The sequence below is a fragment of the Pristiophorus japonicus genome, chromosome Y (genome assembly GCF_044704955.1).
Source record: "Pristiophorus japonicus isolate sPriJap1 chromosome Y, sPriJap1.hap1, whole genome shotgun sequence".
Lineage (NCBI taxonomy): Eukaryota > Metazoa > Chordata > Chondrichthyes > Pristiophoridae > Pristiophorus > Pristiophorus japonicus.
In genome coordinates, this window is record NC_092011.1 from 27,851,397 (window position 1) to 27,995,575 (window position 144,179).

The following is a 144,179-nucleotide window of genomic DNA, read 5'->3' on the forward strand; positions in this document are numbered from 1 at the left end:
TATGGACATCTTTACCCAATAAATGTGAGATGGGGATATAGACAAATTTACACAGAGTGGGTGAGATGGGGATATCGTCATCTTTACCCAGGGAATGGTTTGATAGGGATATTGACATCTTTACCCAGAGAGAGGTGAGATGGGGATATAGACATCTTTACCCAGAGAGGGGTGAGATGGGGATCGAGACATCTTTACCCAGAGAATGGTGAGATGTTGATATAGACATCTTTACTTGGAGAAGGGTGAGCTGGTGATATAGACATGTTTATCGAGAGAATGGTGCGATGGTGATATAGACATCTTTACCCAGAGATTGGTGAGATGGGGATATAGATATCATTACCAGGGAACGGTGAAATGGGAATATAGATATCTTTACCCAGAAAATGGTGAGATGGGCATATAGACATCTTTACACAGGAAATGGTGAGATGGGGGATATAGACGTCTTTACCGAGGGAATGTTGACATGGGGATATAGACCACTTTAATTAGAGAATGGTGAGATAGGGATATAGATATCTTTACCCAGGGTATGGCGAGATGGGGATATAGAAACCTTTACCCAGGGAATTGTGAAATGGGGATATTGAATTCTTTACCCAGAGAATGGTGAGATGGGGATATACACATCTTTAGCAGAGAACGTTGACTTGGGGATATAGATATCTTTACCCAAAAAATGGTGAGAGGGTGATATAGACATCTTACCAAGGGAATGGTGAGTTGGGATATAGACATATTTACCCAGAGAATGGTGAGATGAGGATATTGATATCTTTACCCAGAGATTGGTGAGATGGGGATATAGATATCTTTACCCAGGGAATGGTGAGATCTGTATATAGACATCTTTGCCCAGAGAATGGTGAGATGGGGATATAGACATCTTTACCTAGGGAATGGTGAGATGGGGATATAGACATCTTTACTCAAAAAATGGTGGGTTGGGATATAGACATCTTCACCAGGGAATTGTGAGATCTGGATATAGACATCTTTACCCAGGGAATGGTGAGATGGGGATATAGTCATCTTTACCCAGGGAATGATGAGATGGGGATATAGTCATCTTTACCCAGAGAATGGTGAGATGGGGATATATACAACTTTATATAGAGAATGGTGAGATGGGGATATATGCCTCTTTACCCAGAGAAAGTTGATATGCAGATAGAGACATCTTTACCCATAGAATGGTGAGATGGGGATCTAGAAATATTTAAACAGAGAATGTTGAGATGGGGATATAGACATCTTTAGCTAGGGAATGGTGAGATGTGGATATAGACATCTTTACCCAAAGAATGGTGTGATGGTGATATAGACATCTTTAACCACGGAATTGTGAGCTGGGGACATAGACATCTTTACCAAGAGAATGGTGAGATGGGGATATAGACATCTTTACCCAGGGAATGGTGAGATGGGGATATAGACATCTTTACCCAGCGAATGGTGAGATGGGGATATAGACATCTTTAACAGGGAATGGTGTGATGGGGATATAGACATATTTATGTAGGGAATTGTGAGATGGGGATATAGACATATTTACCTAGCGAATGATGAGATGGGTATATAGACATCTTTACCCAGAGAATGGTGAGATCGGGATATAGACAACTTTACACAGAGAATGGTGAGATGGGGATATAGGCATCTTTACCCAGAAAGTGGTGAGATGGGGATATAGACATCTGTACCCAGAGAATTTTGAGATGCGGATATGGACATCTTTACCATAGAATGGTGAGATGGGAATCTAGAAATCTGTACCCAGAGAATGGTGAGATTGGGATATAGACATATTTAGCCAGGGAATGGTGAGATGTGGATATAGACATATTTACCCAGAGAATGGTGTGATGGGGATATAGACATCTTTACCTACGGAATGATGAGATGGGGATATAGACATCTTTACCCAGGGAATGGTGAGATGTGGATATGGACATCTTTACCCATAGAATGGTGAGATGGGGATCTAGAAATCTTTACCCAGAGAATGGTGAGATGGGCATATAGAGATCTTTAGCCAGGGAATGGTGAGAAGGGGATATAGACATCTTTACCCAGGGAATGATGAGATGGGGATATAGACATCTTTAACCCAGAGACGGTTGCGATGGGATTTAGACATCTTTACACAGAGAATGGTGAGTTGGGGATATAAACATCTTTACCCAGAAAATGATGAAATGGAGATATAGACATCTTCACACAAGGAATGGTGTAATGGGGTTATAGACATCTTTACGCAAGGAATGGTGAGATGGGGATATAGACATCATTACCCAGAGATTGGTGAGATGGGGATATAGACAACTTTACACAGAGAATGGTGAGATGGGGATATAGGCATCATTACCCAGAGAATGTTGAGTTGCGGATATGGACATCTTTACCCATAGAATAGTGAGATTGGGATCTAGAAATCTTTACCCAGAGAATGGTGAGATGGGGATATAGACATATTTAGCTAGGGAATGGTGAGATGTGGATATAGACATCTTTACCAAGAGAATGGTGAGATTGGGTTATAGACATCTTTACCCAGGAAATGGTGAGATGGGGATATAGACATATTTTCCCAGAGAATGGTTAGATGGGATATAGACATCTTTACCCAGGGAATGGTGAGGTGGAGATGTAGAAATCTTTACCTAGCGAAGGGTGAGATGCGGATATAGACATATTTACCAGGGAATGGTGACATGGGGATATAGACATTTTTACCCAGGGAGTGGTGAGATGGGGATATAGACATCTTTACCCATGGAATGATGAGATCGGGATATAGACATCTGTGCCCAGAGAATGGTGAGATTGGGATATAGACAACTTTACTCAGATAATGGGGAGATGGGGATATAGGCGTCTTTACCCGAAAGGAGTGAGATGGGGATATAGACATCTGTACCCAGGGAATGTTGAGATGCGGATATGGACATCTTTACCCGTAGAATGGTGAGACGGGGATCTAGAAATCTTTACCCAGAGAATGGTGAGATGGGGATAGAGAGATCTTTAGCAAGGGAATGTTGAGATGTGGATATAGACATCTTTACCCAGAGAATGGTGAGATGGGGATATTGACATCTTTACCCAGGGAATGATGTGATGGGGATATAGACATCTTTACCCAGGGAATGTTGAGATGCGTATATGGAAATCTTTAACTATAGAATGATGAGATGGGGATCTAGAAATCTTTACCAGAGAATGGTGAGATGGAGATATAGAGATCTTTAGACAGGGAATGGTGAGATGTGGATATAGACATCTTTATCCAGAGAATGGTGAGATGGGGATATAGATATCATTACCAAGGGAATGATGAGATGGGGATTTAGACAAATTTACACAGGGAATTGTGAGATGCGTATATGGACATCTTTACCCATAGAATAGTGAGATGGGAATCTTGAAATCTTTACCGAGAAAATGGTGAGATGGGGATATAGAGATCTTTAGCCTGGGAATGGTGAGATGTGGATATAGACATCTTTACCAAGAGAATGGAGAGATGGGGATATAGACATCTTTACCTAGGGAATGATGAGAAGGGGATATAGACATCTTTACCGAGAGACGGTTGAAATGGAGATATAGACATCTTTACCTAGAGAATGGTGAGATGGGGATATATACATCTTTACCCAGAGAATGATGAAATGGAGATATAGACATATTTATCCAAGGAATGGTGAAATGGGTTAATAGATATCTTTACGCAAGGAATGGAGAGATGGGGATATAGACATCTTTACCCAGAGATTGGTGAGATGGGGATATAGACAAAATTACACAGAGAATGGTGAGATGGGGATATAGGCATCTTTACCCTGAGAATGCTGAGATGCGGATATGGACATCTTTACCCATAGAATAGTGAGATGGGGATCTATAAATCTTTACCCAGTGAATGGTGAGTTGGGGATATAGACATCTTTAGCTAGGGAATGGTGAGATGTGGATATAGACATCTTTACCCAGAGAAGCGTGAGATTGGGTTATAGACATCTTTACCCAGGGAATGGTGAGATGGGGATATTGACATATTTTCCGAGAGAATGGTGAGATGGGATATAGACATCTTTACCCAGGGATTGTTGAGGTGGAGATGTAGACATCTTTACCCAGCGCAGGTTGAGATGGGGATATAGACATATTTACCAGGGAATGGTGAGATGTGGATATAGACATCTTTAGCAGGGAGTGGTGAGATGGGGATATAGACATCTTTACCCAGGGAATGATGTGATCGGGATATAGACATCTTTACCCAGAGAATGCTGAGATCGGGATATAGACAACTTTACACAGAGAATGGTGAGATGGGGATATATGCATCATTACCCGGAAAGGAGTGAGATGGGGATATAGACATCTGTACCCAGAGAATTTTGAGATGCGTATATGGATATCTTTACCATTAGAATGGTGAGATGGGGATCTAGAAATCTTTACTCAGAAAATGGTGAGATGGGGGATAGAGAGATCTTTAGCAAGGGAATGGTGAGATGTGGATATAGACATCTTTACCCAGAGAATGGTGAGATGGGGATATACACATCTTTACCCAGGGAATGATGAGATGGGGATATAGACATCTTTAACCAGGGAATGTTGAGATGCGTATATGGACATCATTAGCTATAGAATGGTGAGATGGGGATCTATAAATCTTTACCCAGAGAATAGTGAGATGGGGATATAGATATCTTTACCCAGGGAATGGTGAGATCTGTATATAGACATCTTTGCCCAGAGAATGGTGAGATGGGGATATAGACATCTTTACCTAGGGAATGGTGAGATGGGGATATAGACATCTTTACTCAAAAAATGGTGGGTTGGGATATAGACATCTTCACCAGGGAATTGTGAGATCTGGATATAGACATCTTTACCCAGGGAATGGTGAGATGGGGATATAGTCATCTTTACCCAGGGAATGATGAGATGGGGATATAGTCATCTTTACCCAGAGAATGGTGAGATGGGGATATATACAACTTTATATAGAGAATGGTGAGATGGGGATATATGCCTCTTTACCCAGAGAAAGTTGATATGCAGATAGAGACATCTTTACCCATAGAATGGTGAGATGGGGATCTAGAAATATTTAAACAGAGAATGTTGAGATGGGGATATAGACATCTTTAGCTAGGGAATGGTGAGATGTGGATATAGACATCTTTACCCAAAGAATGGTGTGATGGTGATATAGACATCTTTAACCACGGAATTGTGAGCTGGGGACATAGACATCTTTACCAAGAGAATGGTGAGATGGGGATATAGACATCTTTACCCAGGGAATGGTGAGATGGGGATATAGACATCTTTACCCAGCGAATGGTGAGATGGGGATATAGACATCTTTAACAGGGAATGGTGTGATGGGGATATAGACATATTTATGTAGGGAATTGTGAGATGGGGATATAGACATATTTACCTAGCGAATGATGAGATGGGTATATAGACATCTTTACCCAGAGAATGGTGAGATCGGGATATAGACAACTTTACACAGAGAATGGTGAGATGGGGATATAGGCATCTTTACCCAGAAAGTGGTGAGATGGGGATATAGACATCTGTACCCAGATAATTTTGAGATGCGGATATGGACATCTTTACCATAGAATGGTGAGATGGGAATCTAGAAATCTGTACCCAGAGAATGGTGAGATTGGGATATAGACATATTTAGCCAGGGAATGGTGAGATGTGGATATAGACATATTTACCCAGAGAATGGTGTGATGGGGATATAGACATCTTTACCTACGGAATGATGAGATGGGGATATAGACATCTTTACCCAGGGAATGGTGAGATGTGGATATGGACATCTTTACCCATAGAATGGTGAGATGGGGATCTAGAAATCTTTACCCAGAGAATGGTGAGATGGGCATATAGAGATCTTTAGCCAGGGAATGGTGAGAAGGGGATATAGACATCTTTACCCAGGGAATGATGAGATGGGGATATAGACATCTTTAACCCAGAGACGGTTGCGATGGGATTTAGACATCTTTACACAGAGAATGGTGAGTTGGGGATATAAACATCTTTACCCAGAAAATGATGAAATGGAGATATAGACATCTTCACACAAGGAATGGTGTAATGGGGTTATAGACATCTTTACGCAAGGAATGGTGAGATGGGGATATAGACATCTTTACCCAGAGATTGGTGAGATGGGGATATAGACAACTTTACACAGAGAATGGTGAGATGGGGATATAGGCATCATTACCCAGAGAATGTTGAGTTGCGGATATGGACATCTTTACCCATAGAATAGTGAGATTGGGATCTAGAAATCTTTACCCAGAGAATGGTGAGATGGGGATATAGACATATTTAGCTAGGGAATGGTGAGATGTGGATATAGACATCTTTACCAAGAGAATGGTGAGATTGGGTTATAGACATCTTTACCCAGGAAATGGTGAGATGGGGATATAGACATATTTTCCCAGAGAATGGTTAGATGGGATATAGACATCTTTACCCAGGGAATGGTGAGGTGGAGATGTAGAAATCTTTACCTAGCGAAGGGTGAGATGCGGATATAGACATATTTACCAGGGAATGGTGACATGGGGATATAGACATTTTTACCCAGGGAGTGGTGAGATGGGGATATAGACATCTTTACCCATGGAATGATGAGATCGGGATATAGACATCTGTGCCCAGAGAATGGTGAGATTGGGATATAGACAACTTTACTCAGATAATGGGGAGATGGGGATATAGGCGTCTTTACCCGGAAAGGAGTGAGATGGGGATATAGACATCTGTACCCAGGGAATGTTGAGATGCGGATATGGACATCTTTACCCGTAGAATGGTGAGACGGGGATCTAGAAATCTTTACCCAGAGAATGGTGAGATGGGGATAGAGAGATCTTTAGCAAGGGAATGTTGAGATGTGGATATAGACATCTTTACCCAGAGAATGGTGAGATGGGGATATTGACATCTTTACCCAGGGAATGATGTGATGGGGATATAGACATCTTTACCCAGGGAATGTTGAGATGCGTATATGGAAATCTTTAACTATAGAATGATGAGATGGGGATCTAGAAATCTTTACCAGAGAATGGTGAGATGGAGATATAGAGATCTTTAGACAGGGAATGGTGAGATGTGGATATAGACATCTTTATCCAGAGAATGGTGAGATGGGGATATAGATATCATTACCAAGGGAATGATGAGATGGGGATTTAGACAAATTTACACAGGGAATTGTGAGATGCGTATATGGACATCTTTACCCATAGAATAGTGAGATGGGAATCTTGAAATCTTTACCGAGAAAATGGTGAGATGGGGATATAGAGATCTTTAGCCTGGGAATGGTGAGATGTGGATATAGACATCTTTACCAAGAGAATGGAGAGATGGGGATATAGACATCTTTACCTAGGGAATGATGAGAAGGGGATATAGACATCTTTACCGAGAGACGGTTGAAATGGAGATATAGACATCTTTACCTAGAGAATGGTGAGATGGGGATATATACATCTTTACCCAGAGAATGATGAAATGGAGATATAGACATATTTATCCAAGGAATGGTGAAATGGGTTAATAGATATCTTTACGCAAGGAATGGAGAGATGGGGATATAGACATCTTTACCCAGAGATTGGTGAGATGGGGATATAGACAACATTACACAGAGAATGGTGAGATGGGGATATAGGCATCTTTACCCTGAGAATGCTGAGATGCGGATATGGACATCTTTACCCATAGAATAGTGAGATGGGGATCTATAAATCTTTACCCAGTGAATGGTGAGTTGGGGATATAGACATCTTTAGCTAGGGAATGGTGAGATGTGGATATAGACATCTTTACCCAGAGAAGCGTGAGATTGGGTTATAGACATCTTTACCCAGGGAATGGTGAGATGGGGATATTGACATATTTTCCGAGAGAATGGTGAGATGGGATATAGACATCTTTACCCAGGGATTGTTGAGGTGGAGATGTAGACATCTTTACCCAGCGCAGGTTGAGATGGGGATATAGACATATTTACCAGGGAATGGTGAGATGTGGATATAGACATCTTTAGCAGGGAGTGGTGAGATGGGGATATAGACATCTTTACCCAGGGAATGATGGGATCGGGATATAGACATCTTTACCCAGAGAATGCTGAGATCGGGATATAGACAACTTTACACAGAGAATGGTGAGATGGGGATATATGCATCATTACCCGGAAAGGAGTGAGATGGGGATATAGACATCTGTACCCAGAGAATTTTGAGATGCGTATATGGATATCTTTACCATTAGAATGGTGAGATGGGGATCTAGAAATCTTTACTCATAAAATGGTGAGATGGGGGATAGAGAGATCTTTAGCAAGGGAATGGTGAGATGTGGATATAGACATCTTTACCCAGAGAATGGTGAGATGGGGATATACACATCTTTACCCAGGGAATGATGAGATGGGGATATAGACATCTTTAACCAGGGAATGTTGAGATGCGTATATGGACATCATTAGCTATAGAATGGTGAGATGGGGATCTATAAATCTTTACCCAGAGAATAGTGAGATGGGGATATAGAGACCTTTAGCCAGGGAATGTTAAGATGTGGAATTAGACAACTTTACCCAGAGAATGGTGAGATGGGGATATAGACATTTTTACCCAGGGAATGGTGAGATGCGTATATGGACATCTTTACCCATAGAATAGGGAGATGGGGATCTAGAAATGTTTACACAGAGAATGGTGAGATGGGGATATTGAGATCTTTAGCCAGGGAATGGTGAGATATGGATATAGACATCTTTACCCAGAGAATGGTGAGATGGGGATATAGACATCTTTACCCAGGGAATGGTGAGATGGGGATCTAGAAATATTTACCCAGAGAATGTTGAGATATGGATATAGACATCTTTACTCAGATAATGGTGAGTTGGGGATATAGACATGTTTACCCAGGGAATGATGAGATCGGGATATAGACATATTTACCCAGAGACGGTTGAGATGGGGATATAGATATCTTTACCCAGAGAATGGTGAGATGGGGATATATACATATTTACCCAGAGAATGATGAAATGTAGATATAGACACCTTTACTCAAGGAATGGTGAAATGGGGTATAGACAACTTTATGCATGGAAAGGTGAGATGGGGATATCGACATCTTTACCCAAAGAATGGTGAGCTGGGGATATAGACATCTTTACCAGGGAATGGTGAGATGGGGATATAGACATCTTTAACCAGCGAATGGTGAGATGGGGATATAGACATCTTTAGCCAGGGAATGATGCGATGGGGATATCATATCTTTACCCAGAGAATGGTGAGATCGGGATACAGACAACAATAAACAGAGAATGGTGAAATGAGTATATAGGCATCTTTACCCAGAAAGGGGTGAGAAGCGGATATGGACATCTTTACCCATAGAATATTGAGATGGCGATCTAGAAATATTTACCCAGAGAATGGTGAGATAGGGATATAGAAATTTAGCCAGGGAATGGTGAGATGCGGATATAGTTATCTTTACCCAGAGAATGGTGAGATGGGGATATAGACATCTTTACCAAGGGAATGATGAGATGGGGATATAGACATCATTACACATGGAATGGTGAGATGGAAATTTGGAAATCTTTACCCAGAGAATGGTGAGATGCGGATATAGACATCTTGACCCTGAGGGAGATGAGATGGGGATATAGACATCTTTAACCAGAGAATGATGAGGTTGGGATATTGACATCTATACCCTGGGAATGGTGAGATGGCGTTATAGACATCTTTACCCAGGGGATGGTGAGATGGGGATATAGACATCTTTAATCAGGCAATGGTGAGATGGTGATATAGTCATCTTTACCCTGGGAATGGTGAGATGGGAATATAGACATCTTTACTAAGAGAGGAGTGAGATGGGTATAGAGCCATCTTTACCAAGAGAATGGTGAGATGAGGATATAGACATCTTTACCCAGAGAATGGTGAAATGGGGATATAGAAATCTTTACCCAGAGAGTGGCGAGATTGGGATATAGACGTCTTTACCCAGAGAATGGTGAGATGGGGAAATAGACATCTTTACACAGAGAGGCGTGAGATGGGGATATAGACATATTTACCCAGAGAGGCGTTAGATGGGGATATACATAGCTTTACCCAGAGAGTTGTGAGATAGGGATATAGACATCCTTATGCATAGAATGGAGAGATGTGGATATAGACATCTTTACCCAGAGAGGCATGAGATAGGGATATAGACATCTTTATCCAGAGTGGGGTGAGATGGGGATATAGACATCTTTACCCAGAGATGGGTGAGTTGGGTATACAGACATCTTTACCCAGTGAATGTTGAGATGCGTATATAGAAACCTTTACCCAGGGAATGATGAGATGGGTATATAGACATATTTACCCAGAGAGGGGTGAGATGCGTATAGAGACATCTTTACCAAGGGAATGGTGAGATGAGGATATAGACATCTTTACCCAGAGAATGGTGAGATGTAGATATAGAAATCTTTACCCAGAGAGTGGTGAGATGAGAATATACATATCTTTATCCACAGAGCGTTGAGATGGGGATATAAACATCTTTACCCAGAGAATGGAGAGATGTCGTTATAGACATCTTTATCCAGAGAGGGGTGAGATGGGGATATAGATAGCTTTACCCAGAGATGGGTGAGATGGGTATATAGACATCTTTACCCAGGAAATGGTGAGATGGGTATATAGAAAGCTTTACCCAGGGAATGATGAGATGGGTATATAGACATCTTTACACAGGGAATGGTGAGATGGAGATATAGACATATTTAAACAGAGAGGAGTGAGATGGGTATAGAGACATCTTTACCAAGAGAATGGTGAGATGAGGATATAGACATCTTTACCCAGAGAATGGTGAGATGGGAATATAGAAATCTTTACCCAAAGAGTGGTGAGATGGGGATATAGACATCTTTACCCAGGGAATGGTGAGATGGGGATATAGACATCCTTTCCCAGAGAGGGGTGAGATGGGGATATAGACATCTACCCAGAGAGGCGTGAGATGGGGATATACATAGCTTTACCCAGAGAGTTGTGAGATGGGGATATAGAAATCCTTACGCATAGAATGGAGAGATGTGGATATAGACATCTTTACCCAGAGAGGCATGAGATAGGGATATAGACATCTTTATCCAGGTAGGGGTAAGATGGGGATATAGACATCTTTACCCAGAGATGGGGGAGATGGGTATATAGATATCTTTACCCAGCGAATGGTGAAATGGGTATATAGAAACCTTTACCCAGGGAATGATGAGATGGGTATATAGAAATCTTTACGAAGAGAGGGTTGAGATGGGGATATAGATATCTTTACCCAGGGAATGGTGAGATGGGGATATAGAAATCTTTATCCAGAGAGGGTTGAGATAGGGATATAGACATCTTTACCCAGAGAGGCGTGAGATGGGGATATGCATAGCTTTACCCAGAGAGTTGTGAGATGGAGATATAGACATCCTTACGCATAGAATGGAGAGATGTGGATATAGACATCTTTACCCAGAGAGGCGTGAGATAGGGATATAGACATCTTTATCCAGAAAGTGGTGTGATGGGGATATAGACATCTTTACCCAGAGATGGGTGAGATGGGTATATAGACATCTTTACCCAGCGAATGGTGAGATGGGTAAATAGAAACCCTTACCCAGGGAATAATGAGATGGGTATATAGACACATTTACCCAGAGATGGGTGAGATGGGTATATAGACATCTTTACCCAGCGAATGGTGAGATGGGTAAATAGAAACCCTTACCCAGGGAATAATGAGATGGGTATATAGACACATTTACCCAGAGAGGGGTGAGATGGGAATATAGACAACTTTATCCAGAGAGGGTTGAGATGGGGATATAGATATCTTTACCCAGTGAATGATGAGATGGAGATATAGACATATTTAACCAGAGAGGAGTGAGATGGGTATAGAGACATCTTTACCAAGGGAATGGTGAGATGAGGATATAGACATCTTTACCCAGAGAATGTTGAGATGGGAATATAGAAATCTTTACCCAGAGAGTGGTGAGTTGGGGATATAGACATCTTTACCCAGAGAATGGTGAGATGGGGATATAGACATCCTTACGCATAGAATGGAGAGATGTTGATATAGACATCTTTACCCAGAGAGGCATGATATGGGGATATAGACATCTTTACCCAGAGAGTTGTGTGATGGGGATATAGACATCCTTACGCATAGAATGGAGAGATGTGGATATAGACATCTTTACCCAGAGAATGGTGAGATGGGGATATAGACATATTTTCCCAGAGAGGCGTGAGATGGGGATATAGACATCTTTACCCAGAGAGGCGTGAGATGGGGATATACATAGCTTTACCCAGAGAGTTGTGAGATGGAGATATAGACATCCTTACGCATAGAATGGAGAGATGTGGATATAGACATCTTAAACCAGAGAGGCATGAGATGGGGATATAGACATCTTTATCCAGAAAGGGGTTTGATGGGGATATAGACATCTTTACCCAGAGATGGGTGAGATGGGTATATAGACATCTTTACCCAGCGAATGGTGAGATGGGTAAATAGAAACCTTTACCCAGGGAATGATGAGATGGGTATATAGACACATTTACCAAGAGAGGGGTGAGATGGGGATATAGACAACTTTATCCAGAGAGGGTTGAGATGGGGAAATAGATATCTTTACCCAGGGAATGTTGAGATGGGAATATAGAAATCTTTACCCAGAGAGTGGTGAGTTGGGGATATAGACATCTTTAACCAGAGAATGGTGAGATGGGGATATAGACATCCTTACGCATAGAATGGAGAGATGTTGATATAGACATCTTTACCCAGCGAGGCATGAGATAGGTATATAGACATCTTTACCCAGAGAGGCGTGAGATGGGGTTATACATAGCTTTACCCAGAGAGTTGTGTGATGGGGATATAGACATCCTTACGCATAGAATGTAGAGATGTGGATATAGACATCTTTACCCAGAGAGGCATGAGATAGGGATATAGACATCTTTACCCAGAGATGGGTGAGATGGGTATATAGACATCTTTACCCAGCGAATGGTGAGATGGGTATATAGAAACCTTTACCCAGGGAATGATGAGATGGGTATATAGACATTTTTACCCAGAGAGGGTTGAGATGGGGATATAGATATCTTTACCCAGGGAATGGTGAGATGGGGATATAGATATCTTTATCCAGAGAGGGTTGAGATAGGGATACAGACATCTTTACACAGAGAATGGTGACATGGGGATATAGACATCTTTTCCCAGAGAGTAGTGAGATGGGGATATAGTCATCTTTACCCAGAGAATGGTGAGATGGGGATATAGACATCTTTACCCAGAGAGGCTTGAGATTGCGATATAGACATCTTTAACCCAGAGAGGCGTGAGATGGGGATATACATAGCTTTACCCAGATAGTTGTGAGATGGGGATATAGACATCCTTACGCATAGAATGGAGAGATGTGGATATAGACATCTTTACCCAGAGAGGCATGATATAGGGATATAGACATCTTTATCCAGAAAGAGGTGTGATGGGGATATAGACATCTTTACCCAGAGATGGGTGAGATGGGTATATAGACATCTTTACTCAGCGAATGGTGAGATGGGTATATAGAAACATTTTCCCAGGGAATGATGAGATGGGGTTATAGATATCTTTACCCAGGGAATGGTGAGATGGAGATATAGACATATTTACCCAGAGAGGAGTGAGATGGGTATAGAGACATCTTTACCAAGGGAATGGTGAGATGAGGATATAGACATCTTTACCCAGAGAATGGTGAGATGGGGATATAGAAATCTTTACCCAGAGAGTGGTGAGATGGGGATATAGACATCTTTACCCAGAGAATTGTGAGATGGGGATATAGACATCGTTACCCAGAGAGGGGTGAGATGGGGATATAGACATCTTTACCCAGCGAATGGTGAGTTGGGGATATAGACATACTTACCCAGAGAGGGCTAAGATCGGGATATAGACATCTTTACCCAGGGAGTGGTGAGATGGTGGTATAGACATCTTTACCAGAGAGGCGTGAGCTGGGGATATACAAATCTTTACCCACAGAGGGGTGAGGTGTGGATATAGGTATCATTACCTAGGGAATTGTGAGATGGAGATATAGACATCTTTTCCCAGAGAGAGGTGAGATGGGTATATAGACATCTTTACCCAGGGAATGTGGAGATGGGTATATAGAAACCTTTACCCAGGGAATGGTGAGATGGGTATATAGACATCTTTACCCAGAGAGGGGTGAGATAGGGATATTGACATCTTTACCCAGCGAGGGGTGAGATGGGGATATAGACATCTTTACCCAGAGAATGGTGAGATGGTGATATAGACATCTTTACCTGGAGAGGGGTGAGATGGGGATATAGACATGTTTATCCAGAGAATGGTGCGATGGGATATAGGCATCTTTACCCAGAGAATTGTGAGATGGGGATATAGATATCTTTACCAGGGAACGGTGAGATGGGAATTTAGATATCTTTACCCTGAGAATGGTGACATGAGGATATAGACATCTTTACACAGGAAATGGTGAGTTGGGAACATAGACATCTTTAGCAGACAATGGTGAGTTGGGGATATAGATATATTTACCCAAAGAATGCTGAGAGGGTGATATAGACAGCTTTACCTAGGGAATGGTGAGATGGGGATATAGACATCTTTACTCAGGGAATGATGCGATGGGGATATAGATATATTTACCCAGAGAATGGTGAGATCGGGATATAGACAACTATACACAGAGAATGGTGAGATGGGGATATAGGCATCTTTACCCAGAAAGGGGTGAGATGGGGATATAGACATCTGTACGCAGAGAATTTTGAGATGCGGATATGGACATCTTTTCCCATTGAATGGTGAGATGGGGATGTAGAAATCTTTACCCAGAGAATGGTGAGATGGGGCTATAGACATTTTTACCCAGGGAATGATGAGATGGGGATATAGACATCTTTACCCAGGGAATGGTGAGAAAGAGATCCAGAAATCTTTGCGCAGAGAATGGTGAGATGCGGATATAGACATCTTGACCCTGAGGGAGATGAAATGGGGATATAGACATCTTTACCCAGAGAATGGTGAGGTTGGGATATTGACATCTATACCCTGGGAATGGTGAGATGGGGTTATAGACATCTTTACCCAGTTAATGGTAAGATGGGGATATAGACATCTTTACTCAGGCAATGGTGAGATGGTGATATAGTCATCTTTACCCATGGAATGATGAGATGGGGATATAGACATCTTTACTCAACAATGGTGAGATAGTGATATAGTCATCTTTACCAAGTGAATGGGGAAATGGGGATATAGATATCTTTACCCAGAGATGGGTGAGATGGGGATATAGACATCTTTACCCAGAGAATGGTGAGATGGGGATATCTACATCTTTACCCAGAGAATGATGAGATGGAGATATAGACATCTGTATGCAAGGAATAGTGAGATGGGTAAGTGGACATCTTTATCCAGAGAGGGGTGAGATGGGAATATATATATCATTAACCAGAGAGTTGTGAGATGGGGATATAGACATCCTTACGCAGAGAATGGTGAGTTGGGGATATAGACATATTTACCTAGAGAGGGCTAAGATCGGGATATAGACATCTTTACCCAGGGAATGGTGAGATGGGGGTATAGACATCTTTACCAGAGAGGCGTGAGATGGGGATGTACATATCTTTACCCACATAGCGGTGAGATGGGGATATAAACATCTTAACCAGAGAATGGAGAAATGTGGTTATAGACATCTTTACCCAGAGAGGCATGAGATTGGGATATAGACATTTTTATCCAGAGAGGATTAGATGGTGATATAGATATCTTTACCCAGAGATGGGTGAGTTGGGTATATAGACATCTTTACACAACGAATGGTGAGATGGGTATATAGAAACCTTTACCCAGGGAATGATGAGATGGGTATATAGACATCTTTACCCAGAGAATGGTGAGATGGCGATATAGACATCATTACCCAGAGAGGGGTGAGATGGGGATATAGACATCTTTACCCAGAGAGGCGTGAGATGGGGATATACATAGCTTTACCCAGAGAGTCGTGAGATGGGGATATAGACATCCTTACGCATAGAATAGAGAGATGTGGATATAGACAACTTTACCCAGAGCGGCATGAGATAGGGATATAGACATCTTTATCCAGAGAGGGGTGAGATGGGGATATAGACATCTTTACCCAGAGATGGGTGAGATGGGTATATAGACATATTTACCAGCGAATGGTGAGATAGGTATATAGAACCCTTTAACCAGGAAATGATGGGATGGGTAGATAGACACCTTTATCCAGAGAGGGTTGAGATGGGGATATAGATATCTTTAACCAGTGAATGGTGAGATGGAGATATAGACATATTTAACCAGAGAGGAGTGAGGTGGGTATAGAGACATCTTTACCAAGGCAATGGTGAGATGGGGATATAGACATCTTTTCCCAGAGAGTGGTGAGATGGGGATATAGACATCTTTACCCAGAGAATGGTGAGATGGGGATATATAAATCTTTACCCAGAGAGGCGTGAGATGGGGATATAGACATCTTTACCCAGAGAGGCGTGAGATGGGGATATACATAGCTTTACCCAGAGAGTTGTGAGATGGGGATATAGTCATCCTTACGCATAGAATGGAGAGATGTGGATATAGATATCTTTACCCAGAGAATGGTGAGATGGGGATATAGACATCTTTTCCCAGAGAGGCATGAGATGGGGATATAGACATATTTACCCAGAGAGGCGTGAGATGGGGATATACATAGCTTTACCCAGAGAGTTGTGAGATGGAGATATAGACATCCTTACGCATAGAATGGAGAGATGTGGATATAGACATCTTTACCCAGAGAGTGATGAGATAGGGATATAGACATCTTTATCCAGAAAGGGGTGTGATGGGGATATAGACATCTTTACCCAGAGATGGGTGAGATGGGGATATCGACAACTTTATCCAGAGAGGGTTGAAATGGGGATATAGATATCTTTACCCAGGGAATGGTGAGATGGAGATATAGACATATTTACCCAGAGAGGAGTGAGATGGGTATAGAGACATCTTTACCAAGGGAATGGTGAGATGAGGATATAGACATCTTTACCCAGAGAATATTGAGATGGGAATATAGAAATATTTACCCAGAGAATGGTGAGATGGGGATATAGACATCCTTAAGCATAGAATGGAGATATGTTGATATAGACATCTTTACCCAGAGAGGCATGAGATAGGGATATAGACATCTTTACCCAGAGAGGCGTGAGATGGGGATATACATAGGTTTAACCAGAGAGTTGTGTGTTGGGGATATAGACATCCTTACGCATAGAATCGAGAGATGTGGATATAGACATCTTTACCCAGAGAATGGTGAGATGGGGATATAGACATCTTTTCCCAGAGAAGCGTGAGATGGGGATATAGACATCTTTACCCAGAGAGGCGTGAGATGGGGATATACATAGCTTTACCCAGAGAGTTGTGAGATGGAGATATAGACATCCTTACGCATAGAATGGAGAGATGTGGATATAGACATCTTTACCCAGAGAGGCATGAGATGGGGATATAGACATCTTTATCCAGAAAGGGTGTGATGGGGATATAGACATCTTTACCCAGAGATGGGTGAGATGGGTATATAGACATCTTTACCCAGCGAATGGTGAGATGGGTAAATAGAAACCTTTACCCAGGGAATGATGAGATGGGTATATAGACACATTTACACAGAGAGAGGTGAGATCGGAATATAGACAACTTTATCCAGAGAGGGTATAGATGGGGATATAGATATCTTTACCCAGGGAATGGTGAGATGGAGATATAGACATATTTACCCAGAGAGGAGTGAGATGGGTATAGAGACATCTTTACCAAGGGAATGGTGAGATGAGGATATAGACATCTTTACCCAGAGAATGTTGAGATGGGAATATAGAAATCTTTAAACAGAGAGTGGTGAGTTGGGGATATAGACGTCTTTACCCAGAGAATGGTGAGATGGGGATATAGACATCCTTACGCATAGAATGGAGAGATGTTGATATAAACATCTTTACCCAGAGAGGCATGAGATAGGGATATAGACATCTTTACCCAGAGAGGCGCGAGATGGGGATATACATAGCTTTACCCAGAGAGTTGTGTGATGGGGATATAGACATCCTTACGCATAGAATGGAGAGATGTGGATATAGACATCTTTACCCAGAGAGGCATGAGATAGGGATATAGACATCTTTATCCAGAGAGAGGTGAGATGGGGATATAGACATCTTTACCCAGAGATGGGTGAGATGGGTATATAGACATCTTTACCCAGCGAATGGTGAGATGGGTATATAGAAACCTTTACCCAGAGAGGGATGAGATGGGGATATAGATATCTTTACCCAGGGAATGGTGAGATGGGGATATAGATACCTTTATCCAGAGAGGGTTGAGATAGGGATACAGACATCTTTACCCTGAGAATGGTGAGATGGGGATATAGACATCTTTTCCCAGAGAGTAGTGAGATGGGGATATAGACATCTTTACCCAGAGAATGGTGAGATGGGGATATAAACATCTTTACCCAGAGAGGTTTGAGATTGGGATATAGGCATCTTTAACCCAGAGAGGCGTGAGATGGGGATATACATAGCTTTACCCAGATAGTTGTGAGTTGGGGATATAGATATGCTTACGCATAGAATGGAGAGATGTGGATATAGACATCTTTACCCAGAGATGGGTGAGATGGGTATATAGACATCTTTACCCAGCGAATGGTGTGATGGGTATATAGAAACCTTTACCCAGGGAATGATGAGATGGGTATATAGACACATTTACCCAGAGAGGGTTGAGATGGGGATATAGACACCTTTATCCAGAGAGGGTTGAGATGGGGATACAGATATCTTTACCCAGGGAATGGTGAGATGGAGATATAGACATCTTTACCCAGAGATGGGTGAGATGGGTATATAGACATCTTTACCCAGCGAATGGTGAGATGAGGATATAGACATCTTTACCCAGAGAATGGTGAGATGGGGATATAGAAATATTTACCCAGAGAGTGGTGAGATGGGGATATAGACATCTTTACCCAGAGAATGGTGAGATGGGGATATAGAAATCTTTACCCAGAGAGCGTGAGATGGGGATATAGAAATCTTTACCCAGCGAATGGTGAGTTGGGGATATAGACATATTTAATCAGAGAGGGCTAAGATTGGGATATAGACATCTTTACCCAGGGAGTGGAGAGATGGGGGTATAGACATCTTTACCAGAGAGGCGAGAGCTGGGGATATACAAATCTTTACCCACAGAGGGGTGAGATGCGGATATAGACATCTTTACCCAGAGAATGGAGAGATGTGGTTATAGACACCTTTACCCAGAGAGGCATGAGATTGGGATATAGACATCTTTATCCAGAGAGGGTGAGGTGGGGTATAGGTATCTTTACCCAGGGAATTGTGAGGTGGGGATATAGACATCTTTTCCCAGAAAGACGTGAGGTGGGTATATAGACATCTTTACCCAGGGAATGGTGAGATGGGTATATAGAAATCTTTACCCAGGGAATGGTGAGATGGATATATAGACGTCTTTATCCAGAGAGGGGTGAGATGTGGATATTGACATCTTTACCCAGAAGGGGTGCGATGGGGATATAGACATATTTACCCAGAGAGAGGTGAGATGGGGATATAGACATTTTAGCCAGAGAATGGTGAGATGGTGATATAGACATCTTTACCTGGAGAGGGGTGAGTTGGGGATATAGACATGTTTATCCAGGGAATGGTGCGAGGGGGATATAGACATCTTTACCCAGAGAATGTTGAGATGGGGATATAGATATCTTTACCAGGCAACGGTGAGATGGAAATTTAGATATATTTACCCAGAGAATGGTGAGATGAGGATATAGACATCTTTACACAGGGAAAGGTGAGTTGGGGATATAGACATCTTTAGCAGACAATGGTAAGTTGGGGATATAGATATATTTACCCAAAGAATGCTGAGAGGGTGATATAGACAGCTTTACCTAGGGAATGGTGAGATGGGGATATAGACATCTTTACCCAGGGAATGATGCGATGGGGATATAGATATATTTACCCGGAGAATGGTGAGATCGGGATATAGACAACTATAAACAGAGAATGGTGAGATGGGGATATAGGCATCTTTACCCAGAAAGGGGTGAGATGGGGATATAGACATCTGTACGCAGAGAATTTTGAGATGCGGATATGGACATCTTTTCCCATAGAATGGTGAGATGGGGATGTAGAAATCTTTACCCAGAGAATGGTGAGATGGGGCTATAGACATTTTTACCCAGGGAATGATGAGATGGGGATATAGACATCTTTACCCAGGGAATGGTGAGAAAGAGATCCAGAAATCTTTGCGCAGAGAATGGTGAGATGCGGATATAGACATCTTGACCCTGAGGGAGATGAAATGGGGATATAGACATCTTTACCCAGAGAATGGTGAGGTTGGGATATTGACATCTATACCCTGGGAATGGTGAGATGGGGTTATAGACATCTTTACCCAGTTAATGGTAAGATGGGGATATAGACATCTTTACTCAGGCAATGGTGAGATGGTGATATAGTCATCTTTACCCATGGAATGATGAGATGGGGATATAGACATCTTTACTCAACAATGGTGAGATGGTGATATAGTCATCTTTACCAAGTGAATGGGGAAATGGGGATATAGATATCTTTACCCGGAGATGGGTGAGATGGGGATATAGACATCTTTACCCAGAGAATGGTGAGATGGGGATATCTACATCTTTACCCAGAGAATGATGAGATGGAGATATAGACATCTGTATGCATGGAATAGTGAGATGTGTAAGTGGACATCTTTACCCAGAGAGGGGTGAGATGGGAATATATATATCATTAACCAGAGAGTTGTGAGATGGGGATATAGACATCCTTACGCAGAGAATGGTGAGTTGGGGATATAGACATATTTACCTAGAGAGGGCTAAGATCGCGATATAGACATCTTTACCCAGGGAATGGTGAGATGGGGGTATAGACATCTTTACCAGAGAGGCGTGAGATGGGGATGTACATATCTTTACCCACAGAGCGGTGAGATGGGGATATAAACATCTTAACCAGAGAATGGAGAAATGTGGTTATAGACATCTTTAACCAGAGAGGCATGAGATAGGGATATAGTCATCTTTATCCAGAGAGGATTAGATGGTGATATAGATATCTTTACCCAGAGATGGGAGAGTTGGGTATATAGACATCTTTACACAACGAATGGTGAGATGGGTATATAGAAACCTTTACCCAGGAAATGATGAGATGGGTATATAGACATCTTTACCCAGAGAATGGTGAGATGGCGATACAGACATCCTTACCCAGAGAGGGGTGAGATGGGGATATAGACATCTTTACCCAGAGAGACGTGAGATGGGGATATACATAGCTTTACCCAGAGAGTCGTGAGATGGGGATATAGACATCCTTACGCATAGAATAGAGAGATGTGGATATAGACAACTTTACCCAGAGCGGCATGAGATAGGGATATAGACATCTTTGTCCAGAGAGGGGTGAGATGGGGATATAGACATCTTTACCCAGAGATGGGTGAGATGGGAATATAGACATATTTACCAGCGAATGGTGAGATAGGTATATAGAACCCATTACCCAGGGAATGATGGGATGGGTAGATAGACACCTTTATCCAGAGAGGGTTGAGATGGGGATATAGATATCTTTAACCAGGGAATGGTGAGATGGAGATATAGACATATTTACCCAGAGAGGAGTGAGATGGGTATAGAGACATCTTTACCAAGGGAATGGTGAGATGAGGATATAGACATCTTTACCCAGAGAATGGTGAGATGGGGATATAGAAATCTTTACCCACAGAGTGGTGAGATGGGGATATAGACATCTTTACCCACAGAGGGTTGAGATGGGGATATAGACATATTTAGCCAGAGAATGGATATATGTGGTTATAGACATATTTTCCCAGAGAGGCATGAGATAGGGATATAGACATATTTATCCAGAGAGGTGTGAGGTGGGGATATAGGTATCTTTCCCCAGGGAATTAAGAGATGGGGATATATACATCTTTTCCTAGAGAGAGGTGAGATGGGTATATAGACATCTTTACCCAGGGAATGGTGAGATGGGTATATAGAAACCTTTACCCAGGGAATGGTGAGTTGGGTATATAGACATCTTTACCCAGAGAGGGGTGAGATGGGGATATTGACATCTTTACCCAGAGAGGGGAGAGATGGGAATATAGACATATTTACCCAGAGAGGGGTGAGATGGGGATATAGACATCTTTACCCAGAGAATGGTGAGATGATGATATAGACATCTTTACCTGGAGAGGGGTGAGATGGGGATATAGACATCTGTATCCAGAGAATGTTGAGATGCGGATATGGACATCTTTTCGCATAGAATGGTGAGATGGAGATGTAGAAATCTTTATCCAGAGAATGGTGAGATGGGGATATAGACATCTTTAGCAAGGGAATGGTGATATTTGGATATAGACATCTTTACCCAGAGAATGGTGAGATGGGGATATAGACATTTTAACCCAGAGAATGATGAGGTGGGGATATAGACATCTTTACCCACGGAATGGTGAGAAAGAGATCCAGAAATCTTTACCCAGAGAATGGTGAGATGCGGATTTTGACAACTTGACCCTGAGAGCGATGAGATGGGGATATAGACATCTTTACCCAGAGAATGGTGAGGTTGGGATATTGACATCTATACCCAGGGAATGGTGAGATGGGGTTATAGACATCTTTACCCAGGGAATGATGAAATGGGGATATAGACATCTTTACTCAGGCAATGGTGAGATGGTGATATAGTCATCTTTACCCAGGGAATGGTGAGATGGGGATATAGACATCTTTACTCAGGCAATGATGAGATGGTGATATAGTCATCTTTACCAAGGGAATGGTGAGATGGGGATATAGATATATTTACACAGAGATGGGTGAGATGGGGATATAGACATCTTTACCCAGAGAATGGTGAGATGGGGGTATAGACATCTTTACACAGAGAGGCGTGAGATGGGGATATAGATATCTTTACCCAGAGAGGCGTGAGATGGGGATATACATATCTTTACCCAGAGAGTTGTGAGATGGGGATATAGACATCTTTACCCAGTGAATGTAGAGATGTGGATATAGACATCTTTACCCAGAGAGGGATGAGATAGTTTTATAGACATCATTATCCAGAGAGTGGTGAGATGGGGATATAGGTATCTTTACCCAGGGAATGGTAAGATGGGCATATAGACATCTTTACCTAGAGAGGGGTGAGATGGGTATATATACATTTTTATCCAGGGAATGGTAAGATGAGGATATAGACATCTTTAACGAAGAATTTTGAGATGGGGATATAGACATCTTTACCCAGAGAATGGTGAGATGGGGATATATACATCTTTACCCAGAGAGGCTTGAGATTGGGATATAGACATCTTTTCACAAGAATGGTGAGATGGGGATATAGACAAATTTACACAGAGTGGATTGAGATGGGGATATAGTCATCTTTACCCAGGGAATGGTTAGACGGGGATATTGACATCTTTACCCAGAGAGAGGTGAGATGGGGATATAGACATGTTTATCCTGGGAATGGTCCGATGGGGATATAGACATCTTTACCCAGAGTATGGGGAGATGGGGATATAGATATCATTACCAGGGAACGGTGAGATGGAATATAGATATATTTTATCAGAGAATGGTGAGATGGGGATATAGATATCTTTTCAAAGAGAATGGTGAGATGGGGATATAGACATTTTTACCCAGAGAATGATGAGGTGGAGATATAGACATCTTTACCCAGGGAATGGTGAGAAAGAGATCCAGAAATCTTTACCCAGAGAATGGTGAGATGCGGATATAGACTTCTTGACCCTGAGAGCGATGAGATGGGGATATAGACATCTTTACCCAGAGAATGGTGCGGTTGGGATATTGACATCTATACCCAGGGAATGGTGTGATGGGGTTATAGACATCTTTACCCAGGAATGATGAAATGGGGATATAGACATCTTTACTCAGGCAATGGTGAGATGGTGATATAGTCATCTTTACCAAGGGAATGGTGAGATGGGGATATAGATATATTTACACAGAGATGGGTGAGATGCGGATATAGACATCTTTACCCAGAGAATGGTGCGATGGGGGTATAGACATCTTTAAACAGAGAGGCATGAGCTGGGGATATAGACATCTTTACCCAGAGAGGCGTGAGATGGGGATATACATATCTTTACCCAGAGAGTTGTGAGATGGGGATATAGACATCTTTACCCAGTGAATGTAGAGATGTGGATATAGACATCTTTACCCAGAGAGGGATGAGATAGTGTTATAGACATCATTATCCAGAGAGTGGTGAGATGGGGATATAGGTATCTTTACCCAGGGAATGGTAAGATGGGCATATAGACATCTTTACCTAGAGAGGGGTGAGATGGGTATATATACATTTTTATCCAGGGAATGGTAAGATGAGGAAATAGACATCTTTAACGAGAGAATGGTGAGATGGGGATATGGACATCTTTACCCAGAGAATGGTGAGATGGGGATATATACATCTTTAACCAGAGAGGCGTGAGATGGGGATATAGACATCTTTACCCAAGAATGGTGAGATGGGGATATAGACAAATTTACACAGAGTGGATTGAGATGGGGATATAGTCATCTTTAACCAGGGAATGGTTAGACGGGGATATTGACATCTTTACCCAGAGAGAGTTGAGATGGGGATATAGACATGTTTATCCTGGCAATGGTCCGATGGGGATATAGACATCTTTACCCACAGTATGGCGAGATGGGGATATTATATCTTTACCAGGGAACGGCGAGATGGAATATAGATATCTTTTATCAGAGAATGGTGAGATGGGGATATAGACATCTTTTCAAAGGGAATGGAGAGATGGGGATATAGATGTCTTTACCGATGGAATGTTGACATGGGGATATAGAACACTTTAACTAGAGAATGCTGAGATGGGGATATAAATATCTTTACCAGGGTATGGCGAGATGGGGATATAGAAAACTATACCCAGGGAATTGTGAAATGGGGATATTGAAATATTTAACCAGAGAATGGTGAGATGTGGATATACACAACTTTAGCAGAGAACGTTGAGTTGTGGATATAGATATCTTTACCCAAAAAATGGTGAGAGGGTCATATAGACATCTTTACCCAGGGAATGGAAAGATGGGTATATAGACATATTTACTCAGACGATGGTGAGATGGGGATATAGATATCTTTACCCAGAGAATGGTGAGATGGGGATATAGATATATTTACACAGAGATGGGTGAGATGGGGATATAGACATCTTTACCCAGAGAATGGTGAGATGGGGGTATAGACATCTTTACACAGAGAGGCGTGAGATGGGGATATAGATATCTTTACCCAGAGAGGCGTGAGATGGGGATATACATATCTTTACCCAGAGAGTTGTGAGATGGGGATATAGACATCTTTACCCAGTGAATGTAGAGATGTGGATATAGACATCTTTTCCCAGAGAGGGATGAGATAGTGTTATAGACATCATTATCCAGAGAGAGGTGAGATGGGGATATAGGTATCTTTACCCAGGGAATGGTAAGATGGGCATATAGACATCTTTACCTAGAGAGGGGTGAGATGGGTATATATACATTTTTATCCAGGGAATGGTAAGATGAGGATATAGACATCTTTAACGAGAGAATTGTGAGATGGGGATATAGACATCTTTACCCAGAGAATGGTGAGATGGCGATATATACATCTTTACCCAGAGAGGCGTGAGATTGGGATATAGACATTTTTACACAAGAATGGTGAGATGGGGATATAGACAAATTTACATAGAGTGGATTGAGATGGGGATATAATCATCTTTACCCAGGGAATGGTTAGACGGGGATATTGACATCTTTACCCAGAGAGAGGTGAGATGGGGATATAGACATGTTTATCCTGGGAATGGTCCGATGGGGATATAGACATCTTTACCCAGAGTATGGGGAGATGGGGATATAGATATCATTACCAGGGAACGGTGAGATGGAATATAGATATATTTTATCAGAGAATGGTGAGATGGGGATATAGATATCATTTCAAAGAGAATGGTGAGATGGGGATATAGACATTTTTACCCAGAGAATGATGAGGTGGGGATATAGACATCTTTACCCAGGGAATGGTGAGAAAGAGATCCAGAAATCTTTACCCAGAGAATGGTGAGATGCGGATATAGACATCTTGACCCTGAGAGCGATGAGATGGGGATATAGACATCTTTACCCAGAGAATGGTGAGGTTGGGATATTGACATCTATACCCAAGGAATGGTGAGATGGAGTTATAGACATCTTTACCCAGGGAATGATGAAATGGGGATATAGACATCTTTACTCAGGCAATGGTGAGATGGTGATATAGTCATCTTTACCCAGGGAATGGTGAGATGTGGATATAGACATCTTTACTCAGGCAATGATGAGATGGTGATATAGTCATCTTTACCAAGGGAATGGTGAGATGGGGATATAGATATATTTACACAGAGATGGGTGAGTTGGGGATATAGACATCTTTACCCAGAGAATGGTGAGATGGGGGTATAGACATCTTTACACAGAGAGGCATGAGATGGGGATATAGACATCTTTACCCAGAGAGGCGTGAGATGGGGATATACATATCTTTACCCAGAGAGTTGTGAGATGGGGATATAGACATCTTTACCCAGTGAATGTAGAGATGTGGATATAGACATCTTTACCCAGAGTATGGTGAGATGGGGACATAGATATCTTTACCAGGGAACGGTGAGATGGAATATAGATATCTTTTATCAGAGAATGGTGAGATGGGGATATAGACATCTTTTCAAAGGGAATGGTGAGATGGGGATATAGATGTCTTTACCGATGGAATGTTGACATGGGGATATAGACCACTTTAACTAGAGAATGCTGAGATGGGGATATAAATATCTTTACCAGGGTATGGCGAGATGGGGATATAGAAAACTATACCCAGGGAATTGTGAAATGGGGATATTGAAATATTTAACCAGAGAATGGTGAGATGTGGATATACACAACTTTAGCAGAGAACGTTGAGTTGTGGATATAGATATCTTTACCCAAAAAATGGTGAGAGGGTCATATAGACATCTTTACCCAGGGAATGGAAAGATGGGTATATAGACATATTTACTCAAACGATGGTGAGATGGGGATATAGATATCTTTACCCAGAGAATGGTGAGATGGGGATATAGATATCTTTACCCAGGGAATGGTGAGATGGGGATATAGACATCTTTGCCCAGAGAATGGTGAGATGGGGATATAGACATCTTTACCTAGGGAATAGTGAGATGGGGATATTGAAATCTTTACCCAAAAAATGGTGGGATGGGATATCGACATCTTCACCAGGGAATGTTGAGATCGGGATATAGGCATCTTTACCCAGGAAATGGTGAGATGGGGATATAGACATCTTTACACAGGAAAGGATGAGATGGGGATGTAGACATCCTTACCCAGACAATGGTGAGATGGGGATATAGACAACTTTACACAGAGAATGGTGAGGTGGGGATATAGACAACTTTATCCAGAGAATGTTGAGATGGGGATTAGGAACATCTTTACCCATTGAATGGTGAGATGGGGATCTAGATATCTTTACCCAGAAAATTGTGAGATGGGGATATAGACATCTTTAGCTAGGGAATGGTCAGATGTGGATATAGACATCTTTACCCAGAGAATGGTGAGATGGGGATATAGACATCTTTACCCAGGGAATGGTGAGATGGGGAAATAGACATCTTTACCAAGAGAATGGTGAGATGGGGATATAGACATCTTTACTCAGGGAATGGTGAGATGGGGATATATATACATCTTTACCCAGAGAATGGTGAGATGGGGATATAGACATCTTTACCCAGGGAATGGTGAGATGGGGAAATAGACATCTTTACCAAGAGAATGGAAAGATGGGGCTATAGACATATTTACCCAGAGAATGGTGAGATGGGGATATAGATATCTTTACCCAGAGAATGGTGAGATGGGGATATAGACATCTTGATCTAGTGAATAATGAGATGGGGATCTTGACATCATCTCCCAGAGAATGGTGAGATCGGGATATAGACAACTTTACACAGAGAATGTTGAGAAGGGGATATAGGCATCTTTACCCAGAAAGGGGTGAGATGGGGATATAGCCATTTGTACCCAGAGAATTTTGAGATTCGGATATGGACATCTTTACCCATAGAATGGTGAGATGGGGATTTAGAAATCATCACCCAGAGAATGGTGAGATGGGGATATAGACATCTTTAGCCAGGGAATGGAGATATGTGGATATATACATCTTTACCCAGAAAATGGTGAGATGGGGATATAGACATCTTTACCCAGGGAATGATGAGATAGGTATATAGACATTTTTACCAAGGGAATGGTGAGATGCGTATATGGACATATTTACCATTAGAATGGTGAGATGGGGATCTAGAAATCTTTACCCAGAGAATGGTGAGATGGGGATATAGACATCTTTACCCAGGGAATGATGAGATTGGGATATAGACATCTTTACCCAGAGAAGGTTGAGATGGGGATATAGACATCTTTACCCTGGGAATGGTGAGATGGGGATATATACATCTTTACCCAGAGAATGATGAAATGGAGATATAGACATCTTTACCCAAGGAATGGTGAAATGGGGTTATAGACATCTTTACGCAAGGAATGGGGAGATGGGGATATAGACATCTTTACCTAGATAATGGTGAGATGGGGATATAGACAAGGTTACACAGAGAATGGTGAGATGGGGATATAGGCATCTTTACCCAGATAATGTTGAGATGCGGATATGGACATCTTTACCCATAGAATAGTGAGATGGGGATCTAGAAATCTTTACGCAGAGAATGCTGAGATGGGGATAAAGACATCTTTAGCTAGGGAATGGTGAGATGTGGATATAGACATATTTAACCAGAGAGTGGTGAGATTGGTTTATAGACATCTTTAGCTAGGGAATGGTGAGATGGGGATATATACATCTTTTCCCAGAGAATGGTGAGATGGGGATATAGACATCTTTACCCAGGGAATGGTGAGGTGGAGATGTAGACATCTTTACCCAGCGACGGGTGGCATGGGGATATAGACATAATTACCAGGAATGGTGAAATGGGGATTTAGACATCTTTACACAGGGGGTGGTGAGATGGGGATATAGACAGCATTACCCAGGGAAAGATGAGATGGGGATATAGACATCTTTTCCCAGAGAATGGTGAGATCGGGATATAGACAACTTTACACAGAGAATGGTGAGATGGGGATATAGGCATCTTTACCCAGAAAGGAGTGAGATGGCGATATAGACATCTGTACCCAGAGAATGTTGAGATGCGGATATGGACATCTGTACCCGTAGAATGGTGAGATGGCGATCTTGAAATCTTTTCCCAGAGGATGTTGAGATGGGGATAGAGAGATCTTTATCCAGAGAGGGGTGAGATGCGGATATAGACATATTTACCTAGAGAGGCGTGAGATGGGGATATACATTGCTTTAACCAGAGAGTTATGAGAGGGGGATATAGACATCTTTACCCAGGGAATGGTGAGATGCGGATATCGACATGTTTACCCATTGAATGGTGAGATGGGGATCTAGAAATCTTTACCCAGAGAATGCTGAGATGGGGATATAGAGATCTTTAGCCAGGGAATGGTGAGATGTGGATATAGACATCTTTAACCAGAAAATGGTGAGATGGGGATATAGACATCTTTACCCAGGGAATGATGTGATGGGGATATAGACATCTATACTCAGAGACGGTTGAGATGGGGATATAGACATCTTTACACATAGAATGGTGAGATGGGGATATAGACATCTTTACACAGAGAATGGTGAGATGGGGATATATACAACTTAACCCAGAGAATGATGAGATGGAGATATAGACATCTTTACCCAAGGAATGGTGAAATTGGGTTATAGACATCTTTACTCAGTGAATGGTTTGATGTGGAAATAGTCATCTTTACCCAAAGTGGGGTGAGATAGGGATATAGACTTCCTTACCCAGAGAGGGGTGAGATGGGGATATAGACATCTTTACCCAGAGAGGCGTGAGATGGGGATATACATTTCTTTACCCAGAGAGTTGTGAGATGGGGATATAGACATCTTTTCCCAGAGAGGGGTGAGATGGGGATATAGACATCTTTACCCAGGGAATGGTGTGTTTGTGATATAGACATCTTTTCCCAGGGAATGATGAGATGGGGATATAGACATCTTTACACACTGACGGTAGAGATGTGGATATGGACTTCTTTACCCGTGAATGGTGAGATGGGGATATAGGCATCTTTACCCAGAGAATGTTGAGATGCGGATATGGACATCTTTACCCATAGAATAGTGAGATGGGTATCTAGAAATCTTTACCCAGAGAATGGTGTGATGGGGATATAGACATCTTTATATAGGGAAAGGTGAGATGGAGATATAGACATCTTTTCCCAGAGAATGGTGAGATGGGGATATAGACATCTTTACCCAGGGAATGGTGAGGTGGAGATGTAGACATCTTTACCCAACGAAATATGAGATGGGGATATAGACATAATTACCCGGGAATGATGAAATGGTGATATAGACATCTTTACCCAGGGAGTGGTGAGATGGGGATAGAGACATCTTTACCAAGGGAATGATGAGATGGGGATATAGAAATCTTTACCCAGAGAATGGTGAGATCGGGATATAGACAACTTTACACAGAGAATGGTGAGATGGGGATATAGGCATCTTTACCCAGAAAGGAGTGAGATGGGGAAATAGACATCTGTACCCGAGAATGTTGAGATGCTGATATGGACATCTGTACCCGTAGAATGGTAAGATGGCGAACTAGATATCTTTACCCAGAAAATGATGAGATGGGGATAGAGGGATTTTAGCAAGGGAATTCTGAGATGTGGATATAGACATCTTTACCCATAGAAAGATGAGATGGCGATATAGAAATCTTTAGCCAGGGAATGATGAGATGGGGAAATAGACATTTTTACCCAGGGAATGTTGAGATGCGTATATGGACATCTTTACCCATAGAATGCTGAGATGGGGATCTAGAAATCTTTAGCCAGAGAATGGTGAGATGGGGATATAGAGATCATTAGCCAGGGAATGGTGAATTGTGGATATAGACATCTTTACCCAGAGAATGGTGAGATGGGGATATAGACATCTTTACACAGGGAGTGATGAGATGGGCATATAAACATCTTGACCCAGAAACGGTTGAGATGGGGATATAGACATATTTTCCCAGAGAATGGTGAGATGGGGATATATACATCTTTACCCAGAGAATGATGAAATAGAGATATAGACATGTTTACCCATTGAATGGTGAGATGGGGATCTAGAAATCTTTACCCAGAGAATGCTGAGATGGGGATATAGAGATCTTTAGCCAGGGAATGGTGAGATGTGGATATAGATATCTTAAACCAGAAAATGGTGAGATGGGGATATAGACATCTTTACCCAGGGAATAATGAGATGGGGATATAGACATCTATACCCAGAGACGGTTGAGATGGGGATATAGACATCTTTACACAGAGAATTTTGAGATGGGGATATAGACATCTTTACACAGAGAATGGTGAGATGGGGATATATACAACTTAACCCAGAGAATGATGAGATGGAGATATAGACATCTTTACCCAAGGAATGGTGAAATTGGGTTATAGACATCTTTACTCAGTGAATGGTTTGATGTGGAAATAGTCATCTTTACCCAAAGTGGGGTGAGATAGGGATATAGACTTCCTTACCCAGAGAGGGGTGAGATGGGGATATAGACATCTTTACCCAGAGAGGCGTGAGATGGGGATATACATTTCCTTACCCAGAGAGTTGTGAGATGGGGATATAGACATCTTTACCCAGAGAGGGGTGAGATGGGGATATAGACATCTTTACCCAGGGAATGGTGTGTTTGTGATATAGACATCTTTTCCCAGGGAATGATGAGATGGGGATATAGACATCTTTACACACTGACGGTAGAGATGTGGATATAGACATCTTTACCCGTGAATGGTGAGATGGGGATATAGGCATCTTTACCCAGAGAATGTTGAGATGCGGATATGGACATCTTTACCCATAGAATAGTGAGATGGGGATATAGAAATCTTTACCCAGAGAATGGTGTGATGGGGATACAGACATCTTTATATAGGGAAAGGTGAGATGGGGATATAGACATCTTTTCCCAGAGAATGGTGAGATGGGGATATAGACATCTTTTCCCAGAGAATGGTGAGATGGGGATATAGACATCTTTACCCAGGGAATGGTGAGGTGAAGAGGTAGACATCTTTACCCAACGAAATATGAGATGGGGATATAGACATAATTACCAGGGAATGATGAAATGGTGATATAGACATCTTTACCCAGGGAGTGGTGAGATGGGGATAGAGACATCTTTACCAAGGGAATGATGAGATGGGGATATATAAATCTTTACCAAGAGAATGGTGAGATCGGGATATAGACAACTTTACACAGAGAATGGTGAGATGGGGATATAGGCATCTTTACCCAGAAAGGAGTGAGATGGGGAAATAGACATCTGTACCCGAGAATGTTGAGATGCTGATATGGACATCTGTACCCGTAGAATGGTAAGATGGCGAACTAGATATCTGTACCCAGAAAATGATGAGATGGGGATAGAGGGATCTTTAGCAAGGGAATTCTGAGATGTGGATATAGACATCTTTACCCAGAGAAAGGTGAGATGGCGATATAGACATCTTTAGCCAGGGAATGATGAGATGGGGATATAGACATTTTTACCCAGGGAATGATGAGATTGGGTTATTGACATCTTTACCCAGGGAAAGGTGAGATGGGGATATAGACATCTTTTCCCAGAGAATGGTGAGATGGGGATATAGACATCTTTACCCAGGGAATGTTGACCTGGCGATATAGACATCTTTACCCAGCGAAAGGTGAGATGGGAATATAGACATCTATACCAGGGAATGGTGATATGGGGATTTAGACATCTTTACCAAGGGAATGGTGAGATCGGGATATAGACAACTTTACACAGAGAATGGTGAGATGGGGATATAGGCATCTTTACCCAGAAAGGAGTGAGATGGGAATATAAACATCTGTACCCAGAGAATGTTGAAATGCGGATATGGACATCTTTACCCGTAGAATGGTGAGATGGGGATCTAGAAATCTTTACCCAGAGAATGGTGAGATGCGGATAGAGAGATCTTTAGCAAGGGAATGGTGAGATGTGTATATAGACATCTTTACCCAGACAATGATGAGATGGTGATGTAGACATCTTTACCCTGGGAATGATGAGATGGGGATATAGACATCTTTACCCTAGGAAATGTTGAGATGCGTATATGGACATCTTTATCCATAGAATGGTGAGATGGTGATCTAGACATCTCTACCCAGAGAATGGTGAGATGGGGATAAAGAGATCTTTAGCCAGGGAATGGTGAGATGAGGATATAGACACCTTTACCCAGAGAATGGTGAGATGGGGATATAGACATCTTTACCCAGAGAATGGTGAGATGGTGAAATAGACATCTTTACCTGGAGAGGGGTGAGATGGGGATATAGACATCTTTTCACAGAGAATGGTGAGATGGGGATATATACATCTTTACCCAGAGAATGATGAGATGGAGATATAGACATCTTTACAATAGGAATGGTGAAATTGGGTTATAGATATATTTACGCAGGGAATGATGGGGTGTGGAAATAGTCATCTTTACCCAGAGTGGGGTGAGATGGGGATATAGACATCTTTACCCAGAGAGGCGTGAGATGCGGATATACATTTCTTTACCCTGAGAGTTGTGAGATGGGGATATAGAAATCCTTATGCAGAGAATGGTGAGATGGGGATATAGACATCTTTACCCAGGGAATGGTGTGCTGGGGATATTGACATTTTTACCCTGAGAAGGCTAAGATCGAGATATAGACATCTTTACCCTGAGAATGGTGAGATGGGGATACAGACATCTTTACACAGAAAGGGGTGAGATGGGGATATAGACATCTTTATCCAGAGAGGGTTGAGATGGGGATATAGATATCTTTACCCAGCGAATGGTGAGATGGAGATGTAGACATCTTTAACCAGAGAGTGTGTGGAAGAAAGAATCTATGAATGTATGGCTTATGGAAGAGGGAAGTGTTAAATTCTGTTTCTGCTATGCTTAAAGAAATAATAGGACTAGAAAAATAGCCACGCTTTTTAGCCTTGAAACTTAGGAATGACCATCTGATATTAAAAGGGAGTCTCCTTTTTATTCCGCTTATCCGACTGTGAACAGAGAAAAACTATGCAAGGACAGCTAGAGTGTCTACCTCCCGAGACGGCCTTTGTACTCTTGGGAGTAATGAATAAGATTCCTTTTCTATTTCTGTATACAATTTCTGTATAAAGATAAGTGTAATTTGCTTGTACGACAGAGTTTTTGCCGTGGTACGGTCCAAGCAGGCTCTCCGAGATATATCTTGCTTTTTAAAATAAATTCTCTCGAAGTGCACTTCTGAAGGTCTCCGCCTGAGTTAATTTAAGCTAAATATTTCCTCGACAGATTCTGGCATAGTCGGCAGGATCTCTAAAAAACGAGATCCAAAGGAACTAAAAAAGAGGAATTTTAAGGGCCTTACTAGCTGAAAGAAGGAAGGTGCCTAGGCCGTCCTAGCAAAAGGGGGACGGGCCGCCGAGATCCCCTAGGGGGTGAGGCCTAAGATAGCTACCGCTAAGAAGCTAAAATAACATTAAGGCAAAAGGAGACCCCGAGCTGAGCAGAAAAGAGAACACCGATGAGCGCTTTGTAAATTATTGTATATTTTTTAGGATTGCCCTAACTCTCATTTCAGAAAAAATTGCGAGACGTTGCACCCGGAAGAATGGGAAACGGCTCTAGTCGAGCAGGTCGCTGGCGCCCAGTTCCTAGAAAAGGAAAGACGGACGACCTCTCGACTGAAAGAATGGAAGTACATCCTAAGACTGAGAAAAGAATCAGTAAGGTAATAAAGCAACGAGAGAAGTTAGGAGATCCCATTGTGCCGCCTGGCTCGCCGGCGGACACTGTAATTAAAGAAACAGGAGATGACAGATACGCAGTAACGTTTAGTAGCGATTTGTACGGTTGGTCTGATGGGGTTTGGCCATATGGAGGAAGTTTTAAGTTGTCCTTAATTGAGGAATGCAGACAGACCACCAAAAATGGGACGGGGGACCCCACTTGGGATAAAGATTATATGGAGAATTGTTTTAAAAAATAGACAGAGGTGGCAAAGAAGCACCAGCACCCTAAAAATAAAAAGAAAGAGGAGGAGGGTAAGGAGAAGCCCACTCCCTCTTACAGCCCCCCGAATGCCCCGGTTCTGAACGCTTCCCCCTGTCGGCTTATACCCCCGTCTTCCATCCACCAAGCCGGATGATTGGAAGGAGATTATATAAATAGTGGCCGCTCAGTTGGATCAGTCCTCTAGGCGACGAGAAAATCCACAAAACCCACTAGAAAATGAAAACGGGGAAAGAGGAGCCGATGGAGGGGACCCGGGAGCATCTGGGTCAGGGGAAGCCAGAGCCTCTGGAGAAGAGGGCATAGACCACAGATCTGGGGTATAGCAAGAGGGCAAGCGGCTCAAAGAGAAGCAGCTGACTCTACTTCCCAATCCCCGTCGTCCAAAATCCTAGGGTAAAGATAGGAACTACGGCATTTTTAAAACCATGGTCCCCTGGAGAAGCCAGAGATATGATATCAGCCGCCCCTAATCCTGTTAAGAAGCCAGTGGCCTTTCACAACTGGCTTGAGCAAACCTGTACCATTTATAACCCCCTCCCTGGAGATGTGAAATTATTACTGCAGGCAGCATATGGGTCCTCTTGGCAAGGGGTAAAAGATATGTTCCCTATACCCGCCGGAGAAAATGGAGATTGGCGGGAAAATAATGACATAGAAGGAAATGAGTCCCGGAACATTGGTTACAGCACCGGGGCAAGGATGCCATATTAAAGGGAGCTAAAAAGCATGGAGATATAGGGGAAGTCACCCGCTGCTTGCAGAAAGCAGAAGAATCGATGATAGATTTTGCAGGCAGATGGAAAAATAGTTGGGGCGAGCATGCAGGAATACCAATGGATCAAAATGAACCTTTGGCAGTCCAAACTTTGTTAAATTGTATGTTGCCACAACAAGCAAGAACATACAAAATTAAGATCTTGGACTGGCAAGGAAAAAGTTGGAAAGAAACGACCACAGTACTGGCCAACATGGATAGGGAGGGACTATTTACCTATAAGGAAAACAAGGCTAAAACAGCAGGTCAGTACTATCAGCAAAAAGGAAGAGGACAAGCGCAGAATAATAGAGGAAGATTTGGGGGACGAGGACGAGGAAGAGGGAGAGGACAGTGGCCCCAAAGAGACCGCTCTCAAGATGAGTGTAGAAATTGCGGAAGAAAAGGGCATTGGGCTCGCGATTGCAGCTGCCCCCCGAAACAGGATGGAGGATTGAAAGGGGGTTTCCCCGAACCTGCACCTCCCTTGGCCCCTCAGTTTTCGTTCTCTAACCCCAACCCGCACCAATCAGAATAGGGATGCCCCGGAGGGTTAGTGGTACAGGCGCCAGCCCTCCGCCTATCAGCGGACATAGAAGAAAACCCTCTGGCAGTAGTAAAAGTAGGAGACACTTATGTGAAGTTCCTGGTGGATACCGCTGCTACTATGTCTTCTGTAGCATCCTCTGTGGGATTACCTGTAAGCAACACCACCGTCTTAAGTATGGGTGTGGCCGGTATCTCCCTGAAATAATTTTTATCGGAACCTACCAAATTGATAATTGAAGGACAATCGATTAATGATGAGACTTTGATAGTCGCTAAAACAGCACCGCTCCCTTTATTGGGTAGACAGACTTTGTGCAAACTAGAAGCCACAATTTATTGCACAAAGGAAGGAATGTACATGGAGCTCCCTCCCTATAATATTCATCAGTTCTTCAATGGGATTAAAGAAGAGAAAAGGGAGGATAACAAAGAAAAGGCTGCCCTCTATTGTTGGCAATTGAATGGCAGATTGTATTCCCCCGTGATACATGAAGTTGTACAAAACTTAAAAGCTAAATTTGACTCTAAAACTGAAGAATTGATGTATAGAATTTTGAAAAGCTTTGAGGCAGTTCAGCTTCACTGTACAGCCTGGTACACTCGCCAAAAGGCTGAAACTTACCAGTGTTTGGTACAGTCCTTTTTAAATAGAGAAGAAATAGTAGAAGCTACGCCCCGCATTTATTTTGGACCAGAAGTGTTGGGGGTAGCTATCGATTTGACACCCTTACAGCAACAGTGGTTTAGAGAAGACATCTCGACACCCCATCTGACATTGGCTGTAAAACCGCAAGCGAAACCTAAAGATATGGGTCCGATGATTGTAGGAATAGAAAGAGAAAAACAGCAACACGGCTATCAACCTTGGGTAGTATTAAAACTGCAAAATGTTCAGATAGACTTTATTACCCACAACAGGGGGATTCTCCAGTGGAAAGGTAAAAATCATGCCTCCACTTTTGAAAAACAGCAAACCCCGGAACAACCAAGCATAAGCTGCCAATGGCATTGAATCAAGTATCTTTTGAACTTTGGGCAAAGCATAAGAATCATGTTGGGCAAGTACATTCTGCAGTACCCCTTCGGGTACAATTGATAAAGAACGCCGTGTTACCAAGCATTAGGCAGTACAGACTGCCTCCAGAGGCAGAAAATGGGATAGAACCAGTCATTTCTGCATTGTTGGTACAAGGAGTTTTAGAAAAGACACAGAGCCCATGTAACACTCCGATACTGCCCATACCAAAGGTTAATAGGCCGAATGAATAGAGATTTGTGCAAGATTTGAGAGCTATTAATAAGATATTCGTCCCTATCACCCCTGTGGTACCGGACACCAACATTATACTATCTGCTATACCACCAACAGCAACTGTCTTTACAGTAATAGACCAGTGTTCAGCTTTTTTCTACATCCCGTTAAATCAAGAGAGTCAGTATCTGTTTGCTTTCACCCACAAGAAGCAGCAGTACACATGGACCAGGTTGCCCCAAGGTTACACCGAAAGCCCCGCAGTATATGCAGCAGCAGTAAAAATAGACCTCGAAGACTGTTCATTATCAGACCAGTCTGTACTGCTGCAGTATGCGGACGATTTGCTTGTGGCTTCCAGCCACGGACACAGGTGCATGCAAGATTCCCTGAAACTGTTACAGCACCTATGTGAAAGAGGGCACCGAATGTCGTTACAAAAGTTACAATTTTGTCAGACTCAAGTCCAGTAGCTGGGTTTTCACATATCTCAGTGGCAAAGGCAGCTAGGACCAGAAAGAATTCAGACAATTCAAAGGTCTACCATAACAATGAAAAATAAGGATATCTTGTCATTTTTGGGGATGGTTGGGTACTGTAGACAATGGATCCCCGATTATCGAGAATGGGATGCGGACCTAAGATCAGCTGCCCTAAATGATGCCCCACCCAAGGTGGAGTGGATCCCAGAGAGAGAGGAGGCATTTAAACAGTTAAAGAAAGCCATTACTAATTCTCCGGCGTTGGGACTTCCGAATTATGGTAAACCTTTTCAGATGTATGTGAATGAGAAAGAAGTATTTGCAACAGCAGTACTAACCCAATAATATGGTGGGGGAAATAGACCAGTTGCTTATTATTCGGTTTTACTGCCTCCAGTAGTAAGGGCAATGCCAGCATGTCTACGTGCTGTAGCTGCTACTGCGGTCATGGTGGAGAAGTCGGTACCTATTGTTTTGGATCATCCATGTACTGTCATTACAGCCCATGCTGTGTTATTACTTTTGAATTCAGCTGCCACACAACACTTTACAGCGTCTCGAAGAACAGGTTATGAAGGGTTCAGTGGCCAAAGAAGGTGAGGCTTTTGCTCACAAGAGGTTTCTTCACTGTTGAATAGCATATGCAATCTGTTGTCCACAGTGGAGGTACTGCAATCTACAAGACTCGGCATTTAAAAGCTAAAGGTATTTTTTATAACCATTTCTTTCTCAGCTCGCCAGCAGAAGAGAACAGGTCTGCAAAAATCTCGAAACAGCCCGGGGACGGGTTCAGTAGGTAAGGGAGCGCTAGTCGATCGAAAAGGGTTCTAGGTTCTTATGTGATAAGATTTTTATTGTTTTTAATTCGGAAGGGGTTCTTATGTGATAAGACTAGAAAAAAAAAGAAAGTGCTAATCGATCGAAGGTTCTTATGTGATAAGGTTTTTATTGTTTTTAATTCGGAAGGGGTTCTTACGTGATAAGACTAGAAAAAAAAATAAAGCGCAATCGATCAAAGAGTTTGGGTACGGAACCATAAGTTTTATCAGTTTTTTATTAGGATAAGTTAAGGACTCGGTTGTAGTGGCATACAACGCAGACTGAGAATATTGTTTTTTGTCCTTGTTATACTGTTGTGTGCAATACCTTTGTGAGATATTGCCATTAGAGAAACGGGAAGAGTCACTAGGGAAAATTGTGATTCGGGAAAAAAAACCCACAAGGATTGATTAAGAAAAGAAACAGTAACTGATTGATCAACTACGGTTGGTTCGTGCCAACATATCTCACACACCCAGACTGAGCCCGAATTAAGAGCCTTTTCAGGCCACGTAACGGCCAGGAGAAGTGGGCGTAGAGTACTCGATTGGCTAAAAGGGTTGTGAGATCAGAAATTGAGGAAAATCTTAATCATCCAGAATGCGTGCCGGAGCAAGTTCAAACACCACAAAAGGCACACCAGCCTATGTCATGCTCCAGAATTGTGGTCAGTCTTCAATTGACCAAAGAAACAAAAACCGGCAAAGTGGACTAAGGGTGAAAAAAGGCCATTTCCACCCGATGGTTCATTTAATTTAGGGAGAACAACATGTCTAGAGGAGTGTCTTATAAACAGAGATCCAGGTAGAAAAAAAAGGAAAGTAATAGAAAAGGCCTGGGTTCCGATTCTTCAAGCCCATGTAAAATTAACAGAGGAAGTAAATCAAATGTAAAAAAAAGGGAACCTGATAGTGACTTATGGATTAAAAAAAAAATAAAGCTAGCAAAAAAAATCTTTATTGAATGGAGAGAGACTTTTGTGAATGTCTTGTCTTTGAATGAGAGTGCTTCTGTCTTTTTTACTTGTGTCTGGAAACCTGTTTGGAAAGGTTGTGGAGCTGCCTGTTTGTTTTAGCTCCACCCACTTTTTCAAACAAAGTGAAGTTATTTTTTAACCCTTCATAGTGTTGTCCTGTATGTGGGAAGTTTAAAACATTTTAAGTTAGAAGCGCAGGTGTGGATTTATTCGGATGAGAAGTTACGGAGCTAGGAAATGCACAAAGGATAGCTTTGTTGAGACATGGTCCCGGTGGTTAAAAGTTGTAATGCCTTGGGAAGTTGTAATGCCTTTTGCCTTTGTGGGTCTCTCGAGGTGCAGGCTCATTGTCCTTGGTTTAAAATCTTGACGTGAAAGCTTCTAGCTCAGTAAGAGGATTTGTTTTTTTTATAAAGACTGGCAGTACAGTAGTTGAATTGGGATTTTGAGATATTTCAGGTGATCTCCTTGATCAACATTTTGGGTGTATTGGAAAAATCTTGGGTTTGGAAGCCTTTTAATAAAATTAGAAAACAAGTACTTTACATTCTCTGATCTGTGAATCACTATAAGCATAAACGAGAAGTCCGTGTAACACACTGATTCTTCCGGTTCAGAAGCCCAATAGTGACAAATGGAAGTTTGTCCAAGACCTTCGAGCTGTGAATGAATCTAATATATTCTCACAATGCTTAAAGGATGTGGAATGAAGTATCCCGGAATGCTTTCCAGAGTCTTAAGCAGTCCCTCACTTCAGCACCAGCCTTGGGATTACCAGCTTACACTAAGCTATTCAACTTATTTGTGCATCAAAAGTCGGGTTTTGCACAATCAGTTTTGACTCAGTTACATGGGCACAGGCAGCGACCGGTAGCATATTTCAGTACCCAACTAGACACAGTGGCACGCGGACTACCAGGATGTCTTCCTTCGTTTGCAGCAGCTTATTATGCTATACAAACAGGCTCAGACAATAACTCTAAATCATCAAACCATTTTGTATATCCCACACTCTGTTGAGATTTTACTTACTAAATATGCCACCCAACACATAACTTCTGCAAAAACCACTAAATATGAAGTCAAACTGTTATCAAATCCGATCCTTATCATCAAAAAATGCACTACCTTAAATCCAGCCACTCTATTCCCCACGGGAAGACGACGGCGAACCCATTCATGTGAAATGTTAACCGAATTAGTGACTAAACCACGTATCAATCTAACAGATGCACGAATGTGTAACCCTGATCTAGTGTTCTATGTTTACGGATCAGACTTACGAAATGATAGAGGCCAACCGAGAGCAGCTTATGCAATTTTAACTCAGTTTAATGTTGTCGAAACAGCCTCTCTTCCAGACTCCTTTTCAGCCCAACAAGCCGAATTGTTTGCGTTTTAAATCGAGCCTTTATTCTGGCTGAAGGACAAACAGTTAATATCTACACCGACTCCAGGTATGCTTTTGGGGTATCACATGACTGTAGACAAATTTGGAAGATTCGTGGATACCTGACTTCTTCAGAGACCCCTATCAAAAATACAGAACAAGTGGAAAATTTTCTGCGAGCCATTCAATGCCCATTGATACTTGCCATTATCAAATGCTAAGCACATACAGGTCAGTTGAATGAGGTAGCACTTGGGAATGCCAGAGCTGATAATGCAGCTAAGTCAGCAGCTCTGTCAAAAGGGGGTATGCAGGTGTCATTGTTCCCACTAAGGAACAATAATTGCTCAGACCCGCCACACACTATTAATGATGTGCTGGCCTTTCAGACACAGGCCTTTACGGAGGAGGTGGTGACCTGGACGAAGGATCAATGTTATAAAAATCCAGAAGGAATATGTGTTCACCATGACGGCCGCGTGGTGGCCCCCAGATCCTTACTTCCATGGATTGCCCGATGTGTTCATACATTCACACATGCGGGCAAAGGGGGGTGAAAGATTATATTTTGGCAACTTGGTATGCACCAGGTATTTCGGCAATTGCAAAACAAATCTGTGAAAATTGTGTTACCTGTCAGACAATTAATCAGGGTAAGACGGAAAAAGTAGAATCTGCCTCCCATCCAAATCCAGTGGGGCCTTTTGTACATTTACAAATGGATTTTATTGAATTACCTATGTGTATGGGATTCAAGTATGTATTAGTTATTGTAGATGTGTTCTCAAGATGGATTGAAGCCTTTCCATGTAAAGAGGCCGATGCCACTATTGTTGCTAAATGTTTGTTAAAAGAAATTGTACCGCGCTTCGGAATCTCTGCTAAGCTTTCTAGTGATAACGGGTCACATTTCACGGGAACTGTTATAAGAGAAATGTGTAAAGCTTTGCAGATTAATCAACGTTTTCATTGCAGTTATCGTCCACAATCAGCTGGACTTGTTGAAAGATATAATGGAATGCTAAAAAATTAGCTGGCAAAACTATGCAATGACACTGGACTTAAATGGACAGAACTGCTGCCCTTAGCTTTGATGGTAATGCGATCTGCAACCAACAGAACAACAGGCCTGTCAACGCATGAGATAGTTATGGGACGTCCCCAACGACTACCTTTTACAGCACCATATACTGCAAAACAAATGGACATCCACAAAATGGAGGAAAATATGTTGCATTATTGCACTGCACTAACCAAATGTATTTCCAGCTTTCATTCACAGGTAAAGGAAGCCCAAGTCAAGCCAGCGGAAGGGAAGTGTCATAACCTGGAGCCAGGTGAATTCGTTTACATCAAGATTTTTAAAAGAAAAAGCAGTCTACAGACAAGATTCGAAGGATCATACCAGGTCTTGCTGGCGACCAATACTGCAATCAAGGTAATGGAAAGATCAACATGGATCCACGCATCCCATTGCAAACGGGCAACCGACCAGGAGGAAGGGAAGAAAGAACCAGAGGAACAGAAAAAGGAAGACTGAATAAGTAACTGTATGGACTACGGGGACTGATGGTGCTGGGCTTGACAGGGTTTTATTTTGCATTATTGTTTACACCAGGGGTACAGACCCGCCACCGAATGGAATTGCAAGTAAACTTATTTATGGCACTGAGTCATAAGTATGCTTAAGAAAGAAACTTGTCGAGTTGTTGGATATGTTCCCATGTACCTGTCCACTCCGACGGCGGTATTCCCCTGAGTTCTGTCTCCTTTAACGAATCAGAAATGGTAGAATGGTTGACATTGCCAAATAGGACAAACCTAACTAAGGGGCCAGAAACGAAGGAGCAAACAGAATGGAGATCGGCAGTGTAAAAAAGTTACAGACTTCCAGGGATGGTACCAGCCCAATTGTGATAATAACCATCAGCCTCCCTTCCTAAGCATTACTCACAGAATAGGAAATCATGAAGGTATAATATGCCTAGTCAGTAATGAGACTACAGGACAAGAAATGGGACGCAGCAAGTGATCCCAAATTATTAAATGGCAAGCCATAACTAATCCTAATCCCACTGAGAGAAAGATAGCAACCGTTGGCTGGACAATGGTCCAGAACAAAGCCCCAGGTGAAGGGTGGGGAGGTGAGACCTCTCGAGTAGGAATAGTGCAAAAGGACCAGGAGATGACGCCCTATAATTGCACCTACTTTATTTGTGGCAATAAAGCCTACCCATGGTTACCAGCCGACTGGACAGGGTCCTGTTACTTAGGATATGTGGTACCCCTTATCAGATCAGTAAAGACTCGAAGGGAGGCCTATGGAAGTCACAGATTTAAACGGGATTTGATATGGCTAAACGGAATATTCAAGGTAATGGTGTCACCCTATGGAATAGCATCGACCGAATGGCAGTTACGGGAACTGGCTAACTTAGTCGAATCAGTAGCCAACGCAACTTCCCAAGCCTTTGAAGGGATAAATGACGAAATGGTAGCTATTCGAACAGTGGCTCTCCAAAATCGTATGGCCTTATTTTATTTCCTAGCCAAGGAGGGAGGAACATGCGCATTAATAGGTGAAAAATGCAGTGCATAGATCCCAGATAAATCAGAAGGTATCAGCAGTCTAGCTGAACACATCAGGAAAAAGGTAATCGAGTATAAACAGACAGTTGGCCAGGACGCAATCACCTTGTGGGGTTGGGAATCAGGATGGTTGGGAGCCGTGGGGAAATCTGTGGTACAGGGTTTGATCATATTCCTGCTGATAGTCTTCGCCCTGTATCTATTATTTGTCGTCGTTAAGTGTTGCTGTGCCAGGGTGGGAGAAACTATGTTACCTACCGATACCATGGCTCGAGTCATGGTAGCAACAACTGCTGAAGGCTCTTGTGTCGAAATAGAAATAGAGAGACTGTACCAGATCAGAATGGATTAAGTTGTCCTTGTGAAGGACAAAATGGGGTAATGTGGAAATGTATTTTTATCTAAGAAGATACCATACGTTATTTGTGTGCCCTTTGCAATATATATATATCAAAGTGGAGTCCAGGCCCTTCCAGAACTTTCTGCATTTTAGCAGTCAGCTTGCATAAACAGCTAAACCTGGTTTGAGATGGATGATGGCCATCAGACAGCTAGGAGAAAAGTCATGCTGAGACAAGTATCCCCGCATGCTGCTTTCCTATTGTCTACACTACAGAAGTTCCATGTCACCCCACCCTTATCTTCTAGCCATTATCCCTTGCAGAGACCTCATCCATTTGATGCAAACAGATAAACTGACTAGTAAATTGAAATTTCCTGACACAATACAAGACAGGTGATAGCCCATTACCTATGACTCATGGAGTAATGGCCGGCTGGCCAATTGATAACCCTGACAAAACGAAATATCTGGATACCATATCAGGACCAGGATTTAGTAATTAACTCTTTATCTGTATTCACTGACTGTGAGACAGAGCAATACCCAGGGAGAGGCCATAACTTGGGTTTTACAGTATAAATATCTTGTTAAACTGAACCATTTCACTTAGCCCTTGACTGAGTATAACCAGTCCCTTGCTAGCAAGTAAATTAAATAAACTTCTACCGGAGCTTTAAGTGTCGGAGTCATTTTTTTCGGAGGTCGAGATTTCGACAGCTCACAGAGCCCATGGACAATCCTGAACTTATTCTCTATACGGATGGATCATCATATAGGCCGTCGGATGATTTGTTTTTGTCAGGCTATGCAATTGTAAATCCCCACGAAACTGTTGAAGCATTCGCCCTGCCTCCCGGAACCTCGGCTGAGGCTGCTGAATTGTTTGCCCTCACTAGAGCTTGTATAATAGATAAAGATCATACTGCTAATATCTATACTGATTCTAGATATGCATTCGGTGTGGTCCATGATTTTGGACAACTGTGGAAAAACAGAGGCTTTATCACATCTGGTGGAATGCATATAAAGCACTCACAATTGGTGCTTAATCTATTAGACGCCATTCAGTTGCCAAGTAAGGTAGCCGTTATCAAATGTGCAGCTCACACAACCGGTGAGGATGAAGTATCAGTCGGAAATAGGAGGGCTGACGTCCAACAATTAAAACAGCCCAACAACAAGTTACCATGCAGGAAGGAAGAACTTGGGAAAACCAGGTTTGTTTTCTAAAAAACGACATTTGGTATCACCCTGGTGGGCGAAATGTTTGCCCTAGATCTCTTTTTTTGCCCCTGTCACGCCTAGCACACGGTCAGGCAAACATGGGCAAAGGAGGGATGATACATGCTATCAATGCACAGTGGTATGCACCAGGAATAACAGTAGTAATTGAGAAAGTTGCTAGGAGATGCCAAATTTGTCAGCAAAATAACAGAGGTAAAACACCTGCCTGATATGATCATCTACCCCAACCAAGTAAGCCCTTTGAAAATTTGCAAATTGACTTCGTCCACATGCCTCCAGTATCAGGTCTTAAATATCTATTAGAAATAGTAGATATGTTCGTAAGGTGGGTAGAAGCGTACGCCACTAGGAAAGACGATGCCCGAACAGTAGTAAAAATTCTATTTAAAGAAATAGTATCAAGATATGGGATACCTATGGGAATCAACAGTGACAGGGGAACACACTTCACAGGAAAAATAGCGCAAAACCTTGAAGGAGCGTTAGGGTTCCAGTGGAAGTTACATATACCATATCAGCCACAGTCCTCGGGAATGGTAGAAAGAGTAAATGGGATAATAAAATCTACCCTTACCAAGATATGTCAGGAGACTGGACATAAGTGGCCATAATCCCTACCATTAGTACTGTATACAATGAGAAACCAGAAAAACCGAAACACTGATTTGACACCACATGAAGCCTTATTGGGAAGACCAATGCCTAGTGGGGTAAAACCACCACTGGCAGATGAAAAAATAGCATTAATTTGGAATGATGAAAAATCACTAAAGTATGCTCAGGCCATGTGTGAATTAGCAAGAAGTCTGCATGAACAAATAAAGCAGACACAGGTGCCCCCGTCGGAAGGAAATATGCACCCTTTCAGACCTGGAGATCTAGTGTTAGTAAAAACATTAAATAAAGAACCCTTTTCTCCTAGGTGGAAAGGACCGTATCAGATAATTCTCACAACACGAACCGCTTTGAAGTTGGAAAAGTGCCCGAACTGGGTGCATGCAACCCGCTGTAAACATTATTTCCCCGACGAATTACAGCCGAAGGAAAAGGCATTGAACCACGACGTACTACGGTCGCCCAATTAAGAAAACATCCATCTTCTAGCATTTGTGTGCCAGTTTGGGCCTTTATTGTTTGGGTCACTGTTACTATCGTGTGGACGTGTTGTTATTGTAACGACTTACTTCAAGTGTGGTATAGAAATAAACAAGAAAGGGAAGATGGGAAGGGACTCTTGGAAATATTATAAATGGACGTTAGGTATACTGATCATTTTAGGGACAGGGAACTCCCGATAGGAGAAAGAAGTCCTAAAAGAAGGAAGTGTATGGAAGAGAAATATGGTATGGGAAAGAAGTAAAAGTATAAGGCAGCAAGGCAATTTTATATGCCCAGTAGGCCAAAGTTGTAAGGTAGAGAATTTTACGGCACGATGTGAGGCATGTGAAATGAAGGAAGAAAGAGGGGAATTCCAGTTTATATTGGGGAAAGTGTATCAGTTGTTCATAGAATACCAGGCCGATGTGTGGATGAAGTGTACGCACAGCACAGGGAAAACAAGAGATGGGGTACATAGGAGGGCCGTTATTCTTTTTAGAAATATGGTTGAAGGGCAGCGGATGTTGTGCATGAATAACACCCCGGTGAATGGAGGAGACCCATTTGTGGTAAAATGGTTAGTAAAAATTCCGGCCAACCAGAAGACCGAGACCCAGGACATCTAAAAAGGATACTGACCACTTGCATCCCAGTGGTATGATCCCCAGGTGTATTAAATCTAACAGTACGCATTAAATATCCCCCAAAGAAAGAAGATGGTTGCCACAACACCAGTGTTAAGGTATCTTTTGAAAAATAAAGACCCCAAAAAAGAAACGGGATGTATTAGAGACTGTGTTAGTTGGAGTAGGAGCAGGAATAGGAGCATTGAACTCCATGGATATCGAGACCCTACAAAATAAAATCCAGGCCGTCGGAGGACTGGTAGGGGAAAATATAAAAATCAGAAATGCCTGGGATGAAGGATTACAGCAATTACAGATATCAAGTTACGTCATAAATGAAATGACCTGGCAACAGAATGAAGGTATAGAGAAGGAAATAGAGAACCTAATGAAAGAACAACAGGCAGTAAACAAGTACACCCATTGCCCGTTTAAAGAAATGATCAGAGAGCTATTAAGAGCCGAGTTTGAAAGGAAAATATTATCCTTCCATGCTAACACATGGGAAAGGTTGCTGGAAATTAACAAGAGATAAGCTTCTTAATTTAACCATTAGCCCTCAAAAAAGATATAGCAGTTGTAAATCAAAAGGATGTAACGTTACTGGAGAGATAGTAAGTATGACACGAAAATAAATTTTGTGTCAGTTCCAAGTATGCCCCAGCTGTTTGGACAGAACTTCTGGTACCCATAATTTAAAGGAGATTGGGTCGATGAGAAGAATATGACACATCACCAGAGTGGATGTGCTAGGTGGCCATTCGGAATGGTATGTCCCTATCAGACCACAATATACGAACCATGCTCACTGCAACACTCCATTGGAGTATGTAAATGGGAATTAAAGCCAACAAATGGCACTGATATAACGGAAATAGGACAGAATGAGATCTGTGTGACAGGAAATAAACCTGTCTATCTGGATGGAATTTTGCATAAACCCCCCATTAATAAATGCGTGAGAAGAGCCAACACCCTGTATGAGCCTGAACTAAAAAGAATTTATACCTTTGGGCAGTGGCAAAATGAAGAAAAATATCTGTCTATGCACAAGATTGAACCTTTACCCCCTGTAATTAATTTGACCAGACTGCACAATTTGATACGTAATGACAAGAAAATTGAGGAAGCTCTGTCAAAGCAAGGCAGAGACATCCACCAATTTAGAGCCGAAATGAGTTACAAGAAGGGGCAGCTAGTGAGAATCGCAGAAGAAGTCACCTCTTTGACAGTACACCACTGGTGGGATGTGTATACCGGATGGTCCCCAAAAGCTACAGCAGTACTGAAGCTTGCTATACACCCCATAGTAATCGTAGGTGTGGTTATGCTTGTATTATTAATAATCCTTTGCAGAATGTGGATAAAATTAAAATATGTATTTGGTCAAGTAATAGGCCTGCTCTCCGAAATAGAAAGAAAAGGTGTATGCAGGAAAGGGAGGTTAAGTCGCTTAGAGGAAAAGGTTGATGAAGACGATTATTTCAAAATGTGACCCTATCCTGAAGGGTATACACACCCTTATGCTCAAGAAGAGAATATGTGAAATTGTGTTGATGTAAAAAATAAAAAGATCAACAAAGAGGGAATTGTGGAAGAAAGAATCTATGAATCTATGGCTTATGGAAGAGGGAAGTGTTAAATTCTGTTTCTGCTATGCTTAAAGAAATAATAGGACTAGAAAGATAGCCACGCATTTTAGCCTTGAAACTTAGAGATGCAATTAAATGACCATCTGGTATTAAAAGGGAGTCTCCTTTTTATTCTGCTTATCAGACTGTGAGCAGAGAAAAATTATGCAAAGTCAGATAGAGTGCGTACCTCCCGAGACGGCCTTTGGACTCGTGGGACTAATGAATAAGATTCAATTTCTATTTCTGTATTCAATTTCTTTATAAAGATAAGTGCAATTTGCTTGTACGACAGAGTTTTTGCCTTGGTACGGTCCAAGCAGGCTCTCCGATTTATATCTTGCATTTTAAAATAAATTCTCTCGAAGTGCAGTTCTGAAAGTCTCCGCCTGAGTTAATTTAAGCTAAATATTTCCTCGACAGATTCATGAGATGGGTATATAGACATCTTTACCCAGGGAATGGTGAGATGAGGATATATACATCTTTAACCAGAGAATGGTGAGATGGGGATATATACATCTTTACCCAGGGAAAGGTGAGATGAGGATATAGACATCATCACCCAGAGAGTGGTGAGATGGGGATATAGACAAATTTACTAAGAGAATGGTGAGATGGGGATATAGATATCTTTACCCAGAGAGTTCTGAGATGGGGATATAGATATCTTTACCCAAGAATGGTGAGATGGGGATATAAATACACCTTTACCAGAGAGAGGTGAGATGGGGATATAGACATCTTTACCCAAGAATGGTGATATGGGGATATAGACATATTTACACAGAGTGGAATGAGATGGGGATATAGTCATCTTTACCCAGGGAATTGTTAGATGGGGATATAGACATCTTTACCCAGAGAGGGGTGAGATGGGGATATAGATATATTTACCCAGAGAGGGATGAGATGGGGTTATAGATATCTTTACCCAGAGAATGTTAAGATGGAAATATAGACATCTTTACCTGGAGAGGGGTGAGATGGGGATATAGACATGTTTATCCAGGGAATGGTGAGATGGGGATATAGATATCTTTACACAGGGAATGATGAGATGGGGATATAGACATCTTTACCAAGGGAATGTTGACATGGGGATATAGACATCTTTAACTAGAGAATGGTGAGATGGGGATGTAGATATCTTTAGCCAGTGTATGGTGAGATGGGGATATAGCAACCTTTACCCAGGGAATTGTTAAATGGGGATATAGAAATCTTTGACCAGAGAATGGTGAGATGGGGCTTATAGACATCTTTAGCAGAGAATGGTAAGTTGGGGATATAGATATCTTTACCCAAAGAATGGTGAGAGCGTGATATAGACATCTTTAGCCAGGGAATGGTGAGATGGGTATATAGACATATTTACCCAGAGATTGGTGAGATGGGGATATAGATATCTCTACCCAGAGAATGGTGAGATGTGGATATAGATATCTTTACCCAGGGAATGGTGAGATGGGGATATAGACATCTTTGCCCAGAGAATAGTGAGATGGGGATATAGACATCTTTAGCTAGGGGATGGTGAGATGGGGATATAGACATCTTTACCCAGAGAAGGGAGTGTTGGGGATATAGACATCTTTACCCAGAGAGGGGTGAGATGGGGATATAGACATCTTTACCCATATAATGTTGCGATGGGGATATAGACATCCTTACCCAGAGAATGTTGAGTTGGGGATAAAGACATTTTTACCCAGGGAGGGATGAGATGGATATACAGATATTTTTACCCAGTGAATGTTGAGAATGGGATATAGACACATTTAAACAGAGAGTGGTGAGATGGGTATATAGACATCTTTACCCAGGAAATGGTGGATTTGGGAATATAGACATCTTTACCCAGAGAAGGGTGAGATGGGGATATACACATCTTTAACCAGAGAGGGGTGAGATGGGGATATAGACATCTTTACCCAGGGAACGTTGAGATGAGGTTATAGATATCTTTACACAGAGAGGGGTGAGGTGGGGATATAGACATCGTTACCCAGAAAGTGGTGAGATGGGGATAAAGACATCTTTACCCAGAGAATGGTGAGATGGGGATATTGACATCTTTACCAGAGAATGGTGAGATGTGGATAAAGATATCTTTACCCAGAGAATGGTGAGATCGCGATATACACATCTTTACACAGGGAATGGTGAGATGGGGATGGAGACATCTTTACTCAGAGAATGGTGAGATGGGGATATTGACAGCTTTACCTAGGGATTGCTGAGATGGGGATAACGACATCTTTACCCAGCGAATGGTGAGATGGGGATATGGATATCTTTACCCAGAGAATGGTGAGATGGGGATATAGATATCTTTACCCAGGAAATGGTGAGATGTGCATATAGACATCTTTACCCAGAGAATGGTGTGTTGGTGATATAGACATCTTTCCCCAGAGAGTGGTGAGAGGGGGATATATACATCTTTACCCTGCGAATGGTGAGATGGGGATATATACACCTTTACCCAGAGAGGGCTGAGATGGGGATATAGACATATTTACCCAAGGAATGGTGAGGTGGGGATATAGACCTCTTTACCCAGAGAATGGTGAGATGGGAATATAGAAATCTTTTCCCAGGGAATGGTGAGATGGGGATGTAGATATCTTTACCCAGAGAATGGTGAGATGGGGATATATATATCGATACCCAGAGAATGTTGAGATGGGGATATAGATATCTTTACCCAGGGATCGGTGAGATGGGAATGTAGACATCCTTACCCAGAGAATGGCGAAATGGGGATATAGACATCTTTACCCGGGAAATGGTGAGATGGGGATATAGACATCTTTACCCAGGGAATGGTGAGATGAGGAGATAGACATATTTACACAGTGAATGGTGAGATGGGGATATAGACATCTTTTCCCAGGGAATGGTGAGATGGGAATACAGACATCTTTACACAAGGAGTGGTAAGATGGGGTATAGACATCTTTACCTGAAGAGGGGTGAGATGGGGATATAGACATCTCTATCCACGGAATGGTGAGATGGGTATATAGAAATCTTTACCCAGGAAATGGTGAGATGGGTATATAGACATCTTTACCCAGAGAGGGGTGAGATGTGGATATAGACATCTTTATCCAGAGAGGGTTGAGATGGGGATATGTATATCTTTACACAGGGAATGGTGAGATGGAGATTTATACATCTTTATCCAGAGAGGGGTGAGATGGGTACATAGACATCTTTAACCAGGGAATGGTGAGATGAGGATATAGACATCTTTACCCAGAGAATGGTGTGATGGGGATATAGAAATATTTAACCAGAGAGTGATGAGATGGGGATATAGACATCTTTACACAGAGAATAGTGAGATGGGGATATAGACATCTTTACCCAGAGAGTGGTGAGATGGGGATATAGACAGCTTTACCCAGAGAATGGTGAGATGGGGATATTTACATCTTTATCCAGAGAGGGGTGAGATGGGGATATAGACAGCTTTACCAAGAATGGTGAGATTGGGATATAGACATCTTTAACCAGAGAGGGGTGAGATGGGGATATAGACATATTTAACCAGAGAGGGGTGAGATTGGGATATAGACATCTTTACCCAGAGAATGGTGAGATGGTGATATAGACATCTTTACCTGCAGAGAGGTGAGATGGGGATATAGACATGTTTATCCAGCGAATGGTGAGATGGGTATATAAACATCTTTACCCAGGGAATGGTGAGATGAGGATATAGACATCTTTACCCAGAGAATGGTGAGATGGGGATATAGAAATCTTTACCCAGAGAATGATGAGATGGGGATATAGACATCTTTACACAGAGCATAGTGAGATGGGGATATAGACATCTTTACCCAGAGAGTGGTGAGATGGGGATATAGACAGCTTTACCCAGAGAATGGTGAGATGGGGATATATACATCTTTATCCAGAGAGGGGTGAGATGGGGATATAGACATCTTTACCAAGAATGGTGAGATTGGGATATAGACATCTTTAACCAGAGAGGGGTGAGATGGGGATATAGACATATTTACCCAGAGAGGGGTGAGATTGGGATATAGACATCTTTACCCAGAGAATGGTGAGATGGTGATATAGACATCTTTACCTGCAGAGAGGTGAGATGGGGATATAGACATGTTTATCCAGCGAATGGTGCGATGGGGATATAGACATCTTTTCCCAGAGAATGGTGAGATTGGGATATAGATATCTTTACCAAGGAACGGTGAGATGGGAATATAGATATCTTTATCCAGAGAATGGTGAGATGGGGATATAGACATATTTACACAGGGAATGGTGAGATGGTGATATAGACATCTTTACCGAGGGAATGTTGACATGGGGACATAGACATCTTTAACTAGAGAATGGTGAGATGGGGATATAGATATCTTTAGCCAGGGTATGTTGAGATGGGGATATAGAAACCTTTACCAGGGGAATTGTTAAATGGGGATATAGAAATCTGTGCCCAGAGAATGGTTAGATGGTGATATAGACATCTTTAGCAGAGAATGGTAAGTTGGGGATATAGATACCTTTACCCAAAGAATGGTGAGAGGGTGATAGAGACATCTTTACCCAGAGAAGGGTGAGATGAGGATATACACATCTTTACCCAGGGAATGGTGAGATGGGGATATAGACTTTTTTACCCAGAGAATGGTGAGATGGGGATATTGACATCTTTACCAGAGAATGGTGAGATGTGGATAAATATATCTTTACCCGGGAAATGGTGAGATGGGGATATAGACATCTTTACCCAGGGAATGGTGAGATGAGGAGATAGACATCTTTACACAGAGAATGGTGAGATGGGGATATATACATCTTTTCCCAGGGAATGGTGAGATGGGAATACAGACATCTTTACACAGAGAGTGGTGAGATGGGATATAGACATCTTTACCTGAAGAGGGGTGAGATGGGGATATAGACATCTTTATCCACGGAATGGTGCGATGGGGATATAGATATCTTTACCCAGAGAGGGGTGAGATGGGTATATAGAAATCTTTACCCAGGGAATGGTGAGATGGGTATATAGAAACCTTTACCCAGGAAATGCTGAGGTGGGTATATAGACATCTTTACCCAGAGAGGGCTGAGATGTGGATATAGACATCTTTATCCAGAGAGGGTTGAGATGGGGATATGGATATCTTTACACAGGGAATGGTGAGATGGAGATATAGACATCTTTATCCAGAGAGGGGTGAGATGGGTATATAGACATCTTTACATATGGAATGGTGAGATGAGGATATAGACATCTTTACCCGGAGAATGGTGTGATGGGGATATAGAAATCTCTACCCAGAGAGTGATGAGATGGGGATATAGACATCTTTACACAGAGAATAGTGAGATGGGGATATAGAGATCTTTACCCAGAGAGTTGTGAGATGGGGATATAGACAGCTTGTCCCAGAGAATGGTGAGATGGGGATATATACATCTTTATCCAGAGAGGGGTGAGATGGGGATATAGACATCTTTACCAAGAATGGTGAGATTGGGATATATACATCTTTAACCAGAGAGGGGTGAGATGGGGATATAGACATATTTACCCAGAGAGGGGTGAGATTGGGATATAGACATCTTTACCCAGAGAATGGTGAGATGTTGATATAGACATATTTACCTGCAGAGAGGTGAGATGGGGATATAGACTTGTTTATCCAGCGAATGGTGAGATGGGTATATAGACATCTTTACCCAGGGAATGGTGAGATGAGGATATAGACATCTTTACCCAGAGAATGGTGAGATGGGGATATAGAAATCTTTACCCAGAGAATGATGAGATGGGGATATAGACATCTTTACACAGAGGATAGTGAGATGGGGATATAGACATCTTTACCCAGAGAGTCGTGAAATGGGGATATAGACAGCTTTACACAGAGAATGGTGAGATGGGGATATACACATCTTTATCCAGAGAGGGGTGAGATGGGGATATAGACATCTTTACCCAGAGAATGGTGAGATGGTGATATAGACATCTTTACCTGCAGAGAGGTGAGATGGGGATATAGACATGTTTATCCAGCGAATGGTGCGATGGGGATATAGACATCTTTTCCCAGAGAATGGTGAGATTGGGATATAGATATCTTTACCAAGGAACGGTGAGATGGGAATATAGATATCTTTATCCAGAGAATGGTGAGATGGGGATATAGACATATTTACACAGGGAATGGTGAGATGGTGATATAGACATCTTTACCGAGGGAATGTTGACATGGGGACATAGACATCTTTAACTAGAGAATGGTGAGATGGGGATATAGATATCTTTAGCCAGGGTATGTTGAGATGGGGATATAGAAACCTTTACCAGGGGAATTGTTAAATGGGGATATAGAAATCTGTGCCCAGAGAATGGTTAGATGGTGATATAGACATCTTTAGCAGAGAATGGTAAGTTGGGGATATAGATACCTTTACCCAAAGAATGGTGAGAGGGTGATAGAGACATCTTTACCCAGAGAAGGGTGAGATGAGGATATACACATCTTTACCCAGGGAATGGTGAGATGGGGATATAGACTTTTTTACCCAGAGAATGGTGAGATGGGGATATTGACATCTTTACCAGAGAATGGTGAGATGTGGATAAATATATCTTTACCCGGGAAATGGTGAGATGGGGATATAGACATCTTTACCCAGGGAATGGTGAGATGAGGAGATAGACATCTTTACACAGAGAATGGTGAGATGGGGATATATACATCTTTTCCCAGGGAATGGTGAGATGGGAATACAGACATCTTTACACAGAGAGTGGTGAGATGGGATATAGACATCTTTACCTGAAGAGGGGTGAGATGGGGATATAGACATCTTTATCCACGGAATGGTGCGATGGGGATATAGATATCTTTACCCAGAGAGGGGTGAGATGGGTATATAGAAATCTTTACCCAGGGAATGGTGAGATGGGTATATAGAAACCTTTACCCAGGAAATGCTGAGGTGGGTATATAGACATCTTTACCCAGAGAGGGCTGAGATGTGGATATAGACATCTTTATCCAGAGAGGGTTGAGATGGGGATATGGATATCTTTACACAGGGAATGGTGAGATGGAGATATAGACATCTTTATCCAGAGAGGGGTGAGATGGGTATATAGACATCTTTACATATGGAATGGTGAGATGAGGATATAGACATCTTTACCCAGAGAATGGTGTGATGGGGATATAGAAATCTCTACCCAGAGAGTGATGAGATGGGGATATAGACATCTTTACACAGAGAATAGTGAGATGGGGATATAGAGATCTTTACCCAGAGAGTTGTGAGATGGGGATATAGACAGCTTGTCCCAGAGAATGGTGAGATGGGGATATATACATCTTTATCCAGAGAGGGGTGAGATGGGGATATAGACATCTTTACCAAGAATGGTGAGATTGGGATATAGACATCTTTAACCAGAGAGGGGTGAGATGGGGATATAGACATATTTACCCAGAGAGGGGTGAGATTGGGATATAGACATCTTTACCCAGAGAATGGTGAGATGTTGATATAGACATATTTACCTGCAGAGAGGTGAGATGGGGATATAGACTTGTTTATCCAGCGAATGGTGAGATGGGTATATAGACATCTTTACCCAGGGAATGGTGAGATGAGGATATAGACATCTTTACCCAGAGAATGGTGAGATGGGGATATAGAAATCTTTACCCAGAGAATGATGAGATGGGGATATAGACATCTTTACACAGAGGATAGTGAGATGGGGATATAGACATCTTTACCCAGAGAGTGGTGAAATGGGGATATAGACAGCTTTACACAGAGAATGGTGAGATGGGGATATACACATCTTTATCCAGAGAGGGGTGAGATGGGGATATAGACATCTTTACCAAGAATGGTGAGATTGGGATATAGACATCTTTAACCAGAGAGGGGTGAGATGGGGATATAGACATATTTACCCAACAGGGGTGAGATTGGGATATAGACATCTTTACCCAGAGAATGGTGAGATGGTGATATAGACATGTTTATCCAGCGAATGGTGCGATGGGGAAATAGACATCTTTTCCCAGAGAATGGTGAGATTGGGATATAGATATCTTTACCAGGGAACGGTGAGATGGGAATATAGATATCTTTATCCAGAGAATGGTGAGATGGGGATATAGACATATTTACACAGGGAATGGTGAGATGGTGATATAGACATCTTTACCGAGGAAATGTTGACATGGGGACATAGACATCTTTAACTAGAGAATGGTGAGATGGGGATATAGATATCTTTAGCCAGGGTATGTTGAGATGGGGATATAGAAACCTTTACCAGGGGAATTGTTAAATGGGGATATAGAAATCTGTGCCCAGAGAATGGTTAGATGGTGATATAGACATCTTTAGCAGAGAATGGTAAGTTGGGGATATAGATTCCTTTACCCAAAGAATGGTGAGAGGGTGATAGAGACATCTTTACCCAGAAAAAGGTGAGATGAGGATATACACATCTTTACCCAGGGAATGGTGAGATGGGGATATAGACATCTTTACCCAGAGAATGTTGAGATGGGGATATTGACATCTTTACCAGAGAATGTTGAGATGTGGATAAAGATATCTTTACCCAGAAAATGGTGAGATCGCGATATACATATCTTTACCCAGGGAATGTTGAGATGGGGATATAGACATCTTTACTCAGAGAATGGTGAATTGGGGATATAGACATCTTTACACAGGGATTGCTGAGATGGGGATAAAGACATCTTTACCCAGGGAATGGTGAGATGGGGATATGGATAACTTTACCATAGAATGGTGAGATGTGTATATAGACATCTTTACCCAGAGAATGTTGAGTTGCGGTTATGGACATCTTTACCCAGAGAATGGTGAGATGGGGATGTAGATATATTTACCCAGGAAATGGTGAGATGTGGACATAGACATCTTTACCCAGAGAATGGTGTGTTGGTGATATAGACATCTTTACCCAGTGAGTGGTGAGATTGGGATATAGACATCTTTATCCAGAGAATGGTGAGATGGGGTTATATACATCTTTACCCAGAGCGGGGTGAGATGGGGATATAGACATATTTACCCAGAGAGGGGTGAGATGGGGATATAGACATCTTTACCCAGAGAATGGTGTTATGGTGATATAGACATCTTTACCTGGCGAGGGGTGAGATGGGGATATAGACATGTTTATCCAGGGAATGGTGCGATGGGGATATAGACATCTTTACCCAGAGAATGGTGAGTTGGGGATATAGACATCTTTACCCAGGGATTGCTGAGATGGGGATAAAGACATCTTTACCCAGGGAATGGTGACATGGGGATATGGATATCTTTACCATAGAATGGTGAGATGTGTATATAGACATCTTTACCCAGAGAATGTTGAGTTGCGGTTATGGACATCTTTACCCAGAGAATGGTGAGATGGGGATGTAGATATATTTACCCAGGAAATGGTGAGATGTGGACATAGACATCTTTACCCAGAGAATGGTGTGTTGATGATATAGACATCTTTAACCAGTGAGTGGTGAGATTGGGATATAGACATCTTTATCCAGAGAATGGTGAGATGGGGTTATATACATCTTTACCCAGAGCGGGGTGAGATGGGGATATAGACATATTTACCCAGAGAGGGGTGAGATGGGGATATAGATATCTTTACCCAGAGAATGGTGTTATGGTGATATAGACATCTTTACCTGGCGAGGGGTGAGATGGGGATATAGACATGTTTATCCAGGGAATGGTGCGATGGGGATATAGACATCTTTACCCAGAGAATGGTGTGTTGGTGATATAGACATCTTTACCCAGTGAGTGGTGAGATTGGGATATAGACATCTTTATCCAGAGAATGGTGAGATGGGGTTATATACATCTTTACCCAGAGGGGGGTGAGATGGGGATATAGACATATTTACCCAGAGAGGGGTGAGATGGGAATATAGATATCTTTACACAGAGAATGGTGAGATGGGGATATAGACATCTTTACACATGGAATGGTGAGATGGGGATATAGACATCTTTACCGAGGGAATGTTGACATGGGGATATAGACATCTTTAACTAGAGAATGGTGAGATGGGGATATAGATATATTTAGCCATGGTATGGTGAGATGGGGATATAGAAAACTTTACCCAGGGAATTGTTAAATGGGGAGATAGAAATCTGTGCCCAGAAAAATGTGAGATGGGGATATAGACATCTTTAGCAGAGAATGGTAAATTGGGGATATAGATACCTTTACCCAAAGAATGGTGGGAGGGTGATATAGACATCTTTACCCAGGGAATGGGGAGATGGAGATGTAGACATATTTACCCAGAGAATGGTGTGATGGGGATATAGACATCTTTACACAGATAATTGTGCGATCGGGATATAGACATCCTTACCCAGAGAATGGTGAGTTGGGGATATAGACATTTTTACCCAGGCAGTGATGAGATGGGGATATAGACATCTTTACCCAGGAAATGGTGAGATGGGGATATAGACAACTTTGCTCAAAGAATGGTGAGATGGGGATATAGATATCTTTACCCAGGGATTGCTGAGATGGGGATGAAGACATCTTTACGCAGAGAATGGTGTGATGGGGATATGGATATATTTACACAGATAAATATTTACCCAGAGAATGTTGAGTTGCGGATATGGACATCTTTACCCAGAGAATGGTGAGATGGGGATATAGATATATTTTCTCAGGGAACGATGAGATGGGGATGTAGATATCTTTACCCATAGAATGGTGAGATGGCGATATAGATATCGTAACCCAGAGAATGGAGAGATGGGGATATAGATATTTTTACACAGGGAACGGTGAGATAGCAATGTAGACATCCTTACCCAGAGAATGGCGAAATGGGGATATAGACATCTTTTCCCAGGGAATGGTGAGATGGGGATATAGACATCTTTACCCAGGGAATGGTGAGATGGGGATATAGACATCTTTACCCAGAGAATGGTGAGCTGGGGATACAGACATCTTTACACAGGGAGTGGTGAGATGGGGATATAGACATATATACCTGGAGAGGGTTGAGATGGGGATATAGACATGTTTATCCACGGAATGGTGCGATGGGGATATAGATATCTTAACCAGAGAGGGGTGAGATGGGTATATAGACATCTTTACATAGGGAATGTTGAGAAGGGTATATAGAAACCTTTACCCAGAGAATGGTGAGATGGGTATATAGACATCTTTACCCAGAGAGGGATGAGATGGGGATATAGACATCTTTATCCAGAGAGGGTTGAAATGGGGATATGGATATCTTTACCCAGGGAATGGTGAGATGGAGATATAGACAACTTTACCCAGAGAGGGGTGAGATGGGTATATAGACATCTTTACCCAGGGAATGATGAGATGAGGATATAGATATCTTTACCCAGAGAATGGTGAGATGGGGATATAGATATCTTTACGCAGGAAATGGTGAGATGTGGATATAGACATCTTTACCCAGAGACTGGTGTGTTCGTGTTATAGACATCTTTACCCAGAGAGTGCTGAGATGGGGATATAGACATCTTGACACTCAGAATGGTGAGATGGGGATATATACAACTTTACCCAGAGAGGGGTGAGATGGGGATATAGACATATTTCCCCAAGGAATGGTGAGGTGGGGATATAGACATCTTTACCCAGAGAATGGTGTGATGGGAATATAGAAATCTTTTCCCAGGGAATGGTGAGATGGGGATGTAGATATCTTTACACAGAGAATGGTGAGATGGGTATATATATATCGTTACCCAGAGAATGGTGAGTTGGGGATATAGATATCTTTACCCAGGGAACGGTGAGATGAGAATGTAGACATCCTTACCCAGATAATGGCGAAATGTGGATATAGACATATTTACCCAGGGAATGGTGAGATGGGGAGATAGACATCTTTACACAGAGAATGGTGAGGTGGGGATATAGACATCTTTTCCCAAGGAATGGTGAGATGGGAATACAGACATCTTTACACAGGGAGTGGTGAGATGGGGTATAGACATCTTTACCTGGAGAGGGGTGAGATGGGGATATAGACATCTTTATGCACGGAATGGTGCGATGGGGATATAGACATCTTTACCCAGAGAGGGGTGAGAAGGGTATATAGACATCTTTACCAAGGGAATGGTGAGATGGGTATATAGAAACCTTTACCCAGGGAATGGTGAGATGGGTATATAGACATCTTTACCCAGAGAGGGGTGAGATGGCGATATGGATATCTTTACACAGGGAATGTGAGATGGAGATATAGACATCTTTATCCAGAGAGGGGTGAGATGTGTATATAGACATCTTTACCAAGGGAATGGTGAGATGAGGATATAGACATCTTTACCAGAGAATGGTGAGATGGGGATATAGAAATCTTTACCCAGAGAGTGGTGAGATAGGGATATAGACATCTTTACACAGAGAATAGTGAGAATGGGATATAGTCATCTTTACCCAGAGAGTGGTGAGATGGGGATATAGACAGCTTTACCCAGAGAATGGTGAGATGGGGATATATACATCTTTACCCAGAGAGGGGTGAGATGGGGATATAGACATCTTTACCCAAGAATGGTGAGATTGGGATATAGACATCTTTACCAAGAGAGGGGTGAGATGGGTATATAGACATCTTTACCCAGGGAATGGTTAGATGGGGATATTGACATCTTTAGCCAGAGAGGGGTGAGATGGGGATATAGACATATTTACCCAGAGAGGGGTGAGATGGGGATATAGACATCTTTACCCAGTGAATGGTGAGATGCTGATATAGACATCTTTACCTGGAGAGAGGTGAGATGGGGATATAGGCATGTTTATCCAGCGAATGGTGCGATGGGGATATAGACATCTTTTCCCATAGAATGGTGAGATTGGGATATAGATATCTTTACCAGGGAACGGTGAGATGGGAATAGAGATATCTTTACGCAGAGAATAGTGAGATGGGGATATAGACATCTTTACACAGGGAATGGTGAGATGGTGATATAGACATCTTTACCGAGGGAATGTTGACATGGGGATATAGACATCTTTAACTAGAGAATGGTGAGATGGGAATATAGATATCTTTAGCCAGGGTATGTTGAGATGGGGATATAGAAACCTTTACCAGGGGAATTGTTAAATGGGAATATAGCAATCTGTGCCCAGAGAATGGTTAGATGGGGATATAGACATCTTTAGCAGAGAATGGTAAGTTGTGGATATAGATACCTTTACCCAAAGAATGGTGAGAGGGTGATAGAGACATCGTTACCCAGAAAGTGATGAGATGGGGATATAGACATCTTTACCCAGAGAATGGTGAGATGCGGATATAGACAACTTTACCCAGAGAATGGTGAAATCGCGATATACATATCTTTACCCAGGGAATGTTGAGATGGGGATATAGACATCTTTACTCAGAGAATGGTGAGATGGGGATATAGACATCTTTACCCAGGGATTGCTGAGATGGGGATAAAGACATCTTTACCCAGGAAATGGTGAGATGCGGATATGGATATCTTTACCATAGAATGGTGAGATGGGGAAATAGACATCTTTACCCAGAGAATGTTGAGTTGCGGATATGGACATCTTTACCCAGGGAATGGTGAGATGAGGAGATAGACATCTTTACACAGAGAATGGTGAGATGGGGATATAGACATCTTTTCCCAGGGAATGGTGAGATGGGAATACAGACATCTTTACACAGGGAGTGGTAAGATGGAGTATAGACATCTTTACCTGAAGAGGGGTGAGATGGGGATATAGACATCTTTATCCACGGAATGGTGCGATGGGGATATAGACATCTTTACCCAGAGAGGGGTGAGATGGGTATATAGACATCTTTACCCAGGGAATGGTGAGATGGGTATATAGAAACCTTTACCCAGGAAATGGTGAGATGGGTATATAGACATCTTTACCCAGAGAGGGGTGAGATGTGGATATAGACATCTTTATCCAGAGAGGGTGGGGATGGGGATATGGATATCTTTACATAGGGAATGGTGAGATGGGGATATAGACATCTTTACCCAGAGAGTGGTGAGATGGGGATATAGACAGCTTTACCCAGAGAATGGTGAGATGGGGATATATACATCTTTATCCAGAGAGGAGTGAGATGGGGATATAGACATATTTACCCAGAGAGGGGTGAGATTGGGATATATACATCTTTACCCAGAAAATGGTGAGATGGTGATATAGACATCTTTACCTGCAGAGAGGTGAGATGGGGATATAGACATGTTTATCCAGCCAATGGTGAGATGTGTATATAGACATCTTTACCCAGGGAATGGTGAGATGAGGATATAGACATCTTTACCCAGAGAATGGTGAGATGGGGATATAGAAATCTTTACCCAGAGAGTGATGAGATGGGGATATAGACATCTTTACACAGAGGATAGTGAGATGGGGATATAGACATCTTTACCCAGAGAGTGGTGAGATGGGGATATAGACAGCTTTACCCAGAGAATGGTAAGATGGGGATATATACATCTTTATCCAGAGAGGGGTGAGATGGGGATATAGACATCTTTACCAAGAATGGTGAGATTGGGATATAGACATCTTTAACCAGAGAGGGTTGAGATGGGGATATAGACATATTTACCCAGAGAGGGGTGAGATTGGGATATAGACATCTTTACCCAGAGAATGATGAGATGGTGATATAGACATCTTTACCTGCAGAGAGGTGAGATGGGGATATAGACATGTTTATCCAGCGAATGGTGCGATGGGGATATAGACATCTTTTCCCAGAGAATGGTGAGATTGGGATATAGATATCTTTACCAGGGAACGGTGAGATGGGAATATAGATATCTTTATCCAGAGAATGGTGAGATGGGGATATAGACATATTTACACAGGGAATGGTGAGATGGTGATATAGACATCTTTACCGAGGGAATGTTGTCATGGGGACATAGACATCTTTAACTAGAGAATGGTGAGATGGGGATATAGACATCTTTACCCAGGGAATGGTGAGATGGGGATATAGACATCTTTACCCAGAGAATGGTGAGCTGGGGATACAGACATCTTTACACAGGGAGTGGTGAGATGGGGATATAGACATATATACCTGGAGAGGGTTGAGATGGGGATATAGACATGTTTATCCACGGAATGGTGCGATGGGGATATAGATATCTTAACCAGAGAGGGGTGAGATGGGTATATAGACATCTTTACATAGGGAATGTTGAGAAGGGTATATAGAAACCTTTACCCAGAGAATGGTGAGATGGGTATATAGACATCTTTACCCAGAGAGGGATGAGATGGGGATATAGACATCTTTATCCAGAGAGGGTTGAAATGGGGATATGGATATCTTTACCCAGGGAATGGTGAGATGGAGATATAGACAACTTTACCCAGAGAGGGGTGAGATGGGTATATAGACATCTTTACCCAGGGAATGATGAGATGAGGATATAGATATCTTTACCCAGAGAATGGTGAGATGGGGATATAGATATCTTTACGCAGGAAATGGTGAGATGTGGATATAGACATCTTTACCCAGAGACTGGTGTGTTCGTGTTATAGACATCTTTACCCAGAGAGTGCTGAGATGGGGATATAGACATCTTGACACTCAGAATGGTGAGATGGGGATATATACAACTTTACCCAGAGAGGGGTGAGATGGGGATATAGACATATTTCCCCAAGGAATGGTGAGGTGGGGATATAGACATCTTTACCCAGAGAATGGTGTGATGGGAATATAGAAATCTTTTCCCAGGGAATGGTGAGATGGGGATGTAGATATCTTTACACAGAGAATGGTGAGATGGGTATATATATATCGTTACCCAGAGAATGGTGAGTTGGGGATATAGATATCTTTACCCAGGGAACGGTGAGATGAGAATGTAGACATCCTTACCCAGATAATGGCGAAATGTGGATATAGACATATTTACCCAGGGAATGGTGAGATGGGGAGATAGACATCTTTACACAGAGAATGGTGAGGTGGGGATATAGACATCTTTTCCCAAGGAATGGTGAGATGGGAATACAGACATCTTTACACAGGGAGTGGTGAGATGGGGTATAGACATCTTTACCTGGAGAGGGGTGAGATGGGGATATAGACATCTTTATGCACGGAATGGTGCGATGGGGATATAGACATCTTTACCCAGAGAGGGGTGAGAAGGGTATATAGACATCTTTACCAAGGGAATGGTGAGATGGGTATATAGAAACCTTTACCCAGGGAATGGTGAGATGGGTATATAGACATCTTTACCCAGAGAGGGGTGAGATGGCGATATGGATATCTTTACACAGGGAATGTGAGATGGAGATATAGACATCTTTATCCAGAGAGGGGTGAGATGTGTATATAGACATCTTTACCAAGGGAATGGTGAGATGAGGATATAGACATCTTTACCAGAGAATGGTGAGATGGGGATATAGAAATCTTTACCCAGAGAGTGGTGAGATAGGGATATAGACATCTTTACACAGAGAATAGTGAGAATGGGATATAGTCATCTTTACCCAGAGAGTGGTGAGATGGGGATATAGACAGCTTTACCCAGAGAATGGTGAGATGGGGATATATACATCTTTACCCAGAGAGGGGTGAGATGGGGATATAGACATCTTTACCCAAGAATGGTGAGATTGGGATATAGACATCTTTACCAAGAGAGGGGTGAGATGGGTATATAGACATCTTTACCCAGGGAATGGTTAGATGGGGATATTGACATCTTTAGCCAGAGAGGGGTGAGATGGGGATATAGACATATTTACCCAGAGAGGGGTGAGATGGGGATATAGACATCTTTACCCAGTGAATGGTGAGATGCTGATATAGACATCTTTACCTGGAGAGAGGTGAGATGGGGATATAGGCATGTTTATCCAGCGAATGGTGCGATGGGGATATAGACATCTTTTCCCATAGAATGGTGAGATTGGGATATAGATATCTTTACCAGGGAACGGTGAGATGGGAATAGAGATATCTTTACGCAGAGAATAGTGAGATGGGGATATAGACATCTTTACACAGGGAATGGTGAGATGGTGATATAGACATCTTTACCGAGGGAATGTTGACATGGGGATATAGACATCTTTAACTAGAGAATGGTGAGATGGGAATATAGATATCTTTAGCCAGGGTATGTTGAGATGGGGATATAGAAACCTTTACCAGGGGAATTGTTAAATGGGAATATAGCAATCTGTGCCCAGAGAATGGTTAGATGGGGATATAGACATCTTTAGCAGAGAATGGTAAGTTGTGGATATAGATACCTTTACCCAAAGAATGGTGAGAGGGTGATAGAGACATCGTTACCCAGAAAGTGATGAGATGGGGATATAGACATCTTTACCCAGAGAATGGTGAGATGCGGATATAGACAACTTTACCCAGAGAATGGTGAAATCGCGATATACATATCTTTACCCAGGGAATGTTGAGATGGGGATATAGACATCTTTACTCAGAGAATGGTGAGATGGGGATATAGACATCTTTACCCAGGGATTGCTGAGATGGGGATAAAGACATCTTTACCCAGGAAATGGTGAGATGCGGATATGGATATCTTTACCATAGAATGGTGAGATGGGGAAATAGACATCTTTACCCAGAGAATGTTGAGTTGCGGATATGGACATCTTTACCCAGGGAATGGTGAGATGAGGAGATAGACATCTTTACACAGAGAATGGTGAGATGGGGATATAGACATCTTTTCCCAGGGAATGGTGAGATGGGAATACAGACATCTTTACACAGGGAGTGGTAAGATGGAGTATAGACATCTTTACCTGAAGAGGGGTGAGATGGGGATATAGACATCTTTATCCACGGAATGGTGCGATGGGGATATAGACATCTTTACCCAGAGAGGGGTGAGATGGGTATATAGACATCTTTACCCAGGGAATGGTGAGATGGGTATATAGAAACCTTTACCCAGGAAATGGTGAGATGGGTATATAGACATCTTTACCCAGAGAGGGGTGAGATGTGGATATAGACATCTTTATCCAGAGAGGGTGGGGATGGGGATATGGATATCTTTACATAGGGAATGGTGAGATGGGGATATAGACATCTTTACCCAGAGAGTGGTGAGATGGGGATATAGACAGCTTTACCCAGAGAATGGTGAGATGGGGATATATACATCTTTATCCAGAGAGGAGTGAGATGGGGATATAGACATATTTACCCAGAGAGGGGTGAGATTGGGATATATACATCTTTACCCAGAAAATGGTGAGATGGTGATATAGACATCTTTACCTGCAGAGAGGTGAGATGGGGATATAGACATGTTTATCCAGCCAATGGTGAGATGTGTATATAGACATCTTTACCCAGGGAATGGTGAGATGAGGATATAGACATCTTTACCCAGAGAATGGTGAGATGGGGATATAGAAATCTTTACCCAGAGAGTGATGAGATGGGGATATAGACATCTTTACACAGAGGATAGTGAGATGGGGATATAGACATCTTTACCCAGAGAGTGGTGAGATGGGGATATAGACAGCTTTACCCAGAGAATGGTAAGATGGGGATATATACATCTTTATCCAGAGAGGGGTGAGATGGGGATATAGACATCTTTACCAAGAATGGTGAGATTGGGATATAGACATCTTTAACCAGAGAGGGTTGAGATGGGGATATAGACATATTTACCCAGAGAGGGGTGAGATTGGGATATAGACATCTTTACCCAGAGAATGGTGAGATGGTGATATAGACATCTTTACCTGCAGAGAGGTGAGATGGGGATATAGACATGTTTATCCAGCGAATGGTGCGATGGGGATATAGACATCTTTTCCCAGAGAATGGTGAGATTGGGATATAGATATCTTTACCAGGGAACGGTGAGATGGGAATATAGATATCTTTATCCAGAGAATGGTGAGATGGGGATATAGACATATTTACACAGGGAATGGTGAGATGGTGATATAGACATCTTTACCGAGGGAATGTTGTCATGGGGACATAGACATCTTTAACTAGAGAATGGTGAGATGGGGATATAGATATCTTTAGCCAGGGTATGTTGAGATGGGGATATAGAAACCTTTACCAGGGGAATTGTTAAATGGGGATATAGAAATCTATGCCCAGAGAATGGTTAGATGGTGATATAGATATCTTTAGCAGAGAATGGTAAGTTGGGGATATAGATACCTTTACCCAAAGAATGTTGAGAGTGTGATAGAGACATCTTTACCCAGAGAAGGGTGAGATGAGGATATACACATCTTTACCCAGGGAATGGTGAGATGGGGATATAGACATCTTTACCCAGAGAATGGTGAGATGGGGATATTGACATCTTTACCAAAGAATAGTGAGATGTGGATAAAGATATCTTTACCCAGAAAATGGTGAGATCGCGATATACATATCTTTACCCAGGGAATGTTGAGATGGGGATATAGACATCTTTACTCAGAGAATGGTGAGTTGGGGATATAGACATCTTTACCCAGTGATTGCTGAGATGGGGATAAAGACATCTTTACCCAGGGAATGGTGAGATGGGGATATGGATATCTTTACCATAGAATGGTGAGATGGGTATATAGACATCTTTACCCAGAGAATGTTGAGTTGCGGATATGGACATCTTTAGCCAGAGAATGGTGAGATGGGGATATAGATATATTTACCCAGGAAATGGTGAGATGTGGACATAGACATCATTACCCAGAGAATGGTGTGTTGGTGATATAGACATCTTTACCCAGTGAGTGGTGAGATTGGGATATAGACATCTTTATCCAGAGAATGGTGAGATGGGGTTATATACATCTTTACCCAGAGAGGGGTGAGATGGGGATATAGACATATTTACCCAGAGAGGGGTGAGATGGGGATATAGACATCTTTACCCAGAGAATGGTGTTATGGTGATATAGACATCTTTACCTGGAGAGGGGTGAGATGGGGATATAGACATGTTTATCCAGGGAATGGTGCGATGGGGATATAGACATCTTTACCCAGAGAATGGTGTGTTGGTGATATAGACATCTTTACCCAGTGAGTGGTGAGATTGGGATATAGACATCTTTATCTAGAGAATGGTGAGATGGGGTTATATACATCTTTACCCAGAGGGGGGTGAGATGGGGATATAGACATATTTACCCAGAGAGGGGTGAGATGGGAATATAGATATCTTTACACAGAGAATGGTGAGATGGGGATATAGACATCTTTACACATGGAATGTTGAGATGGGGATATAGACATCTTTACCGAGGGAATGTTGACATGGGGATATAGACATCTTTAACTAGAGAATGGTGAGATGGGGATATAGATATCTTTAGCCATGGTATGGTGAGATGGGGATATAGAAAACTTTACCCAGGGAATTGTTAAATGGGGAGATAGAAATCTGTGCCCAGAAAAATGTGAGATGGGGATATAGACATCTTTAGCAGAGGATGTAAATTGGGGATATAGATACCTTTACCCAAAGAATGGTGGGAGGGTGATATAGACATCTTTACCCAGGGAATGGGGAGATGGAGATATAGACATATTTACCCAGAGAATGGTAGATGGGGATATAGATATCTTTACCCAGGGAATGGTGAGATGGGTATATAGACATCTTTACCCAAAGATGGGTGTGATGGGGATATAGACATCTTTTCCCAGAGAGGGGAATATAGACATCTTTACACAGATAATTGTGCGATGGGGATATAGACATCCTTACCCAGAGAATGGTGAGTTGGGGATATAGACATTTTTACCCAGGGAGGGATGAGATGGGGATATAGACATCTTTACCCAGGAAATGGTGAGATGGCGATATAGACAAATTTGCTCAAAGAATGGTGAGATGGGGATATAGACATCTTTACCCACGGATTGCTGAGATGGGGATAAAGACATCTTTACGCAGGGAATGGTGTGATGGGGATATGGATATATTTACACAGATAAATATTTACCCAGAGAATGTTGAGTTGCGGATATGGACATCTTTACCCAGAGAATGGTGAGATGGGGATATAGATATATTTTCCCAGGGAACGATGAGATGGGGATGTAGATATCTTTACCCATAGAATGGTGAGATGGCGATATAGATATCGTAACCCAGAGAATGGAGAGATGGGGATATAGATATTTTTACACAGGGAACGGTGAGATAGCAATGTAGACATCCTTACCCAGAGAATGGCGAAATGGGGATATAGACATCTTTACACAGGGAATGGTGAGATGGGGATATAGACATCTTTACCCAGGGAATGGTGAGATGGGGAGATAGACATCTTTACCCAGAGAATGTTGAGCTGGGGATATAGACATCTTTACGCAGGGAATGGTGAGATGGGGATACAGACATCTTTACACAGGGAGTGGTGAGATGGGGATATAGACATATATACCTGGAGAGGGTTGAGATGGGGATATAGACATGTTTATCCACGGAATGGTGCGATGGGGATATAGACATCTTAACCAGAGAGGGGTGAGATGGGTATATAGACATCTTTACACAGGGAATGTTGAGAAGTGTATATAGAAACCTTTACCCAGAGAATGGTGATATGGGTATATAGACATATTTACCCAGAGAGGGATGAGATGGGGATATAGACATCTTTATCCAGAGAATGTTGAAATGGGGATATGGATATATTTACCCAGGGAATGGTGAGATGGAGATATAGACAACTTTACCCAGAGAGGGGTGAGATGGGTATATAGACATCTTTACCCAGGGAATGGTGAGATGAGGATATAGATATCTTTACCCAGAGAATGGTGAGATGGGGATATAGATATCTTTACCCAGGAAATGGTGAGATGTGGATATAGACATCTTTACCCAGAGAATGGTGTGTTCGTTTTATAGACATCTTTACCCAGAGAGTGGTGAGATGGGGATATAGACATCTTTACCCTCAGAATGGTGAGATGGGGATATATACAACTTTACCCAGAGAGGGGTGAGATGGGGATATAGACATATTTACCCAAGGAATGATGAGGTGGGGATATAGACATCTTTACCCAGAGATTGGTGTGATGGGAATATAGAAATCTTTTCCCAGGGAATGGTGAGATGGGGATGTAGATATCTTTACCCAGAGAATGGTGAGATGGGGATATATATATCGTTACCCAGAGAATGGTGAGATGGGGATATAGATATCTTTACCCAGGGAAGGGTGAGATGAGAATGTGGACATCCTTCCCCAGATAATGGCGAAATGTGGATATAGACATATTTACCCAGGGAATGGTGAGATGGGGAGATAGACATCTTTACACAGAGAATGGTGAGGTGGGGATATAGACATCTTTTCCCAAGGAATGGTGAGATGGGAATACAGACATCTTTACACAGGGAGTGGTGAGATGGGGTATAGACATCTTTACCTGGAGAGGGGTGAGATGGGGATATAGACATCTTTATCCACGGAATGGTGCGATGGGGATATAGACATCTTTACCCAGAGAGGGGTGAGATGGGTATATAGACATCTTTACCAAGGGAATGGTGCGATGGGTATATAGAAACCTTTACCCAGGGAATGGTGAGATGGGTATATAGACAACTTTACCCAGAGAGGGGTGAGATGTGGTTATAGACATCTTTAACCAGAGAGGGTTGAGATGGCGATATGGATATCTTTACACAGGGAATGTGAGATGGAGATATAGACATCTTTATCCAGAGAGGGGTGAGATGTGTATATAGACATTTTTACCAAGGGAATGGTGAGATGAGGATATAGACATCTTTACCCAGAGAATGGTGAGATGGGGATATAGAAATCTTTACCCAGAGAGTGGTGAGATAGGGATATAGACATCTTTACACAGAGAATAGTGAGAATGGGATATAGACATCTTTACCCAGAGAGTGGTGAGATGGGGATATAGACAGCTTTACCCAGAAAATGGTGAGATGGGGATATATACATCTTTACCCAGAGAGGGGTGAGATGGGGATATAGACATGTTTACCCAAGAATGGTGAGATTGAGATATAGACATCTTTACCCAGAGAGGGGTGAGATGGGTATATAGACATCTTTACCCAGGGAATGGTTAGATGGGGATATTGACATCTTTACCCAGAGAGGGGTGTGATGGGGATATAGACATATTTACACAGAGAGGGGTGAGATGGGGATATAGACATCTTTACCGAGGGATTGTTGACATGGGGATATAGAGATCTTTAACTAGAGAATGGTGAGATGGGAATATAGATATCTTTAGCCAGGGTATGGTGAGATGGGGATATAGAAACCTTTACCCGGGGAATTGTTAAATGGGGATATAGAAATCTGTGCCCAGAGAATGGTTACATGGGGATATAGACATCTTTAGCAGAGAATGGTAAGTTGGGGATATAGATACTTTTGCCCAAAGAATGGTGAGAGGGTGATAGAGACATCGTTACCCAGAAAGTGATGAGAAGGGGGTATAGACATCTTTACCCAGAGAATGGTGAGATGCGGATATAGATAACTTTACACAGGGAATGGTGAGATGTGGATATAGACATCTTTACCCAGAGAATGATGAGATGGGGATATTGACATCTTTACCAGAGAATGGTGAGATGTGGATAAAGATATCTTTACCCAGAGAATGGTGAGATCGCGATATACATATCTTTACCCAGGGAATGTTGAGATGGGGATATATACATCTTTACTCAGAGAATGGTGAGATGGGGATATAGACATCTTTACCCAGGGATTGCTGAGATGGGGATAAAGACATCTTTACCGAGGGAATGGTGAGATGGGGATATGGATATCTTTACCATAGAATGGTGAGATGGGGATATAGACATCTTTACCCAGAGAATGTTGAGTTGCGGATATGGACATCTTTACCCAGAGAATGTTGAGATGGGGATATAAATATATTTACCCAGACAATGGTGAGATGTGGACATAGACATCTTTACCCAGAGAATGGCGTGTAAGTGATATAGACATCTTTACCCAGAGAGTGGTGAGATTGGGATATAGACATCTTTAACCAGAGAATGGTGAGATGGGGTTATATACATCTTTACCGAGAGAGGGGCGAGATGGGGATATAGACATATTTACCCAGAGAGGGGTGAGATGGGGATATAGACATCTTTACCCACAAAATGGTGTTATGGTGATATAGACATATTTACCTGGTGAGGGGTGAGATGAGGATATAGACATGTTTATCCAGGGAATGGTGCGATGGGGATATAGACATCTTTACCCAGAGAATTCTGAGATGGGGATATAGCTTTACCAGGGAACGTTGAGATGGGAATATCGATATATTTTCACAGAGAATGGTGAGATGGGGATATAGACATCTTTACACAGGGAATGGTGAGATGGGGATATAGACATATTTATCGAGGGAATTTTGACACGGGGATATAGACATCTTTAACTAGAGAATGGTAAGATGGGGATATAGATATCTTTAGCCATGGTATGGTGGGATGGGGATATAGAAACCTTTACCCAGGAAATTGTTAAATGGGGAGATAGAAATCTGTGCCCAGAGAATGGTGAGATGGGGATATAGACATCTTTAGCAGAGAATGGTAAGTTGGGGATATAGATACCTTTACCCAGAGAATGGTAGATGGGGATATAGATATCTTTACCCAGGGAATGGTGAGATGGGGATATAAACATCTTTACCCAAAGAATGGTGAGAGGGTGATATAGACATCTTTACCCAGGGAATGGTGAGATGGGGATATAGACATATTTACCCAGAGAATGGTGAGATGGGGATATAGATATTTTTACCCAGAGAATGGTAGATGGGGATATACATATCTTTACCCAGGGAATGGTGAGATGGGTATATAGACATCTTTGACCACAGAATGGTGAGATGGGGATAATAACATCTTTACCTTGGGAATGGTGAGATGGGTATATATACATCTTTACCCAAAGTAGGGTGTGATGGGGATATATACATCTTTACCCAGAGAGGGGTGAGATGGGGATATTAGACATCTTTACACAGATAATTGTGCGATGGGGATATAGATATCTTTACCCAGAGAATGGTGAGTTGGGGATATAAACATTTTTACCCAGGGAGGGATGAGATGGGGATATAGACATCTTTACCCAGGAAATGGTGAGATGGGGATATAGACATCTTTACACAGAAGGGTGAGATGGGGATAAACACATATTTAACCAGAGAGGGGTGAGATGGGGATATAGACATCTTTATGCAGGGAATGGTGAGATGGTGATATAGACATCTTTACCGAGGGAATGTTGACTTGGGGATATAGACATCCTTAACTAGAGAATGGTGAGATGGGAATATAGATATCTTTAGCCAGGGTATGGTGAGATGGGGATATAGAAACCTTTACCAGGGGAATTGTTAAATGGGGATATAGAAATCTGTGCCCAGAGAATGGTTAGATGGGGATATAGACATCTTTAGCAGAGAATGGTAAGTTGGGGATATAGATACCTTTATCAAAGAATTGTGAGAGGGTGATAGAGACATCGTTACCCAGAAAGTGATGAGATGGGGATATAGACATCTTTACCCAGAGAATGGTGAGATGCGGATATAGACAACTTTACCCAGGGAATGGTGAGATGGGGATATAGACATCTTTACCCAGAGAATGGTGAGATGGGGATATTGACATCTTTACCAGAGCATGGTGAGATGTGGATAAAGATATCTTTACCCAGAGAATGGTGAGATCGCGATATACATATCTTTACCCATGGAATGTTGAGATGGGGATATAGACATCTTTACACAGAGAATGGTGAGATGGGGATATAGACATCTTTACCCAGGGATTGCTGAGATGGGGATAAAGACATCTTTACCAAGGGAATGGTGAGATGGGGATATGGATATCTTTACCATAGAATGGTGAGATGGGGATATAGACATCTTTACCCAGAGAATGTTGAGTTGCGGATATGGACATCTTTACCCAGAGAATGTTGAGATGGGGATATAGATATATTTACCCAGACAATGGTGAGATGTGGACATAGATATCTTTACCCAGAGAATGGTGTGTTGGTGATATAGACATCTTTACCCAGAGAGTGGTGAGATTGGGATATAGACATCTTTAACCAGAGAATGGTGAGATGGGGTTATATACATCTTTACCCAGAGAGGGGCGAGATGGGGATATAAACATATTTACCCAGAGAGGGGTGAGATGGGGATATAGACATCTTGACTCAGAGAATGGTGTTATGGTGATATAGACATATTTACCTGGAGAGGGGTGAGATGAGGATATAGACATGTTTATCCAGGGAATGGTGCGATGGGGACATAGACATCTTTACCCAGAGAATGGTGAGATGGGGATATAGCTATCTTTACCAGGGAACGGTGAGATGGGAATATCGATATCTTTACACAGAGAATGGTGAGATGGGGATATAGACATCTTTACACAGGGAATGGTGAGATGGGGATATAGACATCTTTACCGAGGGAATTTTGACACGGGGATATAGACATCTTTAACTAGAGAACGGTGAGATGGGGATATAGATATCTTTAGCCATGGTATGGTGAGATGGGGATATAGAAACCTTTACCCAGGAAATTGTTAAATGGGGAGATAGAAATCTGTGCCCAGAGAATTGTGAGATGGGGATATAGACATCTTTAGCAGAGAATGGTAAGTTGGGGATATAGATACCTTTACCCAGAGAATGGTAGATGGGGATATAGATATCTTTACCCAAGGAATGGTGAGATGGGGATATAAACATCTTTGCCCAAAGAATGGTGAGAGGGTGATATAGACTTCTTTACCCAAGGAATGGTGAGATGGGGATATAGACATATTTACACAGAGAATGGTGAGATGGGGATATAGATATCTTTACCCAGAGAATGGTAGATGGGGATATAGATATCTTTACCCAGGGAATGGTGAGATGGGGATATAGACATCTTTGACCAGAGAATGATGAGATGGGGATATTAACATCTTTACCTTGGGAATGGTGAGATGGGTATATAGACATCTTTACCCAAAGCAGGGTGTGATGAGGATATAGACATCTTTACCCAGAGAGGCGTGAGATGGGGATATAGACATCTTTACACAGATAATTGTGCGATGGGGATATAGACATCTTTATCCAGAGAATGGTGAGTTGGGGATATAGACATTTTTAGCCAGGGAGGGATGAGTTGGGGATATAGACATCTTTACCCAGGAAATGGTGAGATGGGGATATAGACATCTTTACACAGAAGGGTGAGATGGGGATAAACACATCTTTAACCAGAGAGGGGTGAGATGGTGATATAGACATCTTTACGCAGGGAAAGGTGAGATGGGGTTGTAGATATCTTTAAACAGAGAGGGGTGAGATGGGGATATAGACATCGTTACCCAGAAAGTGGTGAGATAGGGATTATTGACATCTTTACCCAGAGAATGGTGAGATGCGGAGATAGACATCCTTACCCAGGGAATGGTGAGATGGGGATATAGACATATTTACCCAGAGAATGGTGAGATGGGGCTATTGACATCTTTACCAAGAGAATGGTGAGATGTCGATAAAGATATCTTTACCCAGAGAATGGTGAGATCGCGATATACATATCTTTACCCAGGGAATGGTGAGATGGGGATATAGACATCTTTGCTCAGAGAATGGTGAGATGGGGATATAGACATCTTTGCCCAGGGATTGCCGAGATGAGGATAAATACATCTTTAGCCAGGGAATGGTGAGATGGGGATATGGATATATTTAGCCAGAGAAATATTTACCCAGAGAATGTTGAGTTGCGGATATGGACATCTTTACCCAGAGAATGGTGAGATGGGGATATAGATATATTTTCCCAGGGAATGGTGAGATGGGGATGTAGATATCTTTACCCATAGAATGGTGAGATGGGGATATAGATATCGTAACCCAGAGAATGGTGAGATGGGGATATAGATATCTTTACACAGGGAACGGTGAGATAGGAATGTAGACATCCTTACCCAGAGAATGGCGAAATGGTGATATAGACATCTTTACCCAGGAAATGGTGAGATGGGGATATAGACATCTTTACACAGAAGGGTGAGATGGGGATAAACACATCTTTAACCAGAGAGGGGTGAGATGGGGATATAGACATCTTTACGCAGGGAAAGGTGAGATGGGGTTGTAGATATCTTTAAACAGAGAGGGGTGAGATGGGGATATAGACATCGTTACCCAGAAAGTGGTGAGATAGGGATTATTGACATCTTTACCCAGAGAATGGTGAGATGCGGAGATAGACATCTTTACCCAGGGAATGGTGAGATGGGGATATAGACATATTTACCCAGAGAATGGTGAGATGGGGCTATTGACATCTTTACCAAGAGAATGGTGAGATGTCGATAAAGATATCTTTACCCAGAGAATGGTGAGATCGCGATATACATATCTTTACCCAGGGAATGGTGAGATGGGGATATAGACATCTTTGCTCAGAGAATGGTGAGATGGGGATATAGACATCTTTACCCAGGGATTGCTGAGATGAGGATAAATACATCTTTAGCCAGGGAATGGTGAGATGGGGATATGGATATATTTAGCCAGATAAATATTTACCCAGAGAATGTTGAGTTGCGGATATGGACATCTTTACCCGGAGAATGGTGAGATGGGGATATAGATATATTTTCCCAGGGAATGGTGAGATGGGGATGTAGATATCTTTACCCATAGAATGGTGAGATGGGGATATAGATATCGTAACCCAGAGAATGGTGAGATGGGGATATAGATATCTTTACACAGGGAACGGTGAGATAGGAATGTAGACATCCTTACCCAGAGAATGGCGAAATGGTGATATAGACATCTTTACCCAGGGAATGGTGAGATGGGGATATAGACATCTTTACCCAGGGAATGGTGAGATGGGGAGATAGACATCTTTACCCAGAAAATGTTGAGGTGGGGATATAGACATCATTACGCAGGGAATGCTGAGATGGGGATACAGACATCTTTACACAGGGAGTGGTGAATTGGGGATATAGACATATTTACCTGGAGAGGGGTAAGCTGGGGATATAGACATGTTTATCCACGGAATGGTGCGATGGGGATATAGACATCTTAACCAGAGAGGGGTGAGATCGGTATATAGACATCTTTACACAGGGAATGATGAGAAGGTTATATAGAAACCTTTACCTAGAGAATGGTGAGATGGGTATATAGACATCTTTACCCAGAGAGGGATGAGATGGGGATATAGACATATTTATCCAGAGAGGTTTGAAATGGGGATATGGATATCTTTACCCAGGGAATGGTGAGATGGAGATATAGACAACTTTACCCAGAGAGGGGTGAGATGGGTATATAGACATCTTTACCCAGGGAATGGTGAGATGAGGATATAGACATCTTTACCCAGAGAATGGTGAGATGGGGATATAGAAATCTTTACCAGAGAGTGGTGAGATGGGGATATAGACATCTTTACCGAGAGATTTGGTTAAAAGGGGATATATACTACTTTATCGAGAGACGGTTGAGATGGGGATATAGACATCTTTACCCAAGAATGGTGAGATTCGGATATAGACATATTTACACAGAGTGGAGTGAGATGGGGCTATAGTCATCTTAACCCAGTAAATGGTTAGATGGGGACCTTGACATCTTTAACCAGAGAGGCGTAAGATGGGGAAATAGACATATTTACCCAGAGAGGGTTGAGATGGGGATGTAGACATCTTTACCCAGAGAATGGTGAGATGGTGATATAGACATCTTTAACTGGAGAGGGGTGAGATGGTGATATAGACATTTTTATCCAGGGAATTGTGCGATGGGGATATAGACATCTTTACCCAGGAAATGGAGAGATGGGGATATAGACATCTTTACACAGAAGAGTGAGATGGGGATAAACACATCTTTAACCAGAGAGGGGTGAGATGGCGATATAGACAACCTTACGCAGGGAAGGTGAGATGGGGTTGTAGATATCTTTAAACAGAGAGGGGTGAGATGGGGATATAGACATCGTTACCCAGAAAGTGGTGAGATAGGGATTATAGACATCTTTACCCAGAGAATGGTGAGATGCGGATATAGACATCTTTACCCAGGGAATGGTGAGATGGGGATATAGACATATTTACCCAGAGAATGGTGAGATGGGGATATTGACATCTTTACCAAGAGAATGGTGAGATGTGGATAAAGATATCTTTACCCAGAGAATGGTGAGATCGCGATATACATATCTTTACCCAGGGAATGGTGAGATGGGGATATAGACATCTTTGCTCAGAGAATGGTGAGATGGGGATATAGACATCTTTACCCAGGGATTGCTGAGATGGGGATAAATATATCTTTAGCCAGGGAATGGTGAGATGGGGATATGGATATATTTACCCAGAGAAATATTTACCCAGAGAATGTTGAGTTGCGGATATGGACATCTTTACCCAGAGAATGGTGAGATGGGGATATAGATATATTTTCCCAGGGAATGGTGAGATGGGGATGTAGAAATCTTTACCCATAGAATGGTGAGATGAGGATATAGATATCGTATCCCAGAGAATGGTGAGATGGGGATATATATATCTTTACACAGGGAACGGTGAGATAGGAATGTAGACATCCTTACCCAGAGAATGGCGAAATGGTGGTATAGACATCTTTAACCAGGGAATGGTGAGTTGGGGATATAGACATCTTTACCCAGGGAATGGTGAGATGGGGAGATAGACATCTTTACCCAGAAAATGATGAGGTGGGTATATAGACATCTTTACGCAGGGAATGCTGAGATGGGGATACAGACATCTTTACACAGGGAGTGGTGAGATGGGGATATAGACATATTTACCTGGAGAGGGGTAAGATGGGGATATAGACATGTTTATCCACGGAATGGTGCGATGGGGATATAGACATCTTAACCAGAGAGGGGTGAAATGGGTATACATACATCTTTACACAGGGAATTTTGAGAAGGGTATATAGAAACCTTTACCCAGAGAATGGTGAGATGGGTATATAGACATCTTTACCCAGAGAGGGATGAGATGGGGATATAGACATATTTATCCAGAGAGGGTTGAAATGGGGATATGGATATCTTTACCCAGGGAATGGTGAGATGGAGATATAGACAACTTTACCCAGAGAGGGGTGAGATGGGTATATAGACATCTTTACCCAGGGAATGATGAGATGAGGATATAGACATCTTTACCCAGAGAATGGTGAGATGGGGATATAGAAATCTTTACCAGAGGGTGGTGAGATGGGGATATAGACATCTTTACCGAGAGATTTGGTTAAAAGGGGATATATACTACTTTATCGACAGACGGTTGAGATGGGGATATAGACATCTTTACCCAAGAATGGTGAGATTGGGATATAGACATATTTACACAGAGTGGAGTGAGATGGGACTATAGTCATCTTAACCCAGGGAATGGTTAGATGGGGACATTGATATCTTTAACCAGAGAGGCGTGAGATGGGGATATAGCCATATTTACCCAGAGAGGGTTGAGATGGGGATGTAGACATCTTTACCCAGAGAATGGTGAGATGGTGATATAGGCATCTTTAACTGGAGAGGGGTGAGATGGGGATATAGACATTTTTATCCAGCTAATTGTGCGATGGGGATATAGACATCTTTACCCAGAGAATGTTGAGATGTGGATATAGATATCTTTACCAGGGAACGGTGAGATGGGAATATAGATATCTTTACCCAGAGGATGGTGAGATGGGGATATAGACATTTTTACACAGGGAATGATGAGATGGGGATATAGACGTCTTTACCGAGGGAATGTTGACATGTGGATATAGAGCTCTTTAACTATAGAATAGTGAGATGGGGATATAGATATCTTTACCCAGGCTATGGTGAGATGGGGATATAGAAACCTTTACCCAGGGAATTGTGCAATGGGGATATTGAAATCTTTACCCAGAGAATGGTGAGATGGGAATATACACATCTTTAGCAGAGAATGGTGAGTTGGGGATATCGATATCTTTATCCAAAGAATGATGAGAGGGTGATATAGATATCTTAACCCAGGGAATGGTGAGATGGGGTATAGACATATTTACCCAGTGAATGTTGAGATGGGGATATAGACAACTTTGCCCTGAGAATGGTGAGATGGGGATATAGACAACTATACCAAAGGAATGGTAAGATGGGGATATAGACATCTTTACCGAAAAAATGGTGAGATGGAGATATAGACATCTTTACCAGAGAATGGTGCGATGGGGATATAGACATCTTTACCAAGCGAATGGTGAGATGGGGATACAGATATCTTTACTCAGGGAATGGTGAGATGGGGATATCGACATCTTTACCCAGAGAATGTTGAGATGCGGATATGGATATCTTTGCCCAGCGAATGGTGAGATGGGGATATAGACATCTTTACCTTGGGAATGGAGAGATGGGAATATACACATCTTTACCCAAAGAAGGGTGTGATGGGGATATAGATAACTTTACACAAAGAATGTTGAGATGGGGATATAGGCAACTTTACCCAGAGAATGTTGAGATGCGGATATGGGCATCTTTACCATAGAATGTTGAGATGGGGATCTAGAAATCTTTACCCATAGAATGGTTAGATGGGGATATAGAGATCTTTACCCAGAGAATGGTGAGAGTGAGATATAGACATCTTTATCCAGGGAATGGTGAGATGGGGATATAGACATCGTGTCCCAGAGATTGATGAGATGGGGATATAGACATCTTTACACAGGGAATGGTGAGATGGGGATATAGACATCTTTACCCAGGGAATGGTGATATGCGTATATAGAAATCTTTACCCAGGGAATGATGAGATGTGGATATAGACAACTTTACACAGAGAATGGTGAGATGGGGATATAGGCATCTTTACCCAGAAAGGTGTGAGATGGGGATATAGACGTCTGTACACAGACAATGTTGAGATTCGATTATGGACATCTTTACCCGTTGAATGGTGATATGGGGATCTAGAAATCATTACCCAGAGAATAGTGAGATGGGGATAGAGAGATCTTTCGCCAGGAATGGTGAGATGTGGATATAGACATCTTTACCCAGAGAGTGGTGAGATGGGGATATAGACATCTTTACCCAGGGAATGATGAGATGGGGATATAGACAACTTTACCCAGGTAATGCTGAGATGTGTATATGGACATCTTTACACATAGAATGGTGAGATGGGGATCTAGAAATCTTTACCCAGACAATGGTGAGAATGGGATATAGATATATTTAGCCAGGGAATGGTGCGATGTGGATATAGACATCTTTACCCAGAGAATGGTGAGATGGGGATATAGAAGACATCTTTACCCAGGGAATGATGAGATGGGGATATAGACATCTTTAGCCAGGGAATGGTGAGATGCGGATATGGCATTCTTTACCCATAGAATGGTGAAATGGGGATCTAGAAATCTTTACTAAGAGAATGGTGAGATGGGGATATAGAGATCTTTAGCCAGGGAATGGTGAGCTGTGGATATATACATATTAACCCAGAGAATGGTGAGTTTGGTATCTAGAAATCTTTACCCCGAGAATGGTGAGATGGGGATATAGACATCTTTACCCAGAGAATGTTGAGATTGCGATATAGACATCTTTACCCAGGGAATGGTGAGATGGGGATATAGACATCGTGTCCCAGAGATTGGTGAGATGGGGATATAGACATTTTTACCCAGGGAATGGTGAGATGGGGATATAGACATCTTTACCCAGGGAATGATGAGATGTGGAGATAGACATCTTTACGCAGAGAATGGTGAGATCGGGATATAGACAACTTTACACAGAGAAAGATGAGATGGGGATATAGGCATCTTTACCCAGAAAAGTGTGAGATGGGGATATAGACGTCTGTACACAGACAATGTTGAGATGCGGATATGGACATCTTTACCCGTAGAATGGTGAGATGTGGATCTAGAAATCTTTACCCAGAGAATAGTGAGATGGGGATAGAGAGATCTTTAGCCAGGAATGGTGAGTTGTGGATATAGACATCTTTACCCAGAGAGTGGTGAGATGGGGATATAGACATCTTTACCCAGGGAATGATGAGATGTGGATATAGACATCTTTACCCAGATAATGGTGAGATGCGTAAATGGACATCTTTACCCATAGAATGGTGAGATGGTTATCTAGAAATCTTTACCAAGAGAATGGTGAGAATGGGATATAGAGATCTTTAGCCAGGGAATGGTGCGATATGGATGTAGACATCTTTACCCAGAGAATGGTGAGATGGGGATATAGACATCTTTACCCAGGGAATGATGAGATGGGGATATAGACATCTTTAGCCAGAGAATGGTGAGATGCGGATATGGCATTCTTTACCCATAGAATGGTGAGATGGGGATCTAGAAATCTTTACCCAGAGAATGGTGAGATGGGGATATAGAGATCTTTAGCCAGGGAATGGTTAGATTTGGATATAGACATCTTTACCCAGAGAATGGTGAGATGGGGATATAGACATCTTTACCCAGAGAATGACGAGATGGGGATATAGATATCTTTACCCAGAGACAGTTGAGATGGTGATATAGACATCTTAACCCAGAGAATGGTGAGATGGGGATATATACGTCTTTACCCAGAGAATGATGAGATGGAGATATAGACATCTTTACCCAAGGAATGGTGAAATGGGGTTTTAGACATCTTTACGCAGGGAATGGCGAGATGGGTGTATAGAATCCTTTACCCAGGGAATGGTGAGATGGGGATATAGACATCTTTAGAAGAGAGGTGTGAGATGGGTATATAGACATCTTTACCCTGCGAATGGCGAGATGGGTATATAGAATCCTTTACCCAGCGAATGGTGAGATGGGGATATAGACATCTTTACCCAGAGAGGGTGTGGAAGGAAGAATCTATGAATGTATGGCTTATGGAAGAGGGATGGGTTAAATTTTGTTTCTGCTATGCTTAAAGAAATAATAGGACTAGAAAAATAGCCACGCTTTTTAGCATTGCAACTTAGAGATGCAATAAAATGACCATCTGGTATTAAAAGGAAGTCTCCTTTTTATTCTGCTCATCAGACTGTGAGCAGAGAAAAACTATGCATGGACAGATAGAGTGTGTAGCACCCGAGACGGCCTTTGTACTCGTGGGACTAATGAATAAGATTATTTTTCTATTTCTGTATTCAATTTCTGTATAAAGACAAGTGCAATTTGCTTGTACGACAGAGTTTTTGCCTTGTTACTGTCCAAGCTCGCTCTCCGAGATATATCTTGCTTTTTAAAATAAATTCTCTCGAAGTGCACTTCTGAAAGTCTCCGCCTGAGTTAATTTAAGCTAAATATTTCCTCGACACATTCTGGCGTAGTCGGCAGGATCTCTAAAAAATGAGATCCAAAAGAACTAAGTTTAACTTTTTAAAGAAAAAAGAGGAATTTTAAGGGCCTTACTAGCTGAAAGAAGGAAGGTGCCTAGGCCGTCCTAGCAAAGGGGGGACGGCCGCCGAGATCGCCTAGGGGGTGATGCATAAGGTAGCTACCGCTAAGAAACTAAAATAACATAAAGGCAAAAGGAGACCACGAGCTGAGCAGAAAAGAGAACACCGGTGAGCGCTTTGTAAATTATTGCATATTTTGTTGGATTGTCCTAACTCTCATTTCAGAAAAGAGCGCGAGACGTTGCACCCGGAAGAATGGGAAACGGCTCTAGCCGAGTAGGGCGCTCGTGCCCAGTTCCTAGCAAAGGAAAGACGGACGACCTCTCGACTGAAAGAATGAAAGTACATCCTAAGACTGAGAAAAGAATCAGTAAGGTAGTAAAGCAACGAGAGCCGGTAGGAGATCCCATTGTGCCGCCCGGCTCGCCGGCGGACACTGTAATTAAAGAAGCAGGAGATGACAGATACGCGGAAACGTTTAGTAGCGATTTGTACGGTTGGTCTGATGGGGTTTGGCCATATGGAGGAAGTTTTAAATTGTCCTTAATTGAGGAATGGAGACAGACCACCAAAAATGGGATGGGGGAATCCTCTTGGGATAAAGATTATATGGAGAATTGTTTTAAAAAATGGACAAAGGTGGCAAAGAGGCACCAGCCCCCTAAAAATAAAAAGAAAGAGGAGGAGGGTAAGGAGAAGCCATCTCCCTCTTACAGCCCCCCGAGTGCCCCGGTTCTGACCGCTTCCCCCTGTCGGCTTATACCCCAGTCTTCCAACCACCAAGCCGGATGATTGGCAGGATATTATAGAAATAGTGGCCGCTCAGCTGGATCAGGCCTCTAGGCGACGAGAAAATCCACAAAACCCACTAGAAACTGAAAACTGGGAAAGAGGAGCCGATGGAGGAGACCCGGGAGCATCAGGGCCAGGGGAAGTCAGAGCCTCTGGAGAAGAGGGCATAGACCACAGACCTGGGGAAATAACAAGAGGGCAGGTGGTTCAACGAGAAGCCGCTGACTCTACTTCCAAAACCCCCGTCGGCCAAAATCCTAGGGTAATGATAGGAACTACGGCAGTTTTAAAACCATGGTCCCCTGGGGAAGCCAGAGATATGATATCAGCCGCCTCTATACCTGTTAAGAAGCCAGTAGCCTTTCACAACTGGCTTGAACAAACCTGTACCATTTATAGCCCCCTCCCCGGAGATGTGAAATTATTACTGCAGGCAGCATATGGGTCCTCTTGGCAAGGGTTAAAAGATATGTTCCCTATACCCGCCGACGAAAATGCAAATTGGCGGGAAAATAATGACATAGAAGGAAATGAGTCCCAGGAACATTGGTTACAGCACCGGGGCAAGGATGCCATATTAAAGGGAGCTAAAAAAGCATGGAGATATAGGGGAAGTCACCCGCTGCTTGCATAAAGCAGAAGAATCGATGATAGATTTTGCAGGCAGATGGAAAAATAGTTGGGACGAGCATGCAGGAATAACAATGGATCAAAATGAACATTTGGCAGTCCAAACTTTGTTAAATTGTATGTTGCCACAACAAGCAAGAACATACAAAATTAAGATCTTGGAAGGCAAGGAAAAAGTTGGAAAGAAACGATCACAGTACTGGCCAACATGGATAGGGAGGGATTATTTACCTATAAGGAAAACAGCAGGTCAGTACTATCAGCAAAAAGGAAGAGGACAAGCGCAGAATAATAGAGGACGGTTTGGGGAACGAGGACGAGGAAGAGGGATAGGAGAGTGGCCCCAAAGAGACCGCTCTCAAGATGCGTGTAGAAATTGCGGAAGAAAAGAGCATTGTGCTCGCGATTGCAGATGCTCCCCGAAACAGGATGGAGGATTGAAAGGGGGTTTCCCCGAACCTCCACCTCACTTGGCCCCTCAGTTTTCGTTCTCTAACCCCAACCCGCACCAATCAGCATAGGGATGCCCCGGAGGCTTAGTGGTACAGTCGCCAGCCCTCCGCCTATCAGCGGATATAGAAGAAAACCCTCTGGCAGTAGTAAAAGTAGGAGACACTTATGTGAAGTTCCTGGTGGATACCAGTGCTACAATGTCTTCTGTAGCATCCTCTTTGGGTTTACCTATAAGCAACACTACCGTCTTAAGTATGGGTGTGGCCGGTATCCGCATGAAATAATTTTTATCGGAATCTACCAAATTGATAATTGAAGGACAATCGGTTAAAGATGAGACTTTGATAGTCGCTAAAACAACACCACTCCCTTTATTGGGAAGACAGATTTTGTGCAAACTAGAAGCCACAATTTATTGCACAAAGGAAGGAATGTACATGGAGCTCCCTCCATATAATATTCATCATTTCTTTAATGGGATTAAAGAAGAGAAAAGGGAGGATAACAAAGAAAAGGCTGCCCTCTATTGTTGGCAATTGAATGGCAACTTCTATTCCCCCTTGATACATGAAGTTATACAAAATTAAAAGCTAAATTTGACTCTAATACTGAAGAATTGAAGTATAGAATTTTGACAAGCTTCGAGGCAGTTCAGCTTCACTGTACAGTCTGGTACACTCGCCAAAAGCCTAAAACTTACCAGTGTTTGTTACAATCCTTTTTAAATAGAGAAGTAATAGTAGAAGCTACGCCCCGCATTTATTTTGGACCAGAAGGATTGGGAGTAGCCATCGATTTGACACCCTTACAGCAACAGCGGTTTAGAGAAGCGAACTCGACACCCCATCTGACATTGGCTGTAAAACCGCAAGCGAAACCTAAAGATATGGGTCCGATGATTGTAGGGATAGAAAGAGAAAAACAGACACACGGCTGTTAACCTTGGGCAGTAATAAAACTGAAAAATGTCCAGATAGACTTTATTACCCACAACAGGGGGATTCTCCAGTGGAAAGGTAAACATCATGCCTCCACTTTTGAAAAACAGCAACCCCCGGAACAACCAAGCCCTAAGCTGCCAATGGCATTGAATCAAGTACCTTCTAAACTTTGGGCAAAGCATAAGAATCATGTTGGACAAGTACATTCTGCAGTACCCGATCGGGTACAATTGATAAAGAACGCCGTGTTACAAAGCATTAGCCAGTACAGACTGCCTCCAGAGGCAGAAAATGGGATAGAGCCAGTCATTTCTGCATTGTTGGAACAATGAGTTTTAGAAAAGACACAGTGTAACTCTCCGATACTGACCATACCAAAGGTTAATAGGCCGAATGAATGGAGATTTGTGCAAGATTTGAGAGCTATTAATAAGATAGTAGTCCCTATCACCCCTGTAGTACCGGACACCAACATTATACTATCTGCTATACCACCAACAACAACTGTCTGTACTGTAATAGACCTGTGTTCAGCTTTTTTCTCCATCCAGTTACATCAAGAGAGTCAGTATCTGTTTGCTTTCACCCACAAGAAGCAGAAGTACACATGGACCAGGTTGCCCCAAGGATACACCGAAAGCCCCGCAGTATATGCAGCAGCAGTAAAAAGAGACCTCGAAGACTGTTCATTATCACACCAGTCTGTACTGCTGCAGTATGCGGACGATTTGCTTGTGGCTTCCAGCCACGGATACAGGTGCATGCAAGATTCCCTGAAATTGTTACAGCACCTATGTGAAAGAGGGCACCAAGTGTCGTTACAAAAGTTACAATTTTGTCAGACTCAAGTCCAGTACCTGGGTTTTCACATATCTCAGGGGCAAAGGCAGCTAAGACCAGAAATAATTCAGACAATTCAAAGGGCCACCATACCAAAGTCAAAGAAGGATATCTTGTCATTTTTGGGGATGGCTGTGTACTGTAGACAATTGATCCCCGATTATCGAGAATGGGATGCGGTTTTAAGATCAGCTGCCCTAAATGATGCCCCACTCAAGGAGGAGTGGACCCCAGAGAGAGAGGAGGCATTTAAACAGTTAAAGAAAGCCATTACTAATGCTCCGGCATTGGGACTTCCGAATTATGGTAAACCTTTTCAGATGTATGTGAATGAGAAAGAAGGATTTGCAACAGCAGTACTAACCCAATAACATGGTGGGGGAAATAGACCAGTTGCTTATTATTCGATTTTACTGCCTCCAGTAGTAAGGCAAATGCTAGCGTGTGTACGTGCTGTAGCTGCTACTGCGGTCATAGTGGAGATGTCGGTTCCTATTATTTTTGATCATCCATGTACTGTCATTGCAGCCCATGCTGTTTTATTACTTTTGAATTCAGCTGCCACACAACACTTTACAGCTTCTCGAAGAACAGGTTATGAAGTATTACTGCTGTCACACCCTAACTATACCTTTCGACGTACACTGGTAGTGAACCCAGCCACCTTTCTTCCTACTAAAGAAGTAGAGGATCCAGACCAGCATGATTGTCTGTTAACGGTGCAATAGCCACCTTACCAAGACCAGATTTGCTCACAAATGTGGAATCGTATTTTTATCTAAGCAGATACCATACGGTATTTGTGTGCCCTTTGCAATATATATATATCAAAATGGAGTCCTGGCCCTTCCAGAATTTCCGGATTTTAGCAGTCAGCTTGCATAAACAGCTAAACCTGGTTTGAGGTGGCTGATGGCCATCAGACAGCTAGGAGACAAGTCATGCTGAGACAAGTACCCCCCATGGTGCTTTCCTATTGTCTACACTACAGAAGTTCCATGTCACCCCACCCTTATCTTCTAGCCATTATTTCTTGCAGAGACCTCATCCATTTGATGCAAACAGATAAACTGACCAGGACATTGAACTTTCCTGACACTATACAAGACAGGTAATAGCCCATTACCTATGACTCATGGAGTAATGGTCGGCTGGCCAACTGATAACCCTGACAAAAAGGAAATATCTGGATACCATTTCAGGACCAGGATATAGTAATTAACTCTTTATCTGTATTCACTGACTGTGAGACAGAGCAATACACAGGGAGAGGCCATAACTTGGGTTTTACTGTATAAATATCTTGTTAAACTGAACCATTTCGTAGATGTTCACTTAGCCCTTGACTGAGAGTAACCTGCCCCTTGCTAGCAAGTAAATTAAATAAACTTCTACCTGAGCTGTAAGTGTTGGAGTCATTCTTTTCGGAGGTCGAGATTTCGACAGTGATAACTTGGAGGTTCCATCGAGATGCATACTCTCTGTCCTGTGACTAAAACGGATACAGGCATAGTGCCTCTCCAGTGAAAGGCTTCAGTGGCCAAACAAGGTGAGCCTTTTGCTCACAAGAGGTTTCTTCACTGTTGAATCGCATATGTAACCTGTTGTCCAGAAGGGAGGTACTGCAATCTACAAGACTCGGCATTTAAAAGCTAGAGGTATTTTTTACAACCATTTCTTTCTCAGCTCGCCAGCAGAAGAGAACAGGTTCTGGAAAAATCTCGAAACAGCCCGGGGAAGGTTTCAATAGGTAAGGGAGTGCTAGTCGATCGAAAAGGGTTCCAGGTTCTTATGTGATAAGATTTTTATTGTTGTTAATTCGGAATGGGTTCTTACGTGATAAGACTAGAAAAAAAAGCGCAATCGCTCTAAGAGTTTGGTACAGAACCATAGGTTTTATCGGTTTTTTATTAGGATAAGTTAAGGACTCGGTCTGTAGTGGCGTACAACGCAGACTGAGAATACTATATGTTGTCCTTGTTATACTGTTGTGTGCAATACCTTTGTGAGAGATTGCCATTAGAGAAACGGGAAGAGTCACTAGGGAAAATTGTGATTCGGGAAAAAAAAACAGAAGGATTGATTAAGAAAAGAAACAGTAACTGATTGATCAACTACGGTTGCTTCGTGCCAACATATCTCACAGACCCAGACTGAGCCCGAATTAAGAGGCTTTTCAGGCCACGTAACGGCCAGGAGAAGTGGGCGTAGAGAACTCGGTTGGCCGAAAGGATTGTGAGATCAGAAATTGTGGAAAATCTTAATCATCCAGAATGGGTGCCAGAGCAAGTTAAAACACCACAAAAGGCACACCAGCCTATGTCATGCTCCAGAATTGTGGTCAGTCTTCAATTGACCAAAGAAACAAAAACCGGTAAAGTGGACTAAGGGTGAAAACAGGCCATTTCCACCCGATGGTTCATTTAATTTAGAGAGAACAACATTTCAAGAGGAGTGTCTTATAAACAGAGATCCAGGTAGAAAAAAAAGGAAAGTAATTGAAAAGGCACGGGTTCCGATTCTTCAAGCGCATGTAAAATTAACAGAGGAAGTAAATCAAATGTAAAAAAAAAGAGAACCTGATAGTGACTTATGGATTCAAAAAAAAATAAAGCTAGCAAAAAAAAACTTTATTGAATGGAGAGAAACTTTTGTGAATGTATTGTCTTTGAATGAGAGGGCTTCTCTCTTTTTTCCTTGTGTCTGGAAACCTGTTTGGAAAGGTTGTGGAGCTGCCTCTTTGTTTTAGCTCCACCCACTTTTTCAAACAAAGCGAAGATTTTTTTTAACCCTTCATAGTGTTGTCCTGTATGTGGGAAGTTTAAGACATTTTAAGTTAGAAGCGCAGGTGTGGATTTATTTGGATGAGAAGTTACGGAGCTAGGAAATGCACAAAGAATAGGTTTGTTGAGACATGGTCCCGGTGGTTAAAAGTTGTAATGCCTTGGGAAGTTGTAATGCCTTTTGCCTTTGTGGGTCTCTCGAGGTGCAGACTCATTGTCCTTGCTTTTAAAATCTTGACGTGAAAGCTTCTAGCTCAGTAAGAGGATTTGTTTTTTTATAAAGACTGGCAATACAATAGTTGAATTGGGATTTTGAGATATTTCAGGTGATCTCCTGATCAACATTTTGGGTGTATTGGAAAAATCTTGGGTTTGGAAGCCTTTTAATAAAATTAGAAAACAAGTACTTTACATTCTGTGATCTTTGAAGCACTATAAGCATAAACGAGAAGTCCGTGTAACACACCGATTTTTCCGGTTCAAAAGGCCAATAGTGACAAATGGAAGTTTGTCCAAGACCTACGAGCCGTGAATGCATCTACTATATTCTCACAATGCTTAAAAGATGTGGAATGAAGTATCCAGGAATGCTTTCCAGAGTCTTAAGCAGCCGCTCACTTCAGCACCAGCCTTGGGATTACCAGATTACACTAAGTTATTCAACTTATTTGTGCAACACAAGTCGGGTTTTGCACAATTTTTTTTGACTCAGATACATGGGGACAGGCAGCGACCGGTAGCATATTTCAGTACCCAACTACCAGGATGTCTTCCTTCGTTGGCAGCAGCTTATTATGCTATACAACAGGCTCAGACAATAACTCTAAATCATCAAACCATTTTGTATATCCCACACTCTGTTGAGATTTTCCTTACTAAATGTGCCACCCAACACCTAACTTCTGCAAAAACCACTAAATATGAAGTCGAACTGTTATCAAATCCGAACCTTATCATCAAAAGATGCACTACCTTAAATCCAGCCAATCTATTCCCCACGGAAGACGACGACGAACCGTATTAGTGACTAAACCACGTATCAATCTAACAGATGTACCAATGTGTAACCCTGATCTAGTGTTCTATGTTGACGGATCAGACTTACGAAATGATAGGGGCCAACCGAGAGCAGCTTATGCAATTGTAACTCAGTTTAATGTTGACGAAACAGCCTCTCTTCCAGACGCCTTTTCAGCCCAACAAGCCGAATTGTTTGTGTTTTAACTCGAGCCTGTATTCTGGCTGAAGGACAAACAGTTAATATCTACACCGACTCCAGGTATGCTTTTGGGGTATCACGTGACTATGGATAAATTTGGAAGATTCGCGGGTACCTTACTTCTTCAGGAACCCCTATCAAAAATGCAGAACAAGTGGAAAATCTTCTGCGAGCCATTCAATGCCCCTTGAAACTTGCCATAATCACATGCCAAGCACATACAGGACAGTTGAATGAGGTAGCACTTGGGAATGCCAGAGCTGATAATGCAGCTAAGTCAGCAGCTCTGTCAAAAGGGGGGATGCAGGTGTCATTGTTCCCACTAAGGAACAATAATTGCTCAGACCCGTCACCCACTATTAATGACGTGCTGGCCTTTCAGACACAGGCCAGTACGGAGGAGGTGGTGACCTGGAGGAAGGATCAATGTTATAAAAATCCAGAAGAAATATGGGTTCATCACGACGGCCGCGTGGTGGCCCCCAGATCCTTACTTCCATGGATTGCCCGATGTGTTCATACATTCACACATGCGGGCAAAGCGGGGTGGCAGATTATATTTTGGCAACTTGGTATGCACCAGGTATTTCAGCAATTGCAAAGCAAGTCTGTGAAAATTGTGTTACCTGTTAGACAATGAATCCGGGTAAGACGGAAAAAGTAGAATCTGCCTCCCATCCAAATCCAGTGGGGCCTTTTGTACATTTACAAATGGATTTTATTGAATTACCTATGTGTATGGGATTCAAGTATGTATTAGTTATTGTAGATGTGTTCTCTAGATGGATTGAAGCCTTTCCATGTAAAAAGGCCGATGCCACTATTGTTGCTAAATGTTTGTTAAAAGAAATTGTTCCGCGCTTCGGAATCCCTGCTAAGCTTTTTAGTGATAACGGCTCACATTTCACGGGAACTGTTATAAGAGAAATGTGTAAAGATTTGCAGATTAATCAACGTTTTCATTGCAGTTATCATCCACAATCAGCTGGACTTGTTGAAAGATATAATGGAATGCTTAAAAATAAGCTGGCAAAACTATGCAATGACACTCGGCTGAAATGGACAGAACTGCTGCACTTAGCTTTGATGGTAATGCGATCTGCAACCAACAGAACAACAGGCCTGTCACCGCATGAGATAATTATGGGACGTCCCCAACGACTACATTTTACAGCACCATTTACTGCAAAACAAATGGACATCCAGAAAATGGAGGAAAATATGTTGAATTATTGTACTGCACTAACCAAATGTATTTCCAGCTTTCATTCACAGGTAAAGGAAGCCCAAGTCAAGCCAGCGGAAGGGAAGTGTCATAACCTGGAGCCAGGGGAATTCGTTTACATCAAGATTTTTAAAAGAAAAAGCGGTCTACAGCCAAGATTCGAAGGACCATACCAGGTCTTGCTGGCGACCAATACTGCAATCAAGGTAAAGGAAAGACCAACATGGATCCACGCATCCCATTGCAAACGGGCACCCGACCAGGAGGAAGGGAAGAAGGAACCAGAGGAACAGAAAAAGGAAGACTGAATAAGGAACTGTATGTACTATGGGGATTGATGGTGCTGGGCTTGACAGGGTTTTATTTTGCATTATTGATTACACAAGGGGTACAGACCCGCCACCGAAGGGAATTGCAAGTAAACGTATTCATGGCACTGAGTCATAAGTATGCTTAAGAAAGAAACTTGTCGAGTTGTTGGATATGTTCCCATGTACCTGTCCACTACGAAGGGGATATTCCCCTGAGATCTGTCCCCTTTAACGAATCAGAAATGGTAGAATGGTTGACAGTGCCAAATAGGACAATACTAACTAAGGGGCCAGAAACGAAGGAGCAAACAGAATGGAGGTCGGCAGGATATAAACTTACAGCCTTCTAGGGATGGTACCAGCCCAAGTATGATAATAACCATCAGCCTCCCTTCCTAAGCATTACTCCCAGAATAGGAAATCATGAAGTTATAATATGTGTAGTGAGTAATGAGACTACAGGTCCAGAAATGGGACGCAGCAAGTGTTCACAAATGATTAAATGGCAAGCCACAACTAATCCCACTGAGAGAAAGATAGCAACCGTTGGCTGGACAACGGTCCATAACAAAGCCCCAGGTGAAGGGTGGGGAGATGAGATCACTCGAGTAGGGATAGTGCAAAAGGACCAGGAGCTGACGCCCTATAATTGCACCTACTTTATTTGTGGCAATAAAGCCTACCCATGGTTACCAGCCGACTGGACAGGGTCCTGTTACTTAGGATATGTGGTACCCCTTATCAGATCAGTCAAGACGCTAAGGGAGGCCTATGGAAGTCGCAGATTTAAACTGAATTTGACATGGCTAAACGGAATATTCAAGGTAATGGTGTCATCCTATGGAATAGCATCGACCGAATGGCAGTTACGGGAACTGGCTAACTTAGTCGAATCAGTAGCCAATGCTACTTCCCAAGCCTTTGAAGGGATAAATGACGAAATGGTAGCTATTCGAACAGTGGCTATCCACATTCGTATGGCCTTAGATTATCTCCTAGCCAAGGAGGGAGGAACATGCGCATTAATAGGTGAAGAATGCTGTACAAATATCCTAGATAAATCAGAAGATTTATCTGGGATATATGTACAGCAGTCTAGCTGAATACATCAGGAAAAAGGTAATCGAGTATAAACAGACAGTAGGCTAGGACGGTATCACCTTGTGGGGTTGGGCATCAGGATGGTTGGGAGCCCTGGGGAAATCTGTGAGACAGGGTTTAATCATATTCCTGCTGATAGTCTTCGCCCTGAATCTATTATTTGTCGTCGTTAAGTGTTGCTGTGCCAGAGTGGGAGAAACTATGTTACCTACCGAGACCGCGGCTAGAATTATGGTAGCAACAACTGCTGAAGGCTCTTGTGTGGAATTGGAAATGGAGAGACTGTACAAGATCAGAATGGATTAAGTTGTCCTTGTGAAGGACAAAATGGGGGAACGTGGAAATGTATTTTTATCTTAGCTGATACCATACGGTATTTGTGTGCCCTTTGCAATATATATATATCAAAATGGAGTCCTGGTCCTTCCAGAACTTTCTGCATTTTAGCAGTCAGCTTGCCTAAACAGCTAAACGTGGTTTGAGATGGCTGATGGCCATCAGACAGCTAGTAGAAAAGTCATGCTGAGACAAGTACCCCCCCATGGAGCTTTCCTATTGTCTACACTACAGAAGTTCCATGTCACCCACCCTTATCTTCTAGCCATTATCTCCTGCAGAGACCTCATCCATTTGATGCAAACAGATAAACTGACCATGAAATTGAACTTTCCTGACACAATACAAGACAGGTGATAGCCAATTACCTATGACTCATGGAGTAATGGCCGGTTGGCCAACTGATAACCCTGACAAAAGGAAATATCTGGATACCATGTCAGGACCAGGATATAGTAATCAACTCTTTATCTTTATTCACTGACTGTGAGACAGAGCAATACACAGGGAGAGGCCATAACTTAGGTTTTACTGTATAATTATCTTGTTAAACTGAACCCTTTCGGAGGTGTTCACTTAGCCCTTGACTGAGTGTAACCTGCACCTTGCTAGCAAGTAAATTAAAGAAACTTCTACCGGAGCTGTAAGTGTCGGTGTCATTCTTTTCGGAGGTCGAGATTTCGACAGCTCACAGAGCCCATGGACAATCCTGATCTTATTCTCTATACGGATGGATCATCACATAGGCCGTCGGATGATTTGTTTTTGGCAGGCAATGCTATTGTAAATCCCCACGAAATTGTTGAAGCATTCGCCCTGCCTCCCGGAACCTCGGCTGAGGCTGCTGAATTGTTTGTCCTCACTAGAGCTTGTATAATAGCTAAAGATCATACTGCAAATATCTATACTGATTCTAGATATGCATTCGGTGTGGTCCATGTTTTTGGACAACTGTGGAAAAACAGAGGCTTTATCACCTCTGGTTGAAAGCATATTAAGCACTCACAACTGGTGCTTAATCTATTAGATGCCATTCAGTTGCCAAGTAAGGTAGCCGTTATCAAATGTGCAGCCCACACAACCGGTGAGGATGAAGTATCAGTAGGAAATAGGATGACTGACGAAGCAGCCAAACAGGCTGCTTCGGCACTGGCAGACTGCCTTCAAGCAGTCTCGGTTTCCCAACGAAAGGTAATTGACATCCAACAACTTAAAACAGCCCAACAACAAGTTACCAGGCAGGAAGGAAGAAATTGAGAAAACCAGGGTTGTTTTTTAAAAAACGACATTTGATATCACCCTGATGAGCGAACTGTTTGCCCTAGATCTCTATTTTTGCCCCTGTCTCGCCTAGCACACGGTCAGGCTCACATGGGCAAAGGAGGGATGATACATGCTATCAATGCACAGTGGTATGCACCAGGAATAACAGTAGTAATTTAGAAAGTTGCTAGGACATGCCAAATTTGTCAGCAAAATAACAGAGGTAAAACACCTGCTGGCTATGATCATCTACCCCAACCAAGTATGCCTTTTGAAAATTTGCTAATTGACTTTGTACACATGCCTCCAGTATCAGGTCTTAAGTAACTATTAGTCATAATAGATATGTTCACAAGGTTGGTAGATGCGTACGCCACTAGGAGAGACGATGCCCGAACAGTAGTAAAAATTCTATTTAAAGAAATAGTACCAAGATATGGGATACCTATGGGAATCAACAGTGACAGGGGAACACACTTCACAGGAAAAATAGTGCAAAACCTTGCAGAAGCGTTAGGGTTCCAGTGGAAGTTACATATACCATATCAGCCACAGTCCTCGGGAATGGTAGAAAGAGTAAATGGGAAAATAAAATCTACCCTGACCAAGATATGTCAGGAGACTGGACTGAAGTGGCCAGAAGCCTTACCATTAGTATTGTATACAGTGAGAAACCAGAAAAACCGAAACACTGATTTGACACCACATGAAGCCTTATTAGGAAGACCAATGCCTACTGGGGTAAAACCACCACTGGCAGATGAAAAAATAGCATTAATTTGGAATTATGAAAAATCACTAAAGTATACTCAGGCCATGTGTGAAATAGCAAGAAGTCTGCATGAACAAATAAAGCAGACACAGGTTCCCCCGTCGGAAGGAAATATGCACCCTTTCATTACTGGAGATCAAGTGTTAGTAAAAACATTAAATAAAGAATCCTTTTCTCCTAGGTGGAAAGGACCGTATCAGATAATTCTCATAACACGAACCGCTTTGAAGTTGGAAAAGCACCCGAAATGGGTGCATGCAACCCGCTGTAAAAATTATTTCCCCGACGAATTACAGCCGAAGGAAAAGGCATTGAACCAGGACGTTCTACGGTCGCCCGACTAAGAAAACAGCCATCTTCTAGCTGAGGAACTGTACCTGCTCTTGTATTAAATATTTGGACTTGAATTTATTGCCGAAAATTCACGGACGGATGTCAGAGCTCATTTGTGTGCAAGTTTGGGCCTTTATTATTTGGGTCACTGTTACTATCGTGTGGCCGTGTTGTTATTGTAACGGCTTACTTCAAGTGTGGTATAGAAACAAACAAGAAAGGGAAGATGGGAAGGGACAGTTGGAAATATTATAAATGGACGTTAGGTATACTGATCATTTTAGCGACAGGGAACTCCCAGCAGGAGGAAGAATTCCTAAAAGAAGGAAGAGTATGGAAGGGAAATATGGTATAGGAAAGAAGTAATAGTATAAGGCAGCAAGGCAATTTTATACCAGTAGGCCAAAATTGAAAGTCACCTCTTTGACAGTACACCACTGGTGGGATGTGTTTACCGGATGGTCCCCAAAAGCTACAGCAGTACTGAAGCTTGCTATACACCCCATAGTAATCGTAGGTGTGGTTATGCTTGTATTATTAATAATCCATTGCGGAATGTGGATAAAATTAAAAAATGTAATTAGTCAAGTAATAGGCCTGCTCTCCGAAATAGAAAGAAAAGGTGTATGCCTGAAAGGGAGGTTAAGTCGTTTAGAGGAAAAGGTTGATGAAGACGGTTATCTCAAAATGCGATCCTATCCTGAAGGGTATACACCCCCTTTTGTCAAGAAGAGAATATAGGAAATTGTGTTGAACTAAAAAATAAAAAGATCAACAAGGAGGGAATTGTGGCAGAAAGAATCTATGAATCTATGGCTTATGGAAGAGTGAAGGGTTAAATTCTGTTTCTGCTATGCTTAAAGAAATAATAGGACTAGAAAAATAGCTGCACTTTTTAGCCTTGCAACTTAGAGATGCAATTAAATGACCATCTGGTATTAAAAGGGAGTCTCCTTTTTATTCTGCTTATCAGACTGTGAACAGAGAAAAACTATGCAAGGACAGATAGAGTGTGTACCTCCCGAGACGGCCTTTGTACTCGTGGGACTAATGAATGAGATTCCTTTACTATTTCTGTATTCAATTTCTGTATAAAGATAAGTGCAATTTGCTTGTACGACAGAGTTTTTGCCTTGGTACGGTCCAAGCAGGCTCTCCGAGATATATCTTGCTTTGTAAAACACATTCTCTGGAAGTGCACTTCTGAAAGTCTCCGCCTGAGTTAATTAAAGCTAAATATTTACTCGACAGATTCGTGAGATGGGTATATAGACATCTTTACTCAGAGAATGGTGAGATGGGGATATAGACATCTTTACCCAGAGAGTGGTGAGATGGGGATGTAGACATCTTCACCCAGAGAATGGTGAGATGGGGATATAGACATCTTTACCCAGAGAGTGGTGAGATGGGGATATAAACATCTTTACCCAGAGAATGGTGAGATGGGGTAATATACATCTTTACCCAAAGAGGGGTGAGATGGGGATATATACATCTTTAACCAAGAATGGTGAGATGGGGATATAGACATTTTTACACAGAGTGGAGTGAGGTGTGGATATAGTAACCTTTACCCAGGGAATGGTAAGATGGGGATATTGACATCTTTACCCAGAGAGGGTTGAGATGGGGATATAGACATATTTACCAAGAGAGGGTTGAGATGGGGATATAGACATCTTTACCCATAGAAAATTGATATGGGAATATAGACATCTTTACCCAGGGAATGGTGAGATGGGGATATAGACATCTTTACCCAGGGAATGATGAGATGGGGATATAGACATCTTTACCCAGGGATTGATGGGATGGGAATATAGACATCTTTACCCAGAGAATGGTGAGATGGGGATATAGACAAATTTACAAAGAGTATGGTGAGATAGGGATATAGGCATCTTTACCCAGAGAATGTTGAGATGCGGATATGGACATCTTTACCCATAGAATAGTGAGATGAGGATCTAGAAATCTTTACCCAGAGAATGGTGAGATGGGCATATAGACATCTTTAGCTAGGGAATGTTGAGATGTGGATATGGACATCTTTACCCAGAGAATGGTGAGATTGGGATATAGACATCTTTACCCAGGGAATGGTGAGATGGGGATATAGACATCTTTTCCCATAGAATGGTGAGGTTGGGAGATGGACATCTTTACCACGGAATGGTGAGGTGGGGATATAGACATCTTTACCCAGAGAATGGTGAGATGGGGATATAGACATCTTTACCCAGGGAATGGTGAGATGGGGATATATACATCTTTACCCAGAGAGGGGTGAAATGGGATATAGACATCTTTAACCAAGAATGTTGAGATGGGGATATAGACATCTTTACCCAGGGAATGGGGAGATGGGGATAAAGACATATTTACCCAGGGAATGGTGAGATGGGGATATAGACATCTTTATCCAGAGAGTTGTGAGATGGGGATATAGACATATTTACACAGGAAATGGTGAGATGGGGATATAGACATCTTTACCCAGAGAAGGGGTAGATGGGGAGGTACACATCTTTAACCAGGGAGGGTTGAGATGGGCATATAAACATCTTTAACCAGGGAACGGTGAGAGGGGGTTATAGACATCTTTACACAGAGAGGGGTGAGATGGGGATATAGACATCGTTACCCAAAAAGTGGTAGGATGGGGATATAGACATCTTTACCCAGAGAATGGTGAGATGCGGATATAGATATCTTTACCCAGGGAATGTTGAGAATTGAATATAGGCATCTTTACCCAGAGAATGGTGAGATAGGGATATTGACATTTTAACCCAGAGAATGGTGACATGTGGATAAAGATATCTTTACCCAGAGAATGGTGAGATCGCGATATACATATCTTTACGAAGGGAATGGTGAGATGGGGATATGGATATCTTTACCCAGAGAATGGTGAGATGGGGATATAGACATCTTTACACAGAGAATGTTGAGTTGCGGTTATGGACATCTTTACCCAGAGAATGGTGAGATGGGGATATAGATATCTTTACCCAGGGAATGATGAGATGTGGATTTAGACATCTTTACCCAAGAATGATGAGATGTGTATATAGACATTTTTACCCAGAGAGTGGTGATATGGGGATTTAGACATCTTTACCCAGAGAATGGTGATATGGGGATATATACATCTTTACCCAGAGAGGGGTGAGCTGGGGATATAGACATCTTTTCCCACAGAATGGTGAGATGGGGATATAGACATCTTTTCCCAGGGAATGATGACATGGGGATGTATATATATTTTCCCAGAGAATGGTGAGATGGGGATATAGATATATTTAACCAGGGAACGGTGAGATGGGAATGAGACATCCTTACCCAGAGAATGGCGACATGGGAATATAGACATCTTTACCCAGGGAATGGTGAGATGGGGATATAGACATCTTTACCCAGGGAATGGTGAGATGGGGATATAAACATCTTTACCAAGAGAATGGTGAGATGGGGATGGAGACATCTTTGCCCAGAGAATGGTGAGATGGGGATATAGATATCTTTACCCAGAGAATGGTGCGATGGGGATATAGACATCTTTACCCAGAGAATGGTGAGATGGGGATATATACACCTTTTCCCAGGGAATGGTGAGATGGGGATGTAGATATCTTTACCCAGAGAATGGTGAGATGTGGATATAGATATCGTTACCCAACGAATGGTGAGATGGGGATATAGATATCTTTACCCAGTGAACGGTGAGATGGGAATGTAGACGTCCTTACCCAGAGAATGGCGAATTGGGGATTTAGACATCTTTACTCAGGGAATGGTGAGATGGGGATATAGACATCTTTACGCAGGGAATTGTGAGATGGGGTGGTAGACATCTTTACCCAGAGAATGGTGAGGTGGGGATATAGACATCTTTACACAGGGAAAGGGGAGATGGGGATACAGACATTTTTACCCAGGGAGTGGTGAGATGCGGATATAGACATTGTTACCAAGAGAATGGTGAGATGGCGATATAGACATCTTTCTCCAGGGAATGATGAGATGGGGCTATAGACATCTTTACAATGCGAATGGTGATATGGGGATATAGATATCTTTACCCAGAGATTGGTGAAATGGGGATATAGACATATTTACCCTGAGAAGGGTGAGATGGGGATATAAACATCTTTACCCAGAGAATGGTGAGATAGGGATATTGACATCTTTACCCAGGGAATGGTGAGATGGGGATCAAGCCATCTTTAACCAGGGAATGGTGAGATGTGGATATAGACAGCTTTACTCAGGCAATGGTGAGTAGGTGAAATAGACATATTTACTCAGGGAATGGTGAGATGGGGATCTAGAAATCTTTACCCAGAGAATGATGAGATGCGGATATAGACATCTTTACCCTGAGAGGGGTGAGATGGGGATATAGACATCTTTACCCAGAGAATGGTAAGGTTGGGATATTGACATCTTTACCCAGGGAATGCTGAGATGGAGATATAGACATCTTTACCCAGGGAATGGTGAGATGGGGATATAGACATCTTTACCCAGGGAATGGTGAGATGCGGATATGGACATCTTTACCCATAAAATGGTGAGATGGAGATCTAGAAATCTTTACCCAGAGAATGGTGAGATTGGGATATAGAGATCTTTAGCCAGGGAATTGTGAGATGTGGATATAGACATCTTTACCCAGAAAATGGTGAGATGGGGATATAGATATCTTTACCTAGGGAATGATGAGATGGGGATATAGACATCTTTACTCAGAGATGGTTGAGATGGGGATATAGACATCTTTACCCAGAGAATGGTGAGATGGGGATATATACATCTGTACCCAGAGAATGATGAGACGGAGATATAGACATCTTTACCCAAGAAATGGTGAAATGGGATTATAGACATCTTTACGCAGGGAATGGTGAGATGGGGAAATATACATCTTTACCCAGAGAGGTGTGAGATGGGGATATAGACATCTTTACCCAGAGGGGGGTGAGATGGGGATATAGACAACCTTACCCAGAGAGGCGTGAGATGGGGATATACATTTCTTTACCTAGAGAGTTGTGAGATGGGGATATTATTACATCCTTACGCAGAGACTGGTGAGATGGGGATATAGACATCCTTACCCAGAGAGGGCTGAGATTGGGATATAGACATCTTTACCCAGGGAATGGTGAGTTGGGGATATAGACATATTTACCCAGAGAAGGCTAAGATCTGGATATAGACATCTTTACACAGGGAATGGTGAGATGGGGGTATAGACATCTTTACCAGAAAGGCGTGAGATGGGGATATACACATCTTTACCCACAGAGGGGTGAGATGGGGATATAGACATCTTTACCCTGAGAGGGGTGAAATGGGGATATAAACATCTTTACCCAGAGAATGGTGAGATAGAGATATTGACATCTTTAAGTAGGGAATGGTGAGATGGAGATCAAGCCATCTTTAACCAGGGAATGGTGAGATGGGGATATAGACAGCTTTACTCAGGCAATGTTGAGTAGGTGAAATAGACATATTTTCTCAGGGAATGGTGAGATGGGGATCTAGAAGTCTTTACCCAGAGAATGATGAGATGCGGATATAGAAATCTTTTCCCTGAGAGGGGTGAGATGGGGATATAGACATCTTTGCCCAAAGAAAGGTGAGGTTGGGATATTGACATCTTTACCCAGGGAATGGTGAGATGGAGATATAGACATCTTTACCCAGGGAATGCTGAGATGGAGATATAGACATCTTTACCCAAGGAATGATGAGTTGGGGATATAGACATCTTTACCCAGGGAATGTTGAGATGCGGATATGGACATTTTTACCCATAGAATGATGAGATGGGGATCTAGAAATCTTTACCCAGAGAATGGTGAGATGGGGATTTAGAGATCTTTAGCCAGGGAATGGTGAGATGTGGATATAGACATCTTTACCCAGAGAATGGTGAGATGGGGATATAGACATCTTTACCCAAGGAATGATGAGATGGGCATATAGACATCTTTACCGAGAGACGGTTGAGATGGGGATATAGATATCTTTACACAGAGAATGGTGAGATGGGGATATATACATCTTTACCCAGAGAATGATGAGATGGATATATAGACATCTTTACTGAAGGAATGGTAAAATGGGGTTATAGACATCTTTACACAGGGAATGGTGAGATGTGGAAATAGACATCTTTACCCAGAGAGGGGTGAGATGGGGATATAGACATCTTTACCCAGAGAGGGGTGAGATGGGGATATAGACAACCTTACCCAGAGAGGCGTGAGATGTGGATATACATTTCTTTACCTAGAGAGTTGTGAGATGGGGATATATTTACATCCTTACGCAGAGAATGGTCAGATGGGGATATAGACATCCTTACCCAGAGAGGGCTGAGTTTGGGATATAGACATCTTTAGCCAGGGAATGGTGAGTTGGGGATATAGACATATTTACCCAGAGAAGGCTAAGATCGGGATATAGATATCTTTACCCAGTGAATGGTGAGATGGGGGTATAGACATCTTTACCAGAAAGGCGTGAGATGGGGATATACACATCTTTACACACAGAGGGGTGAGTTGGGGATATAGACATCTTTACCCAGGGAATGTTGAGATGCGGATATGGACATTTTACCCATAGAATGATGAGATGGGGATCTAGAAATCTTTACCCAGAGAATGGTGAGATGGGGATTTAGAGATCTTTAGCCAGGGAATGGTGAGATGTGGATATAGATATCTTTACCCAGAGAATGGTGAGATGGGGATATAGACATCTTTACCCAGGGAATGATGAGATGGGGATATAGACATCTTTACCGAGAGGCGGTTGAGATGGGGATATAGACATCTTTACACAGAGAATGGTGAGATGGAGATATATACATCTTTACCCAGAGAATGATGAGATGCATATATAGCCATCTTTACCGAAGGAATGGTAAAATGGGGTTATAGACATCTTTACACAGGGAATGGTGAGATGTGGAAATATACATCTTTACCCAGAGAGGGTTGAGATGGGGATATAGACATCTTTACCCAGAGAGGGGTGAGATGTGGATATAGACATTTTTATCCAGAGAGGCGTGAGATGGGGATATACATTTCTTTACCCAGAGAGTTGTGAGATGTGGATATAGACATCCTTACCCAGAGAGGGCTGAGATGGGGATATAGACATCTTTACCCAGGGAATGGTGAGTTGTGGATATAGACATATTTACCCAGAGAATGCTAAGATCGGGATATAGACATCTTTACCCAGGGAATGGTGAGATGCGGGTATAGACATCTTTACCAGAGAGGCGTGAGATGGGGATATACACATCTTTACCCACAGAGGGGTGAGATGGGGATACAGACATCTTTACCCACAGAATGGAGATATGTGGATATAGACAGCTTTATCCAGAAGGGATGAGATAGGGATATAGACATCTTTATCCAGAGAGGGGTGAGATGGGGATATAGATATCTTTACCCAGGGAATGGTGAGATGGGAATATAGACATCTTTACCCAGAGAGAGGTGAGATGGGTATATAGATATCTTTACACAGCGAATGGCGAGATGGGTTATATAGAATCCTTTACCCAGCGAATGGTGAGATGGGGATATAGACATCTTTACCCAGAGAGGGGTGAGATGGGGATATAGACATCTTTATCCAGAGAGGGTTGAGATGGGGATATAGATTTCTTTACCCAGCGAATGGTGAGATGGAGATATAGATATCTTTACCCAGAGTGGGTGTGGAAGAAAGAATCTATGAATCTATGGCTTATGGAAGAGGGAAGGGTTAAGTTCTGTTTCTGCTATGCATAATGAAATAATAGGACTAGAAAAATAGCCACGCTTTTTAGCCTTGAAACTTAAGAGATGCAATTAAATGACCATCTGGTATTAAAAGGGAGTCTCCTTTTTATTCTGCTTATCAGACTGTGAACAGAGAAAAACTATGCAAGGACAGATAGAGTGTGTACCTCCCGAGACGGCCTTTGTACTCGTCGGACTAATGAATAAGGTTCCTTTTCTATTTCTGTATTCAATTTCTGTATAATGAGAAGTGCAATTTGCTTGTACGACAGAGTTTTTTGCCTTGGTACGGTCCAAGCAGGCTCTCCGAGATATATCTTGCTTTTTAAAATAAATTCTCTCGAAGTGCACTTCTGAAAGTCTCCGCCTGAGTTAATTTAAGCTAAATAAATTCCTCGACGGATTCTGGCATAGTCGGCAGGATCTCCAAAAAACGAGAACCAAAAGAACTAAATTAAATTTTTAAAGATAAAAGAGGAAATTTAAGGACCTTCCTAGATGAAAGAATGAAGGTGCCGAGGCCGTCCTAGCAAAAGGGGGACGGGCTGCCGAGATCCACTAGGGGGTGAGGTATAAGGTAGCTACCACTAAGAAACTAAAATAACAAAAAGACAAAAGGAGACCACGAGCTGAGCAGAAAAGAGAACACCGGTGAGCGCTTTGTTAATTATTGTATATTTTGTAGGATTGTCCTAATTCTCATTTCAGAAAAGATCGCGAGACGTTGCACCCGGAAGAATGGGAAACGGCTTTAGTCGAGCAGGGCGCTCGTGCCCAGGTCCTAGAAAAGGAAAGACGGACGACGTCTCGACTGAAAGAATGAAAGTACATCCTAAGACTGAGAAAATAATCAGTAAGGTAGTAAAGCAAAGAGAGAAGGTAGGAGATCCCATTGTGCCGCCCGGCTCGCCGGCGGACACTGTAATTGAAGAAACAGGAGATGACAGATACGCGGTAATGTTTAGTAGCGATTTGTACGGTTGGTCTGATGGGGTTTGGCCATATGGAGGAAGATTTAAATTGTCCTTAATTGAGGAATGGAGACAGATCACCAAAAATGGGATGGGGGACCCCGCTTGGGATAAAGATTATTTGGAGAATTTTTTTAAAAAATGGACAGAGGTGGCAAAGAGTCACCAGCCACCTAAAAATAAAAAGAAAGAGGAGGAGGGTAAGGAGAAGCCCCTCCCTCTTACAGCCCCCCGAGTGCACCGGTTCTGACCGCTTCCCCCTTTTGGCTTATACCTCCGTCTTCCAACCACCAAGCCGGATGATTGGCAGGAGATTATAGAAATAGTGGCCGCTCAGCTGGATCAGGCCTCTAGGCGACGAGAAAATCCACAAAACCCACCAGAAAATGAAAACAAGGAAAGAGGAGCCGATGGATGGGACCCGGGAGCATCTGGGTCAGGGGAAGCCAGAGCCTCTGGAGAAGAGGGCATAGACCACAGATCTGGGGTAATAACAAGAGGGCAAGTGGCTCAAAGAGAAGCCGCTGACTCTACTTCCCAAACCCCCGTAGGCCAAAATCCTAGGGTAATGATAGGAACTACGGCAGTTTTAAAACCATGGTCCCCTGGGGAAGCCAGAGATATGAAATCAGCCGCCCCTAATCCTGTTGAGAAGCCAGTAGCCTTTCACAACTGGCTTGAGCAAAACTGTACCATTTATAACCCCCTCCCCGGAGATGTGAAATTATTACTGCAGGCAGCATATGGGTCCGCTTGGCAAGGGGTGTAAGATATGTTCCCTATACCCGCCGGCGAAAATGGAGATTGGCGGGAAAATAATGACATAGAAGGACATGAGTGCCGGGAACATTGGTTACAGCACCGGGGCAAGGATGCCATATTAAGGGGAGCTAAAAAAGCATTGAGATATAGGGGAAGTTACCCGCTGCTTGCAGAAAGCAGAAGAATCGATGATAGATTTTGCAGGCAGATGGAAGAAAAGTTGGGACGAGCATGCAGCAATAGCAATGGATCAAAATGAGCCTTTGGCAGTCCAAACTTGTTAAATTGTATGTTGCCACAACAAGCAAGTACATACAAAATTAAGATCTTGGACTGGCAAGGAAAAAGTTGGAAAGAAACGATCACAGTACTGGCCAACATGGATAGGGAGGGACTATTTACCTATAAGGAAAACAAGGCTAAAACAGCAGGTCAGTACTATCAGCAAAAAGGAAGAAGACAATCGCACAATAATAGAGGAGGGTTTGAGGAACGAGGACGAGGAAGAGGGAGAGGATAGTGGCCCCAAAGAGACCGCTCTCAAGATGAGTGTAGAAATTGCGGAAGAAAAGGGCATTGGGCTCACGATTGCAGATGCCCCGCGAAACAGGATGGAGGATTGGAATGGGGTTTCCCCAAACCTCCACCTCCCTTGACCCCTCAGTTTTCGTTCTCTAACCCCAACCCGCACCCATCAGCATAGGGATGCCCCGGAGGCTTAGTGGTACAGGCGCCAGCCCTCCGCCTATCAGCGGACATAGAAGAAAACCCTCTGGCAGTAGTAAAAGTAGGAGACACTTATGTGAAGTTCCTTGTGAATACCGGTGCGACTATGTCTTCTGTACCATCCTCTGTGGGATTACCTGTAAGCAACACGACCGTCTTAAGTATGGGTGTGGCCGGTATCCCCATGAAAGAATTTTTATCGGAACATAACAAAATGATAATTGAAGGACAATCGGTTAATGATGAGACTTTGATAGTCTCTAAAACAACACCGCTCCCTTTATTGGGAAGACAGACTTTGTGCAAACTGGGAGCCACAATTTATTGCACAAAGGAAGGAATGTACATGGAGCTCCCTCCATATAATATTCATCAGTTCTTTAATGGGATTAAAGAAGAGAAAAGTAGGATAACTAAGAAAAGGCTGCCTTCTATTGTTGGCAATTGAATGGCAACTTGTATTCCCCCTTGATACATGAAGTTATACAAAACTTAAAAGCTAAATTTGACTCTAATACTGAAGAATTGATGTATAGAATTTTGACAAGCTTTGAGGCAGTTCAGCTTCAATGTACAGCCTGGTACACTCGCCAAAAGGCTGAAACTTACCAGTGTTTGGTACAATCCTTTTTAAATAGAGAAGAAATAGTAGAAGCTACGCCCCGCATTTATTTTGGACCAGTAGGATTGGGGGTAGCCATCGATTTGACACCCTTACAGCAACAGCGGTTTAGGGAAGCGAACTCGACACCCCATCTGACATTGGCTGTAAAACCGCCAGCGAAACCTAAAGATATGTGTCCGATGATTGTAGGGATAGAAAGAGAAAAACAGCAACACGGCTATTAACATTGGGCAGTAATAAAACTGCAAAATGTTCAGATAGACTTTATTACCCACAACAGGGGGATTCTCCAGTGGAAATGTAAAAATCATGCCTCTACTTTTAAAAAACAGCAACCACCGGAACAAGCAAGCCCTAAGCTGCCAATGGCATTGAATCAAGTATCTTCTAAACTTTGGGCAAAGCATAAGAATCATGTTGGGCAAGTACATTCTGCAGTACCCCATCGGCTACAATTGATAAAGAACGCCGTGTTACCAAGCATTAGCCAGTACAGACTGCCTCCAGAGGCAGAAAATGGGATAGAGCCAGTCATTTCTGCATTGTTGGAACAATGTGTTTTAGAAAAGACACAGTGTAACACTCCGATACAGACCATACCTAAGGTTAATAGGACGAATGAATGGAGATTTGTGCAAGATTTGAGAGCTATTAATAAGACAGTAGTCCATATCACCCCTGTAGTACCGGACACCAACATTATACTATCTGCTATACCATCAACAGCAACTGTCTGTACTGTAATAGACCTGTGTTCAGCTTTTTTCTCCATCCCGTTACATCAAGAGAGTCAGTATCTGTTTGCTTTCACCCACAAGAAGCAGAAGTACACATGGATCAGTTCGCCCCAAAGATAGACCGAAAGCCCCGCAGTATATGCAACAGCAGTAAAAAGAGACCTCGAAGACTGTTCATTATCAGACCAGTCTGTACTGCTGCAGTATGCGGACGATTTGCTTGTGGCTTCCAGCCACGGATACAGGTGCATGCAAGATTCCCTGAAACTGTTACAGCATCTATGTGAAAGAGGGCACCAAGTGTCGTTACAATAGTTACAATTTTGTCAGACTCAAGTCCAGTACCTGGGTTTTCACATATCTCAGGGGCAAAGGCAGCTAGGACCAGAAAGAATTCAGACAATTCAAAGGGCCACCATACCAAAGAAAAAGAAGGATATCTTGTCATTTTTGGGGATGGTTGTGTACTGTAGACAATTGATCCCCGATTATCGAGAATGGGATGCGGTTTTAAGATCAGCTGCCCTAAATGATGCCCCACTCAAGGAGGAGTGGACCCCAGAGAGAGAGGAGGCATTTAAACAGTTAAAGAAATCCATTACTAATGCTCCGGCGTTGGGACTTCCGAATTATGGTAAACCTTTTCAGATGTATGTGAATGAGAAGGAAGGATTTGCAACAGCAGTACTAACCCAAGAACATGGTGGGGGAAATAGACCAGTTGCTTATTATTCGGTTTTACTGCCTCCAATAGTAAGGGGAATGCTAGCGTATCTACGTGCTGTAGCTGCTACTGCGGTCATGGTGGAGAAGTCCGAACCTATTGTTTTGGATCATCCATGTACTGTCATTACAGCCCATGCTGTGTTATTACTTCAGAATTCAGCTGCCACACAACACTTTACAGCGTCTCGGAGAACACGTTATGAAGTATTACTGCTGTCACACTCTAACTATAACTTTCGTCGTACACTGCTAGTGAACCCAGCCACGTTTCTTCCTACTAAAGAAGTAGAGGATCCGGACCAGCATGATTGTCTGTTAACGGTGGAAGTAGCCACCTTACCAAGACCAGATTTGCTCACAAATGTGGAAATGTATTTTTATCTAAGCTGATACCATACGGTATTTGTGTGCCCTTTGCTATATATATATGTATAAAAATGGAGTCCTGGCCCTTCCAGAACTTTCTGCATTTTAGCAGTCAGCTTGCATAAACAGCTAAACCTGGTTTGAGATGGCTGATGGCCATCAGACAGCTAGGAGAAAAGTCATGCTGAGACAAGTACCCCCCCCCCATGGTGCTTTCCTATTGTCTACACTACAGAAGCTCCATGTCACCCCAACCTTATCTTCTAGCCATTCTTTCTTGCAGAGACCTCATCCATTTGATGCAAACAGATAAACTGAACAGGAAATTGAACTTTCCTGACACAATACAAGACAGGTGATAGCCCATTACCTATGACTCAAGGATTAATGGCCGGCTAGCCAACTGATAACCCTAACAAAAGGAAATATCTGGATACCATGTCAGGACCAGGTTATAGTAATTTACTCTTTATCTGTATTCACTGACTGTGAGACAGAGCAATACACAGGGAGAGGCCATAACTTGGGTTTTACTGTATAAATATCTTGTTAAACTGAACCATTTCGGAGATGTTCACTTATCCCTTGACTGACTGTAACCTGCCCCTTGCTAGCAAGTAAATTAAAGAAACTTCTACCGGAGCTGTAAGTTTTGGAGTCTTTCTTTTCGGAGGTCGAGATTTCGACTGTTATAAATTGGAGGTTCCACCGAGATGCATACTCTCTGTCCTGTGAGTAAAACGGATACAGGCATAGTGCCTCTCCAGTGAAATTCTTCAGTGGCCAAAGAAGGTGAGTCTTTTGCTCACAGAGGTTTCTTCACTGTTGAATCGCATATGTAATCTGTTGTCCACACGGGAGGTACTGCAATCTACAAGACTCGGCATTTAAAAGCTAAAGGTATTTTTTATAACCAATTCTTTCTCAGCTCGCCAGCAGAAGAGAACAGGTTCTGGAAAAAACTCGAAAAAGCACGGGGAAAGTTTCAGTAGGTAAGTGAGCGTTAGTCGATCGAAAACGGTTCCAGGTTCTTATGTGATAAGATTTTTATTGTTTTTAATTCGGAATGGGTTCTTATGTGATAAGACTAGAAAAAAAAGAAAGCGCTAATCGATCGAAGGTTCTTATTTGATAAGATATTTATTGTTTTTAATTCGGAAGGGGTTCTTACGTGATAAGACTAGAAAAAAAAAAGCGCAATCGATCAACGAGTTTGGTTACGGAACCATAAGTTTTATCGGTTTTTATTAGGATACGTTAAGGACTCGGTCTGTAGTGGCATACAACGCAGACTGAGAATATTGGTTGTTGTCCTTGTTATACTGTTGTGTGCAATACCTTTGTGAGAGATTGCAATTAGAGAAACGGGAAGAGTCACTAGGGCAAATTGTGATTCGGGAAAAAAAAACACAAGGATTGATTAAGAAAAGAAACAGTAACTGATTGATCAACTACGGTTGGTTCGTGCCAACATATCTCGAACGCCCAGACTGAGCCCGAATTAAGAGCCTTTTCAGGCCACGTAACGGCCAGGAGAAGTGGGCGTAGAGAACTCGCTTGGCCGAAAGGATTGTTAGATCAGAAACTGTGGAAAACCTTAATCATCCAGAATGGGTGCTGCAGCAAGTTAAAACACCACAAAAGGCACACCAGCCTAAGTCATGCTCCAGAATTGTGGTCAGTCTTCAATTGACCAAAGAAACAAAAACCGGTAAAGTGGACTATGGGTGAAAACAGCCAATTTCCACCCGATGGTTCATTTAATTAAGAGAGAACAACATGTCTAGAGGAGTGTCTTATAAACAGAGATCCAGGTAGAAAAAAAAAGGAAAGTAATAGAAAAGGCTTGGGTTACGATTCTTCAAGCCCATGTAAAATTAACAGAGGAAGTACATCAAATGTAAAAAAAAAGAGAACCTGATAGACTTATGGATTCAAAAAAAAATAAAGCTAGCAAAAAAAAAAAACTTTATTGAATGGAGAGAGACTTTTGTGAATGTCCTGTCTTTGAATGAGAGTGCTTCTGTCTTTTTTCCTTGTGTCTGGAAACCTGTTTGGAAAGGTTGTGAAGCTGCCTCTTTGTTTTAGCTCCACCCCACTTTTTCAAACAAAGTGAATTTTTTTTTTAACCCTTCATAGTGTTGTCCTGTATGTGGGAAGTTTAAGGCATTTTAAGTTAAAAGCGCAGGTGTGGATTTATTCGGATGAGAAGTTACGGAGTTAGGAAATGCACAAGGATAGTTTTGTTGAGACATGGTTCCGGTGGTTAAAAGTTGTAATGCCTTGGGAAGTTGTAATGCCTTTTGCCTTTGTGGGTCTCTCGAGGTGCAGGCTCATTGTCCTTGGTGAAAAATCTTGACGTGAAAACTTCTAGGTCAGTAAGAGGATTTGTTTTTTTATAAAGACTGGCAGTACAATAGATGAATTGGGATTTTGAGATATTTCAGGTGATCTCCTTGATCAACATTTTGGGTGTATTGGAAAAATCTTGGGTTTGGAAGCCTTTTAATAAAATTAGAAAACAAGTACTTTACATTCTGTGATCTGTGAATCACTATAATCATAAATGAGAAGTCCGTGTAACACACCGATTCTTCCGGTTCAGAAGCCCAATAGTGACAAATGGAAGTTTGTCCAAGACCTACGAGCTGTGAATGCATCTACTATATTCTCACAATGCTTAAAGGATGTGGAATGAAGTATCCTGGAAAGCTTTACAGAGTCTTAAGCAGCCGCTCACTTCAGCACCAGCCTTGGGATTACCAGATTACACTAAGCTATTCAACTTATTTGTGCATCACAAGTCGGGTTTTGCTCAATCTGTTTTGGCTCAGTTACATGGGGACAGGCAGCGACCGGTAGTATATTTCAGTACCCAACTAAACTCAGTGGCACGTGGACTATCAGGATATCTTCCTTCGTTGGCAGCAGCTTATTATGCTATACAACAGGCTCAGACAATAACTCTAAATCATCGAACCATTTTGTATATCCCACACTCTGTTGAGATTTTACTTACTAAATGTGCCACCCAACACCTAACTTCTGCAAAAACCACTAAATATGAAGTCGAACTATTATCAAATCCGAACCTTATCATCAAAAGATGCACTACCTTAAATCCAGCCACTCTTTTCCCACCCACGGAAGACGACAGCGAACCCCATTCATGTGAAATGGTAACCGAATTAGTGAATAAACCACATATCAATCTAACAGATGTACCAATGTGTAACCCTGATCTAGTGTTCTATGTTGACGGATCAGACTTACGAAATGATAGGGGCCAACTGAGAGCAGCTTATGCAATTGTAACTCAGTTTAATGTTATCGAAACAGCCTCTCTTCCAGACTCCTTTTCAGCCCAACAAGCCGAATTGTTTGCGTTTTAACTCGAACCTGTATTCTGGCTGAAGGACAAACAGTTAATATCTACACTGACTCCAGGTATGCTTTTGGGGTATCACATGACTATGGACAAATTTGGAAGAATCGCGGTTACCTGACTTCTTCAGGAACCCCTATCAAAATTGCAGAACAAATGGAAAATCTTCTGCGAGCCATTCAATGCCCCTTGAAACTTGCCATTATCAAATGCCAAGCACATACAGGACAGTTGAATGAGGTAGCACTTGGGAATGCCAGAGCTGATAATGCAGCTAAGTCAGCAGCTCTGTCAAAAGGGGGGATGCAGGTGTCATTGTTCCCACTAAGGAAGAATAATTGCTCAGACCCGCCACCCATTATTAATGACGTGCTGGCCTTTCAGACACAGGCCAGTACGGAGGAGGTGGTGACCGGAACGAAGGATCAATGTTATAAAAATCCAGAAGAAATATAGGTTCATCACGACGGCCGCGTGGTGGCCCCCAGATCCTTACTTCCATGGATTGCCCGATGTGTTCATACATTCACACATGCGGGCAAAGCGGGGTGGCAGATTATATTTTGGCAACTTGGTATGCACCAGGTATTTCGGCAATTGCAAAACAAATCTGTGAAAATTGTGTCACCTGTTAGACAATGAATCCGGGTAAGACGGAAAAAGTAGAATCTGCCTCCCATCCAAATCCAGTGGTGCCTTTTGTACATTTACAAATGGATTTTATTGAATTACCTATGTGTATGGGATTCAAGTATGTATTAGTTATTGCAGATGTGTTCTCTAGATGGATTGAAGCCTTTCCATGTAAAAAGGCCGATGCCACTATTGTTGCTAAATGTTTGTTAAAAGAAATTGTACCGCGCTTCGGAATCCCTGCTAAGTTTTCTAGTGATAACGGGTCACATTTCGCGGGAACTGTTATAAGAGAAATGTGTAAAGTTTTGCAGATTAATCAACGTTTTCATTGCAGTTATCATCCACAATCAGCTGGACTTGTTGAAAGATATAATGGAATGCTTAAAAATAAGCTGGCAAAACTATGCAATGACACTGGGCTGAAATGGACAGAACTGCTGCACTTAGCTTTGATGGTAATGCGATCTGCAACCAAAAGAACGACAGGCCTGTCACCGCATGAGATAGTTAAGGGACGTCCCCAACGAATACATTTTACAGCACCATTTACTGCAAAACAAATGGACATCACAAAATGGAGGCAAATATGTTGAATTATTGTACTGCACTAACCAAATGTATTTCCAGCTTTCATTCACAGGTAAAGGAAGCCCAAGTCAAGCCAGCGGAAGGGAAGTGTCATAACCTGGAGCCAGGTGAATTCGTTTACATCAAGATTTTTAAAAGAAAAAGCACTCAACAGCCAATATTCGAAGGACCATACCAGGTCTTGCTGGCGACCAATACTGCAATCAAGGTAAAGGAAAGACCAACATGGATCCACGCATCCCATTGCAAACGGGCACCCGACCAGGAGGAAGGGAAGAAGGAACCAGAGGAACAGAAAAAGGAAGACTGAATAAGGAACTGTATGGACTATGGGGACTGATGGTGCTGGGCTTGGCAGGGTTTTATTTAGCATTATTGATTACACAAGGGGTACAGACCCGCCACCGAAGGGAATTGCAAGTAAACGTATTCATGGCACTGAGTCATAAGTATGCTTAAGAAAGAAGCTTGTCGAGTTGTTGGATATGTTCCCATGTACCTGTCCACTACGAAGGGGCTATTCCGCTGAGATCTGTCCCCTTTGACGAATCAGAAATGGTAGTGCCAAATAGGACAAACCTAACTAAGGGGCCAGAAACGAAGGAGCAAACAGAATGGAGGTCGGCAGGATAAAAACTTACAGCCTTCTAGAGATGGTACCAGCCCAATTATGATAATAACCATCAGCCTCCCTTCATAAGCATTACTCCCAGAATAGGAAATCATGAAGTTATAATATGCCTAGTGAGTAATGAGACTACAGGACCAGAAATGGGACGCAGCAAGTGTTCCCAAATGATTAAATGGCAAGCCACAACTAATCCCACTGAGAGAAAGATAGCAACCGTTGGCTGGACAGCGGTCCATAACAAAGCCCCAGGTGAAGGGTGGTGAGATGAGACCACTCGAGTAGGGATAGTGCAAAAGAACCAGGAGCTGACGCCCTATAATTGCACCTACTTTATTTGTGGCAACAAAGCCTATCCATGGTTACCAGCCGACTGGACAGGGTCCTGTTACTTAGGATATGTGGTACCCCTTATCAGATCAGTCAAGACGCTAAGGGAGGCCTATGGAAGTCACAGATTTAAACGGGACTTGACATGGCTAAACGGAATATTCAAGGTAATGGTGTCACCCTATGGAATAACATCGACCGAATGGAAGTTACGGGAACTGGCTAACTTAGTCGAATCAGTAGCCAACGCAACTTCCCAAGCCTTTGAAGGGATAAATGACGAAATGGTAGCTATTCGAACAGTGGCTCTCCAAAATCGTATGGCCTTAGATTATCTCCTAGCCAAGGAGGGAGGAACATGCGCACCTATTAAGGTGAAGAATGCTGTACATATATCCCAGATAAATCAGAAGATATCAGCAGTCTAGCTGAATACATCAGGAAAAGTTAATCGAGTATAAACAGACAGTTGGCTTGGACGGTATCACCTTGTGGGGTTGGGCATCAGGATGGTTGGGAGGCCTGGGGAAATCTGTGAGACAGGGTTTGATCATATTCCTGCTGATAGTCTTCGCCCTGTATCTATTATTTGTCGTCGTTAATTGTTGCTGTGCCAGAGTGGTAGAAACTATGTTACCTACCGAGACCCCGGCTAGAGTTATGGTAGCAACAACTGCTGAAGGCTCTTGTGTGGAATTGGAAATGGAGAGACTGTACAAGATCAGAATGGATTACGTTGTCCATGTGAAGGACAAAATGGTGGAATGTGGAAATGTATTTTTATCTAAGCTGATACCATACGGTATTTGTGTGCCCTTTGCAATATATATATATCAAAATGGAGTCCGGGCCCTTCCAGAACTTTCTGCATTTTAACAGTCAGCTTGCATAAACAGCTAAACCTGGTTTGAGATGGCTGATCGCCATCAGACAGCTAGGAGACAAGTCATGCTGAGACAAGTTCCCCCCCATGGTGCTTTCCTATTGTCTATACTACAGAAGTTCCATTTCACCCCATCCTTATCTTCTAGCCATTATCTCTTGCAGAGACCTCATCCATTTGATGCAATCAGATAAACTGACCAGGAAATTGAACTTTCCTGACACAATACAAGACAGGTGATAGCCAATTACCTATGACTCATGGAGTAATGGCTGGCTGATCAACTGATAACCCTGACAAAAGGAAATATATGGATACTATGTCAGGACAAGGATATAGTAATCAACTCTTTATCTGTATTCACTGACTGTGAGAAGGAGCAATACACAGGGAGAGGCCATAACTTGGGTTTTACTGTATAATTATCTTGTTAAACTGAAGCCTTTCGGAGGTGTTCTCTTAGCCCTTGACTGAGTGTAACCTGCCCCTTGCTAGCAAGTAAATTAAAGAAACTTCTACCGGAGCTGTAAGTGTCTTAGTCATTCTTTTCGGAGGTCGAGATTTCGACAGCTCACAGAGCCCATGGACAATTCTGATCTTATTCTCTATACGGATGGATCGTCACATAGGCCGTCGGATGATTTGTTTTTTGGCAGGCTATGCTATTGTAAATCCCCACGAAACTGTTGAAGCATTCGCCCTGCCTTCTGGAACCTCGGCTGAGGCTGCTGAATTGTTTGTCCTCACTAGAGTTTGTATAATAGCTAAAGATCATACTGCTAATATCTATACTGATTCTAGATATGCATTCGGTGTGGTCCATGATTTTGGACAACTGTGGAAAAACAGAGGCTTTATCACCTCTGGTGGAAAGCATATTAAGCTCTCACAACTGTGCTTAATCTATTAGATGCCATTCAGTTCCCTAGTATGGTAGCCGTTATCAAATGTGCAGCTCACAGAACCGGTGAGGATGAAGTATCAGTAGGAAATAGGAGGGCTGACGAAGCAGCCAAACAGGCTGCTTCAGCACAGGCAGACTGCATTCAAGCAGTCTCGGTTTCCCCTCCACAGCTACTTGACATCCAACAACTTAAAACAGCCCAACAACAAGTTACCATGCAGGATGGAAGAAATTGGGAAAACCAGGGTTGTTTTTTAAAAAACGACATTTGGTATCACCCTGATGAGCGAACTGTTTGCCCACGATCTCTATTTTTGCCCCTGTCTCGCCTAGCACACGGTCAGGCTCACATGGGCAAAGGAGGGATGAAACATGCTATCAATGCACAGTGGTATGTACCAGGAATAACAGTAGTAATAGAGAAAGTTGCTAGGACATGCCAAATTTGTCAGCAAAATAACAGAGGTAAAACACCTGCTGGATATGTTCATCTACCCCAACCAAGTATGCCCTTTGAAAATTTGCAAATTGACTTTGTCCACATGGCTCCAGTATCACGTCTTAAGTATCTATTAGTCATAGTAGATATGTTCACAAGGTGGGTAGAAGCGTACGCCACTAGGAGAGACGATGCCCGAACAGTAGTAAAAATTATATTTAAAGAAATAGTACCAAGATATGGGATAGCTATGGGAATCAACAGTGACAGGGGAACACACTTCACAGGAAAAATAGTGCAAAACCTTGCAGAAGCGTTAGGGTTCCACAGTCCTCGGGAATGGTAGACAGAGTAAATGGGATTATAAAATCTACCCTTACCAAGGTATGTCAGGAGACTGGACTGAAGTGGCCAGAAGCCTTACCATTAGTATTGTATACAATGAGAAACCAGAAAAACCGAAACAATGATTTGATACCACATGAAGGCTTACTGGGAAGACCCATGCCTACTGAGGTAAAACCACCACTGGCAGATGAAAAAATAGCATTAATTTGGAATGATGAAAAATCACTAAAGTATACTCAGGCCATGTGTGAAATAGCAAGAAGTCTGCATGAACAAATAAAGCAGACACAGGTGCCTCAGTCGGAAGGAAATATGCAACCTTTCAGACCGGGAGATCAAGTGTTAGTAAAAACATTAAATAAAGAATCCTTTTCTCCTAGGTGGAAAGGACCGTATCAGATAATTCTCATAACACGAACCGCTTTGAAGTTGGAAAAGCTCCCGAATTGGGTGCATGCAAACCGCTGTAAACATTATTTCCCCGACGAATTACAGCCGAAGGAAAAGGCATTGAACTAGGACGTACTACGGTCGCCCGACTAAGAAAACAGCCATCTTCTTGCTGAGGAACTGTACCTGCTCTTGTATTAAATATTTGGACTTGAAAATATTGCCCAAAATTCACGGACGGATTTCAGAGCACATTTGTGTGCCAGTTTGGGCCTTTATTATTTGGGTCACTGTTACTATCGTGTGGACGTGTTGTTTTGTAACGACTTACTTCAAGAGTGGTATAGAAACAAACAAGAAAGGGAAGATGTGAAGTGACTCTTGGAAAAATTATAAATGGACGTTAGGTATACTGATCATTTTAGCGACAGGGAACTCCCGGCAGGATGAAGAAGTCCTAAAAGAAGGAAGAGTATAGAAGGGAAATATGGTATTGGAAAGAAGTAATAGTATAAGGCAGCAAGGCAATTTTATATGCCCAGTAGGCCAAAATTAGAAGATAGGGAATTTTACGGCACGATGTGAGGCATGTGAAATGAAGGAAGAAAGAGGGGAATTCCAGTTTATATTTGGGAAAGGGTATCAGTTGTTCATAGAATATCAGGCCGATGTGTGGATGAAGTGTACCAACAGCACGGGGAAAAACAAGAGATGGGGGTACATAGGAGGGCCGGACGAGGGAAAAGACTTCCTCCATTATTCTTTTAGAAGTATGGTAGAAGGGCAGCGGATGTTGTGCATGAATAACAGCCCGGTGAATGGAGGAGACCCATTTGTGGTAAAATGGTCAGTAAAAGAATCCGGCCACCCAGAAGACTGAGACCCGGGACATCTAAAAAGGATTCTGACCCCTTGCATCCCAGTGGTAAGATCCCCAGGTGTATTAAATCTAACAGTACGAATTAAATATCCCCCAAAGAAAGAAGATGGTTGCCACACAACCAGTGTTAAGGTATCTTTTGAAAAAGAAAGACCCCAAAGAAAGAAACGGGATGTATTAGAGATTGTGTTATGTGGAGTAGGAGCAGGAATAGGAGCATTGAACTCCATGTATATAGAGACCCTACAAAATATAATCCAGGCCGTCGGAGGTCTGGTAGGGGAAGATATAAAAATCAGAAATGCCTGGGATGAAGGATTACAGAAATTACAGATATCAGGTTACGTCATAAATGAAATGACCTGGCAACAGAATGAAGGGATAGAGAAGGAAATAGAGAACCTAATGAAAGTACAACAGGGAGTAAACAAGTACACCCATTGCCTGTTTAAAGAAATATCAGACAGCTATTAAGAGCCGAGTTAGAAAGGAAAATATTATCCTTCCATGCTAACACATGGGAAAGGTTGCTGTAAATTAACAAAAGAGATAAGGTTCTTAAATTAACCATTAGCCCTCAAAAAAGATATACCAGTTATAATTCAAAAGGATGTAACGTTACTGGAGAGATTGTAAGTATGACACGAAAATAAATTTGGTGTCAGTTCCAAGTATGCCCCAGCTGTTTGGACAGAACTTCTGGTACCCAGAATTTAAAGGAGATTGGGTCGATGAGAAGAATATGACACATCACCAGAGGAGATGTGGTAGATGGCCATTAGGAATGGTATGTCCCTATCAGACCGCCATATACGAACCATGCTCACTGCAGCACTCCATTGGAGTATGTAAATGTTAATTAAAGCGAACAAATGACACTGATATAATAGAAATAGGAAAGAATGAGATCTATGTGACAGGAAAAAAACCTGTCTATCTGGATGGAATTTTTTTATAAACCCCCCATTAATAAATGCGTGAGAAACCCTGTATGACCCTGAAATAAAAATAACTTATACCTTTGGGCAGTGGCAAAATGTAGAAAAATATCTGTCTATGCACAAGATTGAACCCTTGCCCCCTGTAATTAATTTGACCAGACTGCACAATTTGATAGGTAAAGACAAGAAAATTGAGGAAGCTCTATCAAAGCAAGGCAGAGACATCCACCAATTTAGAGTCGAAATGAGTTACAAGATGGGGCAGCTAGTGAGAATCGCAGATGAAGTCACCTCTTTGACAGTACACCACTGGTGGGATGTGTTTACCGGATGGTCCCCAAAAGCTACAGCAGTACTGAAGCTTGCTATACACCCCATAGTAATCGTAGGTGTGGTTATGCTTGTATTATTAATAATCCTTTGCGGAATGTGGATAAAATTAAAAAATGTAATTAGTCAAGTAATAGGCCTGCACTCCGAAATAGAAAGAAAAGATCTATGCATGAAAGGGAGTTTAAGTCGCTTAGAGGAAAAGGTTGATGAAGACGATTATCTCAAAATGCGACCATATCCTGAAGGGTATACACCCCCTTTTGCTCAAGAAGAGAATATAGGAAATTGTGTTGATCTAAAAAATTAAAATATCAACAAGGAGGAAATTGTGGAAGAAAGAATCTATGAATCTATGGCTTATGGAAGAGGGACGGGTTAAATTTTGTTTCTGCTAAGCTCAAAGAAATAATAGAACTAGAAAAATAGCCACGCTTTTTAGCCTTGAAACTTAGAGATGCAATTAAATGACCATCAGGTATTAAAAAGGAGTCTCCTTTTTATTCTGCTTATCAGACTGTGAGCAGAGAAAAACTATGCAAGGACAGATAGAGTGTGTACCTCCCGAGACGGCCTTTGTACTCGTGGGACTAATGAATACGATTCCTTTACTATTTCTGTATTCAATTTCTGTATAAAGATAAGTGCAATTTGCTTGTACGACAGAGTTTTTGCGTTGGTACGGTCCAAGCAGGCTCTCCGAGATATATCTTGCTTTTTAAAATAAATTCTCTCGAAGTGCAGTTCTGAAAGTCTCCGCCTGAGTTAATTTAAGCTAAATATTTACTCGACAGATTCGTGAGATGGGTATATAGACATCTTTACCCAGGGAATGGTGAGATGAGGATATAGACATCTTTACTGAGAGAATGGTGAGATGGGGATACAGACAACTTAACCCAGAGAGTGGTGAGATGGGGATATAGACATCTTTACCCAGAGAATGGTGAGATGGGGATATAGACATCTTTACACAGAGAATGGTGAGATGGGGATATATACATCTTTACCCAGAGAGGGGTGAGATGGGGATATAGACATCTTTACCCAAGAATGGTGAGATGGGAATATAGACATCTTTACACAGGGAATGGTGAGATGGGGATATAGACGTCTTTACCGCGCGAATGTTGACATGGGGATATAGACCACTTTAACTAGAGAATGGTGAGATGGGGATATAGATATCTTTAGCCAGGGTATGGTGAGATGGGGATATAGAAGCCTTTACCCAGGGAATTGAGAAATGGGGGTATTGAAATCGTTACCCAGAGAATAGTGAGATGGGGATATACACATCTTTAGCAGAGAATGGTGAGTTGGGATATAGATTTCTTCACGCAAATAATGGTGAGAGGCTGATATAGACATCTTTAACAGGAAATGGTGAGATGGGGATATAGACATCTTTACCCAAGAATGGTGAGATGGGAATATAGACATCTTTACACAGGGAATGGTGAGATGGGGATATAGACATCTTTACCCAGGGAATGGTGAGACGGGGATATAGACATCTTTACCAGGGAATGATGGGATGGGAATATAGACATCTTTACCCAGAGAATGGTGAGATGGGGATATAGACAAACTTACAAAGAGAATGGTGAGATGGGGATATAGGCATCTTTATGCAGAGAATGTTGAGATGCGGATATGGACATCTTTACCAATAGAATATTGAGATGGGGATCTAGAAATCTTTACCCAGAGAATGGTGAGATAGGCATATAGACATCTTTAGCTAGGGAATGTTGAGATGTGGATATGGACATCGTTACCCAGAGAATGGTTAGATTGTGATATAGACATCTTTACCCAGGGAATGGTGAGGTGGGGATATAGACATCTTTACCCAGAGAATGGTGAGGTAGGGAGATAGACATCTTTACCACGGAATGGTGAGGTGGGGATATAGACATCTTTACCCAGGGAATGGTGAAATGGGGATACAGACATCTTTACCCAGTGAGTAGTGAGATGCGGATATAGAAACCGTTACCAAGAGAATGGTGAGATGGGGATATAGACATCTTTCTCCTGGGAATGATGAGATGGGGCTATAGATATCTTTACCCAGAGAATGGTGATATGTGGATATAGATATCTTTACCCAGAGAATGGTGAGATGGGAATATAGACATCTTTACCCTGAGAGGGGTGAGATGGGGATATAAACATTTTTACCCAGAGAATGTTGAGATAGGGATATTGACATCTTTACTCAGGGCATGGTGAGATGGGGATATAGACAACTTTACCCTGGGAATGGTGAGATGGGGATATAGACATCTTTACTCAGGCAATGGTGAGATCGTGATATAATTATCTTTACCCTGGGAATGGTGAGATGGTGATTATAGATATCTTTACTCAGGCAATGGTGAGATGGTGATATAGTCATCTTTACAAAGGGAATGGTGAGATGGGGATTATAGACATCTTTACCCAGAGATGGTTGAGATGGTGATATAGACATCTTTACCCAGAGAGGGCTGAGATGTGTATATAGACATCTATACCCAGGGAATGGTGAGATGAGGATATAGACATCTTTACACAGAGAATGGTGAGATGTGTTTATAGAATTCTTTACCCAGCGAGTGGTGAGTTTGGGATATAGACATATTTACCCATAGAGGGCTAAGATCGGGATATAGACATCTTTACCCAGGGAATGGTGAGATGGGGGTATTAACGTATTTACCAGAGAGGCGTGAGATGGGGATATACACATCTTTACCAACAGAGTGGTGAGACGGGGATATAGACATCTTTACCCTGAGAATGGAGAGATGTGGATATATTCATCTTTACCCAGAGAGGGATGAGATAGGGATATTGTCTTCTTTATCCAGAGAGGGGTGAGATGGGGATATAGATATCTTTACCCAGGGAATGGTGAGAAAGGGATATAGACATCTTTACCCAGAGAGGGGTGAAATGTGTACATGGACGTCTTTATCCAGCGAATGTTGAGATGTGTATACAGAAACATTTACCCAGGAAATGGTGAGATGTGGATATATACATCTTTACCCAGAGAGGTGAGATGGGGTTATAGACTTCTTTACCCAGCGAGTGGTGAGATGAGGATATAGACGTCTTTACCCAGGGAATGGTGAGATGGAGATATAGACATCTTTACCCAGAGAGGGGTGAGATGGGTATATAGACATCTATACCCAGGGAATGGTGAGATGAGGATATAGACATCTTTACCCAGAGAATGATGAGATGGTGTTATAGACTTCTTTACCCAGCGAATGGTGAGATGGGGATATAGACATCTTTACCCAGAGAATGGTGAGATGAGGATATAGACATATTTAGCCAGAGATTGGTGAGATGGGGATATAGACATCTTTACCCAGAGAATAGTGAAATGGGGATATATACATCTTTACGCAGAGAAGGGTGAGAAGGGAATATAGACATATTTACCCAAGAATGGTGAGATGCGGATATAGACATATTTACACATGCGGAGTGAGATGGGGATATTGTCATCTTTACCCACGGAATGGTTAATGAGGATATTGACATCTTTACCCAGAGAGGGGTGAGATGGGGATATAGAATTCTTTACCCAGAGAGTGGTGAGATGGGGATATAGACATCTTTACCCAGAGAATAGTGAGATGGGATATAGACATCTTTACCCAGAGACGGTTGAGATGGGGATACAGACATCTTTGGCCAGAGAATGGTGAGATGGGTATATATACATCTTTACCCAGAGAGGGGTGAGAAGGGATATAGACATATTTACACAGGGAGGGGTGAGATAGGTATATAGACATCTTTACCCAGACAATGGTGAGATGTGGGTATAGGTCTTTACCGAGGGAATGTTGACATGCGGATTTAGACCACTTTAACTAGAGAATGATGAGATGTGGATATTGATATCTTTACCCAGGGTATGGTGAGATGGGGATATAGAAACATTTATCCAGGGAATTGTGAAATGGGGATATTGAAATCTTTACCCAGAGAATGGTTAGATGGGGATATACACATCTTTAGCAGAGAATGGTGAGTTGGGATATAGATAGCTTTACCCAAAGAAACGTGAGAGGCTGATATAGACATCTTTACCCAGAGAATGGTCAGATGGGGATATAGACATATTTACCCAGAGAATGGTCAGATCGGGATATATATATCTTTACCCAGAGAATGGTGAGATGGGGATATAGTTATCTTTGCCCAGAGAATGGTGAGATGGGGATATAGCCAACTTTACCTAAGGAATGGTGAGATGGTGATAGAGACATCTTTACCCAAAAAATGATGAGATGGGGATATAGACATCTTTACCAGGGAATGGTGAGATGGGGATATAGACATCTTTACCCAGGGAATGGTGAGATGGGGATATAGACATCTTTATCCAGGGAATGATGAGAAGGGATTATAGACATCTTTACCCAGAGAATTGTGCGATGGTGATATAGACATCTTTACCCAGAGAATGGAGAGATGTGGATATAGACATATTTACCCAGAGAGGGCTAAGATCGGGATATAGACTTCTTTACCCAGGGAATGGTGAGATGGGTCAATATACACCATTACCAGAGAGGCGCGGGATGGGGATATACACATCTTTACCCACAGAGCAGTGATATGGTGATATAGACATCTTTACCCAGAGAATGGAGAGATGTGGATATAGACATCTTTACCCAGAGAGGGATGAGATGGGGATATAGACATCGTTATCCAGAGAGTGTTGAGATGGGAATATAGAAACCATTACCCAGGGAATGGTGAGATGGGGATATATACATCTTTACCCAGAGAGGGGTGAGATGGGGATATAGACATATTTTACCCAGCGAATGTTGAGGTGGGTATATAGAAACCTTTACCCAGGGAATGGTGAGATGGGGATATAGACATCTTTACCCAGGGAGGGGTGAGATGTGGTTATAGACTTCTTTACCCAGCGAGTGGTGAGATGGGGATATAGACATCTTTAACCAGAGAATGCTGAGATGGGGATATAGAGATATTTAGCCAGAGAGTGGTGAGATGGGGATATAGACATCTTTCCCAGAGAATAGTGAGATGGGGATATATACATCTTTACCCAGAGAGGGGTGAGAAGGGAATATAGACATCTTTACCCAAGAATGGTGAGATGGGGATATAGACATATTTACACAGAGCGGAGTGAGATGGGGATATTGTCATCTTTACCCACGGAATGGTTAGATGCGGATATTGACAACTTTACCCAGAGAGAGGTGAGATGGGGATATAGAATTCTTTACCCAGAGATGGTGAGATGGGGATATAGACATCTTTACCCTGAGAATAGTGAGATGGGATATAGACATCTTTACCCAGAGAAGGTTGAGATGGGGATACAGACATCTTTGGCCAGAGAATGGTGAGATGGGTATATATACATCTTTACCCAGAGACGGGTGAGATGGGGATATAGACATATTTACCCAGAGAGGGGTGAGATAGGGATATAGACATATTTACCCAGAGAATGGTGAGATGAGGATATAGGTCTTTACCGAGGGAACGTTGACATGGGGATTTAGACCACTTTAACTAGAGAATGGTGAGATGTGGATATTGATATCTTTACCCAGGGTATGGTGAAAATGGGATATAGAAACCTTTACCCAGGGAATTGTGAAATGGGGATATTGAAATATTTAACCAGAGAATGATGAGATGGGGATATATATATCTTTACCGAGAGAATGGTGAGATGGGGATATACACATATTTAGCAGAGAATGGTGAGTTGGGATATAGATAGCTTTACCCAAAGAATGGTGAGAGGCTGATATAGACATCTTTACCCAGGGAATGGTAAGATGGGGATATAGACATATTTACCCAGAGAATGATGAGATGGGGATATATATATCTTTACCGAGAGAATGGTGAGATGGGGATATAGATATCTTTGCCCAGAGAATGGTGAGATGGGGATATAGCCAACTTTACCTAAGGAATGATGAGATGGTGATACAGACATCTTTACCCAAAAAATGATGAGATGGGGATATAGACATCTTTACCAGGGAATGGTGAGATTGGGATATAGACATCATTACCCAGGGAATGGTGAGATGGGGATATAGACATCTTTACGCAGGGAATGATGAGATGGGATTATAGACATCTTTACCCAGAGAATTGTGCGATGGGGATATAGACGTCTTTACCCAGAGAATGGAGAGATGTGGATATAGACATATTTACCCAGAGAGGGCTAAGATCGGGATATAGACATCTTTACCCAGGGAATGGTGAGATGGGCGTATATACACCTTTACCAGAGAGGCGCGGGATGGGGATATACACATCTTTACCCACAGAGGGGTGATATGGTGATATAGACATCTTTACCCAGAGAATGGAGAGATGTGGATATAGACATATTTACCCAGAGAGGGATGAGCTAGAGATATAGTCTTCTTTATCCAGAGAGGGTTGAGATGGGGATACAGATATCTTTACCCAGGAAATGATGAGAAAGGGATATAGACATCTTTACACAGAGAGGTGTGAGATGGGTACATGGACATCTATTACCCAGCGAATGTTGAGATGGGTATATAGAAACATTTACCCAGGGAATGGTGAGATGGGATATAGACATCTTTACCCAAAGAGGGATGAAATGGGGAAATAGACATATTTATCCAGAGAGAGTTGAGATGGGGATATAGATATCTTTACCCAGGGAATGGTGAGATGGAGATATAGACATCTTTACCCAGAGAAGGGTGGGATGGGTATATAGACATCTTTACCCAGAGAATGGTGAGATGGGGTTATAGACTTCTTTAGCCAGAGAGTGGTCAGATGGGGATATAGACATCTTTACCCAAGAATGGTGAGATGGTGATATATACATATTTACACAGAGCGGAATGAGATGGGGATATAGTCATCTTTACCCAATGAATGTTTAGATGCGGATATTGACATCTTTACCCAGAGAGGGGTGAGATGGGGATACAGACATATTTACTCAGAGAGGGGTGAGATGGGGATACAGACATATTTACTCAGAGAGGGGTGAGATGGGGATATAGACATGTTTATCCAGTGAATGGTGCGATGGGGATATAGACATCTTTACCCAGAGAGGGGTGGGATGGGTATATAGACATCTTTACCCAGGGAATGGTGAGATGGGTATGTAGAAATCTTTAACCAGGGAATGGTGAGATGGGTTATATAGACATCTTTACCCAGAGAGGGGTGAGATGGGGATATAGACTTATTTATCCAGAGAGGGTTGAGATGGGGATATAGATATCTTTACCCAGGGAATGGTGAGATGGATATATATACATCTTTACCCAGGGAACGGTGAGATGGGTATATAGACATCTTTACCCAGGGAATGATGATATGGGGATATAGACATCTTTACCCAGAGAGGGGTGAGATGGGGATATACACATCTTTATCCAGAGAGTGTTGAGATGGGGATATTTACATCTTTACCCAGAGAGGGGTGAGATGGGGATATAGACATATTTACCCAGAGAGTGGTCAGATAGTGATATAGATATCTTTACCCAGAGAATGGTGAGATGGTGATATAGACAACTTTATCTGGAGAGGGGTGAGACGGGGTTATAGACTTCTTTACCCAGCGGGGGTTGATATGGGGATATAGACATATTTAGCCAGAGAGTGGTGAGATGGGTATATAGACATCTTTACCCAGGGAATGATGATATGGGGATATAGACATCTTTACCCAGAGAGGGGTGAGATGGGGATATACACATCTTTATCCAGAGAGTGTTGAGATGGGGATATTTACATCTTTACCCAGAGAGGGGTGAGATGGGGATATAGACATATTTACCCAGAGAGTGGTCAGATAGTGATATAGATATCTTTACCCAGAGAATGGTGAGATGGTGATATAGACAACTTTATTTGGGGAGGGGTGAGACGGGGTTATAGACTTCTTTACCCAGCGGGGGTTGATATGGGGATATAGACATATTTAGCCAGAGAGTGGTGAGATGGGGATATAGACATCTTTACCCAGAGAATGATGAAATGGGGATATATACATCTTTACCCAGAGAGGGGTGAGAAGGGGATATAGACATCTTTACCCAAGAATGGTGAGATGGGGATATTGACATATTTACACAGAGCGGAGTGAGATGGGGATATACTCATTTTTACCAACGGAATGGTTAGATGCGGATATTGACATCTTTACCCAGAGAGGGGTGAGATGGGGATACAGACATATTTACTCAGAGAGGGGTGAGATGGGTTATAGACATCTTTACCCAGAGAATGGTGAGATGGGGATATAGACATCTTTACCTGGAGAGGGGTGAGATGAGGATATAGACATGTTTATCCAGGGAATGGTGCGATGGGGATATAGACATCTTTATCCAGAGAGAGGTGGGAAGGGTATATAGACATCTTTACCCAGGGAATGGTGAGATGGGTATGTAGAAACCTTTACCCAGGGAATGGTGAGGTGGGTACATAGACATCTTTACCCAGAGAGGGGTGAGATAGGGATATAGACTTCTTTATCCAGAGATGGTTGAGATGGGGATATAGATATCTTTACCCAGGGAATGGTGAGATGGAGATATAGACATCTTTACACAGGGAACGGTGTGATGGGTATATAGACATCTTTACCCAGGGAATGGTGAGATGAGGATATAGACATCTTTACCCAGAGAATGGCGAGATGGGGATATAGAATTATTTACCCAGAGAGAGGTGAGATGGTGATATAGACATCTTTACCCAGAGAATAGTGAGATTGGAATATTGACATCTTTACCCAGAGACGCTTGAGATGGGGATAGAGACATGTTTGGCCAGAGAATGGTGAGATGATTATATATACACCTTTCCCAGAGAGGGGTGAGATAGGGATATAGACATCTTTACCCATAAAATGGTGAGATGCTGATATAGACATTATACCTGGAGAGCGGTGAGATGGGGATATAGACATGTTTATCCAGGGAATGGTGCGATGGGGATATAGACATCTTTACGCAGAGAATGGTGAGATGCGGATATAGATATCTTTACCAGGGAACAGTGAGATGTGAATATAGATATCTTTACCCAGAGAATGGTGAGATGGGGACATAGACATCTTTACACAAGGAATGGTGAGTAGGGGATACAGACATCTTTACCCAAAAAATGGTGAGATGGGGATATAGACATCTTTACCCAAAAAAAGATGAGATGGGGATATATACATCTTTACCAGGTAATGGTGAGATGGGGATATATATATCTTTACCCAGGGAATGATGAGATGGGGATATAGACATATTAACCCAGTGAATGGAACGATGGGGATATAGACATCTTTACCCAGAGAATGGAGAGATGTGGATATAGACATATTTACCCAGAGAGGGCTAAGATCGGGATATAGACATCTTTACCCAGGGAATGGTGAGATGGGGGTATAGACATCTTTACCAGAGAGGCGTGAGATGGGGATATACACATCTTTACCCAGGGAGTGGTGAGATGGGGATATAGACATCTTTACCCAGAGAATGGAGAGATGTGGATATAGACATCTTTACCCAGAGAGGAATGGGATAGAGATATAGTCTTCTTTATCACGAGAGGCGTGAGATGGGGATATACATATCTTTACCCAGGGAATGGTGAGAAAGGGATATAGACATCTTTACCCAGAGAGGGGTGAGATAGGTACATGGACATCTTTTACCCAGCGAATGTTGAGATGGCTATAGAGAAACCTTTACCTATGGAATGGTGAGATGGGGATATAGAAACTTTTACTCAGAGAATGGTGAGATGTGGATATAGACATCTTTATCCAGAGAGGGTTAAGATGGGAATATAGATATCTTTACCCAGGGAATGGTGAGATGGAGATATAGACATCTATACCCAGAGAGGGGTGAGATGGGTATATAGACATCTATACCCAGGGAATGGTGAGATGAGGAGATAGACATCTTTACCCAGAGAATGGTGAGATGGTGTTATAGACTTCTTTAGCCAGAGAGTGGTGAGATGGGGATATAGACTTCTTTACACTGAGAATGGTGAGATGGGGATATAGACATATTTACCCAGAGAGTGGTGAGATGGGGATATATAATTCTTTACCCAGAGAGCCGTGAGATGGGGATATAGACATCTTTACCGAGAGAATAGTGAGATGGGAATATTGACATCTTTACCCAGAGACGGTTGAGATGGGGATAGAGACATGTTTGGCCAGAGAATGGTGAGATGGTTATAGATACATCTTTCCCAGAGAGGGGTGAGATAGGGATATAGACATCTTTACCTAGAAAATGGTGAGATGCTGTTATAGACATCTTTACCTTGAGAGCGATGAGGTGGGGATATCGATATGTTTATCCAGGGAATGGTGCGATGGGGATATAGACATATTTACCCAGAGAATGGTGTGATGGGGATATAGATATCTTTACCAGGGGACGGTGAGATGTGAATATAGATATCTTTACCCAGAGAATGGTGAGATGGGGATATAGACATTTTTACACAAGGAATGGTGAGATGAGGATATAGACGTCTTTACCGATGGAATGTTGACATGGGGATTTAGACCACTTTAACTAGAGAATGGTGAGATGATGATATAGATATCTTTACCCTGGGTATTGTGAGATGGGGATATAGAAACCTTTACCAAGGGAATTGTGAAATGTGGATATTGAAATCTTTACCCAGAGAATGGTGAGATGGGGATATACACATCTTTAGCAGAGAATGGTGAGTTGGGATATAGATAGCTTTACCCAATTAATGGTGAGAGGCTGATATAGACATCTTTACCCAAGGGAATGGTGAAATGGGGATATAGACATATTTACCCAGAGAATGGTGAGATGGGGATATAGATATCTTTGCCCAGAGAATGGTGAGATGGGGATATAGACAACTTTACCTGAGGAATGGTGAGATTGGGATACAGTCATCTTTACCCAAAAAATGATGAGATGGGGATATATACATCTTTACCAGGGAATGGTGAGATGGGGATATATATATCTTTACCCAGGGAATGGTGAGATGGAGATATAGACATTTTTACCCAGAGAATGGTGAGATGGGGATATAGACATCAGTACCCAGAGAATGGAGAGATGTGGATATAGACATATTTATCCAGAGAGGGCTAAGATCGGGATATAGATATCTTTACCCAGGGAATGGTGAGATGGGGGTATAGACATCTTTACAAGAGAGGCGTGAGATGGGGATATACACATCTTTACCCAGAGAGGGGTGAGATGGTGATATAGACATCTTTACCCAGAGAATGGAGAGACGTGGATATAGACATCTTTACCCAGAGAGGAATGAGATAGAGATATAGTCTTCTTTATCACGAGAGGCGTGAGATGGGGATATAGATATCTTTACCCAGGGAATGTTGTGAACGGGATATAGACATCTTTACCCAGAGAGGGGTGAGATAGGTATATGGACATCTTTTACCCAGCGAATGTTGAGATGGGTATATAGAAAACTTTACCCAGGGAATGGTGAGATGGGGATATAGACATTTTTACTCAGAGAGTGGTGAGATGGGGATATAGACATCTTTATCCAGAGAGGGTTAAGATGGGGATATAGATATCTTTACCCAGGGAATGGTGAGATGGATATATAGACATCTATACCCGGAGAGGGGTGAGATGGGTATATAGACATCTATACCCAGGGAATGGTGAGATGAGGAGATAGACATCTTTATCCAGAGAATGGTGAGATGGGGTTATAGACTTCCTTAGCCAGTGAGTGGTGAGATGGGGATATAGACTTCTTTACACTGAGAATGGTGAGATGGTGATATAGACATATTTACCCAGAGAGTGGTGAGATGGGGATATAGAGAGCTTCACCCAGAGAATGGTGAGATGGGGATATAGACATCTTTACACAAGGAATGGTGAGATAGGGATATAGACGTCTTTAGCGAGGCCATGTTGAAATGGGCATATAGACCACTTTAACGAGAGAATGGTGAGATGGGGATATAGATATCTTTACCCAATGTATGGTGGGATGGGGATATAGAAACCTTTACCCAGGGAATTGTGAAATGGGGATATTGAAATCTTTACGTAGAGAATGGTGAGATGGGGATATACACATCGTTAGCGGAGAATGGTGAGTTGGGATATAGATATCTTTACTCAAAGAATGTTGAGAGGCTGATATAGACATCTTTACCCAGGGAATGGTGAGATGAGGATATAGACATATTTACCAGAGAATGGTGAGAAGGGGGTATAGACATCTTTACCCAGAGAAAGGTGAGATGGGGATATAGACATCCTTAGCCAGAGAGGGGTGAGGTGGGGATATAGACATCTTTAGCCAGGGAATGGTGAGTTGGGGATATAGACATATTTACCCAGAGAAGCTAAGATCGGGATATAGACATCTTTACCAAGGGAATGGTGAGATGGGGGTATAGACTTCTTTACCAGAGAGGCGTGAGATCGGGATATACATATCTGTACCCACAGAGTGGTGAGATGGGGATATTGACATCTTTACCCAGAGAATGGAGAGATGTGGATATAGACATCTTTACCCAGAGAGGGATGAGCGGGCTATAGACATCTTTATTCAGAGAGGGGTGAGATGGGGATATAGATATCTCTACCCAGCGAATGATGAGATGGGGATATAGGCATCTTTACCCAGAGAAGGGTGAGATGGGTATATAGACATCTTTACCCAGCGAATGGCGAGATAGGAATATAGAATCCTTTACCCAGCGAATGGTGAGATGGGGATATAGACATATTTACCCAGAGAGCGGTGAGATGCGGATATAGACATCTTTATCCAGAGAGGGTTGAGATGGGGATATAGACATCTTTACACAGAGAGAGTGTGGAAGAAAGAATCTATGAATCTATGGCTTATGGAAGAGGGAATGGTTAACTTCTGTTTCTGCTATGCTTAAATAAATAATAGGACTAGAAAAATAGCCACGCTTCTTAGCCTTGAAACTTAGAGATGCAATTAAATGACCATCTGATATTAAAAGGGAGTGTCCTTTTTATTCTGCTTATCAGACTGTGAACAGAGAAAAACTATGCAAGGACAGATAGAGTGTGTACCTCCCGAGACGGCCTTTGTACTCGTGGGACTAATAAATAAAATTCCTTTTCTATTTCTGTACTCAAATTCTGTATAAAGATAAGGGCAATTTGCTTGTACGACAGAGTTTTTGCCTTGGTACGGTGCAAGCAGGCTCTCCGAGATAAAATATCTTGCTTTTTAAAATAAATTCTCTCGAAGTGCACTTCTGAAGGTCTCCGCCTGAGTTAATTTAAGCTAAATATTTCCTCGACAGATTCTGGCGTAGTTGGCAGGATCTCTAAAAAACGAGATCCGAAAGAATTAAATTTAACTTTTTAAAGAAAAAAGAGGAATTTTAAGGACCTAACTAGCTGAAAGAACGAAGGTGCCTAGCAAACGGGGGCCGGGCCGCCGAGATCCCCTAGTTGGTGAGGCATAAAATAGCTACCGCTAAGAAGCTAAAATAACAAAAAGGCAAAAGGAGTTCCCGAGCTGAGCAGAAAAGAGCGCTTTGTAAATTATTGTATATTTTGTAGGATTGTCCTAACTCCCATTTCAGAAAAGATCGCGAGACGTTGCACCCGGAAGAATGGGAAACGGCTTTAGTCGAGCAGGGCGCTCACGCCCAGTTCCTAGAAAAGGAAAGACGGACGACCTCTCGACTGAAAGAATGAAAGTATATCCTAAGACTGAGAAAAGAATCAGTAAGGTAGTAAAGCAACGAGAGAAGGTTGGAGCTCCCATTGCGCCACCCGGCTCGCCAGCGGACACTGTAATTAAAGAAACAGGAGATGACAGATACGCGGTAACGTTTAGTAGCGATTAGTACGGTTGGTCTGATGGGGTTTGGCCATATGGAGGAAGTTTTAAATTGTTCTTAATTGAGGAATGGAGACAGACCACCAAAAATGGGACGGGGGACCCCACTTGGGATAATGATTATATGGAGAATTGTTTTAAAAAATGGACAGAGGTGGCAAAGAGGCACCAGCCCCCTAAAAATAAAAAGAAAGAGGAGGAGGGTAAGGAGAAGTCCCCTCCCTCTTACAGCCCCGCGAGTGCCCCGGTTGTGACCGCTTCCCCCTGTCGGGTTATAACCCTGTCTTCCAACCACCAAGCCGGATGATTGGCAGGAGATTATAGAAATAGTGGCCGCTCAGCTGGATCACGCCTCTAGACAACGAGAAAATCCACAAAACCCACTAGAAAATGAAAACGGGGAAAGAGAAGCCGATGGAGGAGACCCGGGAGCATCTGGGTCAGGGGAAGCCAGAGCCTCTGGAGAAGAGGGCATAGACCACAGTTCTGGGGTAATAACAAGAGGGCAAGCGGCTCAAAGAGAAGCCGCTGACTCTACTTCCCAAATCCCCGTCGGCCAAAATCCCAGGGTAATGGTAGGAACAACTGCAGTTTTAAAACCATGGTCCCCTGGAGAAGCCAGAGATATGATATCAGCCGTCCCTAATCCTGTTAAGAAGCCACTAGCCTTTCACAACTGGCTTGAGCAAACCTGTACCATTTATAATCCCCTCCCCGGAGATGTGAAATTATTACTGCAGGCAGCATATGGGTCCTTTTTGCAAGGGGTAAAAGATATGTTCCCTATACCCGCCGGCGAAAATGGAGATTGGCGGGAAAATAATGACATAGAAGGAAATTAATCCCGGGAACATTGGTTACAGCACCGGGGCAAGGATGCCATATTAAAGGGAGCTAAAAAAAAGCATGGCGATATAGGGGAAGTCACCCGCTGCTTGCAGAAAACGGAAGAATCGATGATAGATTTTGCAGGCAGATGGAAAAAAAGTTGGGACGAGCATGCAGGAATACCAATGGATCAAAATGAACCTTTGGCAATCCAAACTTTGTTAAATTGTATGTTGCCACAACAAGCAAGAACACACAAAATTAAGATCTTGGACTGGCAAGGAAAAAGTTGGAAGAAACGATCACAGTACTGGCCAACATGGATAGGGAGGGATTATTTACCTATAAGGAAAACAAGGCTAAAACAGCAGGTCTGTACTATGAGCAAAAAGGAAGAGGACAAGCGTAGAATAATAGAGGAGGATTTGGGGGACGAGGACGAGGAAGAGGGAGAGGACAGTGGCCCCAAAGGGACCGCTCTCAAGATGAGTGTAGAAATTGCGGAAGAAAAGGGCATTGGGCTCGCGATTGCAGATGCCCCCGGAAACAGGATGGAGGATTGAAGGGGGGATTCCCCGAAACTCCACCTCCCTTGGCCCCTCAGTGTTCGTTCTCTAACCCCAACCCGCACCCATTAGCATAGGGATGCCCCGGAGGCTTAGTGGTACAGGCGCTAGCCTCCGCCTATCAGCGGACATAGAAGAAAACCCTCTGGCAGTAGTAAAAGTAGGAGACACTTATTTGAAGTTCCTGGTGGATACCGGTGCTACTATATCTTCTGTACCATCCTCTGTGGGATCACCTGAAAGCAACACCACCGTTTTAAGTACGGGTGTGGCCGATATCCCCATGAAAGAATTTTTATCGGAACCTACCAAATTGATAATTGAAGGACAATCGGTTAAAGATGAGACTTTGAAAGTCTCTAAACAACACCGCTCCCTTTATTGGGAAGACAGACTGTGCAAACTAGGAGCCACAATTTATTGCACAAAGGAAGGAATGTACATGGAGCTCCCTCCATATAATATTCATCAGTTCTTTAATGGGATTAAAGAAGAGAAAAGGGAGGATAACAAAGAAAAGGCTGCCCTCTATTGTTGGCAATTGAATGGCAACTTATATTCCCCCTTGATACATGAAGTTATACAAAACTTAAAAGCTAAATTTGACTCTAATACTGAAGAATTGATGTATAGAATTTTGACAAGCTTTGAGGCAGTTCAGCTTCACTGTACAGCCTGGTACACTCGCCAAAAGGCTGAAACTTACCAGTGTTTGGTACAATCCTTTTTTAAATAGAGAAGAAATAGTAGAAGCTACGCCCTGCATTTACTTTGGACAAGAAGGATTGGGGGTAGCCATCGATTTCACACGCTTACAGCAACAGCGGTTTAGAGAAGCGAACTCGACACCCCATCTGACCTTGGCTGTAAAACCGCCAGCGAAACCTAAAGATATGGGTCCGATGATTGTAGGTATAGAAAGAGAAAAACAGCAACACGGCTATCAACCTTGGGCAGTAATAAAATTGCAAAATGTTCAGATAGACTTTATCACCCACAACAGGGGGATTCTCCAGTGGAAAGGTAAAAATCATGTCTCCACTTTTGAAAAACAGCAACCCCCGGAACAACCAAGCCCTAAGCTGCCAATGGCATTGAATCAAGTATCTTCTGAACTTTGGGCAAAGCATAAGAATCAGGTTGGGCAAGTACATTCTGCAGTACCCGATCGGGTACAATTGATAAAGAACGCCGTGTTACCAAGCATTAGGCAGTACAGACTGCCTCCAGAGGCAGAAAATGAGATAGAGCCAGTCATTTCTGCATTGTTGGAACAAGGAGTTTTAGAAAAGACACAGAGCCCGTGTAACACTCCGATACTGCCCATACCAAAGGTTAATAGGCCGAATGAATGGAGATTTGTGCAAGATTTGAGAGCTATTAATAAGATAGTAGTCTCTATCACCCCTGTGGTACCGGACACCAACATTATACTATCTGCTATACCACCAACAGCAACTGTCTTTACTGTAATAGAAATGTGTTCAGCTTTTTACTCTATCCCGTTAAATCAAGAGAGTCAGTATCTGTTTCCTTTCACCCACAAGAAACAGCAGTACACATGGACCAGGTTGCCCCAAGGATACACCGAAAGCCCCGCAGTATATGCAGCAGCAGTAAAAAGAGACCTCGAAGACTGTTCATTATCAGACCAGTCTGTACTGCTGCAGTATGCGGACGATTTGCTTGTGGCTTCCAGCCACGGATACAGGTGCATGCAAGATTCCCTGAAACTGTTACAGCACCTATGTGAAAGAGGGCACCGAGTGTCGTTACAAAAGTTACAATTTTGTCAGACTCAAGTCCAGTACCTGGGTTTTCACATATCTCAGGGGCAAAGGCAGCTAGGACCAGAAAGAATTCAGACAATTCAAAGGGCCACCATACCAAAGACAAAGAAGGATATCTTGTCATTTTTGGGGATGGTTGTGTACTGTAGACAATGGATCCCGGATTATCGAGAATGAGATGCGGTCCTAAGATCAGCTGCACTAAATGATGCCCCACCCAAGGTGGAGTGGAACCCAGAGAGAGAGGAGGCATTTACACAGTTAAAGAAAGCCATTACTAATGCTCCGGCGTTGGGAATTCCGAATTATGGTAAACCTTTTCAGATGTATGTGAATGAGAAAGAAGTATTTGCAACAGCATTACTAACCCAAGAACATGGTGGGGGAAATAGACCAGTTGCTTATTATTCGGTTTTACTGGCTCCACTAGTAAGGGGAATGCTAGCGTGTCTACGTGCTGTAGCTGCTACTGCGGTCATGGTGGAGAAGTCGGTACCTATTGTTTGGATCATCCATGTACTGTCATTACAGCCCATGCTGTGTTATTACTTTAGAATTCAGCTGCCACACAACACTTTACAGCGTACTCGAAGAACAGGTTATGAAGTATTACTGCTGTCACATCCTAACTATACCTTTCGACGTACACCGGTAGTGAACCCAGCCACCTTTCTTCCTACTAAAGAAGTAAAGGTTCCAGACCAGCATGATTGTCTGTTAACGGTGGAAGTAGCCACCTTACAAAGAACAGATTTGTTCACAGAGCCCATGGACAAACCTCATCTTATTCTCTATACGCATGGATCATCACATAGGCCGTCGGATGATTTGTTTTTGGCAGGCTATGTTAGTGTAAATCCGCACGAATCTGTTGAAGCATTCGCCCTGCCTCCCGAAACCTCGGCTGAGGCTGCTGAATTGTTTGCACTCACTAGAGCTTGTATAATAGCTAAAGATCACACTGCTAATATCTATACTGATTCTAGATATGCATTCTGTGTGGTACATGATTTTGGACAACTGTGGAAAAACAGAGGCTTTATCATCTCTGGTGGAAAGCATATTAATCACTCACAACTGGTGCTTAATCTATTAGATGCCATTCAGTTGCCAAGTAAGGTAGCCGTTATCAAATGTGTAGCTCGCACAACCGGAGAGGATGAAGTATCAGTAGGAAATAGGAGGGCTGACGAAGCAGCCAAACAGGCTGCTTTGTCACAGGCAGACTGCCTTCAAGCAGTCTCAGTCTTCCCTCCACAGGTACTTGACATCCAACAACTTAAAACAGCCCAACAACAAGTTACCATGCAGGAAGGAAGAACTTGGGAAAACCAGGGTTGTTTTCTAAAAAACGACATTTGGTATCACCCTGATGGGCGAACTGTTTGCCCTAGATTTCTATTTTTGCCCCTGTCTCGCCTAGCACACGGTTAGGCTCACATGGGCAACGGAGGGATGATACATGCTATAAATGCACAGTGGTATGCAACAGGAATAACAGTAGTAATTGAGAAAGTTGCTAGGACATGCCAAATTTGTCAGCAAAATAACAGAGGTAAAACACCTGCTGGATATTATCATCTACCCCAACCAAGTATGCCCTTTGAAAATTTTCAAATTGACTTTGTACACATGCCTCCAGTATCAGGTCTTAAGTATCTATTAGTCATAGTAGATATGTTCACAAGGTGGGTAGAAGCGTACGCCACTAGGAGAGACGATGCCCGAACAGTAGTAAAAATTCTATTTAAAGAAATAGTACCAAGATATGGGATACCTATGGGAATCAACAGTGACAGGGGAACACACTTCACAGGAAAAATAGTGCAAAACCTTGCAGAAGCGTTAGGGTTCCAGTGGAAGTTACATATAGCATATCAGCCACAGTTCTATGGAATGGTAGAAAGAGTAAATGGGATAATAAAATCTACCCTTACCAAGGTATGGCAGGAGACTGGACTGAAGTGGGCAGAAGCCTTACCATTTGTATTGTATACAATGAGAAACCAGAAAAACCGAAACAATGATTTGACATCACATGAAGCCTTTTTGTGAAGACCAATGCCTACTGGGGTAAAACCACCACTGGCAGATGAAAAAATAGCATTAATTTGGAATTATGAAAAATCACTAAAGTATGCTCAGGCCATTTGTGAAATAGCAAGAAGTCTGCATGAACAAATAAAGCAGACACAGGTGCCCCCGTCGGAAAGAAATATGCACCCTTTCAGACCTGGAGATCAAGTGTTAGTAAAAACATTAAATAAAGAAACCTTTTCTCCTAGGTGGAAAGGACCGTATCAGATAACTCTCACATCACGAACCGCTTTGAAGTTGGAAAAGAACCCGAACTAGGTGCATGCAACCCGCTGTAAATATTATTTCCCCGACGAATTACAGCCGAAGGAAAAGGCATTGAACCAGGACGTACTACGGTCGCCCGACTAAGAAAACAGCCATCATTTAGCTGAGGAACTGTACCTGCACTTGTATTAAATATTTGGACTTGAAAATATTGCCCAAAATTCACGGACGGATGTCAGAGCTCATTTGTGTGCCAGTTTGGGCCTTTATTATTTGGGTCACTGTTACTATCGTGTGGACGTGTTATTTCAAGAGTGGTATAGAAACAAACAAGAAAGGGAAGATGGGAAGGGACTCTTGGAAAAATTATAAATGGACGTTAGATATACAGATCATTTTAGCGACAGGGACCTCCCGGCAGGAGGAAGAAGTACTAAAAGAAGGAAGAGTATGGAAGGGAAATATAGTATGGAAAGAAGTAATAGTATAAGGCAGCAAGGCAATTTTATATGCCCAGTAGCCCAAAGTTGTAAGGTATGGAATTTTACGGCACGATGTGAGGCATGTGAAATGAAGGAAGAAAGAGGGGAATTCCAGTTTATATTGGGGAAAGGGTATCAGATGTTCATAGAATAACAGGCCGATGTGTGGATGAAGTTTACCCACAGCACGGGGAAAAACAAGAGATGGGGGTACATAGGAGGGCCGGACGAGAGAAAAGACTTCCTCCGCTATTCTTTTAGTAGTATGGTAGAAGGGCAACGGATGTTGTGCATGAATAACACCCCGGTGAATGGAGGAGACCCATTTGTGGTAAAATGGTCAGTAAAAGAATCCGGCCACCCAGAAGACCGAGACCCGGGACATCTATATCCCCACATCACCAGTGGTAAGATCCCCAGGTGTATTAAATCTAACAGTACGAATTAAATATCCCCCAAAGAAAGAAGATGGTTGCCATACAACCAGTGTTAAGTTATCTTTTGAAAAAGAAAGACCCCAAAGAAAGAAACGGGATGTATTAGAGACTGTGTTAGGTGGAGTAGGAGCAGGAATAGGAGCATTGAACTCCATGGATATCGAGACCCTACAAAATAAAATCCAGGCCGTCGGAGGACTGGTAGGGGAAGATATAAAAATCAGAAATGCCTGGGATGAAGGATTGCAGCAATTACAGATATCAGGTTACGTCATAAATGAAATGACCTGGCAACAGAATGAAGAGATAGAGAAGGAAATAGAGAACCTAATGAAAGAACAACAGGGAGTAAAGAAGTACACCCATTGCCTGTTTAAAGAAATGATCAGACAGCTATTAAGAGCCGAGTTAGAAAGTAAAATATTATCCTTCCATGCTAACACATGGGAAAAGTTGCAGGAAATTAAAAAAATAGATAAGCTTCTTAATTTAACCATTAGCCCTCAAAAAAGATATACCAGTTGTAATTCAAAAGGATGTAACGTTACTGGAGAGATAGTAAGTATGACACGAAAAGAAATTTGGTGTCAGTTCCAAGTAATGCCCCAGCTGTTTGGACAGAACTTCTGGTACCCAGAATTTAAAGGAGATTGGGTCGATGAGAAGAATATGAAACATCACCAACGGGGATGTGCTAGGTGGCCATTCGGAATGGTAAGTCCCTATCAAACCGCCATATATGAACCATGCTCACTGCAGCACTCCATTGGAGTATGTAAATGGGAATTACAGCCAACAAATGACACTGATATAACGGAAACAGGATAGAATGAGATCTGTGTGACAGGAAATAAACCTGTCTATCTGGATGGCATTTTGTATAAACCCCCATTAATAAATACGTGAGAAGAGCCTACACCCTGTATGATCCTGAAATAAAAAGAACTTATACCTTTGGGCAGTGGCAAAATGAATAAAAATATCTGTCTATGCACAGATTGAACCCTTACCCCCTGTAATTAATTTGACCAGACTGCACAATTTGATACGTAATGACAAGAAAATTGAGGAAGCTCTGTCAAAGCAAGGCAGAGACATCCACCAATTTAGAGTCGAAATGAGTTATAAGAAGGGGCAGCTGGTAAAAGTCGCAGATGAAGTCACCTCTTTGACAGTACATCACTGGTGGATTTGTTTACCGGATGGATCCCAAAAGCTACAGCAGAACTGAAGCTTGCTATACACCCCATAGTAATCGTAGGTGTGGTTATGCTTGTATTATTAATAATCCTTTGCGGAATGCGGATACAATAAAAACATGTAATTAGTCAAGTAATAGGCCTGCTCTCCGAAATAGAAAGAAAAGCTGTATGCATGAAAGGGAGTTTAAGTCACTTAGAGGAAAAGGTTGATGAAGACGATTATCTCAAAATGTGACCCTATCCTGAAGGGTATACGCCCCCTTTTGCTCAAGAAGGCAATATAGGAAATTGTGTTGATCCAAAAAATAAAAATATCAACAAGGAGGGAATTGTGGAATAAAGAATCTATGAATCTATGGCTTATGGAAGAGGGAAGGGTTAAATTCTGTTTCTGCTATGCTTAAAGACAAAATAGGACTAGAAAAATAGCCACGCTTTTTAGCTTTGAAACTTAGAGATGCAATTAAATGACCATCTGGTATTAAAAGGGAGTCTCCTTTTTATTCTGCTTATCAGACTGTGAACAGAGAAAAACTATGCAAGGACAGATAGAGTGTGTACCTCCCGAGACGGCCTTTGTACACGTGGGACTAATGAATAAGATTCCTTTTCTATTTCTGTGTTCAATTTCTGTATAAAGATAAGTGCAATTTGTTTGTACGACAGAGTTTTTGCCTTGGTACGGTCCAAGCAGGCTCTCCGAGATATATCTTGCTTTTTAAAATAAATTCTCTCGAAGTGCACTTCTGAAAGTCTCCTCCTGAGTTAATTTAAGCTAAATATTTACTCGACAGATTCGTGAGATGGGTATATAGACATCTTTATCCAGGGAATGGTGTGATGAGGATATAGATATCTTTACCCAGAGAATGTGAGATGGGGATATAGACATCTTTACTCAGAGAGTGGTGAGATGAGGATATACACATCTTTACCCAGAGAATGGTGAGATGAGGATATAGACATCTTTACC